General features: G+C 33.4%; 3 protein-coding genes across 6 annotated transcripts; all 3 read right to left on the bottom strand.

The window, feature by feature from the left end:
* Positions 1-6416: 6416 nt before the first annotated feature.
* On the bottom strand, positions 6417-8455 carry LOC124356079 (zinc finger protein 20-like). Its single transcript, XM_046807243.1, has 2 exons — positions 7197-8455; positions 6417-7113 (listed from the first exon to the last, which is right to left on the bottom strand). Exons 1-2 carry the CDS (start codon positions 7740-7742, stop codon positions 7057-7059), a joined length of 603 nt encoding a protein of 200 aa, XP_046663199.1. The 5' UTR covers positions 7743-8455; the 3' UTR covers positions 6417-7056.
* A 15838-nt stretch (positions 8456-24293) lies between these two features.
* Positions 24294-85554, bottom strand: LOC124356080. Of its 4 annotated transcripts, XM_046807244.1 has the most exons (4): positions 85282-85554; positions 36615-36828; positions 28739-29006; positions 24294-27853 (listed from the first exon to the last, which is right to left on the bottom strand). In XM_046807244.1, exons 2-4 carry the CDS (start codon positions 36688-36690, stop codon positions 27724-27726), a joined length of 474 nt encoding a protein of 157 aa, XP_046663200.1. In that variant the 5' UTR covers positions 36691-36828; positions 85282-85554; the 3' UTR covers positions 24294-27723. The 4 variants fall into 4 exon arrangements, 1 of the variants encoding a protein (XP_046663200.1); XR_006921791.1 differs by lacking the exon at positions 24294-27853 and having other exon boundaries at positions 28879-29006; positions 36507-36828; XR_006921792.1 differs by lacking the exons at positions 24294-27853; positions 28739-29006; positions 36615-36828 and adding an exon at positions 52256-52387.
* A 53761-nt stretch (positions 85555-139315) lies between these two features.
* LOC124356081 lies at positions 139316-141695 on the bottom strand. The gene is made up of 2 exons (XM_046807245.1): positions 140041-141695; positions 139316-139869 (listed from the first exon to the last, which is right to left on the bottom strand). Exons 1-2 carry the CDS (start codon positions 140064-140066, stop codon positions 139428-139430), a joined length of 468 nt encoding a protein of 155 aa, XP_046663201.1. The 5' UTR covers positions 140067-141695; the 3' UTR covers positions 139316-139427.
* Between the last annotated feature and the right edge of the window lie 2484 nt (positions 141696-144179).

Genomic DNA, 144179 nt, shown 5'->3' with positions numbered 1-144179 from the left:
GCTGAGGATGACGCATGATGAGGTGGCGTTTGAGGTTGCTGCGGTGTTTGCTGCGGTAGCCACAGAAGGGACAGACACACTGCGGTTGTTTCCCACACTCCACCCTCAGGTGCTGGTAGAGTCCAGTTTTGTACTTGTATCTGCGACCACAGCCCTGACACACATGTAGACCTGCAACCAACAGTAGGTCCAGTCATGTTATTCTCTTTACTACAAATCAAAAACAAACTTAATTATTAGTCAGTAACAATAATCTGAGTTGATTGAAAAGGTTTATATGGTTATTTACATAATGTACAATGTTTATTTTCTTTTGTTTTAATAAAAGACCATGTAACTGAAACCCTTTACTTCATTCACACCTTTTGATTTGTGATGGAATCATATGTCTTTAGTTCAGTTTCAGTTATTTGAATGATTTCCATCTGTAAAAAATTTGGAATTTCTTACAATTTCCATTGGTATGTGATATATATATATATATATATATATATATATATATATATATATATATATATATACATGAAAAAGTTACAGCCAAATATAGAGAGTTTAGGGACATCAAATAAGATTTATCCACACATACAGTTCATGCTCACTATGACCTTTTAGATGTTTACAAATTCTTAGAAAACTAAATTTACTTTGCCTTAAAAATAGATGTATTTTGATGAGGATTTACATGTCTTGACTTAAATCTAAGAGAAAATTCCCTTTTTCAAAATTTTGTTGTGGACTATAAATTGACCACTAAAAGATAATGGATTGTACGGGAATACATCTGAATATTGTGGGTCTCTGGTGGTTTGTACAGATTCCCATCTCTTGAAAAGTTGTGTCCAGAAACCCTGTTTAAGTGTCAGCTGTTTTAAGAATCTTTAACAAATTTGTTTATTTGTTTAACTGTTGCTAATATTATACACTTTTAAATTTGACAGAATTTTTCAACATTTTTCAGTCAAGTTCTTTTCTAAGAAGAATTTTTCACAAGGACCATTTAGTACTTCATATACATAAGTAAATGCTTTAATTTTAAGAAAAGATCTACAAATATAAATTGTTCTAAAGCCATTTTAATGGTCCATGACAGGTTTAAAAAAAATCAATATTTTGTTATTAATGGTCCATGTTGAAGTGGACTAGTTAAAATATTATTCTTCCAATCCATCAGTATAATATAACTTTGTAAGTGTATGGGCCTTACCTTTTTTTGATTCCAGCAATCTGCTAAGGAGTAGATCATGGTCAACACAGTCAAAGGCCTTGGATAAGTCGCAGAAAACCCCTGCAGTAAGCTTTTATTCATCCAAGACCCCCTTAACCTCATCACCAAAGAGATACATTTTTGTTAATTTTAAAGCATATTAGGCTGTAATAAAAAAAAAGATTTACAAACCTTAATTGCCTTATCACATATTTTTTAAATTTTACTTAAGAGAAAAATTGTATAATAAATATTTCTTTGGATAACCCTTTCTAAAAATAGGCTTAGTTCCCTATGATTTTAAATTGTTCTGGACAGGTAACTGTAATGAACATTTGATTGATAATTGTGTAATTACCTGACTATTGACAAATTGATAATATACAGAACTGGCACCCTACCCACACCATGCCGTGTCCCAGTGGCGAATACAGGGCCCCTTTCAGAGATTTTGAAATAATACTTTTTTATGAATAGAATTAATCTTTCTCGTGTTGAAACTATCAAAATTAATTTATTTTAATGAAGTAAACTATGAGTATGAGTAAATTACTATCTACAATTTAGCTTTTGTGGTATCTAAATTACAAAAATCCTATTACAATAAATATTAATGCTAAAATCAAAATCAGATCGACTTCTCGGAAAAGTCAGTACTGTGTCTGGCCTTGACGTGTTCTTAGATTATATATAATTTTTTTAATTTCTTCAGTTGTACAAATATTAAAGCAATTACTGTAGATCCATACAGTTTTACTTTTCGATTCAATCCGATAAATTAAATTCAGCTTATTACGCTATTTGTCATCATTAGATATCAGATTTTTAACCTTACCATTTTTAACCTGTAGCGAGATATGGCATTGTTTGCTGATAGTTCACTATTTTTAACTTGTAGCTAGATATGGCATTGTTTGCTGATAGTTCACTATTTTTAACTTGTAGCTAGATATGGCATTGTTTGCTGATAGTTTACTATTTTTAACTTGTAGCTAGATATGGCATTGTTTGCTGATCTATCGCAATCCGGTGACACGAGTCATGTACCAGATTTAGGGCCATGATTCATCTCTAGCTACAGAATATGTTGTTAACACCTTCACTGTGACACGAGTCATGTACCGGATTTAGGACCATCGGAATGGTAGCAAGTTGGGTCCATCGCAGTCAACATGTTAAACTATGATTCATCTCTAGCTACAGAATATGTTGTTAACACCTTCACTGTGACACGAGTCATGTACCGGATTTAGGACCATCGGAATGGTAGCAAGTTGGGTCCATCGCAGTCAACATGTTAAACTATGATTCATCTCTAGCTACAGAATATGTTGTTAACACCTTCACTGTGACACGAGTCATGTACCGGATTTAGGACCATCGGAATGGTAGCAAGTTGGGTCCATCGCAGTCAACATGTTAAACTATGATTCATCTCTAGCTACAGAATATGTTGTTAACACCTTCACTGTGACACGAGTCATGTACCGGATTTAGGACCATCGGAATGGTAGCAAGTTGGGTCCATCGCAGTCAACATGTTAAACATATTAACCAACAATAAAAAGTTAATAATGTTCTGCAATGAATTATTTTATAGAAATCAAGTTACCACTAAACATGAATGAACAAAAATTTTTGTTTAATGTATAAATATATCCAAACTAACAATTAAACTATTTTTATGATAAACAACATCAAAATATGCTCTGGGATTGTCATATAGTAAAGATTATGTTTAAGATTTCTTCTGGACTGTATGCTGTAAAGAATGCAAAATTTGTGTGATCTCAAAACTTTAAAATATATCATATATTTTCTCTATAATATAATTTGGTATTTCATTATATGATGCTATATGTACCAGAAACATTAATTCCATTTTAAGAGCTCAGAGAGTCATCAAATTAATTTTAAAATAATGTAAAACAATTTAGCATAATTTTAACTGTATATTTATGTATCAGACAAAATTGTAATAACCTAAATCAAATCAAGATTTTTTTTCTTTTCAGAATTATAACTATTAATCAGATGCTTTACATATGTTTGTATACATTTTTCCATCTATATCTGTTTAGTGCTTTTTTCTAGAACTAGAGAATGAAGAACTTAGACCCTAGGGGTCTTGAGGGTACGGAATACCTGCCGGAAGAAAAGAATCTAGGGGAATTCTTCTGTGGAAAAGCAGGAGAAAATTTCATGCACAATTTAAAAGTTCTTATTTTTTTCAGAGAGGTGTCAGAATACCGTTCTGATGAATTCCTCATTAAATCGACCAATACATACCATACCATAAATTTATACATATTACAATTTTAGTTATTGGAATACCCTAACATAGGCAAACACCTGTGCACAATGATGAATGTACTAGACTTTAATAATATCATCAGAATAAAAACAAAACTAACTTGAAATCACCAACCAGCTCTTATAGACTACACATTAGGGATTACAAGTGTTCTGTGTTTCATAGTAGTTAAAAATATGTTTTATAATACTGCACAGATAACAGCTGTTTTTGATGCTTAAACCATAAAGTGATTGTTTTTCGTTACGTTATTACAGGGATCTGAAAACTCAGCTGGCACACAATTCAGGTTTTTTCAGTGTGCTGACCTTAAACTTTGTTATTGTTTTAGTGGAAAACACTGCTGTATTTTTATATGTAAACTTGACAGTATTACTATGTTGAGTTAGCCTATTATGTATAAAAATGTAATGAAACAAAACAGCATATATAAGTAATTAACACAACATAATTTTTAAGTTTCTTTCTCATATGATAAAAGTGTTGTTCACCGCATAGAGCAAAAGTGTATTTAGGAGCTTATTCATATTTCTGATACACGAAAATAACACAAATAGCGCACCAAACACAATCACTTTTGCTCCTAAGGATAAAATTACTATTAAGATTTAAAAAGTGTAAAACCATATTTAGCACTTAAAAATGCATTTTGAAAGAAAATTTATTTATTTTAAATGACAAGAACGACAAGAAAAACTAAAAAATATTTGGATGCATACAAACATTTTTTTAAATGAGAAATCTTCATAATTTTATGACTAAAATTAAGGACATTAAAGTCTTTGAAGTTTAACTTGGTTCTTATGGGGTAGCTATAACTCAAGGTTGTTTCTCTAAGTGGAGTAGCTATAACTCAAGGTTGTTTCTCTAAGTGGAGTAGCTACAACTCAAGGTTGTTTCTCTAAGTGGAGTAGCTACAACTCAAGGTTGTTTCTCTAAGTGGGGTAGCTATAACTCAAGGTTGTTTCTCTAAGTGGAGTAGCTACAACTCAAGGTTGTTTCTCTAAGTGGAGTAGCTACAACTCAAGGTTGTTTCTCTAAGTGGGGTAGCTATAACTCAAGGTTGTTTCTTTAAGTGGGGTAGCTATAACTCAAGGTTGTTTCTCTAAGTGGGGTAGCTATTACTCGAGGTTGTTTCTCTAAGTGGGGTAGCTATAACTCAAGGTTGTTTCTCTAAGTGGGTAGCTATAACTCAAGGTTGATAAATAAAAACAAATTTCAAACTATACTACTAATTATTAGAACAACAATTAAGTGGGTTGAATAAAAATTGTTGTTTTACCAGTATTTATTGAAAATAAGTATTCTATTACAGAGGACTTTATTTACACAACACTAAAATATTATTGAATTAACAAGTTCCAATTACATTTTTGTATGGATATGAAAAATATCTAGAAATAATATTTATTATAAGCATAACAAAATCAGTGTAAAACTACTAAAAATTTTGGATTAGATTATATTTTATACTTATCAAATTAAAATAATAAAATAGATAGTTCATTCCTGCTTGTTAAATGGTACACAGAGAGATGAGTAAAGGTCAAAGGATATATGTTATATCTGTGAAAATAATTTATATCTTTTCAAACTATGAGTTTTTCTTAGATTCAAAATTATAGTTGTACATATAAATCTTTTTGCGTGGTTTGTGTTTATGTTGTTCTATTTTTATTTATTCAAATCCATTGTACACATATGTTACTTATGCTTTTTAGGCAAACAACAAAAATACATATTAAAAAAATTAATTAATGTGTTTAAACAACATGTCATAGGTTTAATAGTTATTTTTCAGTATTTATAAATGGAACATGTGTTTAATACAAATCAGAGTCTGTTGATTTATATCATAGTTTGAATTGCATTTTATGTAACATTAAAAATGATCTTTTCCTTTGTAAAAAAAATTTGAATGAGAAGTTTTAAACATATGCAGTTTCAAGTACTATATTATGTAATACTAGCAGCTTCCACGCAATTTTCTGCTGAAAAACTGGACAATATATTTATGTATTCTTTTTCTATGACATAATAAACAGTCTAGAGATAATCGATAGTCACTCAAAGCTATTCCAATCTCCTGATCCAATTTAGATTTAAGTTTAAAGAACAGAGGTTTGGGATCCTGAAGTCGTAAAGTGAAACAGTTTCTATAAGATTAGTATTTCCCTCCCACATTCCATGATAATTTATTGAAGTTCTTCGATGGCTTCAGCAACAATAAGAGTTAGCCTTTTTATCCCAATGACGAAAGTGTATCGTACAAATAAAAAGTTGCTGTGGTCAATATGGGTCTGTTCTGGTCGTTTAAATTCACCCCCGGTCTAATCTATTTACAGTTCCACAATTGATTTATGCTGTTGCACTAACCAAAACAATGGTCTCATATGTTGGTTTCAGAATCTAACTTAGGTTAAATTTTGATGATTAAGTGATTTTGATATTTTTACCGATCACTAAATATGTATTAGGGGTATATGCTTCAAGTTTTAGGGCAATGTTATCTCCATTTGCTTTTCAATAACTACAGTAAAAAGGCCATACACAATGTTTTCAATAACTACAGTAAAAAGGCCATACACAATGTTAAAGGAACTAACCAGATTAGATTACATTATGTGCAAACATTCACAGTTTTATACAATAAGGTAGTTGTTATAACGGCGTATAAATAGCATTTCTATTGTATTAGGTGGATTATTGATCATTGGCGCAATCTAAATTAAAAATTAAATAACTTTGTATTTGCAATCTGCATTACACTACTGATTAAGCACTTTACAATAATTCAATATTTACTAAAATTTAAATGTAAACACATGTTTCTGCCTCTTTGATGAACTTCAGCTGAAAGTGTTAACAGTACCAGTTTAATTTATATTACGTGTCGTAGCGTAATCTGCCGGATCCAATGTAAAACACTCCTATATCATAACATTCGAATGTAAACAAACTAATTTTTCAATTTGAATTCGACTTTATTTGGTGAAATGAATGTGTTATGGGTGGTAAAAAGTACTCTAAGTGCTAATTCAGAGCAAAAGCTATACCTGTTCCAAATTTCAGCACAATCCGTATAGCAGTTTCAGTGTGATTCGAGGACAAACCTCCAAACATCTAAACATACAAACATCCAAATATCCAAACATTCAAACTTTCGCATTTATAATAGTAGTGGGATTTGTTATTCTGACCAATGCAAATTTAATCAAAATGGTTATTACCACTAGTAAAATAAAAAAGATTATAACTAAAATTAAACTTTTTATACCATCACAATGCTTTTTCCAACACTATATATGAGAAAAAAAATAGAAAGTAAAACATTAAATAATTATAGATTATCATGACATAATTATACATACAAAGAAATCATAAAATAATCAAAACCCTATAACAGTTTTTAGCAGACAAAAACATTATCTTGAAAGAAAGTACCGTTGTGGTTACTACAAAATAAGGTGCTCATGTGCAACATGGTAGTCAAGTTTTCTTTTCAGTGAGAACTGGAGAGAAAGTACCGTTGTGGTTACTACAAAATAAGGTGCTCATGTGCAACATGGTAGTCAAGTTTTCTTTTCAGTGAGAACTGGAGAGAAAGTACCGTTGTGGTTACTACAAAATAAGGTGCTCATGTGCAACATGGTAGTCAAGTTTTCTTTTCAGTGAGAACTGCATGTTACAAACCATGCAAGTAAAGTGATCCTTCAAGTTGTGCTTAATCAATTTATTCTTTTCTCGGAATCTCATGTGGCAGCGAGAGCACTCGTGTGGCGGCGGAACTCCGCACTCACCACGATGTCTGCTGAATGAGTTGTAGTTTTTGTAAACTCTCCCACAGGACTTGCAGATCCAGGGGGGTTTTCCTAGAGGAACTCTTGACTTGGGCTTGCCGCACCCTCGCATGTGCCTGATATAAGAGGTGTGATGGCGAAAGGCAGTGCCACACTTGGGGCATAAGTGTTGAGGTGTTGAAAGTGAGTCTTCACTTCTTCTGATCAGATTTCTACAGGCGTAATGCACTAAAAAGAAATTGCTCCTACATGGACGGAAACAACCAGGGCATTTTGGGTCTGAATCAGGGTCTTGTTTGTCTTTCAAGAGCTTTTCCAGAGAGGAATATGTTACGAGATGGACATTCAAAGGTTTTCCTTCGGCCTCATTTTCAATCGCATCACCATCAAGATTTTCATTCTCAACTTGGTCCTCTTTTTTCATACATTCTCTTGAAGTATTTTCCCTATCCTCATTGTGAATTTCAACCTCCCTGGACACACTGACTTCTTCACGAGTCAATTCTTGCTCAGATTCTTCTCTAACCTCCACCACTGAAGTAGGTTGTTTAAGACTTCCACAGTTATGTCCTTCTAAAGCTTCATAGTCCTGGAAGACTTGGCTGCACTCCGAACACAAAAAGTAGAGTTCCTCCACTGAATTGGGAACACTGGTGATTTCAATCTTCAACACATCACCTGCAGAAAAGAAGTATTATTAATAATTTGTAGAAACTGTAGGGGACTATGAAAAATAATCATGTGAAGAAAATTTTCAGTTAATAAATAATTTATATCTTCACCAGTAGTCCATCTATTGCAAACTGATACCAAATATCCAGTTGATAAACAACTTTTGACTAGATATACACGATTATGGCAGAAGCACGGATACACGGTCTTAAATGTACAAATACTTATTATTATTGTCCAACTTATAACTAAAAATGTCTCAACTATGACATGTTTGGCACTCCCGGTTTGTGTATGCGTATCTTTAGAGTGGCCTGGCTTGTTTATGTGTTGACGGTTTTGTTGCAAATAGTACCGTTGGAATTGTTATGAAAATCGCAAAATAGTTGGCATTTGTGTAAACAAGTTCCATTAGAATTGTAATGAAACTGTTCAAATAGTTGCTTCCTAGTACATTTTTTATAACTATACAAGATTTTTTGTTATTTGACTTTAAACATTTTCAAAAGACACCATTTTGTTAATATTAAAGAAAATAAAACAATGTTTTAAATTTTCCTCTTACTTATTCAAACCTATGTGCCATATTTTATTTCCTTAGCTGAACTAGTTTTGGAGGTAATAATTTTTTCATAGAAAATACAAAATAGCGGCTAGTTGTTAAACGAGACATCTATCGACCTATATTTATATAATATTTTTGTTTGAAGTGATGAATACTATTATCTAGAAAATTTTGTGAACACCCTGTATAGGTAGGTTAAGATGTAACATGATGAAGCCTTATGATAACTTTTAATTGGAAGCAGGCATATTTAAGGTGCATTATTACTTCAGAGTTCAAGAGATTCAACAGTTAAATAAAATTGTGACTGGTTCTTATTTCAGGTTTTGCGTGTGTAGAAGAACTCCTTGTTCAATTGAAATATATTTGAGACACAATAGTAGAGTTTGTCGTCTTGTCACAATAAAGAAATATATACATAAATAGAAGCCTACTTCAGTCAAAAACCATCTACTACCAATCTAAGGCATTTCTGAAGCCATTAATATGTTTGCCCTCTTGCCCCGATCAAGAACATTTACAAATAATATGTAGGTATGAAAAGTCTTCATCAGTCAAAAAGCATCTACTAGGGCCATTATAATGTACTTCCGGTCTAAGATATTTTCAGTGTTGTAATACTGTTTATATTATTGCCTCTATTAATAAAATATGTACTAATGTAAGCCAGAAAAGTCCAGTTTGGTCAAAAAGCATCCACATTCTTAGCACCACATATATACATATATATATATATATATATATATATATATATATATATATATATATATATCATCATAATTTCTTAAAAATGTCATCATAAAGTAATTCATCATTAATAAAAAAGCATAACTCTATAGTATCACAATTTTGTTTAGTTTCTTCATAAAATTTCATTTTACTACAATATGTCAAATAAAAAAACATACATAGATCATTCTTTAAAATTTTTACTGTTGAGACTTTAAGGCACCTGTGTGTCAAATTTGTATTTCTAGAAAATTTGGAAAATTTAAAAGAAAATATACTTATTTTAGGATTTAAACCTCATTTCAACTCCTACAAATGTTCTCCTCATGAAAATGCTATTGTTTTTCTTCTTAAATCATGAGTCCACTGAAGAGATAATGACAAACAAACCATTGTACCATACCATACTTATACATGTCTACTGAAGAGATAACAAACAAACCATTGTACCATACCATACTTATACATGTCCACTGAAGAGATAATAACAACAAATCATCGTACCATACCATACTTATACATGTCCACTGAAGAGATACAGTAATAACAAACAAACCATTGTACCATACCATACTTATACATGTCCACTGAAGAGATAATAACAAACAATCCATTGTACCATACCATACTTATACATGTCCGCTGAAGAGATAATGACAAACAAACCATTGTACGATAACATACTTATACATGTCCGCTGAAGAGATAATAACAAACAAACCATCGTACCATACCATACTTATACATATCCACTGAAGAGAAAACTCACAGATGTTAAATGAATATTCTTTAAAAAATGTGGCTGTCTATTGCTAAAAAGAATTTATGGAGTTGGCACTAACATGTTGGAATAACATAAGACTCCACATTTATATTTCTAGATATAAGCACAAAAATAACTGTTTTTGTTCAAAAGAATGTGACGGACTTTTACCTACATATATCCACCGGGTCAGCTTTGATCCTCTACTAGTACAACAGTATATTCAGCCGTTAGCCAACAATTTATATCCCCGTTTACACTCAATTAGTCTAAGCACCTAATCCCTTTTGAGTCTGTTTCTCTCTTCATTAAAAATTACAATTTTTAAAACTATCTCTTTACAAATTGAGTTACATTGCACCTATTTGCATATGAAAAAGCGTCGTTTAGCAAATGAGATATTGGGTGTGGTAAAATAAGGTCTCAAAATATTTAAATAATATGAAAAAAAATGAAAATAAGATTTTCAACATTTATATATCCTTAACCCTCCATCGGGCGCTAAACGGAGTTTTCCTCCGTGTATGTTTTATTATTAAAAATAGTACTACTTTTCTGATGTCGGCAGTCGTTTCCCGCAGTGTACTTCACGAGCATCTTTCGGGGAAACGAAACAATAGCCTCCTGCTTTTATTTATCAAAATGTGTCAGTATGAGGTCTACTTCCGTGCGTGACTGGACGATTCCTCCGTGAGCGCCCGATGGTGTGTTTGTAGTGCTTGGACGAAATCACCGTAAGCGCCTTATTGTGTTTAGTTTTTATGTTGTAATAATCCGTGTGCGCCTAAATGTGTGACCTGTGATGGTTTCTTTTTAAATTTTACTATATATTTTATTTGAATTTTGTGAAATGGAGAATGAAGACGAGAGACTTGTTAGTACAGTACCAGTGTGCTAGGGAACATTTCAGTAATGATTATGGAGTGAACATTGTCGCTATAACAACCAGAAGGAAAATGTTTTGAAATTTTGTGCAGTGTGTAAAAAAATTTTTAGTAAAGAATAAATTTTTATTTCAGAGCAATAATTGACATTACAATTGTATAATATCTCAAGAATTGAAGTAAGTTGTTTTTGTAAGAAGTTAAAAACTAAGTTAATTTCCATATATTATAACAGTAGGTTAAACATTTTTACAATTAATTGCATTATTCCTTAAAATTAATCATGTTGTTATTATACAATAACATTTTTTAAGATTTTGAATTTCTTATTTGGAAAATTCATTACATAAGAGTGTAATTTTTATTAAATTTCTAAAAATGAATATATTACATTGTAATTAAATCAGTATGAATATTTAAACAAATAAAAACAGTTTAAACGACTATGATATCCATTATTCGCCAACCTGGAGGAAACCTCCGTGAGCGCCTGATGGTGTTTCTAATTTTAAGCGCCCGATGGAGGGTTAAGTAATCATAACACAACTGTTTATATCTTAAGTTACCAGTAAAATGACATTACAAATTGCAGTAAGAAATATAAATGTTAACTGTAACTTAATTAGATTTAATATATATATATATATATATATATATATATATACATATATTATATACCATATTCTGGTGTTTCATGTTTCACATACATGTAAATTATGTTTTATAATGGTTGATAGTAAAAGAATTGTGACAATGAATATTGTTTTGGTTTAATTTTTAGATAAAATTATCTTAATTATAGTTTTAAACCTTATATACGTGTATGTTATGGTTTAGCCTATTTCACTACAACAGAAAAACTATGTATTTAAGTAAAGTTTTATAAAAATATATATATATATATATATATATATATATTTTATAGTACATAAACTGGTATATATTTCTGGGATCAGAATAATATTTTGGTAAACTGTACATGTTTGTTTTTCTGCATATTTTAATAAGTTATAAAACAGAATTTGTGGATGAAATTTTAAAAATATATAAATGTAATTTTAAAGCATTACTAACTTGATATAAGGTAAAAAATAAAACGATTGTTTGTTTACTTTCAGAAAAACTTCATATAACATGTCACAATTGGAGCATTGGTTGAAATTTTAAAAATCATTACAAAAAGAACACTGGCCTTAAAACACTGGGATATCACAGAGCACATGCAAACCCTCTTTATTTCAGATTTAAAATAACAATAAGAACAAATGGAAAACCATTCACTTAGGTCTCAAACTAATAGTCTCAAATAATAGGTCAAATTATGACGTAGTCCAATAATACAAAATGAATTAAAAACTGTACTGAGCAAAAATGTCCTTTGCAACTGCAACTTTAAATTATATTTTTCAAATGTTTCTTTCTCTCAGAATTAGTCAAGAACCAAAGATTGCAGTGAGAACAAGGGAAACTGTGTTTCTTCCGAGCATGTTTGTGCATTATATACCGATATCTGAACTTTTTGTGACAAGTAGGACATTCGTACTTGGGTGAGCCACAATCGTGATGAGTGTGTCTGCAAGACGTGGACTTGTTCTGTATCACCTTTCCGCATGTCGTACAAGTGTATGGAGAATTCAGTGGTGCAATTCTCTTAGGAGCACTCTTTCCACAATCGTCTTTAATATGTTGGGAATAACATGTCTTGTTACTGCAGACGACACCACACTTGAGACATGAGTAGGGAGGTTCTCCCAGAGAATCACAGAGAGGAGAGCCCTCCCTTGGCCGGGAGCCGCAAGCATGTTGATTCAATAGGGAGATACTTTCGAAAGTTTTTCCACAATGAGAGCAATCCTGAGGGCTTATTTCAGATTCGTTCTTCTTTTCCCTTTTGGCAGCAGTTCGTCCACACTCATGGTGGATACGTCTGGAGTAGGAGGGTTTGTGTTTGGAGGTGGACCCAAATTTGTGATAGAGATATGGTGGACCGCCTGAGGAACCACATGGAAGAGGATCCTGTTTTGGCTTGTATCCACAAGCGTGGTGATTCAAAATATAGATATTTTTAAAAGTTTTGCCACAATCGGGGCAATCTTTAGAACTTATTTTGGAGTTCTTCAATTTCAAAGAACGTTTTCCAGCAGTTTTCTGTTCGTTCTGAAATGTTCCTTCATATTCCGAGAAATCTTCGGAAACGTCTGACATGAGAACGTCTTCTTCAGAAGTAAAATCTTCTTTCTTATGTAATAGGTCACCACCAATATCAACTGGTATACACTCTAGGATCTCTTCCGATTCAACAACTCTAGATATGTTTGATTGATCCCATTTAGAAGAATGGTTATCTGGTGTAGCTTCCAGAACTTCTTCAGAAGCAATGATTTCTGGTGTAGCTGAAATGTCTGTTGAAATATAAGGCGAAGCTTCAGATATGTTTGAAGTCTCAGAATAAGGGATAATAATGGTATCCTGTACTATCAAGTCTAGATTTTCATTTTGTGTGTCTGATATAGAAGTGTTTGCATTAAGATGATCTGGTGATTGAAATGCTTCTTCTGAAATGTCAATAACTTCTTCTGAATGAAAAATCTTGCTCTTCTTTACCAATTTTTTGTCTATCTTAACTTCTTTCTCTTTTAATGCATATTGATGATCTTTACGACATTTCAGAGGCCGATCAATTTGTTTTAAATTTGAACAAACCATCTGTGAACTTCTAGGTTTTTGAGATGTCTTTGAATGGCCCAGAATTGGTGATGGTTTTCGCATTGCACATATGTGACTCTCATACGAATATCTGTCAAAATACTGGTTGCAGTCAGAGCACAGGTAGAATACAGAACACCCTTCATTTTCAGTGCAGTGCTTCCCTCCATCTTCAGAACCTGGTAAAAAATAATAAAATCACCAAAAATTAAACAAATACTTTGTAATAAAAATAACTGATACTTTGATTTTAAAATATGGTAGTAAGGTTTCTATTATCCTGTTTTTACAGTAGATTTAACAGTTTAAATTTGATACTGTAAGAATATATTAGTGTATTATTCAATACAATTGATTGTGTATTCAACTAACTAAGAAAAAAAAACTTCAACTAACATGATTCTTTAAACATTTAATTTTTTTAATGAGGACTAGTTTTAAAACTGATCCAATGATCACAGTATTACAATATATTATAAACCTCAAATATATGCAACTGTATATGTATATTAGCCGTTACAAGCATTACCACACACAATCTTGTGCTGAATAATATATATTATGTCAGATAACGAATTTTTAATTATTAAATGTAAAACAAAATCGTAAGAGGAATCAACAAATTCACAGAAACAACAGATAATATATACTCTGTATATTTACTATTACTCATTCACACATTCACAATGAAATAGGAGTTTACAATAGCATATTTTCTATAAATATAAAATAAATACAATAAAATAAAAAAACTAGCAATATAGCACAGATATCAAGGAACATTTGGCACATAGGAAATTGATTTGACTAAAATATGGTACATCAATGTCGGTGTGGTCCCTAAGAAACTAACAATGTAGTGAACCATTATCCTACAGCCATGCTCATTATTTTCACTAATTGTCAATATTATTTTCAAGTCCAGTGACTATTATTACTCGGTGATAGGTCATCTGGATTTGTAGTCTGACTAGAAGTTATTATTCAGTATGTCATGGTTTTAACAGTATTGATAAATTAACGTACTATATACGACACATCACATAAACATAATGACTATTTCTCAGTTGACGTAAGTTCGTTGGAATGAAATTTGCGGATGTGCTTGAGAAGGTAGGATTTCTGTTTGATTTTCTGTGGACAGTGGGGGCACACAAATTGTGGTTCTTTATTACATTCGAAATCGAGGTGGCGTTTAAGCGAGGAGAAATGATTGTAAAAGTTCCCACAATCGGGACACGAGAATCCTGGTGAATTTTCTGGTTTCGACTTGGCCTGCTTCATCTTGGCTTTCCAGAGACTCTCCAAGGACCTCGAGAGGCTGCTGAAGATCGGCCCCATTGGTGGCAGGACTGGAAGAAAAAGTGTTGTCAGAATTTTTATTTATTCTACTGATCAGCACAAGGTATAAATAGTTATGCAAATATGTGAAGAAGTAAGCGAGTTTACTACAAAGTTCAGAAGTTTTGTTCCTCTATCAATATGTAGTGCTTTTTAGTGTTCTACATCAATCCATCAACAAAACTTAACTCGCAGAGAAACTAAAAACACTAATTATGTTTCATTATTATTCATTAGATAATCTATGAAGTTTTAATACACAAATATGCCAATTTTGTTAGGAAGGCAATAATTAAATTAATTTGCGAAGGTGTAGAAGTAAGATACAGTAAAATAGGTAATAAACATATTGCACAACTGACACATCATTTATTTTTAATAACTCAATTTTTTAAACAACTTACCTTTTTTTAGAATTACACTTTCAATCTAGTAATGTTGATTACTCCTTCTTTGAAAACTTTTCTACGGTCTTCCTGAGGTTAATAAAAAAAAATCATTGGATTCCTTTTATGGCAACAAAAAATCGGAACCTTTTATGTGAGAAACGATTTGTTTACTGAAAATTAATTGATTTACTAAAAATATTCAACATAAACAGAACACGATAGAGTATGGTCAATAACAGAAATATTTTAGCATGTAAACATCGGCAACCCGGTGTCTCCGAGCTGATCAGCTCTGTGTCTTGTCATGTAGTGGAGTTTCATGTTGTTCTTCTGATGAAACTTGGCCGGACACAATGGACAGAGAAATTGTGGGTCTTTTCCGCACTCAAACTTAGTGTGCCGCCAGAGCGAGCGACTTCGCCTGTACACCTTCCCGCACTTGGAACATGAAAATTGTGTTGAAAGCAGCTCTTGTAGTTCTGCAGGCAACTGAGCAGCTGCAACAGAAATACATATGTTAGGTTAAATCAGGTTGAGTTAGGTTATGTAATTTATATAGGCTTTATGGTATATGATTGATTTTTCAGAATTAGGATTTTAAGTTATACTTTAGTGTAATAATTAAGACTTAGAATGTGTTATATTCAGGATATAATTACTTAATCAGAGATTGAATTATGCAAACTAACAAGTTATGTTGAATGTGTTAGAGATAAATATAATTCTTTGGGATGTTTTATATTTTAGTACTGGATTATAAATTCGGACTAAGTTATATTTTTATAATTCAGTCTAGAAGATAAACTTACATCTAAAGAATGGTTCACAGGAATAAGGACTATTTAAGGACTTAACTAACTTTATTTTTGGTTTATTTATATTACAATAAATTTGGAGGAAAATTAATATTATAATTAAATAATATTGAACATATATTAAGATCTCATAGCAAACAAGAAAAACACCACTATGCCCTCTAAATTTTTAAAATTAATATTGAAAAATTGCTTCGGGATAAAACCCAACCATTTTAACAGAGAGTAGTTTTTTTAACATTGGGGTTTTGAATGACTAGATGCTGGTGGAATTGATATTTCAGAAATAAGAGAATCAAAGTAACTCTCATTAACTGTTTTTTAAAGTATTCTAATGTAAATTTGTTATTTTTATTTCATTATTGTTATTTGTTATGTCTTAGTATTGTATTTATCTTATATATAGTTATATATTATATTAATATAATTAATTATATATTATAAAATATTACACATATTTCATTGTAAGGATAAGAGTGGGTTTGGAAGCAAAAACATTAGTTTAGTAAATTAATTTATTGTTATTAAAAATGACATACATGTAACATTTACAGTCTTACCCAAATTAATTAACAATCAAATTATTGTATTACTCTATTAGAGTATTGTAATCTCTACAAAACAAAGTTTTGATCGTTCCAGGAGTTTCCTGTCTTGTCTTGATCCAAGGTTATCGCTGCTAACCCCACTTTGTCATCAGGAAAGACTTTGTGTTTAGCGATGTAATGCATCTTCATGTTGGCTTTATGTTTGAAGCGAGCTGGACAGATCTGGCATGACAGTGCTGGTGGCTTCCCGCATTCGTACCGTTTGTGCCGCCACAGAGATCGGTTCCGACGGTACGTCCGACCACAGATGCACGGGAACACTTCAGTGCCAGTGCCGTCCAGAAGCAGAGTGCCTACAAAGAGGCAAATATTTGGAATTTGCCATTAAAATACAGTTTGTTAGAAAATGATTCCATAAGAGATGATTTAAAAATATTTCCTCTATTATGTACTTAAAAATAAACTACCTCAATTTATAATCTCAATAAAGATGGTGGGGTACTTTATAGCTAAGTAATTAAAATAACAAAACGAGACCTAGACACAAGGAAAAACTAAAGTATGTGCAAAGAAAAGGGAAAATAATGAAGACTTCTAGGAAGAAAATTATAATTATGTAGCCATCTACTGAACGAATTTAACTATCCACTTTCTGTTATAGCTCCAACAATATTTTATTTTAGAAACATAATGGCAATAATTCAGTTAAATCTATTGAATAGGAAATCCCAAATAGGACATTAACGTAATAATTGATTTAAATACTCATTAATCAGTTTAATTTTCTACTGCATTTTACAAAGAACAAAAATTAAAAACATATAAAAGTAATTTTAGTACTCAAATTTATATTGATTATGGTTTTGTTACAAAAGTTGTGTAGTCCTTTACGCACAGTAGGAACCTAGCACTACTGCAAAGATATACAGCATTGTGTTGGACTGTATACAAATTGTCTTGAAAACTTTGATCTGTTTGAACAGTACAACACAGTGCGGACAGTACTATGTACAATCCTCTAGCACTTGTACCACCAAAGAGAACAGTTCAGTAGGATGAGAGTACTGCACTGGCACAAGGAAGCCATCCTTCCTTTGGCACTTGGACTTGGCAACATCAAACAATAAAAACCAACACAAATAAAAGTTTTCTATGTTAAAATGATTGTTCTATAATATACTTCATTTATTCTATCAATATGATAATGTACAATTAATTTCAAATCACCTATACTAAATGTATATATTTTAGTGTGGAGATTTAAGACTATAACATTTTTTGACCTTATAACCACTTACTGTTCCAAGAAACTGTTTCTACTGATATCTGTTGGAGGTTCTAAACTTGTGCTAGAGCAATGAATGGTAACTCCTCCATAGTGTATAATGCAATGATAGTTATTTCAATACAATCATAATCACTGACCTGACTCAAGAGATTTTTGCCTAAAAATGTAATTGACCTTGTACATTGAACAGGATTTGGATGGATGATAAAACCAGATATAACAGCATAACTTCTCCAAAACATTTCTGCGGTTATATACTCTGATTGCAGATCTCCCATTCTTGAAGTATTTAGCCTCTAGCAAGGGTACAAATTTAGAAGAATGAGAAACAAGTTATAAGATAAATAGATGACCCTACGAATCTACACTTTTCATGACAATAACTGGAAGGAATCTTTGTCTTCACACATATTATATCAGTATTACTGGATAGATCTCTAGAAATCGGAAGCATTCAACATCAACGCTCTCAGAAACCGAGACTTGGACACTTGGTGTAGCCTAGCTGAGATCAACTATGTCTGTTAACCCTGGATTGGTAAGGCGTCGTCTTGATGACGACGCAAAACAGCAGTTTGTGTGTACTGCGGAAACGGTTTGTTTGTTTTACGTGTCCGTTAGTGCCAACTCAGTTGACCTTGATCCGGGTGCGTGAGTGGAGGGGATAGGCGCGCTAGCCCTGTTGTATCTGTGCGTAAAGTGGTCTAGTAGTCACTCCGACGAACCCTTACCGTGTAAGTAAGTTTTTAAGTTTATATTGCGTAGTTCTGTGGACGAATCCTTACTTGTTTCATAGAACGTTTGTTTGACGAAGCAATACTTCTTGTGTGTTAGTTACGTCGTCACAGTGACGAAACGGTACATTGTTCTGTTTAAATTATATGTTTACTGACCTGTGTAGTGTTCTTTGTGCGGTTGGTTTTTTTATTATTTCCTATCCAAAGTAAATATAATTTTTGACAGGTTTCAAAATGAATTCTGATGAACTAAAAAGGCTACAGTGTATTGAACGTTACCTAAATGAGAACACTGACTCAGAAAGTGATGTTTCTGCCGATTGTGATGATAGACCATATTTTTCGGGTTTAGACAATTGTAGTGATGATACAGATGCCGACCCTGATTACGAACCAGGTAGCGGGCTTAGTGATGATGAAGACTTAGTATGTATAGTAGAGGACTCAAAAAGAATGAAGATGATGCTGTTAAAAACAACGATTGAATTTGTAATCAGAAAATATTGTTATGCATCATCAGATCTTAAAGCTGAAAATTGTACTGCTGGAACTAGACCTCTAGCTGTAAACCAAGCTCCATTACCATCTCCTCCTTCTGTTCAGACTATTGAGGCTCCACTCCCTGGTGCTGAAACAGGTGAAGACATGGAGTTGGATGAAGAAAACTCGGTTTCCGCAACTATTGAATGTGTAATTGAAACTTACTCTCGGGAATCACCACTTCCTACTGAAGCACCACTGGCCCCTACTAAAGCAACACTACCCCCTACTGAAGCACCACTGGCCCCTACTAAAGCAACACCACCCCCTACTGAAGCACCATCGCCCCCAACAGAAGCACCATCGCCCTCTACTGAAGCAGCACGCCTGCTGCTGAAGCACCACCACCTCCGGCCCTTTCTGCTAACCAGTCGCCTACGAGTAAACTTCCAGAATCGTCTCATCCAAAACACGTTGTCTGCCCTATTCGTGTCATGAGAGGAAAAAATGGTAAATTTTGGAAAAATATTCCTTCCCAACACAACACCCGAGCCGCTGCCCGAAATGTTGTGCACATTCGTCAAGGTCCTACTGGTGACGCAAGAAATAAAAATAACTCCTTTACATGTTTTTCTTTGTTTCTGACTGAACAAATTAAACAAATTATCACTCAACATACAAACGCTAAACATACTAAGGCAGCAACAGAATTATGCTTCAATCACATCCACATGTTCTGAGACTCCAAACGAGGAATTTGATGCTTTTTTAGGCATTCTTGTATTAAGTGCTGCTCAAAAGGACAATCATCTTCATATTGAAGAACTATTTAATTAGCGAGTTTTGTGGGGAGAGATACAAAGCAGCAATGAGTGCTAAACGATTTTCGTTTTTGTTGAATTGTCTTAGGTTTGATGCCAAAGAGACGAGAGAGGAGAGACAAGCAGAAGACCGCTTTGCTCCAGTACGAGAAATATGGGAACTTTTCATTGCTTCTTGTAAAAGAAAACTACAGACCTGGATCATACACTACGATTGATGAGCAACTCCTTGCTTTCAGAGGCGGTTGTAAATTCCGCATGTACATGCCAAACAAGCCTGCAAAATATGGCATAAAATTAGTTATGATGTGTGACTCGGGAACCAAGTATATGTGTAATGCAATGCCTTAATTTAGGCAAGAACACCACCCCACGAGATGTTCCTCAAGCTCTATATTTCGCCAAAGAATTGATGAGGCCAATTTATGGTACAAACCCGAAATGTGACATTAGATAACTGGTTCACGTCCATCCCTTTAGCTGAGCAAATGTTAGCACCTCCTATATCTTTGACTTTGGTCGGGACATTGCGCCGTGACAAACCCGAAGTACCTCCAGAAATGAAAGATCCGGGAACTAGAGAAATTGGTTCTTCAATGTTTTGTTTTGACGGTCAGAAAACCATGGTGTCTTACAAAACTAAGAACAAAAAAGTTGTTTTACTTTTATCTACGATGCACGATCAACCCAGTATCAATAATAAAAGCAACAAGCCAGAAATAATTGAGAGTTACAACTCCACCAAAGGAGGGGTTGACTCCTTAGACCAAATGTGTTGTCAAATGTCGACCAGCCGAAAAAAACAAGGCGCTGGCCTCTTTGTGTATTTTATGGTGTATTAAATATAGTTTTGGTTAATTCCTACGTTATATATGTTCATAACAAAGTGTCCAAAGGAGAAAAACCTATTCCAAGAAGGCAATTTGCAAAGGAAACTCAGCTGTGAGCTTCTCCGTCCTTGGATGGAACATCGTTTGCAAATGACTAACTTAAGCAAACCTCTTCTTCAATCCATTGCGAGAATTCTTCATGTAGAAGAACCAGCAGCTCGTCCAGTTCCTGTCCAACAGCAAGGACGGAAAATATGCAGTTTCTGCCCTTCAAAAAAACGACGCCGGATGACAACTCACTTCTGCGAGCGTTGTTACCGAGCGATGTGTGGAGAGCATCAAGGACAATGGTGCAAGGAATGCACAATCTAACGTAAGTTACTGAAACTATTTACCTTGTGTAATATTTAAAACTTCTGTAAACAAAAAAATTCATTTTTGTAAAATAAAATAGTAAAAAATAATTGTTTTTCTTAAAGTAGTCTCCCTGACGAAGCCTTACCAGTATAGTAAGTTTTAGGAGCGTTACCAATCTAGGGTTAAGAGAAATTAAATTCTCTGATCACTTTTACTGTTTGTATCAGGGACTCTTACCATATAATCTCTTCCATTATCTCTCCTTTAAGAATCCCAACACCTGCTCTGAGGGCAGTGATGACCATTTACAAAACCCCCTTGTTATTAGGTGACTTCTTTCTACACCTTGCACCTTTCCTTTCTCTGCACTCTATCTAGTCTCACTTTTTCAGGCGTACAATTTTAGGGTTAGCAAAAGAAATACCCTCAAAGACACCTTTTTTGTCTAAAATGTAATATCAACGATGATGATTTGAAAGGATAATAGGATTTCACACATTCGCCATTGTTATAAGTCACAGTGGAGCACTATGTTTGGAAGATTGGAGTCTATCCTCTTCTTCAAGCGTAAAAGTAACCCAAGACATAAACATAAAAAAACATTAAGTAGTAACATAATGCTTTGTTGTTCCAAAGGCATCTCTCTACCTATACATACTAGTTCGATTTAGTATATACAAAGCATATAAAACTGTACAACAATTTATTGTTTATGGCTTTGTATTCTCCTTTTAGGTAGATATGTCATACAAAATCAACCTATTATAATAGTTCTCATGTCACCAAAACATGACCCTAAAACCATAACCATTTCTATTCGTGGCCATTTCAATTTTTATCAAATTAAAACTCCATTATTTAGGGACCTAAATAAAAAATGAAAAGTATTTTGGAATGCATATATTTTCTACTAGATTTTTTTATTAAATACAAATTTGTTGTATCTCAAATGGCTTTTGATATATTGATTACATGAAATCTCACAAGTATTTTTCTGTAAAAAATTGCATGTAATATAGAATGCTGTTAACATGTTGATCCGTCTCCAGAGACTCCCGCCTAGGCATTGTGACGCCTTGTAGTCGCATGCATTCTGCGTATGAATTCTTTGGTTTTAGAATATTTGTGAAGGTGACAGGGTTTATATATTTAACAGAAAACAAATCAGAAAAATGCTGCAACTGTACGCAGGAAGACATCTTCTTCATCTCAGACAAGCCTGACAAGTTGCAGAGATGTGCTGACAGTTGGCAGTATGTAGAATATCAGAAAAATGCTGCAACTGTACGCAGGAAGACATTCTTCTTAATCTCGGACAAGTCTGACAAGTTGCAGAGATGTGCTGACAGTTGGCAGTATGTAGAATATCAGAAAAATGCTGCAACTGTACGCAGGAAGACATTCTTCTTAATCTCGGACAAGTCTGACAAGTTGCAGAGATGTGCTGACAGTTGGCAGTATGTAGAATATCAGAAAAATGCTGCAACTGTACGCAGGAAGACATTCTTCTTAATCTCGGACAAGTCTGACAAGTTGCAGAGATGTGCTGACAGTTGGCAGTATGTAGAATATCAGAAAAATGCTGCAACTGTACGCAGGAAGACATTCTTCTTAATCTCGGACAAGTCTGACAAGTTGCAGAGATGTGCTGACAGTTGGCAGTATGTAGAATATCAGAAAAATGCTGCAACTGTACGCAGGAAGACATTCTTCTTAATCTCGGACAAGTCTGACAAGTTGCAGAGATGTGCTGACAGTTGGCAGTATGTAGAATATCAGAGCATTGCAATCAGTCTAGTCAACATGTTCAATAGAACATGGCTGCTCAGATATTTGCTTCTGTGCAGGTTTCTTTGTGAGCGGTTGATCTACAGTCTATTCGATAACCACGCTAAACGCCTTATTCGCCAATCGCACTCATCCTTCATTAATATTCACCTTAAAATATTACTTAGGTGTGTTTTGTTAAGTTGGTAAATGGAAATTTAAGACAAACAGATTTTATAAAAATTAACAGATTTATATAATTTTAAACAAACAAATTAACAGTCTTTTATGTAAAATCAACAAAAAATGTCTTATTGTACAAGTATCACAAGCAGGAATGTAGTCTACAGTTTGTGGAGGTTATAGTAGAGGTTGATCTGAAAAGGGTGTAGTTTTTTCATGTGACGTAAAAGATGTCCGCGTTGTTTGAATCTAAGACTGCAGACGGCACAGGGGAACATTGGCGCAGTGGTACACTCGTATTTGATGTGGCGCAAGAGCGTTTGGCGCCACGTGTAGCTTCGAGCACAGCGTTGACACTTGTACGTCGGAACCACCAGTTTACCTCGTTCCCCTGAGCACAACATAGATGTTATTTACTAGATCATTCATAACAAGTTATATGAGGTGTGAAATATGTAATGTTCTTCTTTCTATACCACTATAATGGAAAAATTTAAATTGCAAATTTTAAAGAACAGCTTTTAACACAACAAAGTTTGCAGCCATTCAGATAACACTGCAATGGCTCACACAAACTATTTCAAAATTAGGTATTTTTTAAGTAAAGAAAATATTCAAAAATTTGTTGTAATAAATTTATTTTTTTATTTAAACACTGAATATGTTATTTTGTTAATAAACATCCTCACCGGGACACTGATAAATATACATAAAATAAAATATAAGTGAGTAAAATCACTAGTTAGGCTGTGGGCTTTGAATGACTTTATGTAAATATATTAATCTAATTATTTTTAGGTTAAATGGTAATTCTTACTTTATACTACTATAGTCCTAACTTTGCCTTTAATAAAATAATGTTTCATTTCATTATTATTACACAACGTTAACTCATTTGTAAGCCATTATTTATCCGTTAACGAGTCTTTATTATTATAACCTGATGTATACACGTATGCTTGGAACACTATTATTATTACTAACACGTGTCTGAATAATTTTAACAACTATTTGATAGTAACCTTCATAGAAGGATTTATAGTAAATTAATACCTAGATTACAAAACCATTACAGAAAATGTGTAAAAATAAACTCCAAGAACTCGGGACTAGTTTATTATTTTAAAATAGTATCACAGTTGATTGCTAATGTTAAAACACTAGATAAACTAAAACTATTTCAATTAAAAACAACTCCATGGAGATGAACCATGTGTACTTTCCGGCTTCCTTTCTGACGAAACTTCTTTCCACAAATATGGCAGGCGAACTGACACTCCTTGTTGCATTCGAACTTCTGATGACGCCAGAGAGAAGCGTTTTGTGCATACACACGGCCACAGTCGCAGCGATACAATTTCTCCCTGCAAACTGAATTGTTGCCGTTAGCAATGTTGTTAAAATCCTAAAACATTTCATGATTACATAATTATTATGCCATTGTGGAATGCCTCGGGAATCCATCATTAATACAAGGACTCTTCAGATACATCTTTCCTCTGGTTGCAAAAAAAAAAAAACAAAACAAAATAAAGTATTTTAAATATGTTAAAAAATAAACCTCTATCTAATAATCTTTCAAATATATCTAACTCGTATCAACTGATTTACGGCCAGAAAATGTACCAATATGACTGTCATAAATGTTGAGGAATTTTCAGATATATTGAACACAAGTGATTTACCATTTTCTGCAATTATTAGAAAAAGACACATCTGTTATTTATTAGCAAGATTTATAATTCCCTTTAACTTCTCTTCAAAATTATATACCAACATTGTCTGTACTAAAAACGGCTTATAAAAAACAACAAAAATAAATCAAACTTTGTTACTTTAATATTTGGGAACATTGCTCAAGAAGTACAAAATAAAATTTCATGACCAGAAACCAAGATTAATACCTTCACTGCGACTCAATACTGAGTGATCTTAGTAATAATAGGCACTTACATATCAACTAATTTTTATCAAATTATCTCCAAAAATTATAATGTTAAAACATTTTTCCAAATATGTCATTTCCCTTTTATTTTAAATTAATTAAATTGGTGCATAACATATTTTTATGAAAAATACTAATTTTAAATGTAAGTTTACAAATATATTTATTATAAAATATAAATTATTTGTGAAAAATTGGAATATATATATTTTTTTAAAGTCCAGGAAACCAAGTGTTGGTAATTTGTGTGTATTCTTAAAAGTCCATTTACCTGATCAGTAACAGTCTATGTGAAAGTTTGAGTTTAGCTCCAGTTCACAATCCTTTTAGTGAGCATCTGGAATCTGACTGTCATAGACTTGACTCCTGCAATCTTGCACCTGAATGTGCAATTGTGCACCTGATGAGATAATGAGAACACCTCTGGTGAAATAAGGCATTCTTTACCTTTACCTTTCTTAACCTTTTGAAAACTCTATTCATGAAAACCAAGCACTTATACAGACATCCGTTGAACTTCATTTGTGTGACTAAGTTATCATTGTCATAATGCCATCCAAGGACTGAGTACACAAAAGACACAAAATAAAACAGGTAACAAATTTTAATAATATTTTTTTAATAAATGACATTTATTACAGTATATTACAAAACATGTTGGTGATAAACTACAACAAATTAAACATATTTTTTTGGTAAAAAAATATGATCATACATTTCTATTACATAATAAGTATAATATCTCCCATCTAATATAATAGCTTTCACAAATTAAATCTAAGCCTAATAAATACAGGCCAAAATGTAACAGCCAAAATACATTGAATTGATATTGTATTAAAGGCCACATGTCATATTACTTATAAATAAAAGATTAATAACAAATATGATTACAATCAGTGATCCAATTGAAAGCATCTGGATGAATCCATGGAAAGAAATTGCGTACCACTGCCAGCAGTATTGTCTGTAAGCAGGCAGGGAGTCAGGGATCGGTTACTGCTAGCAGTGACAAGTCAGTTACTGTTGAGCCGAAGGCACAGTGATCTTTGTGTCGCTAGTTTCTGTTATGGTCATGGAGTGACTAGACTAACGGTAACTGTGTACTGAGGTAAGCCTGTGCCGGTCTGCTCACTCGCCCTTACTTCTTGTGCACTTAACGCTAATCTTTTTTACAGAAAATTTTGCACTGATCCACAAACAAAATAAAATGACATATTATGTTGTGTAAAAGTGTTTTCATATTTTGATCGAAACTGAATATAAGCTATAACTATATTTATACTTTTTTTGGTAACATATCAAGTTAGAGAATAATCCACCAATTGAACAATGAGAACTAAAGCAAATTAATTAGATAAAAATAACAACTAAACGTTCAAATAACCTGACAACTAATTCAGCAATGAACCGTACAACTTAGTGAGTTAACAAAAAGTTGACAACTGGTTAAAGTCAAGTGGATCAGTCATCAATATTGAACATGACTAATTATTGTAAAATCAATCAAATTACTGTATGAACAATCAATTATTTCCTGGTTGGAATATCAAGTGTAAGATTGAATGTTCAGTTATACAACTAGTAATTTAACTGACAGGTTAATACTTTTAGATTTGGTAGGACAACTAGTCAGATGACTGATTGAACCATAAACCATTAGATTGATAATCAAGAAAATCATTGATTGGGCAAACAAGTTTTTGAAGGATTACATAAGAAACATGATTATCTGTACTGCAAAAGTTATGAAATGATAGGGCCTATCACACGTTCAGTTGTTGTGCTTGTATAATTATTGCTCTTACCGTATTCTTGTTTGCAATGAGTTAAGATTACAATAAATTGTATAGTATGTGCTTGCAATACTGAGGATCTTTTACTACTTTACTTCTTTTCTAATTTCAAACAGAAGTTATAGACTTTTATATATAAAAAATTACATTTTTGATCAACTAACAAGATTGAAATGTTCAGCTTTTCAATATGTATTAAAATAGGTTGCTATTTACAAATATAAGTTGGGAGCACACACTTCATGAATTTGTAGTGTTCCCAAAAATAGGTTTTATCATATAAAAATAATTTTTAAGTTTCCTTTTCCTCTCTGTAATCTTTCAATTTGTAAGAACAGAAAGTATTTTCCCAAAGTTTTTTAAGCACAAATGAAACTATTAGTTAAGTCTCGAAATTTCATACCGTAAGCAAAAGATGTAGAATGAAACTTTTATCCCAGTGAACATGTAAATCCAACAATTCCTCATACGGCAACACACTGTCTGAATAATTATACTATCGTAATGGATTGTACAAGCTGTTCATACGGCAACACACTGTCTGAATAATTATACTATCGTAATGGATTGTACAAGCTGTTCATACGGTAACACACTGTCTGAATAATTATACTATCGTAATGGATTGTACAAGCTGTTCAATTTATTTCAAAATAATTTGTGTGATGGTGACTACTGAATTAGAAGACAACCAATCAAACAACGGTCTTAACTTTGTGCTTGAGGTGGTAGTGAGTGGTGAGCTTGTCATTCCTCTTGAACCGAGCACCGCATATGTCACAGATGAAGTTACTGGTTTGGTTCCCGCACTCGTAGCGCTGATGTCTGGTCAGGGTGAAGGAGTGGACGTAACTCTTGCCACAGCGGCAGACATGGCTGGAACTCGCATCTCTTCGCAGTGTTCCGTTCACTGCACATTCTACCAAAACGACAATAGTAACATGTTAATACTTTTCTGTATAATGTCACAGGTTACAGCATACTGAGAACATCGTCTTGGGGTACAAGTACTGATTATACACGCATTTTCCAATATAGAGATGATTGTTACCTTGATGAGTGCAATAGTAACTATTTGTTGTGTGTTTATTAAGCTGTTTAAGAAATTAGGGCATAATTTAATGTTTATGGTGACTATTGTGAGTTATAAAATTCGTTCTTGTTTGAAATACATGTTTCAGTCTTATTCTATCTGTTTCTGCAGGTCAAAACTTGTGGGAGAATCTCATCACACAGAATGAAGTTGAGAATCAGTACAACGTTAAGTCTACATTAAAGTAATACAGTGTTCTGACCACAGACATAGGATTTTAGTCTGTGCTGAACTCCAATTCATATTTAAAAAAACTTGATGTGTTGGATCACACGAACACCAGGTTTCTGGACACAGGCTAGATAATTATCAATAAGCATTTAATTTAATTATTTCAATCATTTGTAGGATTCCTTCACGAGACTTCACTACACTTATACATCATACATTATTAAGCAAAGAAGCGATCAGAAATTGGTCAAAACTTCTGTTATAATCAAACATAGTCAAAAATGCTACAGGTCACATGTGTTTGCTGAACGTACAACGCAGAATTATATGAAATGTCAGGTCCATGTGGTAAAGGAATAAAATGATAAATCACAAAAGAATATATTATTTTAATGAATACTTAAAATCATACAAAAAAATGTAAAACTAATATTTTGTTTATTACCAGTCAATATTGAAAATAATCAAACAAAAGTCTCAGAAGACACACTTTCGATGAGAACACTGAGTAAAACATGACACTGTAGGATGTTAACTCACTTGTAGAGTTTTGTCACATCTAAAGTCGACATGCTCAGTGGTAACTCTACAACACTGCTGCCAACCCGTGGGACACTACTGCCAACCTTCCAGTTGTGTTTTAGCCGGTAGTGCAGCGTGAGATTGTCGTTGCGTTTGAACTTGGCGTCACACAAGCTGCAAGCCAGGTCTGCCACGGTCTTGCCACACTCGTACCTCATATGTCGGACAAGCGTGAAGTGACGGGAATACTGGCGTCCGCAGTGACATACATGCTTGGATGGAGTCCCTGAAACACGGCTCTCTTGCATCACTCTCTTAATTGTTATAAGTCTATGTGTTTATTTCAAAATGAACCCATATCAACAAAAGCATGACCACCATTTTGTTGCACAGTATAAAAAATAACTGCCACACTTACAAATCCTTACACAAAATTACCTTTAAATAACACACACACAGATTTTTTTTTCAAATTAAAATACAAATCTTTTCTACTCTTTTGATACTGACCAACTTACACACAAATATATTATATATATATATATATATATATATATATATATATATATATATATATTACAATAAACCACTAATGTTATCTCTGTGTGGTGTGTGTTTAACTCAATTATGTAAAAACTACTGGACAGATTGTACATGGACATTCTCAGGGTAGCTGGTTAACATACAGGCCTGTTTGTATTTTGCAAGTCCCTCCTGGCTACACCCTACTAGTTTCTAAAGTTGTGAAAAATCCCAGCTTGATCTCTAAAGTTGCCTTAAACAAACAAATGTTATTAATTGAAAGAGTTTGTTACATGTAATACACTGTCCTGTGTAAAGATTGTTAACTGCAACAAATGTTTAAGCTTTTTAGGACTCATTGAGAAGTGCTAATTACTCTATCTGATTGTGTTTAAATGTTCAGTTAAAGGACAGTGTTGTATTTTTTTAACTAAAACTTTATTTAAAAAAAAAGAAAGGGAAATGCACTATTAAAAAAAAATGATTAAGCTTTAAATTTACAGTATTACAAGATATAAAATAATGGTTTTTGTTACACAATCATTTTGTAGCTTACAATATAATACTGAAAACAAATATTTTGTTGATGTTTATAAACCAAAATCCCAAGTTTGATGTATATTTTAAAGCTGTTGGTGCATGAAATCATATTTGTTTTATTGAATATGTGTAACTTAACTCATTTCTTTTGTTTTGTAACATTATTTCCATTCCAATAAACTGTAAAAAATAAAATGTATATAAATCGTTATTGTTAGGTCTATCTAGGCCTAGATTAGGTGGAGGAGGCAAATCGGTCTCTTTATCACTGGATGTTAAATGTCATCTAATATATCACTAATGTCTTTAATTTGTAATTCACTTGTACTTGCAGCCATCACAAAAATAAAAAGTACTAAATGAATAATACACGCATTGTTTCAACACCATAACCTAGCAATCAACCCAAAGTATTAAAAGTAACGTATTTTCATGAGAAAATAAGGACTAAAACTAATTACATTATTTAATTGCACTTTACATTAAAATTTACTATACATTAAATACTAAAACAATTTTGTATTGCATCGAAAACAATAATAACATTACAAAGAACTCGATTCACAGTGGCTCGACTAGTTTGTTTACATCAGCAGACAATTCACTCAGCTGGAACTTTTATTGCTCGTCAACAAACCAGTAAATGTACTGCGAAAAAATTGCTGCAATATTGTTTCAAATAGTTCAAACTATTCCCAGAGATAACAGCACAATGCACAACCAGTAGAATCCACCGAACTAATCTCATACGCCAGTGAAATGAGACATAGTACGCCAGTCGGGCAGTGCCTGTGATTCATTCCCAGAGATAACAGCACAATGCAGAACCAGTAGAATCCACCGAACTAATCTCATACGCCAGTGAAATGAGACATAGTACGCCATTCGGGCAGTGCCTGTGATTCATTCCCAGAGATAACAGCACAATGCAGAACCAGTAGAATCCACCGAACTAATCTCATACGCCAGTGAAATGAGACATAGTACGCCAGTCGGGCAGTGCCTGTGATTCATTCCCAGAGATAACAGCACAATGCAGAACCAGTAGAATCCACCGAACTAATCTCATACGCCAGTGAAATGAGACATAGTACGCCAGTCGGGCAGTGCCTGTGATTCATTCCCAGAGATAACAGCACAATGCAGAACCAGTAGAATCCACCGAACTAATCTCATACGCCAGTGAAATGAGACATAGTACGCCAGTCGGGCAGTGCCTGTGATTCATTCCCAGAGATAACAGCACAATGCAGAACCAGTAGAATCCACCGAACTAATCTCATACGCCAGTGAAATGAGACATAGTACGCCAGTCGGGCAGTGCCTGTGATTCATTCCCAGAGATAACAGCACAATGCACAACCAGTAGAATCCACCGAACTAATCTCATACGCCAGTGAAATGAGACATAGTACGCCAGCCGGGCAGTGCCTGTGATTCATTCCCAGAGATAACAGCACAATGCAGAACCAGTAGAATCCACCGAACTAATCTCATACGCCAGTGAAATGAGACATAGTACGCCAGTCCGGGCAGTGCCTGTGATTCATTCCCAGAGATAACAGCACAATGCAGAACCAGTAGAATCCACCGAACTAATCTCATACGCCAGTGAAATGAGACATAGTACGCCAGTCGGGCAGTGCCTGTGATTCATTCCCAGAGATAACAGCACAATGCAGAACCAGTAGAATCCACCGAACTAATCTCATACGCCAGTGAAATGAGACATAGTACGCCAGTCGGGCAGTGCCTGTGATTCATTCCCAGAGATAACAGCACAATGCAGAACCAGTAGAATCCACCGAACTAATCTCATACGCCAGTGAAATGAGACATAGTACGCCAGCCGGGCAGTGCCTGTGATTCATTCCCAGAGATAACAGCACAATGCAGAACCAGTAGAATCCACCGAACTAATCTCATACGCCAGTGAAATGAGACATAGTACGCCAGTCGGGCAGTGCCTGTGATTCATTCCCAGAGATAACAGCACAATGCAGAACCAGTAGAATCCACCGAACTAATCTCATACGCCAGTGAAATGAGACATAGTACGCCAGTCGGGCAGTGCCTGTGATTCATTCCCAGAGATAACAGCACAATGCAGAACCAGTAGAATCCACCGAACTAATCTCATACGCCAGTGAAATGAGACATAGTACGCCAGTCGGGCAGTGCCTGTGATTCATTCCCAGAGATAACAGCACAATGCAGAACCAGTAGAATCCACCGAACTAATCTCATACGCCAGTGAAATGAGACATAGTACGCCAGTCGGGCAGTGCCTGTGATTCATTCCAGATCAGCACAATGCATAGAATCCACCGAACTAATCTCATACGCCAGTGAAATGAGACATAGTACGCCAGAGTGCCTGTGATTCATTCCAGAGATAACAGCACAATGCAGAACCAGTAGAATCCACCGAACTAATCTCATACGCCAGTGAAATGAGACATAGTACGCCAGTCGGGCAGTGCCTGTGATTCATTCCCAGAGATAACAGCACAATGCAGAACCAGTAGAATCCACCGAACTAATCTCATACGCCAGTGAAATGAGACATAGTACGCCAGTCGGGCAGTGCCTGTGATTCATTCCCAGAGATAACAGCACAATGCAGAACCAGTAGAATCCACCGAACTAATCTCATACGCCAGTGAAATGAGACATAGTACGCCAGTCGGGCAGTGCCTGTGATTCATTCCCAGAGATAACAGCACAATGCACAACCAGTAGAATCCACCGAACTAATCTCATACGCCAGTGAAATGAGACATAGTACGCCAGTCGGGCAGTGCCTGTGATTCATTCCCAGAGATAACAGCACAATGCAGAACCAGTAGAATCCACCGAACTAATCTCATACGCCAGTGAAATGAGACATAGTACGCCAGTCGGGCAGTGCCTGTGATTCATTCCCAGAGATAACAGCACAATGCAGAACCAGTAGAATCCACCGAACTAATCTCATACGCCAGTGAAATGAGACATAGTACGCCAGTCGGGCAGTGCCTGTGATTCATTCCCAGAGATAACAGCACAATGCACAACCAGTAGAATCCACCGAACTAATCTCATACGCCAGTGAAATGAGACATAGTACGCCAGTCGGGCAGTGCCTGTGATTCATTCCCAGAGATAACAGCACAATGCAGAACCAGTAGAATCCACCGAACTAATCTCATACGCCAGTGAAATGAGACATAGTACGCCAGTCGGGCAGTGCCTGTGATTCATTCCCAGAGATAACAGCACAATGCACAACCAGTAGAATCCACCGAACTAATCTCATACGCCAGTGAAATGAGACATAGTACGCCAGTCGGGCAGTGCCTGTGATTCATTCCCAGAGATAACAGCACAATGCAGAACCAGTAGAATCCACCGAACTAATCTCATACGCCAGTGAAATGAGACATAGTACGCCAGTCGGGGCAGTGCCTGTGATTCATTCCCAGAGATAACAGCACAATGCAGAACCAGTAGAATCCACCGAACTAATCTCATACTCCAGTGAAATGAGACATAGTACGCCAGCCGGGCAGTGCCTGTGATTCATTCCCAGAGATAACAGCACAATGCACAACCAGTAGAATCCACCGAACTAATCTCATACGCCAGTGAAATGAGACATAGTACGCCAGTCGGGCAGTGCCTGTGATTCATTCCCAGAGATAACAGCACAATGCACAACCAGTAGAATCCACCGAACTAATCTCATACGCCAGTGAAATGAGACATAGTACGCCAGTCGGGCAGTGCCTGTGATTCATTCCCAGAGATAACAGCACAATGCAGAACCAGTAGAATCCACCGAACTAATCTCATACGCCAGTGAAATGAGACATAGTACGCCAGTCGGGCAGTGCCTGTGATTCATTCCAGAGATAACAGCACAATGCAGAACCAGTAGAATCCACCGAACTAATCTCATACGCCAGTGAAATGAGACATAGTACGCCAGTCGGGCAGTGCCTGTGATTCATTCCCAGAGATAACAGCACAATGCACAACCAGTAGAATCCACCGAACTAATCTCATACGCCAGTGAAATGAGACATAGTACGCCAGTCGGGCAGTGCCTGTGATTCATTCCCAGAGATAACAGCACAATGCAGAACCAGTAGAATCCACCGAACTAATCTCATACGCCAGTGAAATGAGACATAGTACGCCAGTCGGGCAGTGCCTGTGATTCATTCCCAGAGATAACAGCACAATGCAGAACCAGTAGAATCCACCGAACTAATCTCATACGCCAGTGAAATGAGACATAGTACGCCAGCCGGGCAGTGCCTGTGATTCATTCCCAGAGATAACAGCACAATGCACAACCAGTAGAATCCACCGAACTAATCTCATACGCCAGTGAAATGAGACATAGTACGCCAGTCGGGCAGTGCCTGTGATTCATTCCCAGAGATAACAGCACAATGCACAACCAGTAGAATCCACCGAACTAATCTCATACGCCAGTGAAATGAGACATAGTACGCCAGCCGGGCAGTGCCTGTGATTCATTCCCAGAGATAACAGCACAATGCACAACCAGTAGAATCCACCGAACTAATCTCATACGCCAGTGAAATGAGACATAGTACGCCAGCCGGGCAGTGCCTGTGATTCATTCCCAGAGATAACAGCACAATGCACAACCAGTAGAATCCACCGAACTAATCTCATACGCCAGTGAAATGAGACATAGTACGCCAGTCGGGCAGTGCCTGTGATTCATTCCCAGAGATAACAGCACAATGCAGAACCAGTAGAATCCACCGAACTAATCTCATACGCCAGTGAAATGAGACATAGTACGCCAGCCGGGCAGTGCCTGTGATTCATTCCCAGAGATAACAGCACAATGCACAACCAGTAGAATCCACCGAACTAATCTCATACGCCAGTGAAATGAGACATAGTACGCCAGTCCGGGCAGTGCCTGTGATTCATTCCCAGAGATAACAGCACAATGCAGAACCAGTAGAATCCACCGAACTAATCTCATACGCCAGTGAAATGAGACATAGTACGCCAGCCGGGCAGTGCCTGTGATTCATTCCCAGAGATAACAGCACAATGCAGAACCAGTAGAATCCACCGAACTAATCTCATACGCCAGTGAAATGAGACATAGTACGCCAGCCGGGCAGTGCCTGTGATTCATTCCCAGAGATAACAGCACAATGCAGAACCAGTAGAATCCACCGAACTAATCTCATACGCCAGTGAAATGAGACATAGTACGCCAGTCGGGCAGTGCCTGTGATTCATTCCCAGAGATAACAGCACAATGCAGAACCAGTAGAATCCACCGAACTAATCTCATACGCCAGTGAAATGAGACATAGTACGCCAGTCGGGCAGTGCCTGTGATTCGTCCAGAAATTGTTAATTAATTTAACCACTATTTTCAATTTCTTTACATTAGTCTTGAAAGCATACAGTAAGCTTGAAAGCACAGAAAAGGACTGATAGGAGTAATAGTTCTTCTACCTTTTCTGCAATCGATGTTGAGCACAGAGTAAGAAAATATCCTGATAAGAAAATTAAAAGTTTTAATAAAATATACTCTGTAAATTTTATCATACATTAAGTATGCAGTCCTAGGTCAGTGCTGTAATGGAGATACCAAAGACAAAGTTACTATCTAACTTTTACTATAAATTTAAAGGCTGTTAATAAAACCCATCTTATTTGTCTTTTGATATGAGTAGGCTTCTTAGACCTGTGTATATATTTTTTTTTTTTTCTTGACTGGGGAAACAAGGTAAAATCAACGATTGCACACAAAATACACTTTGAAGTAAATTACAAAGGCCATAGATATCCATTTTTGATATCATTTCTTGACCATGGTGTCAAACTTATCATTGGTGTCATAAATATAACTCGCTCGAACCAGAAGTGCTCATACACATGCAACGCCTACAAAATTGCACGTGAAGTCATAGGTAACTGCTAGTATGCTAAAATAATGAAATTAAAAAAATATTTTAATCTTTTAAGCATTTATTTTATTCATAAACATGTGTTTCTGCAAGTACACCATGGGTAGTTAACAAATAATAAACTTTAAACACATAAAATAAAGTAATTAAATAAATATGTGAATATTGTATGAATAAAGCAAAGTAACAGCCTTTTATTACTGATATCTATTTGTAATTTAGTGACTAGCAATAACATTTCAATAATAACACAGGACGATTAGGGTTCTGTCAATGTGACTAACCCCCCCCCTCCACCTGACACATTTTCCCTTTGGTGAGTATGAACTAATTTTCATTCCCTAAGTGTCTTTGGTTGGAATAAGCCACCTTGTGCTATAGGGTATATAAAAACATCAGACAAAAACTTATATCATAAATTTTATACGATACAAACACAGTGTCAAAATACAATATTTTTTTTTCTTACAGTAAATCACAGGTAAAAGTATCAAATCACTTTTGTACTAAAGCATAGAAGTTTGCTAGAGTACAAAAGTTCTGTTTTAACTGTGTCTAATAAAAGTAAATCCAATCTGAACAATCCAAATGAACAACAACAATTAACTTTACGTTTTATATAAAGAATTTAAAACAATACTTAACAATTATGATAATATGGATTTAAACTTTAACAGTCATAAAAGAAAATATATAACAAGTCTGTAACTACGCAAAAAATTGAAATAAGAGAACTATCATAAGTGAATTTTTAAAGATTCTAAACCAACCTTAAACTGGTGGTATGATGGTAGTTTACAATAATTATGTTTAGATTTCAAAGAATGTGATAGGGAGCGAAACAGCTAAGACACAGAGCAACTTTGCAAACAACGCACTCCATGTTAGATCTTCTCGGCTTCTGCTTGGTGCTGCAGAGGGCACATCGGCGCTGTGTGGTGCGCACCGGAACATGGTTGATCATTGGAACATCCCACACAACTTTTCTATTCCCTCTTTTTTTATGTTTTGTCACTTCTGGTAGTTGTTTTCGGCTACGATAATCGCCAATTTCTGCAAATTTCTTCTTCTTCCGAACCGTTGGACGCCATTCTGAAAATATTTATATCCTCATAAATTTTTCATCTGAATAAATAAAAAATTTGAAGTTAGACTTTTTTTTAATACAGTAAATGCATTGTAATTAAAGATGCAGTAGTTTCAAGTTCTATATATTTAGTAGCTTTGAAGTATGCAATATTTCTAGAATTACAAAAAGCAATGATCGTACTGCATGTTCATTACAATCGCTATGTTTATTTCTACTCCAGGCATTACACAATAGTTTCTGCCACCCCAAATTAATAATTTGTAATGTTTATTTTATAATTAATTGTGGATAGCTAAGGATTGTTAGTAATGCATAGAAATCAGGTTCTATATATCTTACTGTTAAACAACCCAATGGTCATATGTTTTTACTGTGACATTTTTCAAAGTGTTTCCAAACTTCATCGTCAGACCTTAGTAACCGTAGTGGTGGATGGCTTTGTCATAAAGTTAAAATATTCAACAAGACAGAAACAAAATAAACAAGTAAATGAATATCAGTTCACACACACCACACACTCGTGCACATGCTGTATACAGGACGATGGTGAAAGAATTAACAGACTTGGAAACATGTCACTGTAAAAGCAAGTGACCATTGGATTGTTTGACAGCAGTATATAAAACCTCTTTTATTTAACAATATTTCCATGTAATCAGATATATTTTATCCTGTACCTCCACAACTTGTTCAAAATATCATGTCACTGTAGAATAAGTCAACAATAATTTTATAACAAAATGAATTTATAGTGTGCTGTATTAACATGTTAGCAAGGTCCATTAAACAATAATTTTTTTAAGTTTGCAAACAATATTTTCTCTATGACAAAAGTTATATACAAAAAAACTTAATGACTGAACTAAGCAAGAGTATTCAGAATAGTTACTGCTATCTAGTTACTATAACTGTTACTCAGTATAACTTGTTGCTCAATTAAGACATAAATACACAGTTTCTACCAGTACTGAGTATAACAATCAATGAAGTATGAACACAGTAGCAGCTGGCTGTTACAATGCTGAACTGCTGTCTGTGTAATAAAACTTCTCGTTATCGTAATTGCTACCGATACAACGCCAATTAACCACTGGAGCGGTAACCTACTAGCAACTTCAAACTTTCAGCAACAGACTTCCACACACAATTTATAAGCTACTGGCAGTTAGCTTATAACCACTATCTGTGGTTCCACACACAACTTCCTGTTGGAAAACAGAAAAACCATAGACAAATTTAAAAAAAATTATATTCTAAACAATTTCCTGATTAATTTTAGATTTAAGTTTGAAGAACAGCGTTTTGGGGGCCCTGAACTCAAAGAGTGAAACAGTTTTGATAAATACTTGAGAAATAACTTGAATTTTTCTCCTACATTCCATGATATTTAATTGAATAGCTCCAACAATTTTAGTAACAATTGAACTATGTTAGGCCAGTGTGGAGGAATCCTAATGTTGATGTCCTTAGCTTTTCAGTAATAAATTGTGGTGGTGTTCTATGCAGTTTAGAAGTGGAAAGTAGGGATTTTTTTTTTTTTTTTTTTAGTAACAATTGAACTATGTTAGGCCAGTGTGGAGGAATCCTTTAATGTTGATGTCCTTAGCTTTTCAGTAATAAATTGTGGTGGTGTTCTATGCAGTTTAGAAGTGGAAAGTGAGGGATATTTTTAGTAAAAACAATTGAACTATGTTTGGCCAGTGTAGGAGTCCTAATTGTTGATGTCCTTAGCTTTTCAGTAATAAATTGTGGTGGTGTTCTATGCAGTTTAGAAGTGGAAGTAGGGATATTTTAGTAAAACAATTGAACTATGTTAGGCAGTGTTGGAGGAATCCTATCCTAATGTTGATGTCCTTAGCTTTTTCAGTAATAAATTGTGGTGGTGTTCTATGCAGTTTAGAAGAAGTGGAAGTAGGGATATTTTAGTAACAATTGAAACTATGTTAGGCAGTGTAGGAATCCTAATGTTGATGTCCTTAGCTTTTCAGTAATAAATTGTGGTGGTGTTCTATGCAGTTTAGAAGTGGAAGTAGGGATATTTTAGTAACAATGAACTATGTTAGGCCAGTGTGGGAGGAATCCTAATGTTGACTGTGCACTTAGCTTTTCAGTAATAAATTGTGGTGGTGTTCTATGCAGTTTAGAAATGGAAGTAGGGATATTTTAGTAACCAAGTTGAAACTATGTTAGGCCCAGTGTAGGAATCCTAATGTTGATGTCCTTAGCTTTTCAGTAATAAATTGTCGGTGGTGTTCTATGCTAGTGTTTAGAAGTGGAAGTATGGGATATTTTAGTAACAATTGAACTATGTTAGGCCAGTGTGGAGGAATCCTAATGTTGATGTCCTTAGCTTTTCAGTAAATAAATTGTGGTGGTGTGTTCTATGCAGTTTAGAAGTGGAAGTTAGGGATTTTTTAGTAACAATTGAACTATCGTTAGGCCAGTGTGGAGGAATCCTAATGTTGATGTCTTAGCTTTTCAGTAATAAATTGTGGTGGTGTTCTATGCAGTTTTAGAAATGGAAGTAGGGATATTTAGTAACAATTGAACTATGTTAGGCCAGTGTAGGAATCCTAATGTTGATGTCCTTAGCTTTTCAGTAATAAATTGTGGTGGTGTTCTATGCAGTTTTAGAAGTGGAAGTAGGGATATTTTAGTAACAATTGAAACTATGTTAGGCCAATCGACGGGCGGGTGTGTGAGGAATCCTAATGTTGATGTCCTTAGCTTTTCAGTAAATAAATTGTGGTGGTGTTCTATATGCAGTTAGAAGTAGAAGTTGGGATATTTTAGTAACAATTGAACTATGTTAGGCCAGTGTGGAGGAATCCTATTATGTTGATGTCCTTAGCTTTTCAGTAATAAATTGTGGTGGTGTTTCTATGCAGTTTAGAAGTGGAAGAGTAGGGTATTTTTGTAGTAACCAATTGATTGAACTATGTTAGGCCAGTGTGGAGGAATCCTAATGTTGATGTCCTTAGCTTTTCAGTAATAAATTGTGGTGGTGTTTATGCAGTTTAGAAGTGGAAGTAGGGATATTTTACAGTAACAATTTGAATTGAACTTATGTTAGGCCGGGAGAAGTGTGGAGGAATTCCTAATGTTGATCGTAGTCTTAGCTTTTCAGTAATAAATTGTGGTGGTGATTCTATGCAGTTTAGAAATGAAGTAGGGATATTTTAGTAACAATTGAACTATGTTAGGCCAGTGTGGAGGAATCTCTAATGTTGATGTCCTTAGCTTTTCAGTAATAAATTGTGGTGGTGTTCTATGCAGTTTAGATAGTGGAAGTAGGGATATTTTTGTAACAAATTGAACTATGTTAGGCCAGTGTAGGAATCATAATGTTGATTGTCCTTAGCTTTTCAGTTAATAAATTGTGGTGGTGTTCTATGCAGTTTAGAAATGGAAGTAGGGATATTTTCAGTAAACAATTGATACTATTAATGTTAGGCCAGTGTGGGAGGAATCCTAATGTTGATGTCCTTAGCTTTTCAGTACATAAATTGTGGTGGTGTTCTATTCGCAGTTTAGAAGTGGAAGTAGGGATATTTTAGTAACAATTGAACTATGGTCTAGGCCAGTGTGGTGGAATCCTAATGTTGATGTCCTTAGCTTTTCAGTAATAAATTGTGGTGGTGTTCTATGCAGTTTTAGAGTAGTGGAAGTAGGGATATTTTAGTAACATTGAAACTATTGTTAGGGCCAGTGTGGAGGAATCCTAATGTTGATGTCCTTAGCTTTTCAGTAATAAATTGTGGTGGTGTTCTTATGCAGTTTAGAAATGGAAGTGTAGGGATATTTTAGTAACCAATTGAAACTATGTTAGGCCAGTGTAGGAATCCTAATGTTGATGTCCTTAGATTTTCAGTAATTAAATTGTGGTGGTGTTCTATGCAGTTTAGAAATGGAAAGTAGGGATCATTTTAGTAAATCAATTGAACTTATGTTAGGCCAGTGTGGAGTGAATCCTAATGTTGATGTCCTTAGCTTTTTTTTCAGTAATAAATTGTGGTGGTGTTCTATGCCGTTTAGAATGGAAGTAGGGATATTTTAGTAACACCCCCCCCCCCCCCCCCCCCCCCCCCCCCCCCCCCCCCATTGAACAATGTCTAGGCCAGTGTAGGAATCCTAATGTTGATGTCCTTAGCTTTTTCAGTATAAATTGTGGTGGTGTGCTTATGCAGTTTAGAAGTGGAAGTAGGGATATTTTAGGTAACAATTGAACTATGTTAGGCCAGTGTGGAGGAATCCTAATGTTGATGTACTTAGCTTTTCACAGTAATAAATTGTGGTGGTGTTCTATGCAGTTTAGAATGGAAGTAGGGATATTTTAGTAACAATTGAACACTATGGTTAGGCCAGTGGTAGGAATCCTAATGTTGATGTCCTTAGCTTTTCAGTAATAAATTGTGGTGGTGTTTTCTATGCAGTTTAGAAGTGGAAGAAGTAGGGATTATTTTAGTAACTCAATTGAACTATGTTAGGCCAGTGTGGAGGAATCCTAATGTTGGATGTCCCTTAGCTTTTCACGTAATAAATTGTGGTGGTGTTCTATGCAGTTTAGAAATGGAAGTAGGGATATTTTAGTAACAATTGAACTATGGTACTAGGCCAGTGTAGGAATCCTAATGTTGAAGTGTCCTTAGCTTTTCAGTAATAAATTGTGGTGGTGTTCTATGCAGTTTAGAAATGGAAGTAGGGATATTTTAGGTTAATATTACGTCACTATTCATGGATAACAGCTTACGATGTTAAGCAAAACTGCTAATGGCTCTTATTTTGAGGCTTTACACACGTATGGATGCTTCTGGTTCAAATGAGTTAATAATTCTGATGGTCTGGTTAAAACTCCAATAATTGTTACAATAAAGGAACTATTGACAACAAATTAACAGAGATTATAATAATGAAAAGATCTTTCAAAAATCGAAAGTCCAATGTATTGCTTTTATCTAAATCTTCAGGACGTTTAAACCCAGACATGCAACGGCAGCATCATGTCAATGATACACGTGTCGTCACCTTGTCTGAACTTTATCTGGAAATCTGAAACAAATACTTGCAAGCTGACAACTGGGATAGTATATACAAAATGGTTGAAAAGTAGTTTTTTAATTAATTTCAATGTTAGAACCTATTAAATACTGTTACACCAGCAATAGATGCCAATTGGGTAAATTGATATATTGATGATCATATTTATAATCATAAATTTTTTTGTAATAATTCGAGTATGTAATCTTACTTTTATCATTAAAACACAACTACTAATCTTCAACAGACCTGTGCTTGGTACCTTGAAAGGCCGGGAGACACAAGAGTGGCGAGGGCGAGTTTTGTTTGAGGCAATTTTGACACGGAGGATAAAGAATAAAAAGGAAGGCCAGAAACTTCTAAAGATAAAGAATTGGAGAACATATCGGAAGAAAATTCTTGCCAAACACAAAAAGAACTTGTGGCAACATTGATAGTAACTCAACAAACCATTTCAGTAAGTTTAAAAGCCATGGGGCAAGATCCAAAACTTTTGGGGTACCCCACAAGTTTAAGCCAAGAGGTGTCGAAAGACGAGTTTTCATCTATGAAAAACTTCTCCAAAGACAAAGAAGAAAAAGTTTTTTGCGTCCCATAGTGACTGGAGATGGAAAGTGGATTCATGACAATAAACCAAAGCTGAGAAAAACATGGTGATAAAACCCTGCATCAACATCGACTGCAAAGAAAAAACTCATGGATGAAGGTGGTTCTAGCATTTGATGGGATCAGGTAGAAGTCGTGTTTTGGGATCTAATGTATATTTCCTAAATTCTAATATTTATTTGACCATTTCAAAGATTTGCAATGTCTTAGGGCAAAATAAAAGACAGAGTAGGAATTGAAACATAATTAGTGTAATTTTTGTAAACAAACACACATAGAAAATTAAGACAAGGCAATTTTATACTACATACATCTTAAAAAAATTACCAGAATTTACTACTTAATTTCTTAAGGAAATAACAAAAACAAATACAGACACAATTGTAATGTTCTTTGAGTGAAATTACAAACTAATCCTGAAGAAGTCTTTTTAATTCGGAGCTTGAGTGGCAAACAAAATCAATAACGGTGTCTGGATCTGTGGAGTTCAAAATTTTAGCTTGAAAGTGCATTAACAGTAAATATTATACAATCTGATTTGTCAAAGACGATCTCAATCGGGTTTTGATAAGTTTCAATTTAGAAAATGCTCGTTCAAAAGAGACTTGAATCAATGTGATCTTTAAAAAAAAAGTATATACTTTAAAAGTTGTGGGTATTGTAAACAGCACATGTTATATTCTAATTCAATTTTATATGCACACTTGATGTAACTGTTGCATGATGCCGACGCTTTGCACTGGATCTCCTTGTCTTCATTATCATCTTCTTCTTGATCATCGTCATCATCACTGTGATCATCGATTTTCTCGTCTGAGACATCTTCATACTCATAGCAGCGTCCATTCAGTAGTAGCCTAACAGTCGCAACACTCAACTCGGCTGCTCGACAATAAGAATGATCCTGATTATATTAGTTTAAGTGGGCGCACCGGGATACATCCCTGCGGCCGAACACAGGCCAGATCTTTAACTTCATATAAAGAGTATTTGATTGATTAAAAAGTACAAAAATATTATATCATATGATTGACACCAAACATATAACTTTTAGGAGAAATACATTAGTTTTGCTCATTAACATTAGAGACATATTTTAGTTAATTTCACTTAATCCACACTTTTAGTGATGCAGTTAGTTTTCTGGATCATATATTATCTAGTTTGGATTAATGAGATTCTATGGTACCTTTAAAAAATTTAGTCTAAAACCTACTTACTCAAAGTATACACAAGAATGAAATTGGCACAATTTGAAAAAGAATATTAAGTCTTACATGATAAATCCTTACTATCAAAAATTGAAAAGAAATCATTCGGTTTTATCTGAAAACAGTTACGGAAGCGACATTAGTTTGTCTTCCCGTGGATATTAATCATGTGCAGTCGTAAAGTCTCCCGTCGAGTGAGTTTAATCTCACAAAGCTCACAACTGAACTGTTTGCTGAGGCCACACTCCAGACGTTGGTGTCTCACGAGACTGCGACAGTGTGAGTAGCATTTTCCACACTCTCCACAGGTGAAACTTCCACTGCTGCCTCGCCCCCTGCTGTTCCCTACAGACAGGGTCGGAGAGGTTCTTTAGTGAGTTCTAAAGATGAACAGAGATTCTTGGATGGGTTAAAAGTATATTTAGGTACAATTCGAGGGAGTAGTTTGTCTACAACTTTTTACTATAAAAAACAACCTTTAAAAAATGTAAAAGTAGGAGTAATCCACACCACATGTGTGTAACAGGTTCCACTTAAGTTTCATGCAAAAGTTCAAGTCTATATCTAATTTCAGCTTGAGATATCCCTCTGAGTTATAGACTTTGCAAACGCTCAGTAAAATCCCATGGAGTGAGAAGCACCATCATCATATTCTATCTTGTCTACAGAGAAATAAACAGAAAAACCCAGAGTATCAAAGGCTTACAAGTCTAACAAATTACGCGTTACGATGTCACAGGTTAAAATGTTATGTGATTGTACTTAGGTCTGTTTACAAAACTGTTCTGCAGTTTTCTGTTGCCATCTTGGTTACCCTTAAGACCAATGTAAAGATGTTACAATTTTATTTTTACTTTTAATTTTGACCCTGTGACCCCAACATCAAGTTGTCCCTTGGACAGGAACCTATGTACCAAGGTTCAAGTCTCTATCAAGAGTTATCACACAGACGAACAGACAGACAACATCAAGTTGTCCCTTGGACAGGAACCTATGTACCAAGGTTCAAGTCTCTATCAAGAGTTATCACACAGACGAACAGACAGACAACATCAAGTTGTCCCTTGGACAGGAACCTATGTACCAAGGTTCAAGTCTCTATCAAGAGTTATCACACAGACGAACAGACAGACAACATCAAGTTGTCCCTTGGACAGGAACCTATGTACCAAGGTTCAAGTCTCTATCAAGAGTTATCACACAGACGAACAGACAGACAACATCAAGTTGTCCCTTGGACAGGAACCTATGTACCAAGGTTCAAGTCTCTATCAAGAGTTATCACACAGACGAACAGACAGACAACATCAAGTTGTCCCTTGGACAGGAACCTATGTACCAAGGTTCAAGTCTCTATCAAGAGTTATCACACAGACGAACAGACAGACAACATCATTTTAAGAAGGCTTTGTTGGGTGCTTCAAAATTCTTGTCTGTAACTCAATTAGTTTTCAACATATCTCTCTCTTCGTTACACTCAGCCAAATCTGAGGTTACATGTAAAGTTTCAAAGCCATAGCTCTGTTAGTTCTCGAGAAATTTTGTAGAAAACAGACAGAACACTAATATTACCCCTCTAAATGATATCAAAATATACAACATTTCAAGCATATATATTCTCTACATAAAATAAAGCTTCATACAAATATTTTATGTCTATAGGTTAATTTGTTTTCAAGATATTGTGTGGACAGATAGAAGAGAAATATTGCTCAGCTAATAAGCGAATTGTGACATCTATGTTGTAATCAATAACTAACAAATTTATTTTACACAACTTTCAGAATTTATAGCACTCCAAATTATACATGAGTCATTTTATAAGTAAAACACTTCAATATACTTTTAACTGTTCAAGCTAATCATTTTTTACATTACCTTCCACTTCAATACTTTATCTACTCTTATTTTAACCAAAAGAAAAACAAGACAGTCTCTAGCAATCTGATATTACAAAACCAATGTTACCATATTCTATATTTTTAACTTATTTTTGTCAAATAATCAGAGTTTACTCACATTTGCATTTATACAAGTGTTCATAAAATTTCAACCCCCAACCATAACTTTTGAACAGTTGAGAATTTCCAAAGCTCATTACATAATATTTTTAATTAAATCAAATTTAAGGAGAGCCATAAAAACTTGTGGAATATTATGATTTAGTATAATTATATAACGAAGCTTAACTGTTACTTATACAATTACATAGTAAACAAGATTAAATCACTAATCGTTCATGTTTTATGCATAAATACAAATTAACAGATGTTCATCTATTATAAAACCTTTCATATAAACTTCAGACTTGTAGTATCTTGGTGGTAAGTACCCACTGAGACTGACTACACACCCGCTTGGTGTCTCCTATCTAGCACAATGTTCATTGTCGACAGTTACATTGCCACAAATGTAGAGATCTCGGATAAACACAGTTAACTATCAATACCATCGCCACAGCTCTGTTAACTTACTGCCCAGCCAAAATGTGTTCTTATGAACGCAAACACGTGTCGTAGGGTTCCACAATGAAGAATAGCCATTCATTAAATATTATTTTGTAATGACACAATAAAAAAGAGTTAAACAGATACTTTCGCAGGATTAGAGATGTGGTGAATGTGGAACAAATGCATTTTCATTGTCTCCTTCCGGGTGAATTTCATGTTGCACACGCAACACTGGAATTGCGGGGCCTTGTTACAGTCGAACTTCTGGTGACGCCAAAGCGAGCTAGCATGTTGGTAGCTCTTGTTACACACATTGCATGCAAATCTTGGTTCTGTAAAACAACATGAACTTCAAATTTAATTATTTCATAAATTGTGACCTGTTGCATAACTAATATGTATACAAAGTCTTACAAACTTAACACTTGAAACTTCCTTTATTGCTCAGTGGATTCACAGCTCACACATATACAACTCAGTGGATTCACAGCTCACACATGTACAACTCAGTGGATTCACAGCTCACACATGTACAACTCAGTGGATTCACAGCTCACACATGTACAACTCAGTGGATTCACAGCTCACACATGTACAACTCAGTGGATTCACAGCTCACAGCTCACACATGTACAACTCAGTGGATTCACAGCTCACACATGTACAACTCAGTGGATTCACAGCTCACACATATACAACTCAGTGGATTCACAGCTCACACATATACAACTCAGTGGATTCACAGCTCACACATATACAACTCAGTGGATTCACAGCTCACACATATACAACTCAGTGGATTCACAGCTCACACATATACAACTCAGTGGATTCACAGCTCACACATATACAACTCAGTGGATTCACAGCTCACACATGTACAACTCAATGGATTCACAGCTCACACATATACAACTCAGTGCAAACTGAAATGTATCACAACTCAACATTTTACTTATTTGTTACACAAAAATAATCTATGCAGTATATGACATTTTTATAGCATGTAAGTAAGAGTATTGGGTTTGTTCCGTTTGACTTAAGAATAAATTATAAGTTAATTACACATAAAACACTTTTAATGGAATCACATTTTATATGGTAGTCAGTGACATGTAATTCCAGTCGGTTTAAATCTTCAGCAACAGAATACAACACATTATAAACTAAACCTGTATTATTAAACTCAATCCACACACAGCATCTTTGTCAACATTAAGTATAACATGTTGAGAAAAAAGTATTTTAAATTCCCGCATAATAATTTTCAATGACTTCTCAACAACAATATTTAATATAACTATAATAACCATAAATAATTATAACAACCAGATGACAGCATTGAGTGTAAAATATATATCAACACTGGAATAGACAGTAAAAATTCAACAACATAATATTATTACAGAATTTAACATCTTATCACCGGTTATTAATTCCCATGTATTTTCAATACAAAGGGAATATAGTTTTTAAAAACGTTTTATTATGTTATCTTTCTTTACTATATCTAAAACTGATTTTGGTTGCCAACAACCGGTTTGTTGACACACATGACAAAATGCGAAGTCATGTGTTCCTTGTGTTTGAACTGGCGGCCACACAAGGAACAGTGAAATTGTCTAGAGCCACTGCACTCGAACTTCTGGTGCCGCCAGAGGCTGTGACTCTGCTTGTATTGCCGTCCGCACACACAGACCAACTTCTTGTCCACTGCATCGTCACTGACTGCAGAGAAAAGGACATCACAATCTTACACACCTCCTGTAGAGATTGAATTTAAGGTTTTCAGTCATTGTGTTACAAGCTACATGGTGGATGATAGAGAAAATACAAAGTTTGAATTATTGGAAAACAATACAAAGATATTTAGAAAAGGGGGCAATCTACCCCTATTATAGTTGTCCCTATTTTTTTTATTAATTAAAGTGTACCCTAATACAAGACTAAAAAGGAAATATGGTATTAACCCCAGCCCTCCCCCTTAGGGCAAAGTGGAAGAGGGTTCAAAAAACAGTACTCTTGTTTTACAGCGTAACTTCTTTTTTAGTGCACCTATTCAAATTTTTTAAACATTGTCTTAAAGCTAATAAACGGCCTTACAAAGTGTAGCTTGGCTTTCGATGTGCTATTTAAAAATATGTAAGGATCATTTTATTTTTATCTTTTTACAAAATTGTAATTCTTCATTTATTGAAAAAAATTAAATAAGAGTAGGGCTAAATACTCCCTTTCTAAAGTTTGTGTACAATATATTTAAGATCATATGTATAACATTTTACCTCTCTAGCTCAAAAAAATAAAAAAGTTATGCTGTAACAAGTGATGGAAAACATGAAAAAACACTCATGACATCACCTGTTTTATTTCTGGTGTTTTTAATTTTTGCACAATTTTAACAGTTACAAAGGACAGCCCCGTAGACAACATTTTATTTATTAATTTCTTTTATTCCTTTTTGAACTTTTTCATTTTGATTTTCTGGTGGTAATTTTTTTCCTTCAAGCTCAGTCTTTTCTTAAACTAAAACACTCTTCTTTTTCTTTTGTCTCTGTTTCTCATAATTTTATCTGAAGACCTACCTAGAGATACGGTTGAAGCTTACATCACATGATATGAGCTTTGTTGCTACATTATATTCTAGAATAGCGAACTTGACCAACCTTTTCAACTTTTTTTTTACTTTTAGGCATTTTTGTTTTAAAACATTCTATGTACAATATGCTTCACACAATATTATTACCATTTTACATACTAACTGTTTATCTACTACAGTCAGTTGTCATTGAGCCGATCAGTGTTGCCAGTCCACAAAGTAAAATTCTTCCATTCGTATTATTATTTTGTACAATACAGAAACAAAGTTAAGACCGACATTGTTGCATTCTATAGCGTTGACAAGTTTCTGGCGTTTAACTGAAGACCGCGCAATTCGATGACTGATTCCAGCGCTGGAAGTGGGTGGAGATTGGCGAAGGATGAATGAGACTGGAATGTATGAAAAATTATGTAAGTTTGGATGTGGTGGTAATGTGGTATGAGAGTTAAAAATTTATAATTAATTATGACGTTTGCCATACATTGTAAAATTGTTACGAGCAATTAAAGATTTGAATGAATAGTGCTCATCTTTTGTTAGAAAATGGAGAAGTAATAGTGGCAAGAGGTGTCATCAAAGAAGGCCAATGGATTAGGGAAATTAAATCAAAATCATTGAACATATTCCGTTATCAAGAAATTAAGTTAATTATAATAAATTAGATACTGTATACATTTGAGAAGGAAATTTATTAAATTATATTTATTATTTTACTATATTCGTAACAAACAATCAATTAGACAAAGGAACAACAGAAAACAACTGCTTCAATTTTGTAATTAAATAATTTATTTTTATTACAAAAATACAATAAAGATTAGTATTTTTAAATCGTACACCATCTAAAGTAAGATATTTAAAAGAAGGCTACACGACTGAACTCCACATTGTTTGCCCAATCCAGTTGGAACTAAAACTAATTCTTCTTTCCCATGGGGAACAAATTGGCTCCATACAAGTCCAACAGTGGTGCTAATGAAGCTATATCGTCAGATGGTGAAGTGTTGCAGAGTGAAGCGAGCTCTGTGGGCAGTTCTGTCTTGTGGCGCAGCATGATATGCCGCTTGAGGGGGGCTTTCTGCTTTGACCGGTAGTCACAGAAAGGACACTGGTGCGCCGGGTGCTTCCCACATTCTAGGCGCAAGTGGCGCATCAGCGTCCCCTTGTGTTGGTACTGCCTGTGACATTGTGGACAGTTGTACTCTCCTGTAACTGTACGTCAGATGTGAGCAAGAGATTATTTGTTTACAAAAGAATACTGGGAAGGGAGCTAGTAGTACAACACTGACACAGAAAGGACACTGGTGCGCCGGGTGCTTCCCACATTCTAGGCGCAAGTGGCGCATCAGCGTCCCCTTGTGTTGGTACTGCCTGTGACATTGTGGACAGTTGTACTCTCCTGTAACTGTACGTCAGATGTGAGCAAGAGATTATTTGTTTACAAAAGAATACTGGGAAGGGAGCTAGTAGTACAACACTGACACAGAAAGGACACTGGTGCGCCGGGTGCTTCCCACATCTAGGCGCAAGTGGCACATCAGCGTCCCCTTGTGTTGGTACTGCCTGTGACATTGTGGACAGTTGTACTCTCCTGTAACTGTACGTCAGATGTGAGCAAGAGATTATTTGTTTACAAAAGAATACTGGGAAGGGAGCTAGTAGTACAACACTGACACAGAAAGGACACTGGTGCGCCGGGTGCTTCCCACATCTAGGTGCAAGTGGCACATCAGCGTCCCCTTGTGGTGGTACTACCTGTGACATTGTGGACAGTTGTACTCTCCTGTAACTGTACGTCAGATGTGAGCTAGAGATTATTTGTTTACAAAAGAATACTGGGAAGGTGGCTGGTATTAAAATACTGACACAGAAGGAGTCCGTGTCTAGATTAATAACCATTTTTCTATATGAACAACATTAATTTTTGTAACCAATGTTCCATTACAATATTATTTAAATTACAGAATATATTCTACAGTTAGATAATTGTTTAATCCTTTCAGTGCCAGGCATCTTTTTAAATTCTAGTCGAAACTGCCAGAGGTTTTTAAGAGGTGTTATCCAAAATATTATACCACTTTCAGCAATTTGCATATAGTGGTGAAAAAAGGTCATAATTTTGTTATTTATTGGCTAATTCATATATTTTTTATGTACAAAAATAAGTAAATTAAAATTATTAGTATATATTCAAAACCTTCTTAAAATATATGAAAAATAATAACCATAATCTTTTGTACTTTTTGTGGAAAAAAATTTCAGGATCAGTGCTTATAAAAGTACAGTACCATAAATCCCACAATGATGACAGTATTTGGTCATTGCGGGCAGACATGTTGTTTAGTTCAGTTTTTAATAATGATTTTTTCATCAACTGCCCTTACCAGATCATCGGTGACGAGAGAAGGTCGACCGCTCCGATTCTCATCATAGACATTTGTTCGACCACCATTGAACAATTCTAACCCACTTTCTCACGATTCCTTCACTCATCACATCTTCCCCGTAAACATCTTGAAGTTGACGAAAGTTTCAGCTGGTTTCACATTTCTTGCATTAAAAAATCTTATTACAGAACAAATCTCACAACCAGCGGGATCACTTATTGTCTTAAATATTTTAAATGTTTAGAGAAAACTGAAAAAACAACGTAGAACAACTTAAATAGTGTGAGTCGATAGCCAGTGAACAAGGACGACTAGTGCATGCGCAGATTGCAGCGCTATGCCGAAATCTTGGGAGCTGTAGGAGTATGAAATATAAATATTTGTACAGGGTATTTATATATCCCAATAAAATATGAAGTGAAAGCTCAGCTAGAACTCAAGCTCTGGAGACTAGTTGTGTCTGGTAAGTAGTTAATACACCAGAGTTTTTACAATTGGATTTGCACTTTTTCACACGGTATCAGAAATTACACTATTCACAATATTCCCCATATTTCACTGATTTTTATTGTCAGAACTTAATTGAAAACCTGTCATGAACTAAATTGAATTTCCAAATGATCGATTCATCTATCTGAATTTAGAAAACAAAATCAGCCGATAGTAGTGTGACAAGATTAGTCAATATTATTATTATGACTGGTCTTGAAAGATCACTGGAATATTAAATTTCAACGTGATTCTTAGGACATTGGATTGTTATTTATTCTCTTGTCCATTGCTAACCAGACTGATTCATTAGATTAAAATTAGTATTCTTAGTGTTAAATATTTCTTGAAATAAATGATTTTAGTGAATCAGTGAAACTAGATGGTTTTCTCTAGGTAGCTGGATCATGCAGGAAACTCATGCACGAAACACCACAGAGAGATAAACAATAAATTATTTAGTGAGGAAATGCACTTTAATTGTTTTACAAAATACATGACGACATAAAAAAGTTTATTTGAAAAGGCATGTTGTTCGTAAGCGGTTGTCTGCTGCTAAGTCTGAAGGAACTCAGCTCCGTGTCTGCGACTGAGGTGTGACTGAAGCTGTGCCTTTCTATGGAATCGGCGAGAGCAATGAATACAATCAAACTGGGGCTCCTTCCCGCATTCAAAACGACGGTGCGAGGAGAGCGATTGAGCGTGTTTGTACTTGCGTCCGCACGCACAGTGGTAGTATCCCTCCACAAACTTCTTCACCGGCTTGGGCTGCAGTCTCCATGCTTTAATACACAACAAACACACTTCATTGACAAATGACATTTGTATAAAACATTTTAAATTTTAAGTGTTAACTGAATTATATAATTATGTATTAAAACTGAAAAAAGCGAAATAAGAAACCAACAGAAATAATAATAATTTAAAAATAAAAGAAACAACATTATAAAATTTTTACACAATAATTATTGAAATTCAATTCAAATTTTGATTATAATGTAGAAAACACATCTAAATTTGTTTAAAATTATTTTTTCCTTCATAATTCAAAATGGCACCTAAATTGATGTGAGATGATTTAATTACTAAAAAACATAATTTTGGACATATAAATTTCTTTATTACAACCTAACAAACATCACTGCTAAAACAATAGTTAAAAATCAATATAAAAGTATATAAAACAGCTATATACTAGTTATTACAAAGGTACTACTGTATCTTAACTCAGCGTAATATTTTGTACTTTGTACACTACTACAGTTTGTAATATATAAAATAAATAATATTTATTTCATTGATCATATTTGCATTAAATTGGTCACATTTCAGAAACCCAAATGTTTCTAAAACTAGTCTATATGAACTAAAAACGTTAAACATATGTTACAGTATATTTCAATTTAATGTAACTTAAATTCTTCCAGCAGTATTTACATAAGAGAATATGACTAGAATGAATCTATTTGTACATACAAAGAAGTATCACTAAAATAAATACGGGCCTACATATTCTGACTATAAACTGACACATGATGAGGTGGATATGTTTTTATTCAATTAATATTAGTTAAGATTTTCATAGCTAAAGTTGTCGCTTTAGAAAGTTGTCGTGTAGAAGTTGTCAAAATATATAATATTAGTATTTTTTCATGTTTTCTGAAAAAAGAAGTAATAATTTACGACCATAACGGCAGTTCTTCCATTCTACTTCATGTAGTTTTAGAACAGTGTAACATGCACTTTTATTTGAATTTTTAAAAGATCTCCAAGGTGCCAGTGACAGTAGTTGAGGGAAATATCATTCTCAGCTCCCAGTTTAATTTTGCTGCACCCAATCTGACATTTCATCAAATCTGGAAGATTTTCAATTAAGAAAATTTAAAAGGAAACAAATTAATTCCTGAAGTATGTGATGTTACTAAATGAAACATAATCTTGATCCACACCTTTTATATTTCCATTGTTACCAGTCTGAGCCAAGTCAAATTGATCCTCAGGATCACCAGACAACTTTATCCGGATGATAAGGAGGACATAGCCGTACCTAAAATTAGTAACAGTCTTGGGAAGAAATTCAATTCTCTGTACTCTACCCAATCTTATTGCAACTGGCTCAGATTGGACATCCCAATCTGGGTGATATCTTGATTTACTAAGGCCCTTAATAGAAATTGGAAAGAATCTCACACCTATCTCAAATCCTATCTTATTGTAACAAGTAAATTCATGCTCTCAGAAAGGCATGTTTTCAGCCATGTTCACCTGGATAGTGTGATGACCTAAAAAGGACCTGAGGTAAGTAACGATTATTAGTCAAAATTCTCAAATGCACACCATATCCAATCTCCGAAATGGATCAGGAAACCTTCAACAAGAGTAACATTCTCATCTGGCACGAGCAATCTCTGAGCTTCCCAAAGTTAGTTATAGACATAAGGTTGGCTCCATAACCGATTATCTCTCACTGGACCAGGTTTGGAAGCTCTTGAACATGTGAGTACCACTTCGCTTGGACAGCAACACATTACAAACATTTTTCAGGTCAGTTACAAACATCTTACAGGTCAGTTACAAACACCTTTCAGGTCAGTTATGAACATCGGAAGGAATGACCATCTCTATAATTCTTCTATCTTAATAAACTAAAAAGGGTAGTTTGGCCCCTTCAAATGAGGCATTGTAGAAACACACTTAACATTTGCACCGCGGTTCCGTATCAAGGACACTTGAGGACATTGTATATAGTTAGTAACAGCAACAGTAGAACAGACTCCCACAGCAAACTGTAGCACAGACTCCCACAGCAAACTGTAGCACAGACTCCTACATCAAACTGTAGCACAGACTCCCACAGCAAACTGTAGCACAGACTCCCACAGCAAACTGTAGCACAGACTCCCACAGCAAACTGTAGCACAGACTCCTACAGCAAACTGTAGCACAGACTCCCACAGCAAACTGTAGCACAGACTCCTACAGCAAACTGTAGCACAGACTCCCACAGCAAACTGTAGCACAGACTCCCACAGCAAACTGTAGCACAGACTCCCACAGCAAACTGTAGCACAGACTCCCACAGCAAACTGTAGCACAGACTCCTACATCAAACTGTAGCACAGACTCCCACAGCAAACTGTAGCACAGACTCCCACAGCAAACTGTAGCACAGACTCCTACAGCAAACTGTAGCACAGACTCCCACAGCAAACTGTAGCACAGACTCCCACAGCAAACTGTAGCACATACTCCCACAGCAAACTGTAGCACAGACTTCCACATCAAACTGTAGCACAGATTCCCACAGCACACTGTAGCACAGACTCTCACAGCAAACTGTAGTACAGATTCCCACAGCAAACTGTAGCACAGACTCCCACAGCAAACTGTAGCACAGATTCCCACAGCACGCACACTTACACACAAGAAGTGAACATCGGCCCATTTGTTAATAAGGGCACACTCACATTTCTTCTTACACACTAACAATTTAATTCTTAAATCTAAGTTTTTCATTGGTATATAAAAATAGTTTTAAAACATCCCACTAATATACTTCTAAATCTAGCTGTGGAAAATTACACAAAAGAATGATTAAACGTAAAAAAGTAACTTCCACACTACATCCGGGTTTTAAAAAGTACTGACTTCTGTACGATCAGCATAAGGAGGTTTGTTTAACTTTGGTACAAATGGAGGGAGTATCATAACAGTAACTAAAATTATTTTTAAAAAAAACACTATTCTTCTCTTAAATTTAAATTTATTTAAATTGTATTAGAATTTTGAACATATTGTCTGCAAAATATACATATTTTAATTAATAAAAAGATTACATCGTTTTAGTAACAATTTTATATTATGTTACATAATTGCCAAATCAATTTTTTAACAGTATCAGGTCAAATTTATCATAAAGAAGTAGCATTAACCCTAGAAGTGGCAAACCTACACTCAGGCCGTTGCCTAAGTGCCAACACTTCATACATGTAACTTTACAAGTATTAAATACTATCCCATCACAATATAATTGATATGTGGTTGCAAAGAGAAACAACCAAACTTCTCCAATATCAGGGTATTGTTGTACTTTAAGAAATGGAATCTGTAAATACACTTATTGCACTTTCTCTATCTAGAGAAAATGCAGATATATAAAAACTGTATTTGCACATTTTTATCAATCTGCACAAAAATATGTATATACTGCTTAAGCTATATAAACTATACATTTCTGTAATCAGTATAAATTTGGGGTCAAATGTATATTTTGGACTATAATTTTTACAAGTTACATATAACAGAATTCAGGATGAATTAACAAAAATACTTTTCATAGTTTCTGAAGCATTAAAAATTTACATTTTAAGTATAAATCAACAAAAATGTTTTTGTATTCTTTTGTGACAAAATGATGTACTTACTTTACCGTTTATTTATATTTATACAGTTTAATAACTAAATAAAGGTGACCAATAATGTAAGATCAAACATTTTATGAACTAAATTTTTATAACTTAACTACTAAAGTATCAAATTATTAAAAGGTCAGTATTTAAAATACAACTGTAATTTTATCTATGAGTATTTTTTTATTGTTTATATAATATAGCTATTGTATTATTTGATACTTGTTTTTATACACTGGTAGAAGTTACAGAAAAATATATAAGTTATTATAGAATACAAAACAAAGTAATTGAAACTGTTTGTTAACTTGCAGATTTTAATTTGTGATTATTACTTTGTGTAATTGTTTCTTCTTGTGTTCTCTTTTATTATTTTACACGATTTACTATTATCCACCACTTATGTTGACTTTGAAAACAACATTGAGGGCTCGGATAGAGTTTCAGTCCTGTAGCAAATTATCACAAGTTCAGTTCATTCCACTGATCCCATGTTTGACCCTGAAGTGTATCTCAAGGGCATTCTTCTGCATGTACTTGGCCGAACAGATGTGGCAATGAAACTGAGGGGTCTTCCCGCACTCGTACTTCTTGTGTCTCCACAACGAGTTATAGTGCATGTAAGCTTTGCCACAAGAGCAAGCAAATGCTGCGTCTTCACTGCGCGAGTCCTTGCGTACTTGTGCCACAGTAGCCGACATACGCGCTGTGTGCAGTGTGTTCAGGAAGTTGTACAGGCTCGCCGAGCGGTCTGCAAGATAACATCACAGTCAGAACACACTTTCAAATCTCCTGTGATTATTCTTACCGTCAAGTAAACAATTTGTGCCACAGTGTGTACAGGCTCGCCGAGCGGTCTGCAAGATAACATCACAGTCAGAACACACTTTCAAATCTCCTGTGATTATTCTTACCGTCAAGTAAACAATAACCAAAACAAATTTTTCTTAAATTTTACTAGCTGTAAACATCTAGGACCGAGTGCACACAGTAATATTACACAATGTATCTCGACATGGTGACAAGTTAATTTACTACAATTTTTATTTTGTCTCTGATGTAGTGTTTAAAATTCTCACTTTCTTTGTTAAATAATAAAGAATTATGACTTAGCTACAATCAGAAGTTTTGTGCACTGCTTCAGGTGGTGCAATAGGTTTGGGTTTTTTTTAATGTTAAATTCTTAATCCTTTAAAATAACTGTACTAAATACATAAAAAGCAGAAAATCGTTGTATTATTCCACCAGAAATTACAGACATAACGGTAGGAAATTTAGACAATTTTGTAATCAGACCCAAATAAAAATGGCTGAAGATAAAAATGTAATATGCTTATAGTATGTACATGAGTAATAGTGTCAGAGATTGACACGTTTTTATTTCGTTAAGAAAAATGTAATAAAAATATTACATTCTTAAATTATATTTAGTTTAAAAATATAATTTCCGTAAAATATGCCATTCCCTGAAGCGAAATAACTCTCATATATAGATAGTAAAAATGTCATCTATATTTATTTAAGCCTGATTACAAAATTGTCTAAATTTCCTACTTTTTTGTACATGGAAGTTATTTTTAAAAAACTACAAATTTAACAAAAACATTTTCTGAATCAAAAAGCAATTGCACGACATAAAAATAATCTTACAGACCTTTCAAAATTGAAACAGCTAGGTACAATGAATTAAAAAACCCTTTAATTATTTTAATTTCATAAATATTTTATAGGATTACATTTTACTGTTTGGGTTATTAATACTCCATCTTATATTTAAAACTATGTAACATTAACCAAGTACAATATAATCAGAGTATCTACACTGGTGGGGAGACTTACAGAATCATACAGCCAAGTCATGCTTATTGTTTCAGTTTTATACATTAGAAGTTTGCAGACTAATATGTTTTCAGTTGGTCACTTATTTTCCCCACAATAAAGCTTCTTACGGTATCCAGTGGCGTATTTCAAGTTTTGCCGCCCAGAGCTAGAGGCTATCTGCTGCCCCTTGTTAGTTTCATAGCCAAAGTTATATTAAAAACGTAGTAGGTATAAACATTATAGGTTGAATTGAACTGAAATTAGCCTTGTTATCTTTATTATCATTTATCAATGTTTGTAATTTATTTCAGTTTACCAACACTGTAATATGAATAGTTTGGAAGACATAAAAACATTTTACAATAATAAACCAACGAATATATTTGAGTCGTAAATATACAAGCTGGCAAGTAAAATGTATACGTTATTCAGGAAAAAGTTAAACAGTAATGCAGAAGGTTAAAATAAATCAAAAGCATTATGAGAATTTATAAACAATGAGAGAGGTAAAAAATGTTCAACTGCTTCTCAGCCACAACTCAACATAAAAGGGGAGATCACCACCAACCCCCTTCAAATAGCTAATCACCTCAATGAGTTTTTTACGAACATAGCTGATCATACTCTAAATAGCCAGCCAAGAACAAAAAATGCAGACTGCAGTCCAACCACAAATTATAAACCATGATTTAACCCGGTTGAGTCCCACTAATGAACATGAAATTGAGGCCATAATTAAAAGTCTTAAACCTAAAACATCTGCAGGATTTGATGAAATCTCAGCAAAAATGTTGAAACATTGTAGTAGAGCATTGACTCAGCCTCTAGACAAAATAACAAATGTATCCCTTGCTCAAGGACAATATCTATGGTTCCACATGCCGCAATAATTAGGCATGTACTGTGCTAGTACTGTGCTATCCCTTGCTCAAGGACAATATCTATGGTTCCACATGCCGCAATTAGGCATGTACTGTGCTACTGTGATGTATCCCTTGCTCAAGGACAATATCTATGGTTCCACATGCCGCAATAATTAGGCATGTACTGTGCTACTGTGGTGTATCCCTTGCTCAAGGACAATATCTATGGTTCCACATGCCGCAATAATTAGGCATGTACTGTGCTACTGTGATGTATCCCTTGCTCAAGGACAATATCTATGGTTCCACATGCCGCAATAATTAGGCATGTACTGTGCTACTGTGATGTATCCCTTGCTCAAGGACAATATCTATGGTTCCACATGCCGCAATAATTAGGCATGTACTGTGCTACTGTGGTGTATCCCTTGCTCAAGGACAATATCTATGGTTCCACATGCCGCAATAATTAGGCATGTACTGTGCTACTGTGATGTATCCCTTGCTCAAGGACAATATCTATGGTTCCACATGCCGCAATAATTAGGCATGTACTGTGCTACTGTGATGTATCCCTTGCTCAAGGACAATATCTATGGTTCCACATGCCGCAATAATTAGGCATGTACTGTGCTACTGTGATGTATCCCTTGCTCAAGGACAATATCTATGGTTCCACATGCCGCAATAATTAGGCATGTACTGTGCTACTGTGATGTATCCCTTGCTCAAGGACAATATCTATGGTTTCCACATGCCGCAATAATTAGGCATGTACTGTGCTACTGTGATGTATCCCTGTGATATCCCTTGCTCAACAATATCTATGGTTCCACATGCCGCAATAATTAGGCATGTACTGTGCTACTGTGATGTATCCCTTGCTCAAGGACAATATCTATGGTTCCACATGCCGCAATAATTAGGCATGTACTGTGCTACTGTGATGTATCCCTTGCTCAAGGACAATATCTATGGTTCCACATGCCGCAATAATTAGGCATGTACTGTGCTACTGTGATGTATCCCTTGCTCAAGGACAATATCTATGGTTCCACATGCCGCAATAATTAGGCATGTACTGTGCTACTGTGATGTATCCCTTGCTCAAGGACAATATCTATGGTTCCACATGCCGCAATAATTAGGCATGTACTGTGCTACTGTGATGTATCCCTTGCTCAAGGACAATATCTATGGTTCCACATGCCGCAATAATTAGGCATGTACTGTGCTACTGTGATGTATCCCTTGCTCAAGGACAATATCTATGGTTCCACATGCCGCAATAATTAGGCATGTACTGTGCTACTGTGGTGTATGCCGATGACACAACACTTCTAGTACCCGAATCCTCACCAAACCACTTAGCCATTAACCCCTACACTGTATTAACATGGCCTATCAATACTGTCATGAAAACGTTTTAGTAGTCAACACTGAAAAAAACCAAACAATTAGCTTTAGGAAGGATACAAGAAAACGTTCCAGGACTGCCTGATTTATCAATGGAAAGTCAGACAAAATTCCTTGGAATCACTATTGATAGTAATTTATCATGGATCAATCACATTGACATACTCTCCAAAAAGTCAAATTCATGCCTTTATGTTTTAAAAAGAGTAAAGCATGCCAGTGATGACGCAACTACAAAAACCGCCTATTGTGCGTTATTTGGGTCACACGTAAGATACAGCCTCGAAGTTTGGGGAGGCACAGCTGCAGGAAACTTAAGTAGATTACTGCTACTACAGAAAAGAGCAGTCAGGATCATGTCTGGCCTTGGCCCAAGGGATAGCTGCAGAGACGCCTTCCCTCACCAGGGAATCATAACAATTATCGGCCTATACATCAGAGAAGTCATAGTCCATGTTGACAAAGAGCGATTGGAACGATGCCATGAATTCCATACTTACAACACCCGCCATGCTTCAAATTTTCACCTGCCACTACATCACACTGCACTATTTGAAAGGAAACCATCCTACATCGACAGAAAAATCTTCAACCATCTTCCTGAAGATATAAAAATGCTACAAGGACAGAGACTGAAGACAGCACTGACCAAATGGCTCTCTAGTCGTCCATTCTACACCATGGATGAGTAGAACTAGAAAAGAGAAGAGTAATACTCTCAATAACTAACCACGTAATATTTGACGTCATTGCATTTCTTGATGATTTGTAAATAAATAGTTTATTTATTGCCTATTGTCTGTATTCAGCTAAACTTAAAAACCTTTATATGCAATTCACGGATATCGAACGATCAGTTGAAATGTTCCTGTTGTTGGTAGATTTTTCCAGTGAAATTCTAACTGCAGTAAAATTGCTATCATTGCCTACTTACTTCCCCTTTAAATCTTGTATCTTAACACATTCTATAAGGTTTTCAATGTAGCCCATTTTCCATGCTGTCGATGGAATTAATAATTTATTGTTCAATGGAAACTACACTACTTCTGCCGCCCTATATTTTGTATAGCACAGTGCAGTACACTAGCCTTGACATTCACGGCCTTAATTTCCTAAAATTTGTCAATTGAATTGTTTCCATATGGCTATTAAAACTTTTGACACCCCCAAAATTTTGCCGCCCTGGGCTACAGCCCCTATGGCTCTCCCCTCACCTAAATACACCACTGGAAATATGTTTACACCCACCAGCATAGCTATACTGAAAACAATGGTTTAATAGATTTACTGACCTGTTCATGGGACATCTTGATAGTTTGAAAGTGTTGATTCGGTGACCATTTCTCCTGAAGACATTCATGGATATACAAAAGTACACACATTCCACAGCAATGACACTTCAGCAAAGGGATACTTGTTGGACTGTTAGGAGGAAGTAGGAAATGGTCTGCCAATTCAGAATTACAACAACTAAGTCTAATCTTTCTAACTTGCCAGTCGAATTTTAATAAATAATTGACTTACCTCTTTTATTGGCTAAATACATGTATACTCATATTTCAATTACTGTAGTTGAAAAAGCTTGCTTTATTTTATATATATATATATATATATATATATATAAAATAATAATACCTATATAATCACATTTTTTGCACAATAACAAGTTTTTTATTATCAATGTATACAATTTTTCTATTTTATGTATACAACCGGGTGGCAATTTATACAATACACACTGTATTAGTAAAATGCAGTACATGTAGCAAAATAGAAAATACAGGACAATTGATAACCATAGAATAAACTAACAGTGATACAACAAAGATAATATTAATATTCTTTGTGGAAATACAAAGTATAATGTTCACTAATACAGTAAATTAAAATAAATCAATTATTGTGATAACAGTATGTCAGACAATGCTTAACAATTCTAGCTACAGCAATCAATAATAACAATAGTAATAATTAAACATTGGATAGGGGAGAGTATGTACAAACCCAATGATACAAAACAGTAGGGACGGACAATATCAATAATAACAATAGTAATAATTAAACATTGGATAGGGGAGAGTATGTACAAACCCAATGATACAAAACAGTAGGGACGGACAATATCAATAATAACAATAGTAATAATTAAACATTGGATAGGGGAGAGTATGTACAAACCCAATGATACAAAACAGTAGGGACGGACAATATCAATAATAACAATAGTAATAATTAAACATTGGATAGGGGAGAGTATGTACAAACCCAATGATACAAAACAGTAGGGACGGACAATATCAATAATAACAATAGTAATAATTAAACATTGGATAGGGGAGAGTATGTACAAACCCAATGATACAAAACAGTAGGGACGGACAATATGTAATAACAATAACAATAACAATAGTAATAATTAAACATTGGATAGGGGAGAGTATGTACAAACCCAATGATACAAAACAGTAGGGACGGACAATATCAATAATAACAATAGTAATAATTAAACATTGGATAGGGGAGAGTATGTACAAACCCAATGATACAAAACAGCAGGGATGGACAATATCAATAATTTCAGTCCAGAATCAGGGTGAAAACTCTTTACATTTATTCAACCCTTCCCACCACAGATCGCCTTGCAACATTTGCTTAAATTTTGTTAAAGAACCTACTTATGGTTTATCTCATTCTCGAGAGAATATTCAACATAAATACGAGTAAGTATTACTGTAATCTATTACAATTTATGCAACATAGGTACAATAACATGTCTTTAGTTTGGATCATATTTATCACCATCGTGAGAAATGTTATAAAACATTTTATTTTGTATATTTTTAACACTAATTAGTAAAGAAGTAATATAATCATATTTTAAGAAGTGTTATTGGCAATTATTGATAAATTTATTGAAATCTAACTTGTTTCCACATTCCTATTTGACAAACATTTTCTCTGCACTCGAAAATAGTAATATTTTATATTTAGATGTGCTTCTAGATAATGCAATTTTCAAATAATATTGAGAGAATAATTAACGCTGTTTAAAGAACTACCTTTATATTAATTTAGAGAAAATATGAACAATTTATATGTTTATTAAAATGAACTCCGGTTCAGATACTGTTACTGCATGATTATAAATACTTGTAAACTATATTTGTGAAGCCTTAATCTTTGGATCTTAAGTTACATAATTTGTGAAAAATGTCATTCCAATCTCCCGCCAAGTGCAAAATATGCGGCGTCATCCATTATCTCATTTGGAAGGGAAAAACTCTTGTTGAGATTTATAATGAGGTAAAAACTGCATAATTTCAAACGATGGAATTATCAACAGAGAAATTTATCTCCATGGAGTGTGAAGTGTCTAAAAATTCTTGTCCAGCCTCCATTTGATTCAACTTGTCGATCTGTCAATTGTCTTGGGACGCACCTCACAGATACTTTCAGATATCCAAGAGTTTCTGTGATGGTTTCGTGTAGCAGAGATCTGGAGATTTGCAAAAATATTGCAGAAAGTTTACCAATAGTCAATCTGCGATCGTTACGGAGCGCATTTTCAATTTTTTTCCAGAATGTCAGTCACAATTGAAGGCCTTCCACTCCTCTGATCATCATGCACAGACGTACGACCGTCTTTGAACTTGCGACACCACTTGAATCAAAATTTACATCATAGTAATGTAGCCGTGGTGACTTTAACCTCACAAACTGATGCAGTGGTACTCAACAAAATTATGAGAAGACCCTAGAATATTTTTGAGTCTTTTACACAATTTTGTTCTGCAAGTCCATTTGATTACTGTCCCATAATTTTAACATTTCACCCATGTTATCATTCAAACAGTTCCTGGACATATAGAAGTTGTATTTTCAACAACAGCCTCTATACTGAAGAGATTGACTGATCCGTGCACAAAACCAAACAAATACTTTGCATTGGACTCAATCAACAATCTAAATATGAATTACTATAGGAGAAAGGCAAAACACAATAATAATACCTGAATTGGTTAAAAAATTTATTTCACATCTCAAAACATATTGTACAGTAATTATTAATTTATAAACAAAAATATAACCACCTTTGAAGGAACCTATTGCTAACTATAGTACATGAATTATTGCATCTTCTTATATTACAGAGACAACATAACATGTAACTATTTCTAAAAACACACATTAGTTTGTCATGTTACGCTAGATGCTGTACGATACAAGTTGGTTTTATCAACAAGACTTACCGGTCATTCTGACTAAAGGCTTTGTCCTGAGCCGCCTTTTTATCAGAACAATTATCTTCTTTATTCTGTTTATAATAATTGACTAGTAAAATTCAAACGTACTTCTAGCCATTGGTTACTTTGCCCCATTAAATATAAACTATTGACTCCACTTTTAACTGTTTTCCAATTTTCTAATTCTTTGGGACAATTTTTTAACCCCATAATGATTTTTGAGAGAAAAATATGACTTTTGCGATGTCATAAACACAACCTACTGATGATAACTTTTAATGAGTTTAAATGTATTTGTCTATTACTATTATTATTCTGTTGTCTATCGCGACATTACACAAAAGGTTGTTCCACAACTAGCAACCATTCAATACACTCTTCTAGCATTCAATGTCAAAACCTCTTTGTCGCTCTATTATGCTCTTATTTTATTCATTGTTTACTAGAATTTAGCTGAATCTGCACAGTGAAAATTGAGGGATACTAAATCAATGGATGAGCCAGTTACAAAAGTAAAAATTATTACCTTAACTATGCTGTCAACATAAAATATATTAAACTAACAAAACTTTGTCATTGAAAAACATCTTGAAAAATAAACAGAATGAGGGATATTGTTAATAAACAATTTGGAGGCCAATTCATTTAATGGTGCTTATTATTAACCTTATGTAGGTACTATTTAGGTACATGTTACGTTTGAAATTACATTTCCATTTGACACTGAAGCAAAAAAAATAAAAAATAAAAATTCTTTGGAGTGGTGCTTTTAAATATGATAAAAAATATAGTTTATTGTAATTAATCTGACAAAGTGTTAACTTAAACTTCAAACAAAAAATACCACATTTAAAATGTTATCAAAATACAATATTACTGATTATACTACTATCACTAAATCTACAGTTGTTCTTGTTCAGTAAAAACAACAAATATTAGAACCAACACACAAAAATAAAGCACACAAGATTTAAATAAATATTATTCAAAACAAAAATAAGATAATAATAATCGTAAAATACAAAAATTTTCTTCACTTTGGTATTTTTTGACAGATTTAATAACAAATGTAAACAGGTATTTTATCGCATAGCTTAGTATTTAGGATGTCAAATATTTTATGAGTTTTTCCTAAGCTAGAATTTTAACTGGTTTGATTTAAGTATTATTTATAAGAGGAATCTAGTCCAAATATGATTGCAAACGTGTTTATAATACCAAAGCTCTAACATACAAACTCTTGATGAAAGCAGTCACATTATTCCCAGACTATTCAAGATGGTTCCGAAATACTACTATTAATGAATAAATTATGAAAGTATGTTTATTTTGACTTTGAGATGACTTTTGAACTCCGTATGGGGAAGGGTGTTTCTTCTGGAAAATTTCAAACATAACAAATACAAGGAAAATATTTTAACATAGTCATATTTACTGATAACAAGAAGTTCGTTCTCATTCTTTGATTGTAGTTAAATTCGAAAGGAACTGTATTACCTATCCTCAACACAACAAGATCTGCCGAGAACTGGCAGTTCATATGTATCTCAATAGAGGCATTACAGCCATCGTATCGGTTAACTTCCCATCATCATTGTACGATAATCATTTGCACCAATCCACTTTGTTTGTAAATAGAAATTCATGTCCTAATACTTTGTTATTAGCACCAATGGTGACCTAAAGGCCATAAGTACACATTGGCTACTAGTAAGTGACTCGTTATACATAGTTTTAGTTTTTATAAAAACGTTTTTTATGTTTTCTAGATAAGTGCATATAATTTTGGTTGTTCATTATAATATTGAACATTTTAAATCTCCTGAGATCTGAAATAATATAAAAAGCACAGCAATTGAAACTTAAATGAATTTAAAGAGAAATATAATTTCCATTTTGTTATAAACTGTTGACATTTCCATTATTATTAACTCCAGTACACCATTACTCCTCTGAATGGGTTTTCAATTGGATCTAAGCCGACGATACAGGCTTCCTTTACCTTCATAACCCATGATTACCTTACAGCTATAATGTTCATATCAGATTCTTAGTCGCATTTAGGATTTAAAGAATAAGATGGTGGACTCTACAATACGAAAATAAAGAACTTGTAATTTAGAAAACTTTGAAATGTAGTGAATTTTTAATCCAGTTGTTTACAAAGTAACAAACAATTGAGTGAATACAGTGTTTAGTATCATGCAGTAATTTATGGTAATATTTGGTATAGTATCATTAATCATCTTTATATATTTTGGCTTCACCAGGCAGCACAATTTCTAATACTCCTAGTATTCAATAAACATACTGTTCTGAGAGGTGTTCTAATGCTATAACTCTACCCCGACATTCACACTATGAGTTCGATCGATATCTTCCAGCACAGGAAAGTTGAAAACCTGGAACATCAGAGTGGATAACGTCTTTAACATCTACAGAGGGTTTGCATTACAAGCTGGAAGTGATGTTTTTGGGACACATTAAAAAGAGTCAAACATCGGAAGGATTTAGTTACCCCATTTAGTGCTTATTCTCACTATGCATCCAATATCTGTAGTGTTTAGAGCTGTTCAGACACTATTCATAAACTATCTTTATATTCAATAACAATACAATTTCCTATAAATATCAGTAACCTTTTTATGAAATGTTGAAAACTCTGTTGATCAAATTTTATAATAAAATAAAACAATGGTTAGTTTCTGAAGTTGTTGAGCTTTATTTACTTATTTTATTTTTATATTCACTTGCTGTTTTTACATCAAACCAGCATGGTCACTGTATTGCTTAAGTACAATTTAGATATTTTATTCTGTTTATGACTACATGTTATTCACTTCACATTGATTGAAACTGCTAACTTAATAATCTAACCACTGTGGTGAGCCATCTACACACAGTCTAGTCCATGTAATCTGTTGGCTCATGATGGCCCTCCATAATCTAACCACTATGGTGAGCCATCTACATACAGTCTAGTCCATGTAATTTGTTGGCTCATGATGGCCCTCCATAATCTAACCACTGTGGTGAGCCATCTACATACAGTCTAGTCCATGTGATCTGTTGGCTCATGATGGCCCTCCATAATCTAACCACTGTGGTGAGCCATCTACATACAGTCTAGTCCATGTAATCTGTTGGCTCATGATGGCCCTCCATAATCTAACCACTGTGGTGAGCCATCTACATACAGTCTAGTCCATGTAATCTGTTGGCTCATAATGGCCCTCCATAATGAGAATTTAATTTTGTCAACAAAATTGTGATGACATGTGATCCAGAGTAAAATGTTTGTTTATATGTTTTGTAATCGCTAAACAATTTATTTTTAAGTAATCATAATCATTTTAATCTAAAGTCTGTTCCTTTTTTTTCACAGATTCTTATTTCTTTTCAAAGATTATTTTTATCTGGTCAAATGTTAATTTATTAGCACTAGTTTCTTAATTTATAAAATTTTGTCAAGGCATATTTAACTACAAATCCAGAAATTAGTTAAATACCTGATTCCAGTAATTACATTACCTTTAAAAGTTATCTATATTTTAATTTGAAGCGATAAAAAGTACAACCCACAGTACTATAAGTTAAAACTAGAAAGTTAACACAGAACAACCAAACATTAAACTAAAGAAATATACAACAGTCAACTCAGAATTAAAAGAGATTCAAAATTATGGTTTGAGATCTATCAAATTATATTTATTACTATTAAAGGCAAGTTACTACTAATAACTCTTACATTGATGAGGTCCGTTCAAAATAATAACAGAATCAATCTTTTTTAATGTTATTTTTTGTCTTCAATTTTAGAGTCTAACTATTGCATTATTGAGTGTAATTTGTATTTAACTCAATAACTAGGTGTTAAAAATTTGTTATTTGTAAAGAACGGGAGTGATTTTTTTTATTCTTTATATTCAAGATTTTAATTTTTATAACACTTTTTTACTATAAAAAATTCAAATTCAAATGATTTATTTGCACAGAAGACATGGTCCGTATACAGATGCCACAAAGCAACCACAAGTTGGCACATCGTCATCATTACATTATTAAAATTATGACAAAGAACAGAACACTTTTAAATATTGTATTGTAAAACTTCGAAGTCAAGAAAAACACTTTCATAAATAAAGATTATATACAAAATAATGTACCATTTAATAATAATAACATATTACATTATGAATTAGTTATTCTAATAATCCTGTATGAAATTCGCTCTACAAAATTATCATATGTTTCAGAAAACATTGATGTTATCATTTGAGAGAGGGAGTTTTTAAGTATCTATATAGATAATTTTGTGGATAGAAATGATAAATTTAAGGCCCTATAAGATGAATATATATTTTTACTTTTGTTCTGTTCTCTATGATTATGTACAATAAAGAATTTTAATCTAAGGGTGTAACACTACCTACCATAACCCTTAAACTCTTAATGCATTCAATTAGCAGTGATCCTCTATCTTTATAGTACTAACTTCACCCCTAAAATAAAGACCTTTCTATTTCATCTAAATGCTATTATCCCAGAATCTCCACATAAGCCTTACACTCAGATGACGTACTAGTGTAACCGACACTAAAGTAGTCAGATGACATTTGAGGCAACGCAGTGTTGCCATATCACTGCTGACTGCCCGCTATAGTTGCTAGGGTCACATAATCTCTGCTTAATTTGCATATTGCCTGCAAAACAGATGAAGTAAATATAATGTGCGTACAGTTGTTTATACAGAATGTTGCGTATAGTGGATGATGTTTGGTTATTGCATTAGATGTCGAGGCAGATCAGAAATGTTTCCTACATGTAAAACTGATAACAGTGTTGGCCGCAGGGTGTGAGGGACATTCAGATGCACCAGCCATTATCGAACTATGTTTGTGCGAGAGGCTCAAACTGATATCCATCAACGGGGAGAGCAATACAAATAGAAAATACTATCCAAAGAAATTGTACTTTCTCTCACAATAGAATGATTTGGACTACCACATGGTTGGACAATTTTAGTGATCATCAAAATAACACACAGTTAAAAGGTTACTGAAAAATGTATGAATCAAACTTATCTAATTGACATACAATACACTAACCACATATCCACCTGTGGTGAAAAACATTGGGTTTTATCTCGTAAGAACAGTGTTGAATCTCAAAACACTTTTACACTTCATTTTTAGCTGTACTATTATCGGGGAATTGTTTTAAAAATATAATAAATACAAATCCCAACACTTTTTAGTTTTTAATGTTCAAATAATGAAGTACACAATTTGTTAAGATTTGATTTCTGAGTAATTCGTAAAAATTTAAAAGACTAAAAAATTTATAATATCTATACTATAATTTTTTTGAACAGACCTCATTATAAAAGGAACTTAATAAACCAACAATGATATAAGTCTAAAGCATATTATTGCCATAATTTCAGACTGTTCACAGTCAAAGTCAATTCAATCGTTTCCACAACTAAAACTACCTAGATTAACAGCCACTTTAAAAAATATAGATTCAAAATTTGTACAGTCAAATACTCTTTATAATGGTTACTATTTTACACAACATGAATCTAGACCCGTTTTGAGCATTGAAAAACCACACTTAATGCATCTGACCCCGTACTTGCATGGCAGAGGGTTGTATGTGTATTCTATAAACATGAATTGACAGGTTTTCTTTGCGCTTCGACACGTGTGGACAAAACGGACACCTGAACTGTGGTGCCTTCCCACACTCGAACTTCTTGTGTCTGTACAGGGAAGCGCCTTGTATGTACGTCCTGAAGCACCCGTCACAACGGTAGGGACGGATCGCATTTCCTGGCTTCCGCCTCCTCCCTAGTGGAAAACAGAAATCTATCATGTCCAAACGATAATAAAGACAGCAACGGGAAAGAGCTACGAAGAATGAATCACGATGCACAAACAACAATGAAATGAAAGCGGCAAGCTTAAGACCTGCGACGAAGCCAATGCGAGAACACCACATTCCGAGCACAATCGTAGCGGCTAACACTCAGGCAGGCAAATCTTGAACTGGCATTCGATTTTAATCCACCAATCAAACTCAAGCACCGATTTTCAGCATTCATTTCAAGTTTATTCTATAGAAAATTACACAAAAATCAAATGACTACACTGATTAATTTATAAACATAAAAACATAGATCTACTAAAGAACTAATGGAGGAACACAAGAGAAAATGTTAGATCTGTCAGTTTGGATCTGCACTCACCTTTGACATGATGACTGTCCACATCCATAGCTTTTGTCACAAAAATGTTATTAGGTATTAACTCAGCATCATTTTTTATTAAACCTAACTTACTGTACGGCAAGCTTTGAGCATATTTTAAATCAAACCTTATAATAATGGCACAAAGGCAGCTTAATAAACACATTTTATATAGAGTATAACAATACACTTACATACATAAGATTAGTTAGAGCAACTTACTTCTGGTACTAGCTCTAAATACATTTAACCATCACATCTAATTTACTACCTGAAACTATATATAGTTTGTATTAAGGAGATAAATATGTTTACTATTGATTAGTTAGGTAGTACATTTATTTTTAAATATGAATAACACTAAATATAATTTCATAACAATTAATAAACAACACTTTTTATAAGTGCACAGAAACTCTGACCTGTTGTATTTGATGATAAGCATATACTGTACATACATAAATAGGTCCATTGTATAGTTTTGAGTTATGCTTTAAGGAATAATTTATAAATATGATATACTGTGGTAAATTTATGGATTACTGCTCAATTATGTGTGAATTAGCAGTGGTCATTAAATGCAGTTAAGCCTATTGTTTGATCCATTGATTATAAAATTGACTAAGTAGCAAATGAATCTTACTAAACATTTAATTTGTTACACACACGTCCTGAATCCATTCACAAAAAGTCTGCCTGGAGCACACAATAACTGCCAGCCAGATTAGTTTGGGTGATCATATACAAGTATGCATCACTGTAGCATTTGCTACTTAGGCAATTTTAAATTTATTTACTACATATTGATGGGAGAAAATATTTTAAAACTGAATTAGTGATGTCAAAATATAGGTAGAATAAATAATGTAATTTCTCAAGAAAGGGTTTGCGGGTGTAGAAATGGTAAGTAAAACAGCAGGTTTTTCTGGTTATCTACTGGATCAGCAGGTTTTTCTGGTATACGGAGTCCTGCAGAGGAGCTTTTATAAACTTAAAAATCCTCACAGTGGTAGCTCTCTACATTCTTGAGGTAATCCTCCATGCTGCACGTCAAGATCTCCCCAGAAGAAACAACCTACATAACCACTTCACAAGAAACGGTAGCGACTATGTTCTTCCCAATCACAGACTGGCACTCTATGAGAAGAAGCCCTCATACATCGGTGCCAAACTTGCCAACTACCTGCCTGATGAGCTGAAAACTCCAGGGCCAATCAAGAATATGAGACAGCGGCTTATCAACTGGCTCCTAGTTCGACCCCTTTACTCAATCGACGAGTACATTCGGTGGAGGGAAGACCCGACTTTTCAAAATCAAAACTAAATTTCGTACATGGATTCATCAAGTTCCAACTCTTGCAAACTTTTGACAACATTTCTGTACTCAAAGTTCATGAAATAAAGAGATTTGTCTATTGTCTATTGTCTACTTTGATAACAGGATTAGAATAGGGGTTGATAATGAGTCTCTCTGGCCTTGTGATTGGCCAATCAAAGGCGTCAGTGTTAGTTACCTGGTTAGGGGGAAGGGATCGGTATGAAAACCTCACACACAGGCATCTCAGCACGGTGGTTGAAAATCTTTTTGCGGTTTATTTTTTCGTTGTTGTTTATCTACTTATAGGTCTGTGCGGCATTTTGCTCTTTTATAGTGTAATTACAATTTTCATATAAGAAATTTGTTGTCCACTAAGTTAGCTTTCTTTTACAGGGATTATTGTATTATTTTGATATAAAAGGGAAATAAGAAGATTTCAATTCACTTATTAATTAATGCAAGTTTTCAAGAGAGTACATGTCGTTGCAAAGTATTGTTCAAAGTAAAGTCTTCAATTTTAACACTATTTAAAAGTTACCTGTAATAACTATTTGGTATATAACAGTCAGAATAATTTTTATACATCAAGATATAAAGTTTTTAGTCAATATTGCTGTGTGAAACATAGCAAAATTACAGTTTAAACTTGTGAAGTAACCAACAGTAACAGGTTGTGACCCAAGTGGTGCGAGAATTTTTCAGGAAGGTTTTAATTCAGTTTCATTCAGCCTTGTTTACAATATAGAAAAGTACATTTTATTTCAATTAAATTAGATATTTTGTTTTATAGTTAAGATTTATAAGAAAGTTAAATTTTTAGTTTGATTATATTTTTGAAACAAGAAGTTAACTTTAATTTTATTTGAAAGAAGAAAACCTTTTCTTGACAAAATGTTTACGAGAAAAGTGGTTGTGTAAGCTTTTAGAAATTGTAAATTGGAATTTGGTTGCACTGTTTCTTATCCTCATCAGCATTAACTCCCTCAAATGATTGAACAGATTCAAATTAAGTTCCTAAGGTTCGTGTACTACTGAGAATTTGGGGTATACAAATTTTTAATACCTTATTCCTAACTATTGTCACTTTTTTATACGAACAGCCTTCATAAACATAGGGATCTGGGTATACTTGTCTTCTTGTATAATTTAATGAATGGGCATATTGACTGTGGAGAACTTCTGTCGGAACTCAGATTCCTTGTACCTCAGTCAGCGTCCAGAGTCCGAGTGATGTTCAGTCCTCATTCCGCACGCACCAGTCTGGAGACTAACGCTCCTTCGAATGTGATGATGACGCTCTCTACCTTGATTTATTCTCTTCTGTCGTGTCTTCTTTCAATAGGGAAATTAGAATGTATGTACCTGATTTGTATATTTATTTTAATTTCATTTAATTTATTGTAGGCTGTATAGCATAGTGCAGATGACTTACTGTATTATAGTTAGATGTTCATTTACTTTTACTTCTTTCTCAAAACATCACAAAGTACAGGAAGGGGCAGGGATGTATCCTCAACTTTGAAGGTAAATCAAAACGGTACAGTTGGAAAGCAGCCAAAACCCCCAAAACAGCCTTTGTAGCAGTACGGGCTGTGACACTATTATTCTGTTGTAAATGTGGTTAAAAAATTTTTTTGGAGCATGTTTACATACCGCTCACAATTAATGGTAATACAATGATTGTCCTCAAAGAAATAAGGGCACAGTATGCCTTCACTGTTGATTGCACACCAAACTGTCACTTTGTTACTGTATAGAGACCTCTCATGAACTCTAGGGTTGGCACCACTCCAGTAATGCATATACTGCTTCTTTACTACTCCATAGCACATAGTTGTAAGTGTGCCTCGTCACTAAACAACACATATGCATCATAAGGTAAATCATCAATGATTGTCACACGCCTGTACTCAATTTTACCAGTTCTGTTGTGCGAGTTCTTGAACGGTGACCACCATGTATAGATGGAAGAGAAGTTCCTCGTACAGAATACGACAAACAGTATGATTAGACAACTTAAGGGCGGATGCACGGGTAGAACGCCTAGGGATTGACACGGTCAATGTTTTCTACAGTTCGGACGGTCTCTGAGCCCCAACTCTCTTTCACATTACATTATTACATCCACACAACAAAATGAATTTGCGGTTAGGTACAGCAATGCTAGGCGGAGTCCGATAACGAATTCACAGCGCACACTCCACTGCATCAATAGACTTATGGAGATACCAGATGCTGCAATAAAAGGAAGGTAAACTGGAGGTAAACTCAAAATTCAATTGAAACAACCCTTCCTATAATAGATACGTTATGTGTAGAAAACTCGGTTGCTCCATTGTGCTTAGAGATTGTGTCTATCACATCATAGTGCGCTCAGTTGTGTACTTGATAAGACAATGAGACTACCACTTCATCTATTTATAGTGACTCTGATGTCGAAATGATGTAGATGTTTTGTTTTGACCTTCTTCGTTGTCGACTTTCTTGAATCTCTTCAGACGAACATGACACCAGATTCCAGGAGTCAAGTCTGCGACAGCGTCACATATCAGATGCTGCAATAAAAGGAACGTGAACTGGAGCTAAAATCAAATTCAAAAGACTTATCTTACGTTTCGACTGTAAAAGTGTTGTTGCTCATTCGACCGAGCCAGTCTACAACTGACTAGCAACTAACGGAAAATTCCATGTCCACAGTGTCATTGGGCTTACTGCCACTCCTCCTAAACATCCTCACTACTCACAACAGGGCCATTCCACGCCAAAACCATCCAGCCAAAAGTAGAATTGACACCCAAGGTTCTCTGATTTTCAATAAAAGTTTTACATAGATAATATATGCATATAAATAAGAAGAAATCCAAAATTGTAGCTTATTCTAACAAAGGGTTTCAGAGATACGGCCATTTGAAGTTTTATGCTAATTCAGTTTCCAAGGCCCATTTTGCCGCCAAGTGAGCGTACACGTATTCTCGTCTTTCCATGTAGAATGGACAATTATGAAGCTAGAGGCTTCAAATTTTACTCATATGTTCAAAACTTAATGCAGAATCATATAATACTATTAAAATGGGATTTATTATCTTCTATCACCATAAAAATAATTCATTAAACACAAATAATTTGATTTTTCTGAAATCGGAACATTAAGTTACAAAAAGTGTTTGTAGCAAAAATCTTCTCTCTCCACCTACCCTTATAAAAGTATATATCACTGGAAAGAGGATAAAATCATCTTTTCAAATGGTATAATAATATGAGTGGGGTTTTGAGTATTAACATTTTTATCATATATCAAAGTCAAAAATTAAATTTTAAGACACTAAAATGTGATTGTATACAAAATATTTATGCGATGAAGAAAAAATAAATTCTAAGGTGTAAAAATGTATTATATTTGTTTGAAAATATCTGAAAATATATGAAGATGAAATAAAATATTGTGTTCTAAGTTTTTAAGTGTGTATAAATAAAAAAGAAATTAAGTTTTCTTTAAAAAAATTTAGTAAGTCAATGAATTAAAGTATTATTTTACACAAATAATTATTGGCCTAACTAAATTGGCCTACAATACTTTTACCTAAAACATGGCTAATTATAACTTTTACAAGCATTAAAATAATATTTTATACAACATTTTAAAAGTTTAACATTCTGAATAAAAAAAAACAACACTTTATTAACTATTAAAGGTCAAACATCAATATTACATTATATGCTAATTACTAATATTTTATAAACACAAACCACAATGGGTGGACATCTAGACCAGTTCAAACCAGTGTTTGAAATTACTCTTGTGGAGACATGAAACACACAAGTCTCAAACATGACTCAGTAAGTCACACTGCAAGCTATTGTCAGTATGTGAGGATCTGTGGTTCAGTTAACATTGGTGCTGTGTACTACATATTTTTGTGAATTGTCTATTTTAAATGAATGAATTAATTTATTTATTATAAATATGTAATTAATTGTGAAGTGTTTTATTTTTATCATGGAAGAAATTGCTGGACCAAGTCAAGTGAGACCAAATTTAATTTGTACAGTAGGTAAACTTTCAGACTCTTCTTGTGAAAACTTTACTCTGACAAAAGATAAAAGTGTACATTTAATTTTTCAAAAGCTTTCAAGTGAAGAAGTAGAAACATTGAGTTGGCGGACAAATAATCAGTATCGTGAAAATGACACAATTTGTTCTCATCATTTTTGTTATTTTTTGAAATATTTTGAAAAAAGCCAAAAATCATGTTGTGACCCTTTTTCAAAAAACATGCTGTACCTTTGACAAAGAAAAAAGATTTAAGAGTAATTACCTTAGAAAAGGCGAAAGATGTTAGAGAACATAAAGACATAATTTTAGTCCCAGGAAAGCTTTTGTGCAGTAATTGTAGAAAGTTATTGAATGTAGAAAACAAAGGTTTAAATAATGATGAAACTGCATTTCATGAGAGTGATGAAGATATGGCAAAGATCTTACGACTGCCCAAAAGAGTAGTGGAAAAAGAAGTTCTAAATGAGTCTCTGTTATGTTTAGATGTGACACCTCTGAAACTCCAGTCCTTATCTACTCATTCAAAAAAAAAAATTCCAGGAAAAAGTTTAAAGCAGGCAAAATTACAAGTCAAGAAGAAACTATCTTTTGTCCTACAAGGAAATGATGATTCTTTAAATGAGGTCTTCGAGTGATGGCGAAGAAAAATTTCATGATGAGGAAAAGAAAAAATCTGAAGATCTTGATTATTTAATGGATGCTATTAAGCAAAAGCTGAGGACCAATATAACCAGAAGGGAAAAAATACAATTACTAACAATTGCTCCTAAGTCATGGTCCCGCAGAAAGTAGCTGAAAAACTGAATGTTTCAGAATACTTAGTACGAAAAGCTAGGGCTGTTTGTAATGAAAAAGGGCATTTTGGCGATGCCAGAACCAAAAGAAGGTAGAAAACTACCTGAAGAGACAATTGAAGCAGTAAAACAGTTCTATGAAGATGATGAATTTTCTTATATGTTTCCAGGAGCGAAAGACAGAGTTAGTGTACAAAAAAATACCTACATGCAAAAAAAGACTACTTTTATGTAATTTAGAAGAACTGTTTATTGCATTCAAATAAAAACATCCAAATTTAAAAATAGGATTTTCAAAATTTTGCTCTCTGAGGCCAAAATGGTGTGTAACTGGGCTGGTTCTCCAGGCACGCATTGCGTTTGTGTATGCCTATACCATCAAAATGTCGAGCTTTTGGCTAATGCCATAAATCAGCATGATAAAGAAGCCATACATATTATGATGGAAAAAGTAGTCTGCAACAGACAGTCCAGAAATTGTATGCTGAAACGTTGTGATGAATGTCCAAAAAACAAACGAGCCATTAAGACAATACTTGGAGGATATTTTAGAAGATTTTGATGATGAGGAAGAAATCAAATTCTCACAGTGGATAAGTGATGGTCACATGAAGCTGCAGACAATGCTTCTTCCACGCCAAGAGTTTATTGGCTTTGTAATTGATAAAATTGAATCACTCATTCCACATTCTTTCATAACTAAATCACAAAACACCTATATGAGGGAAAGGAAGGAGAATTTACAATATGATGTAGCCTTAGTCCTAATGGACTTCGCTGAAAATTACAATTTTTGTCCTACAAAATGAAGTGCAATCCTATCATTGGAGTCATTTAAGTTGTTCAATTCATCCTGTTGTTGTTTACTCAAGAAGCGAGGGTGAAACAACAAAAGAATCCTCTTTGTGTTTTATTTCCGATGATTTGAAACATGATGTACCATTCGTCTAATCCGTTCAAGAAAAAACCGTTGAGTACATTAAGTTCCAACTTTCCTAACGTAAACCAAAAATTGAATACCTAACAGATGGTTGCAGTGCCCAATATAAAAATTACAAGTCAATGGTAAATTTGTGTTACATAAAGAAGATTTTGGGCTAGAAGCAAGTTGGTCATTCCATGCAACAAGTCACGGAAAAAAACTGTTTGTGATGGGCTAGTTAAGAACTGTAACAAGAAAAACTTACAAAGTGCCCAGAGATTCAGATCAAATCATGCTGAAGAAATGTACTCATTTGTGCAAATCAGTTCTCGAAAATTAGTTTTTTTCTTTTTGAAAGAGAACGATATGGAAAACAAAAGAAAGTCTCTTGAAACCCGTTTTTGAATGTTGTGAAACAAAGGGAACAAGAAGTTTTCACTTCTTTCAAAGTGCAACTAGTGAAGTAATTACAGCGAAGCGACTAAGCTCAGACACTGATGTCTGTTTAAAACAAAACATATTCAAGTTTTGCCAACTCTAGAGCCTAATATTCATTCTTTTTGTAGCATGTGTCTATGAAAATAATTGGTGGATAGGAATGATCCAGTGTTTCAATGAAGTTAAAGGAGATTATGATGTAAAATTTATGCACCCTCATGGACCTAGTGAAACTTTTTTTTTTTGGCCCCAAAAAGAAGATCAGTGCCCTGTTCCAGCAGCTCATCTGTTATGCATTGTTTTAATCCACCTGAAACAACCTCTCTTGGACGTTCGTACAAAATTGATTCTGTATCTCGGAAAGAAATAGACAAAGCGTGGAATATTTTCAGTTTGTAATTAGAGTGCAATGTGTGTGTGTGAGAAAGAAAAAATGTAGTTTTGATGGACCAACATAATCAATTCAGTATAAATGATTTTTATTTTTTTTAACATGAAAATGTACATTACCTGTTGAAATATTATCAAGTAAGTACTGAATATAAGTTGTGTACTCATTATAAGTGACTTAATTGTTTTAAAACTTAACTGTGACTTATTCTGCAACAACATTTGATTTAAACATATTTAATTGTATGTAAAATGGCCTCTTTCAAAACAATTTTTTCATAGGTATTTTTAATATTTGGCTATATTTTGTGTTTTAATAGAGTAAAATTTTATTTTTTACTTTGACGTGTAATAAAAATGGTAATACACAAAACCCCACTCATATTATTATACCATTTTGAAAGATAATTTTATCCTCTTTCCAGTGATATATACTTTTATAGCGGTAGGTGGAGAGAGTTTTGCTACAAAACTTTTTGTAACTTGAATGTTCCGATTTCAGAAAAATCCAATTATTTGTGTTTCGGAATTATTTTTATGGTGATAGTAGATAACAAATCTCATTTTAATAGTATATTATGATTCTGCATTTAAGTTTTGAACATATGAGTAAAATTTGAAGCCTGTAGCTTAAAAATTGTCCATTCCACATAGAAATACGAGAATATGTGTACGCTCACTTTGCGGCAAAATGGGTCTCGGGAACTGAATTAGCTAATAAATTTAAAAATTCATATGTCTGGAACCATTTGTCAGAACCAACTGAAATTTTGGATTTTATCCTATCTAAATGCCTACATTATGTGTACAAAATTTCATTAAAATCTGTGACGGGTGGGTGTCGACCCCAGGATGACTTGGTGTGGAATGGCCCAACATCATCTCAAAAGTAAGGATACTTCCCAACCCTAACCTGTACCAACTTCATCATCATTATCAATCATGTTTCTAGACATGTTACTCCTATATCTGTTTGTTCCTCTTCAATCTTTTTTCAATCTTACTACAATTACATCCATGAAATTCTAAGATTAGAAGCAATAGTATCGATACTGATTTGACTACCAGTTTACCTGAACCTATTGAACCCAATCAATATTCTCATCTGAGGAAGACTTAAAGGAGCCCTCATTCTGAATATCATCTCTGATATTTGTGTGGCCATGAAAAAGCTTACATCACTTGTGATTGCTTTCTACTAACGCCTTTCCCTTGTGTTGTATGTGTGCTTGTTTGTTTGTATTAATGCCAGCATATGCTCTGTTAGAAACATAACCGATTGAAAAATATGCACCCCATATACGGTCTAAATGCCTAGATTTGTAAAAAGAGCTTTGACAGAATCCTTACTTTTTAGTCCTAATAGGGTTCTTATTGTTCTTCTTTTAAAAAGAAGAATTTTATTTAAATTTTTTTTTTTTGTAGCACTGTACAAAGAAATACCATAGGAAATATGGGAGTGGATATATGTAAAATATATTGTTTTGTGTGTTTCAGTATTACATAAATATGACTTCTTAAGAGCATGTCAATTTTCTTCTTCACTCCTCCAGTTTAAGAACTTATCCAGCAAGTAAAATGGCCGTTCTGTAAGCCATCGTGTCCAGGCTGACCTCAGTCCTTTTCCTTACAGTGCTTTGAGTTCTTCCGGAATAAGGTTAAAAAGTATTCTGCTTGCGCAAGAAGGTTTCTTCTCAAAGAGTGCAGTATAATAGTCTAATGGAAGGTGGAAGTTTGATGCATGGCGGGTATTGTATGAGTGAATGTTGTGGCCTCGTACCAGTTGTTCTCTGATATACAAGCCATTAATTACTACCACACACTGGCGAGGGAATACACTCCTACACCTGTCTCTTGGACTGAGGTTTCACATTATCCTGACAACTTTTTTTTGTAATAGTAAGATTTTTTGTAAGTTTCCTGCTGTTGTATCTCTCCAGATTACTAGACCATATCTTAGATGGGACTCTAATAATGCGTAGTAGGTGGTTCTTGTAGTCACACTTGCATTATCCTTTTTAAGATGTATAAGCAAGAGTTCAATTTCTTGGAGTGTTTGTCAATATGATTGTTCCAGGATAAGTTATCTATAGTCATTCTAAAGAATTTTGTCTGGCTTTCCATTGATACATCAGGTAATCCTGGAGTGTTTTATTTCCTTCTCCCAATAGCTAATTGTTTAGATTTTGCTGTGTTGACTACTAAGTCATTTTCATGACAATATTGGTAGGCCATATTTAGAGCAATGTAAGAATCAACAGCCAAGTTATTAGATGATATTTCAGACATTAAGAGTGTTTTATCATTTGTGTACATAAGAGGAATACAGTGTCTGCCTAAGTATTGTGGCATGTCATTTGTCAGGAGGAGAAAAAGGACTGGTCCCAGTACAGAACCCTGGGGTACACTTCTGTTAACAGATCTGATCTTGTTGTGTGTAAAAAGTCTATTTGAGTGTGTTGGATCTCAACAGTCTTGCTTCTTCACTCAAGATAACTTCTGAACCATTGTTTGACCGTTCCTTTAACTCCTAACTGTTCAAGTTTGCAGAGGTTTACTTCATGCCCCATACTGTCAAAAGCTTTGCTGAAGCCCAGCGTAATGCTTGTGACCAAACTTTTTTCCTTCTAGACTGTTGACAATGATTCGGCAAGTCGAATATGGGCTGTCGTGGACCTGTTTTTCATGAATCCATGTTGGTCTTTTGTTAAAAGATTATGTATGTAGTTCATAGTGGCTCATTAATCTTTACAAGACTATTTTCTCAATGATTTTATAAAAGGTTGGAAGCAAAGATATAGGTCTATAATTATGCGCTTCTGTATGGCTCACACTTTTAAACTTAGGATATACTTTACTTTATTTGAGAGCAGATGGAAAGATGGAAAGTGTCCTTGAACAAGAGACATGTTTGTTGTTTTAACTAGAGGTTGAATTAATGCTTTGCTAAAGTGTTTTAACATTTTCGATGAAATTCCGTCTAGTGCTGCAGATGTTTTAGGTTTAACGCTTATAATAATTGCTTCAATTTCATGTTCATTAGATAGCTTATATTATAATGATTTGTGGTTGAACTATAGTCTGTTGTTTTGTATTTGACTGAGTGCTAAGGGTATATTCTACTATATTTTGTAAAAAATTGATTGAAATGATTAGATATTGTACAGGGGTTGGTTATAGTTTCTTCTTGTATGTTTAGTGTTGGTTGGGATGATTATAAGCACTTCTTTTTCCTCTCACTATTTGTTACTTACTACAGGGCTTTTGATTTATTTTCAGCATCAGCTATGTAATGTGCAGGCGTCTGTTTGTTTTAAGCCTGATATTAGTCTTTCTTTGCTTTGTTCATTTCAATTTTATCTGCTTGTTTTCCTGAAAGCCTATATCTTTGTAGACATTGGAGACAGATCCTTTTTTAATGTTTTGCCTCATCATCAGCATATATTAGCGTTTTCCTCTTCCTTGGTCTTGCGGCTTCCGGGGGTATATTGCATTCATAGTCAAAACAATAGTCGATAGGAAATTGTTGTAGGCAATTTCTACTGAGTCAGCATGATAAACGTTTTCCCATTCTTCTTGTTCCAACTGGGTCTTGAGTATATTTTTTTTTGGTTTAGTTCTGTGTATTGCACTCGTCTGAGGAGATGGTTTTAATTTATACTTAATTTCACATAGTTGGGCAGTGTGGTCAGAAATTCGAGTGTATTACAGTTGAAGTTATTTGTTCCTCCATTGTTCCATTTAGCATTTGGTTATCCTTGTCTATTTCCAAACTATGAACATTTATATCTCCAATTACAAGAATTGCATGGTTCTCTGCTCTGGTGTCCTCAACTGTTGCTGAAAGGAGACTTAGTGCTTCCTCAAGCTGTCCAGTTGGAGTTCTGTAGACACAAATAATATATATTTGTGTTTTCCCTGAGAGTATTTTAATCATTACCATCTCACATCACAGTTCTTTATTATTTCCTACATGTACTTGCTGTACAGATGTTCCAACTTCGGTTTTAACACGGATGGCAACACCTCCTCTTTTATGTTTTGCCTTGGGTAAAGTGCATTAAACAAGGCAATAGTTTGCTAGCCTAGTGTTTACTATTTGCTTCCTTTTCATTCCATTTTCACTGAGGACGATAACGTCTGAGTCAGTTTCCTCTAAGAAATGGTTCAGTCATACTGTTCTTTGTATTACTAATTTCTTACATGTTTTAATGAAGGATGGTGAGTTTGTTTAGAAGCATGTTGATTGTTGTCATGGGGTTTAATGTTCCTCTGGATAGGAGTCTCAAAGATTGTGTGTCAGAGAGAGGACTACTCATCTTACAGGTTTATCAACTTACAACTATCTACAGTAAACCTTTACTGACAAGACATCTCGATTATAGAACTAATAACCCAAAAGGATTGAAGTAATTGATGGTGTGGAGTCATTGTTAGGGGGCTGTTTTTGTGGGATCCATGGGGAATGTCGGGTTGACTGAGCTCAAGGTAGTGGTTGGGTGTACGCCTTTGCGTGGATAAGCGTGTAAGTGCATTTAAGGGTACTTTGGGATTATACCGACCACACCCAGACATGAATCGTTATTTAACATTTTGCTTCTAGTGATTACTAGATTAGTGTAGAACAATATTTCGTCAATATAAAACAGGAATTGTCTTATCGAAAACCCCTCCCCATCCTCAGACAGAGGTCAAAGTCGAACGGTCTAGTAGATAACGTGATTGCAGTCTCCTACATTTCTCCAAACACAAAAATTCAACAAAAACAAACATTACCAAACAAAAACTAAACTATTTATTGAAAAAAAAAACACAAAACTTGTTTTTATTCTTGATCACACTCCGCCACCCAAAATGCGAGTGCCTCCGGCCATCAGCGCGGGCTTCGGCAGCACCTTTGGTGCTGCCCTGCACTGATGTCAACGAAAGAAAAACATCCCTTGAGATAGTACCTATCAGTAAAATATCAAATTCTAGAGGGGCTGATCAGAAATATAAATTGAATTGTAATGGAAAGGCAATTATGTACCGTGCAAAAAACTTATATAATCATGTGATGCTGCGCGGCCTGCCGTAATCGGGATTCTCGAAGAAAGATAACATAACAGCGACAAAAATACCGATCACAATACCTGGAAATGCTTGTTGATTGATGTAATTTTGTAATTAAAGAGTTGTTTTTTCGTTTTATCATGTTTGTTTCTATAAAAATTTATATTTTTGTGTTCTTCATACTGGTGTGGTCGGTATAATCCCAAAGTACCCATTTAAGTTCAGTTATTATCTAAATGTTTATGTATATTCAAGTTTATTCATATAGTATAAGACTATTTAAAAATATCATGATTTGAAAATAATTATATTATAGGCCTAATACTATAAGTTTTAAGTAAATTATAAGTAAATTTATATTTTTCTGTAACTTAAGTTAAGTTCATATTTTTGGAAGCTATACAGAAGAGAGACCTATACAGATACCTACATTCGCCTTTGAAATAAAGGCTATTTCAATTTCATTTCAACTTTTCTATTTTTAATTGTTAATCCAATTTTAATTGGATAAAAAAAGTTAGCAAAATAACATGTTGTAAATAGTAACATTTTAAAATAGTAAAATAGTTTACTCAAAGAGAAACAAATTTTATTATATTATATTTTACTAAATACCTAAGACAACTAGCCTCAAAATATTCTGAAGAAAATTATGATTTACAATTACTACTCACAATTTAGTAATCCATTTGTAATAAATTTGTAAACATAGATTTGGCTGTTTTTGCGTAGCCTAACTATGCGCGATATACCTCAAGTATTATTTCATTGGTAGGATTTTGCATGAAACTTATTTTTACGTACATGGAACACAATAATGAGTTTCCCATGGTGCACGGACAAGAATGGTGAATGTCCATCCACGGAGTTTGACTTCAGGAGCATCAATGGAGCCAATCGCAATTTCTCTTCCATCTGCCTAGCCTTCATACAAATTTCTTTTTTGTCTGATAGTCTGACTGCCTGGCCACAGGAAATCTCAAGAATGAATGAGCTTATCAACAAACTTGAAATTTTGCATTCAAATTTTGCAAACTCTGAGGACCTTATAATGCCTTGATATGTTGGGCAATATATTTTAATATAGGTAACACTAACAAGTTTTGTCATTTTAACTTTTTAAACAGACAGATATTTTATTTAAAATATGACAAATGAATCTTTATTATTAATCACTAATCACTATAATAGAATAGGCCTATAATGAATTAAAATGAATAAAAATATATTATTCATAATATTGTGTGTACAGGGCTACAGTAAAGTTTATAAGTTTTAAGTTTGAACACTATGTTAATCGAAACATCAATTATTTTATTATCTAAACTGTAGAACAATAAAAAATCCAAAATGTTGAACTGATGTATTTCAAATTATAGTAGCCTATAGTTCAGCTGTTTTTATTACTAAACAGCTTATACTTGAAGTTTGGAACCAATTTTTTGTAATCAATTTCAACAGCTATAGTACAGCTTTATCCTAAACTTGTATTGCAGCAATATGATAATAATAAATGTGATAAAAGCATACAAATGTAGTCACAGTATCCAATGTTGTGACTAATTAACCTTAAAATGTTTATATATTAATGAAAGTTTTCTTTCAACCTACCTAGAAACATCAGTTCCAACAAACATATAAGTTATATCTATCATTACAAAATGTATTCATCAACATAATCAGTGAATTTTAATATACCACTTACCTTAAAACTAGAAGTTCAAGTGAAGAGTTGACAGATTCATGTTAGTCATAACAATACGTTCAAACTCACTTTAAAAAGAGGCACTTCACAAAGAATGGCAATATTTATAACCAACACACACTCACAATCATATTTTAATTTCACGAAAAATACTCGGACATTACGAACAGTTTTCGTCGATGATACACAAAGATATCAAAGTAAAAACGCCAGAAGTATTGATTTTATCTTTAAAAACTACCGTCAAAACATAACCTAAATCAAAACAATGGCGAATTGGACATAATTTTTTTTTATTCAGAAATTAAGTCAGCTGTAAGAAACCTTTGATGTTGAAGACCAATAATCAACGGCTATTAAATTGATGAATTGGTTTAGTATGTCTATTTCTGTTCATTTTTTTCTCTCAACCTATCGTTTTTGTTTTGTTCATTCTATTACAGATTTATTACCCTTGTAAAATACATTGTTTTTTAGCCATTTTACGCTCATCAATTATTTCTAGTTTATTACTTAGTTGAGTAAGAACCTGAAAATGGTGCCGATAGAATTAAAAGTTTGAATTGGTATATTGTAACCTCAGCATATTGTTTTATATTTGACAAGATCTTATCAATCTTATGTTCGTATATCACATGAAAAACTCGAGAGGAATTTACAGCCTGTTTTAAACGTAGTCTTGACTACACTCGGCCGTAATTCAATCTAACGGTCTATAAAAGGTTATGTATATAAATAAAACCATTACTATTACCTAATTCTAACGAATATGGAAGCATAACATTCAAATAATAAAATTAAAATATATAAATTTAGTCTTTTCCTATCTTATTATAAAAAGTCAATAAGTACATTAATAATTAAAAAAAAAACTAACATTAATCGATACCTTGCTGTTCACACTAAGTTTAAATATTGCGCACATAATTAAATTCTTGAGATAATGCGGTTTGATATCTATTGACTGAATTTATTGAAGCCAGAGGTAATACCACTGTATACACTACTCCGATCGCCATACCTTTAATGCCAGAACCTTCCCATATGTTCACATTACCTGTCACATTTTAAGTTGGTAAGTTAGAACTCTGAGAGGAAGTATTTAGAGATTGAGTTGTTGCATAGTGAATGATACTCTGGAATGCAAACGTTTGCATAGTTAAGGAGCATTCACAGTGAGAAAGCTGTCACATGCCAAGTGCCTAGAAGGTGCCAGGAAGAGTCTAAAGGCGGAAGTTGTCAAAGGTCGTGAGTTTCCAGACGCTGCCGACAACTAGAACCTGTAAGGCTCTGTAGGCTTAGAGATATCACGGGCAACGGGCTAGTGGCTTACAATTACGGAAACTGCCGAGACCTATCTGAGGCAGGAAGCTATCAAGACTAGAAGCTCCCAAGGCGCCACTAGCTACCAGGAATCGGGAACTGCCATAGTCTGAGAGCTCCAGGGGCCATAATCTCCCAGAGGTTAGAAGCTCCAAGACGGGTCCTTAAAAACCTCAAGAGCTGACATAGGCCGAGACATAAGCGTACCCACAATCAAAATTAGGGGAGAGGGCAGCCATGATTATTCAACTTGTAACATTTTATAACAAAAATAGTGAGTACGCCAAATGTTGTAACTATATATTTGGCTGAGCATGAGCGATGCCTATCATTCGAGAGACTGGAAACATTTCATTCTGTCTGCCTGCCCACAAATATCTAAAAATTAAACTAACCTACGGACTTGAAATTTTGTATGAAGCTCCATTTCTATTCAGGCAACACTGAGTTCACTGATGGTACATGTCATGCTATTGGATCTGGCTGAACGATAGAGAATATTTTTACATCGGTTTTATGAGTAACCATGATGGCAACGAGTAAATAGCAGAATAAATGTATTTGTACACAAACTGCTGAGTTCTGTCAAATGAGATTTTAACATGTAACATTTTTATTCATAAAGTAAAAAGAAAAATAATACAGTGTACATCAATGTTAAAAGTCGATGACAATATTTGATTTTAGCGTTCTCTTGTGTTGAAATATCCATTGGCTTACCAGAAATTGTATTATTTGAACAAAGACTTTGAACATAATTTAATGATAAAAAATGTGAATGTATCATCTGGGAAGATATCTAGTGAAAAATTACATCTGTAGAATTCAAATTTTGCATGAAACTTTATTACTACATAGATAAGAATTAGTTCTATGATGGTGCATGTACAACCATGGACTTTGGCTAAGTGTCATTGAAGCTTGTCATTCAGTAGATTGACACAATTTCTCTTTGTCTGCGGGGGAAATTGACATTTTCTTTTCTGTATGATTGCCTGTCTGACTCTCTGTACGCAGAACATATCGAGAATGAAAAGAACTATATATTGTACATTTTGCACCCAACCTCAGTGAGGGCTGTTACAGTGCGGCCACGGTGCTCGGCGTCTAGGAGAGGTAGTGTAAGAGAGATTGTGATTATTCCCAACCATAATTAATTCCAGTACATCAATTGTGTACAGTATGTTCAAACTGTCATACTCACGTTCGTTTTATGTTGATCCCATGCAAATGTAAACAATAAAAAAAATCATCAAAACACATTCCAGACAAAAACAAATACATATGACTGTATTTTATTCAAGATGTTGATAGCTCATAAAATGAATGTGCTATATTTGGAGGGGGGAAAGCGATTAATGCGTATGTGCAAACCAGGCGCCGAGCACCGTGGTCCGCATTGTACACAACATATGGTGTGACTTACTCTTACCTTATCATAGCAGAGCTTTATTGATTATTATATTAGTTGCTTGCAAACAATTTAAGCTTTTATTTTAATAACATGTGTTTGTTTTCTTATACTAATATAATCTTTTCCTAGGTTTGAAGAAAACTATTCAAAACTTTAATTTCAATTCCAGAAATGTCCGATAGACGGTAATAAGCACAATTGATTTATTCTTCCATTGTACTTCTAAACCCAGGTCTTTGCCTTTTGAATGATACCTCAAGGTCGCTCAACAGTATCTGTTGTGACTTCACTGACATCTAAGTATTCTGAAAACTCTGTTGTGAGATGAATGACTAATGGATCTGAAAAAGATGAAACACACTACACACTGTCGAGCAATTCTCATGAAACAATGTTCGGAATTTTAGAAAACAACAAAGTTGTTCTTAGTAAAAAATATTAGTTTATGTTTCAGAATAGCTCCCATTGTAAAATCTTACTACAAACTTTTAATTTTTAAGAAAAGAAACCGTAAATTGACGAGGGATGTAAAAGCAGAAGCAGAAGGTCTCACACATATTTTTTATAAATTTGATAGCATTATTTTACGTGTTATTAATTTTGAGCAGATCTGAAGATAAAATTAATTTGAGACATTTAATTCTGCAAATCTCAGGACATTTAATTTGAAATAGAACTTTTAAGGATGGGGCCAGAACCCTAACAATGAGAAGTGACCCTGTTGTACAGACATATTATATAATTGTGCACAATGTTTGCGTTTGAATTAAGAACTGATAATATTTACAATCTAATTTGAGTCCCACTTTCACCTGTGCTAGTGTGACGTGTGTTTGTGCTCTTGAGTTCTGTGCAGTGACAACGCCTGGGTTCATTTTCTTCAATCTGGAATTCACAAGTTGTTGGTATAACAATCAGGTACTATCATAACTTTTTGTGTGGCAGTCCATTCTCAAGATTTTTAGGTTTTAAGTGTATTTTTATGTATTCGTTTTTTACACCATAAGAAGAGGGTAGATTTAAATCCTCGAAAGTAGTGTTATACTTTTCTGTAACATATAACAACAGAAAATGTCCGAAATCCTATTATCATTTCAAACCATCCAGTGTCAATAACGAACTTAAAAAAAAATGTGACACACACACACACATATATATATACACACACACACACATATATATATATATATATATATATATATATATATATATATATATATATATATATATATATATATATATATTGAGCTTAATGTGTAAACGTCCTTCAGTGTTCTGGACACTTCAAACAAAACCTCTACTCCAAAAATGGATAAACACTGCTACACTGCTCCATATTGTTAGAAAACTCTCTTCCTAGAAATTACTCAGTAGACCTGTCTATATGGCAGATGTGTCAAATAACATGCCATTGATAACTTTAAATGAGAAATCAAAGGAAACTGGAGCTCATATTCTAAACGCAGATGTGAAAGAAAATATACCAATATCCTTTATGGAAGCCCTGACTTGCTTTCTTGAAAGTCATGGCTAACTTTATGATTAATTATTTATGATGAATAGTGCATCAGATTTATTTTTTGCAAAGCCATATTAAATACTTATCAATATTTCGTCCCCAGAAAATTTTTATTATCTTGGAAATTTGGGAATGTCAAAATTCGACCACTGAGATCCACTACACAATAAGTTTCAAAATGATATTATATTAACTGTGCCGTTATAAAATCTCAACCTCAACCTAGGGTGGAAAATCCCTTAATATTAAAAGTTCAACATCGTAAAACTCCTAATGTATCACTGGCACCAATCTTAAAGTAAACACTGAACTTACTGCATGGTCTTTGTCCTCCAACCCTGCACGTCCTCTTGGACTGAGGTCATCTGGCGATTCTATGCATTTAAAATTTGTTAAAATAATAATTAAATTAAAATGTTAATTTTCTAATATGCTTTAATTTCTAATACATTCTAGGCAACTAAATCGGCGATCCAGCAAAAACTGTGTAAAGTAGGAAACTATGTTGATCGAATCAGACACATCCAATGAACTAATTGCTATTTTAAGAATTTATTTTATTTTATTAAGGTCTATATTTTTTAATTGTGTATTGTAATTGACAACTTTAGAATTAATCAATTGTCCAACTGTTTTCAGTGTTAAAACAATGTGTGTGTTCTTGTGTATGTGTAAAATCACTTTATAATTCTCACTACTGTATGTGTATTCTAACGGACACACGTTGTAGTAATGATACATTCGTGTACATATCACCAGGATTGCAAAGAACTAAGTACAGTACACAGTGAGTTAGTCCAAAATAAACCAGTTACACACAGAAAACATTGTGTTGTTTAACCACTGGTATAATTAAAAATATTACATGGATGGCAACATATTATTGTTGATTTAGTTGGAATAAAAAAAAGAAAAAGCACATTTTCTGCACATAGCCTTTAAAGAGGAATCATCAAATGTCGTTCTTGCAAATGTTTTGTCTTCTTTCACACTAAAGCATATCAAACGAAGTGCTTAAAAATATAAAGAGAGGAAAACTGAAAACTGCCTGCTCAAATCCTTTTACGTTTTCTTAATCCTATTGCTTTAAACATTTTAGACAAGTGACAGTTTTCTCTAACTAGCCAAATCAGCTCTCTATGTAAAGCCTTTGAGATCATAAATGTAATTATTAAATGTGATGAAACCTAGTTATTGCTGTTGATACAAATGCGGTAATTATATTACAGTAATTGAATTTGATTTCGGTAAACTTCACAATTCTCTTGCCCAAGTATAATAATGAGTGAATCTCGAAAAGCAGTTGAATTATACATAGAATTATCTTATCCACAATATAAGTTACCAATTGGTAGGGTTGCATAATTATTTTGAAGTTGCAGGAAGGTATTCCATGGCCTAACGGGATATTGTTTACATTTTATTCTGATATAAATTTAACTTTAATTAATACTAGTTTAACATTATTTAAAACTTCACACAAGGTAAAAAATAATATAGTCTAATTATATAAAGTAAACTATACTTGCCCAAAGTAGCTGCCACGGCCCGGCCAGGAATCGTCTGCGCAGCGTTGATCTCTTTACTACAACCACCTTGTCTCGTGACGAGACATAAGCCATTTGCTTGATGACATTCACTTGGTCATACCGTCCTACTCCCAGCCAACTTTATGGTATTTGTGTTTAGCACCACAATACATTGATTCATTACATTACCATGATCTTATTTGCTGGCTGTAATTACATAAGATATTAGATAGCAGTAACTAAGTATATAGTACTGTAAGTATTGTTAGTCATTTGTTTTCTTTTAGTGATATGTAAAAATGGTGGAACCGTAGAAATGAAAACAAATAGTCATCTAAAAGTTTAGACATTCTTTATGTCTTGATTATTACTTTAAAAACAAACAATATCAATAAGAATTCATGGATGAACGAGTTTGATCACCTATCTATCTTTATTTTTTCCGTATTATTGGTTTGAGCGTTAGCGAAGCCCAACCACTTGAGGGCTGGGAAAATGTCATATTATTTTGTCTGTCTGCACAATATCGCCAACTAACCTAGACTTGTAATGTTGCACAAAACTTCCATGCAAAATTAAAAAATAAATTAGTTCGTTGATGGTGAATCTATGGGATTTGGCTGGGCTTCATTGAAGCTTATCACTTAGTAGTAAGCTGGGATTGTTTCTTTTTTGTCTGTCTGCGCACAGTTGTGGTGTGGCGTACTCCTACCTTGGCGTGGTGTATTCTCTCCTCTCTAGTCTTCATTATTGTACTTCCAATGGTACTTTCCCTTTGTAATCACTACTATATTACAAGATACAATATTACAATTTTAATTAAAAGATGGATACTGATCATTTGGTATTGACAGACACAGTAAACTTAGTAGCACTGACTCTATCACATGCCAAATAAGCCCCTCTACGTTCCACGCTTCTCCTTTTTGTTACTTCTTTTGAACTTAGACTCACCTAAATCAACTTCTTTGGTTTCTGGGAGAGTTAACAAAAACATTTACATACCATACATCAATATTGAAGCTGGTCACTGAGAAGCTCTATAATTGACGTTATTTCCTCCACATTCGCTCACTTTGTATTATGTCATGTTATTTCATGGATAATCCATGTTTCTGCTCACCAATCATCATGCACAAATCATCCTGTGTCAACGGAGATGATCAGTCTACAAAGTGGGTGAGTCTAGTAGTCAAAATAAGGTAACACAGACCTACCTCATGAATGAAATGATCTCAAACAAAATTGTCGTAATTGCAAATTAATAAATGTTTTTGCTCATCTGAAGGGACTTCTTCACTTTTGTTAACTTCACACTATTCACACACTCTTTGTAGTTGCTATTTTCCTTCAAAACATTACCCTCAACTGTAGACGATTACCTCTTAGAAAGGAAAGGATGGACTTTAAAAAGAAAACAAAGTATTTTTATAGATAAAATCTTTCTTTTCGAAACATCAAAATACAAAACACAAATGCATTTAAAATACTGATTTACAATATTAATCCCAGTTATGTACAGTTCACTATACATAACATTAACAACATGAATAAGTTAATTAGTATAATATTGAATGTTACCCACTTTAAATATATTCAGTTTTCAAATATAAATTTAGACTTGTTTACTTTACCTGCTTTGCCTGAATGTCAACTTCTGATGTATAGAGCGTAATATTAAATCTTGAAATTTGGGGGAAATGGTCACAGTTCTTTCTTTAAAGCTTTTCTAAACATTTACCTGACAAGCCACTATTACTTTAAACAGTTTTTTTTGTTTACAAAAATGATTTACCAACTTACATGCAAATATTGGGTTTTTAAAATACTTGGATACACCAGAGCATTTTCTGGGAGAATTTTAACATGGTAATTACATGTGGCATTCAAAGATAAAGTTGTATAATTTTCTTTTTAATTTTTTAAAGGTCTTGCTAGCAAAACCCAATACTGAAAGCTCAAATGTGAAGTAATAAACAGAAGTTCAAAGATATTTGGTCTCATAAAATCAAAGAACCAGACAAACTTTTAAAACTAATAATGGTTTGTTCAGAACTGCATTAGTGTAGAAAGTTTTACTAAACCCATTGTCAAGGGTCCAATGTTGTAAAATGTCTGTGACCTATTTTATATTTCTATATAAGTAAATATTTAAATACTAGTGCGTCTTACATGTTAATCTCCAACAATTGGTTAATTGATGTTTGCTTTCCATAACTGTTTTAGTACATAAAAATACAGTATAGTTCAAATATAGATTTTTTTACTTTTGGTGAAAATATTTGTTTTGGAACTACCCAATTAGTTTCCAAAAAAATGTTTATGTATATGTTTATGTTGTGCAATTAAGATATACAATAAAGATGAAGTTTCCTGCACATTATTATTGCTCTATAAAAACCATACAAAATAGCTAATTTTAACTCAATTTGACATCCATTTGTACTTTGTGAATACAAGTTTTTTTAATTGTCAATTTTGCATGTATTTGATCTAAAACTGTATGTATTTTTATGTAAATAACTAAAGTTCTGGTGAAAACCACTCTATTGATATTTATTAAATTTGTATATTTTATAACTCATGAAATGCTTAATATAATAACTGAATATTTATGAATAGCACAATCAAAGTTTTATCAATAATTAAGTTATAAAAGATTTAGTTTTAATTTTGAGTTAAAATTAATTAAGACTAAGGTAGAAACCATACAAATGGTTGGCTTTTATTAAATTTCCACACAGACTAATTTTAAAATATCTTCAAAAAACTTTTAACATTTTTTATTTCAAAAGACAAAACAAAGAATGTTTTAAACATATTAAGAGAGAAGGTTTATTTATCACACTTTGTGTATGGAAATAAGTATTTTCTTTCAAACATATTGTGTTACAAAATGTAACTGGTAACAATAAGATGAATAAACATATATACAGTTTCATCCATGTTATTAGTAAATTATGATGGTGTTAAATGTAACAAATTTACTCAATAGAAAAAACTTCTTTGGTAAAATTTATTTGGAAATTAAATCATTTATAATAATTATGTGGTTTTCAATAAAAATTATCAATTAAGACGTGTATTTTTATTATTTCACAAAATATCTGGAGGGTTCTTTATCTTTTATTTCACTTTGACTATTATATTTAAAAATTGACATCTTATATTATGCTTTATGATCTAGAATAAACTATCTAAAGAAATTAAATAAATTTCAGTGATTTTATTAATCAAACAATAATTGAGTTTTCTCGTCAGTTGGAATTAATTTCAATAAAAATACATAGACTTGAAAAAAATATTAATTAATTCTGAGTTTGTTGTTGAAACAAAACAAAACCTCAAGTATTTTAAGTTTCTAAAACTATTTATGTGTGTATATTATTCTATTACAACATTTATATCTGTTTTCTAAATGGTAAAAAACATAACCTGTCCTAGCAATATTATCATACATATTTGTATAAAAATAATACAGTACATTAATTCTTATCTGTCAAATAATTTCCTTAAAAATATATAACTATATAGACAGTAACAAAACTATTGATGTTGCATTTTCTTCTGTAAATATATGTAGTATTTAAATGCAACATTAAGAGCCATCTGTAAACTATATAAAGGTAAATAATGTCATGGAAATAACAATTAACAACAATAACAATAATAACTGAGTCCTGAGGTAGTAAGATTGCTTCTTCTGTGTGAATATACAATAATATAACTATGGTTGCTGCTTCCATTATAATACTAATATATGTTAATTCGGTAAAAGTTTGTCTACTATTTAAAAAAATGTTTGAACAGTATCATAAAATCCCATTACAATACATCTATTTATATACATATATAAATAAAATAATGCACTTAATTAATAAATAATAAAAATATAAAAAATTTAACAAACAACTAGTTATAAAACCAAGAAAATAATTGTAAATTATAACAAACATTTTTATCTAAATAGCCAATTAACATTTATAAGACAGCCATTATTTTAATAAATTCTTGCCCAATCTTTGAATTTATTCTAGGAGTTAAAAATACTATCAATACATGAGTATATTGCACATACAAAAGAATATTTTAATTAATTATTTTACTAAATAAAAATATACAAATAGATCTCAAACATCGCTATTCTCAATCCAATTTTACATTTCTATTAAAATCTTTAAAAAATAATGTGAACACATTCTGTTGTAAAAAAGATAGTTGAGTTTAGAGATTTACAAACAAAGAAATAACTCGCATACAATTTGTACAGGATTAGTACAAAGTAGAGATTTTAGAATTTGCAAATACAATTAGACGAGACACTGCAATAATTCAAACATGCTAAAAAGTTAAATGTAAATCCATTACTAGAAACTAAGATTATAGCAAGCTAAAGGGGTCTTCTGAAATAAATTGAGTTTATTATATAGGATGGGTAAAAATAATATTATAACATAATAGTTATTTTAAGTACTTAATGTTCCCGTACTTAAACACATTGCACTGATTATCTCATTATAACATTATAATTACAAAAACAATATAACTGTTAATGTATTTTTAAAAGAATCTATATATGGGTTAGGATTTGGCAAGCATTCTTGAAAACAAGATTGAAAATCAGTAATCCATGTATAATACAATTTTAACTGAAGTTGGGTTAAAAATTATACATCAAAAATGAATTATTACAGCTATCATATAAAATACCAATATATCAAACAAATTAGACAATATTTGTTGTGCTGTTATGAAAGAAAACAACTCACTTTCATATACACATGATTTCTAAACAGCCAAAAATTATATTTGTAGCAAATCGTTAATTGAGCTTGTATTCCCTGTCAGAAGGTTATGATCTACCAATTAATAACAAAAGATAACCTACTTTACATATCTGAAGATACTAAGTTATCCTACTGGTCTGTCAACCAATAATTAAATTATACCTGCATATATTCATAAAACAACAATATAATTTATCACATATTTTTAAGTCAACAAAATATAACAAACTAAAGGAACAATACTTAGGAACAATCATTAAATTCAGTTTTACACTAATATTAATATTGAATGGTAAGAAAATTAAAGCATACATTTTATTTAAATTCTATGAAGTGTTAAAAATAAATTTGGTAAACTATATTAATCTTGTAACTTTCACACATTAAGAAAAAAAAACATGTTAAGTATATTATTACAGCACAAAAAATAAAACAATACTAAGACTTACTTTACAGTAATTTTACCAAGTTAAATTTACATAAAGTATTTACCTATTCTTTATTAATTACATTAGTTTTAATATTAGGTTACCACAATGCAATAAAAAATATTAAAGACCTTTAATCATACAACAGAACATAGACGGACAAAACTTATTTACATATTAAATCAAAAGTTAGTGCAATAAAAAACATCCCAAAATGTTTAGTTTTATAATAAAATTTACAATACAATAATAAAAACGGAACAGTTTAAAAATTACACAAACAAAACACTTGCATAAAAAAGCACCATACAAATTTTAAAATTTGTGTAAATTATATAATTAAAAATATTGAATGTGTATACCTGGTTCACACCATCAGTGATTAACCTTATATACAGAAAAATCACTCATTTGGGACATTGTATAAGTTGCAGTTTACTGCCTCCTTGTGTCTAAGTAATCCAGAAGTTATTGAAAGTCAGATGATGACGAAATTGTATTGTACCATTTCATCTTACAGGTACATTGCTGGATATCTTACTGAGGTTACAATTACAAATTTAATTTTAAAATATTACCCACAACTTGAATATGATACGACCAACGTCGGTGACAAGACTACAGAATTAAGTGAGGTGATCTCACATAATAAATTTGTCACTTAAAGAAAGCATTCTCTTTATATATGTTTTAATAACTAACTGCTAATATGCTATGTAATTGTACAATCATTTTAATTAAAACTCTTGTGTGGCTGTAAAATTACTAGAAACAAAATAAATAAATTTTACGGACACATATCAACAAAGAAATGACCAAAATTTGTATAATATCACATAAAACATGATTATATACAATTACACTGATTCACCTATAATTACTGCACACACTCAACTATTTACACCTGATTTACAGAAGAGGCGATTATTGTAATTCCTGAGTTCCGTTTGATTAGAAATAAAAAATTTGTACCTTATTACAAAGTGTCAAGTAAACATCACAAACATCATTTTGTTGTTTGCAGCAGCATTGATTTGATGCAACAATAATGCATTTTATATCCAAGTATAAAATTTTAGAAAAATATAATCCCAATAAAATTATATGGAAAATACATTTCAACAATGATTACTACACTTATTTGTACTTGTCAATAATTGAAAACAGTTCTTAAACTGATTAAAAATACAACACCATATGTTGTAGGGAAACTAATAACAAACTCAGTTATATAAAATAATATTCACTGCCTTTTGTAAACTAACGTTAAAACAGAAATGATTGAAATGATTGAAATGAAATGATTGAAATGACGAACAATATAGAAGAACAAAAGAAATGACGATTGAAATAATATAGAAGAACAATTTCTACAGTTTCTACAAACATTTAAATACATCTTCTATGTTGTTCTCTATAAAAACCCTGTTATAAAATGCAAACTCTTTGTTAAGGAGATAATCTTTACAAGATTTGTGATTTCTTATCTTCCACTGAAATTTTATTCTTTTTCACAACCAAAGAATTGTACAAACATTAATACTGAAGTAAAATACTTATTACGGAATCGTCATTACAGATAATTCAACAAAACTCTGAAGGCTCCTGCTCTTTAGTTTCAGGGACACATCTTTAAAGCTGCTAAAAATACAATGTGCGTTTACTAAAATAACACATAAAAAAACCTATCAATGTTGAGTAAATTTTGAAAATGTATTTAATATATGAGCATAAAAAAAATATTATTGGCACGTTTTTAAAATTATTTAAAAATTGTCAGTGAAGGTAAAAAGTCACAATACTGTCATTATACTCATTAAAACAAATAAATTAGTTATTTAAAATATGAAATTTGTACTTACTTTGTTGTGAGACATTAGCAAAGTAGCCGTCTCATTGGAATTGTCTGATAGATTTGTACTGATATTCTTATAAGATAACACCGTAGCTATGAATGAACTGGCGTCAAACTTATTTATTACTTACATGTGCAAATAAACCTATCAAAGAGAAAATATGAATAAAATCAGTAATAAATTCCATTATGAAAAGTTGTTAAATGAAATTTAAAACTGATTTCACTTACATTAGAGACTGTCAATTTGATTAACTGTCATACTGTCATGTAGGCCAACCATCATTTTGACAATTTGTTATTCTCATGATGGATGACCAATACTTTATGTATAAAATACTCAAATATTTGTATAAAACAGTGAGGAAGGGGAGAGAATAGGGGTGTTTATTTGTCAGGACGCCTACCTACCGCTAGTTTTGTACTTGTTGAACACATGTATTCAGATGTTATCACGACAATGGAACTTCTTTAAGTGTGACATAAGACTGCTACGTTGTGTGTAGCGACGGGGACACTCCGGACACTTGAACTGCGGCTCTTTCCCACATTCCAGCTTCAAATGGCGATTGAGGGCACTCTTACAGCTGTAGTGCTTGTTACAGTTCGGACAGAACGCACGACGCGATGGATCCATCGTCAGGTTCGGATAGTTTCGCATCCGATTGTATTCCTGGAGACGCAGCAGGTTCCCCATCATCACCCGCTTCTCCATGAACGATATCAGGTTCTGGTCGAAGTAGAAAGGAAATTCTCGCGAGGAACGGTTGAGGGATTGGAACAGCAGTTCTCGGCTGTAGATCCTCGCTGGCGGCCCAACCGATCCTAATAACAAAGGGGGAGTTAGACCGCCAACATGCAACCTAGAAACAGTCGTGGACTATGAACATTTCTATATTTACCTTAACTACTTAGTTACTCTGAATCTTACTTTCCAAAAACAAAGAAACAATTTTGTTATTTTATAAATAATGTAATACAGTCCATGCATTCAATTACTGCACTTAATCATATTTACACACTTAACTCTATTTTACTTTATTTTTTAACCAGTCCAAAAATTATTTTGGTGTGTATTAATTAAAAATACTCTTAAAAAGGATGACATACAATTAAACTAATCATTTGTTTGATGTAACTAAATGTTTTGTGCCTGTATTTAAATCAACAGGATATTCCAGATCACGTGTGTCAAGTAAATTGTTTACATGTAATAAAAATAAAAACTGTCAAATTTAAACAAACTAACTAATATAAAATCAGGAACAGGCTGGCAAACTGAACACTTAATGCTACAGTTACTAATAATATGTTTGGCAGTGATGCCAGAACTGTGCTAGATGTTCACAAATATAATTTTTACAATGTTCATTTTACACTTTAATAAAGCTGAATTTAGTTTTAGACTGCAGATAAAAATATTTCCATGGTATTGTTGTATGATCCAAAAGAGATTATTAAAATTGTAATGAACAGAATAAGTTGTGTTACATTAATTGTTTTGTCAGAGTGTTGCTGTTGCCTTTTAAATCTCAAAAATTCGCCCTCAACAAAAGAAAAAAGCTTCTCAACAGCCCCAAAGAAACTAATCTTTGAAGGGTTATTTTCAATTCTACATCTCTATATCTATAAAAATCAACATGTTTTAAATTGTCACATCAAAATAGACAATTTCCATGTCAGTAAACATTCTACTCTCAAATACTAAATTGAGGGAAGACAACAATAATTAATAAGAAAAATATATCTGGGGACTCAGACTTGTGTTCCACATACTAATATACATATTAGTTAGAGGAGGAGCATTGCTTGAATGTTGACATACGTATTTATCCCTAGACACATTGAAGAGGGGTTTGTTCTTCAATGTAATGACACCAGTCTAATCTAAAATATTATAAATAAAAAATTTGTCTATTGGTCCGTTTACAAGCTGTTTTACGAGCTTTTAAAATTCATAAACTAACACATATTGTTTAAAGCCAAAATATTGTATAAATATACTGTTAATTTTAGAAAAAAAAGGCCTTTGAGGAAATTTTAACTGTGGATATGTTTATTTGCATCATTAAAAATATATTGTGTTAAAAAATGCTTACCTGGCCCAGTAGTGAGAGTAAATAACCTTATAGATATAGGAAGCAGGTCTGTTTTTGACCACAAGTTCCTCATTTAATAGTGTAGGAGCCAAGAGCCAATTGGCATCACATGACCTGACATGTTTTAATCAATAAAGAATTGTCTCCTAAGACTTAAATCATCAACCGCGTAAAGAGAGGTCAATGAGGTCATAATAAGAGGTTATATTAAGGGTTATAAATGATAATGTTTTCTCAGATCATATTTTCCCTACCTTGATATACTTGAAACTGACCATCAGACAGATAAATAATTGCTATATCACCGTCAGAAAACTAGACAAAGAGACAGTAACAACTTTTAGGGTCTGTATACAGTTAGCTGCTGACAACGATTTAATATTTATTTTGGTATTAGACAATTGGTTGTGTAAGCTTTAAGAAATCTGATCTAAGAAAAAATGTTTTTCATACTTTTAACCCTTTTGTTATCCCCCCATTCCAGCCTCCACCAATACTACTGTGGCTGACAATCGTTTCCTCTATCGATTTCACCAAATCCCAGGTCATGTGCTATTACAGTAAACATTAGCTCTTGGCCTATAAGTTTGAATCTCCTCAAAGCTTTATCAGTAATAAATATTTCTAACAAAAGAATAAAAAAGATGTTTCATAACATGACAGTTTAAAATGAGAATGTTTTACATTTTACCTGATATAATTCAAAATACAACTCGGTAATAAAGGAAAAATATTTTATGAAATCAATACTTTATTGTGTATGATTACATATAAGTAGCTATCATTATAAGAGGCAACAATATATGATACTCAATCATAGTAAAGAAGATAAGCTGTGTAAAATAAAACACATAATTTATTAGAGATAACCAAAACCAAATACAAATCAATTAAAATTTAATCTTAATCGTAAGTCGACAGAACAGAACATTCTTATCAAATTAACCATTTAGCTACTAGAAATAAGACACAAAGTGGAGCATAGCTAGCCTGTGTATTGTTGTCAGTCAAGTCTAAGAATTGTTGTATGTCAAGTCGTGCAGGTCGTGCCTATTTTACAATACTAAGACAACGTTTTCTATTACACTTTTGTAAAATACAGTCTGTGTAACTATGTATGAATCTTTTTTTAGAGATATTTTTTGTGGTCATTTAGTATATGACAGCACAAAATCCAAGTTCTTGTTGTGGGACTTCACTCGCTCCCGGCTTACTGTCTGCGTAGTGCAGGTAGTCTGAGTGAGTGTACATCACTCATAGACTTACTGTCTGCGTAGTGCAGGTAGTCTGAGTGGGTGTACATCACTCATAGACTTACTGTCTGCGTAGTGCAGGTAGTCTGAGTGGGTGTACATCACTCATAGACTTACTGTCTGCGTAGTGCAGGTAGTCTGAGTGGGTGTACATCACTCATAGACTTACTGTCTGCGTAGTGCAGGTAGTCTGAGTGGGTGTACATCACTCATAGACTTACTGTCTGCGTAGTGCAGGTAGTCTGAGTGGGTGTACATCACTCATAGACTTACTGTCTGCGTAGTGCAGGTAGTCTGAGTGGGTGTACATCACTCATAGACTTACTGTCTGCGTAGTGCAGGTAGTCTGAGTGAGTGTACATCACTCATAGACTTACTGTCTGCGTAGTGCAGGTAGTCTGAGTGAGTGTACATTACTCAGACTTACTGTCTGCGTAGTGCAGGTAGTCTGAGTAGGGTGTACATCACTCATAGACTTACTGTCTGCGTAGTGCAGGTAGTCTGAGTGAGTGTACATCAGTCATAAACTTACTGTCTGTGTAGTGCAGGTAGTCTGAGTGAGTGTACATCACTCATAAACTTACTGTCTGTGTAGTGCAGGTAGTCTGAGTGAGTGTACATCACTCATAAACTTACTGTCTGCGTAGTGCAGGTAGTCTGAGTGAGTGTACATCACTCATAGACTTACTGTCTGCGTAGTGCAGGTAGTCTGAGTGGGTGTACATCACTCATAGACTTACTGTCTGCGTAGTGCAGGTAGTCTGAGTGGGTGTACATCACTCATAGACTTACTGTCTGCGTAGTGCAGGTAGTCTGAGTGGGTGTACATCACTCATAGACTTACTGTCTGCGTAGTGCAGGTAGTCTGAGTGAGTGTACATCACTCATAGACTTACTGTCTGCGTAGTGCAGGTAGTCTGCGTAGAGTGCAGGTAGTCTGAGTAGGTGTACATCACTGTTACTGTACATAGTCTGAGTGAGTGTACATCAGTCTGTGTAGTGCAGGTAGTCTGAGTGAGTGTACATCACTCATAAACTTACTGTCTGTGTAGTGCAGGTAGTCTGAGTGAGTGTACATCACTCATAAACTTACTGTCTGTGTAGTGCAGGTAGTCTGAGTGAGTGTACATCACTCATAAACTTACTGTCTGCGTAGTGCAGGTAGTCTGAGTGAGTGTACATTACTCATAAACTTACTGTCTGCGTAGTGCAGGTAGTCTGAGTAGGTGTACATCACTCATAGACTTACTGTCTGCGTAGTGCAGGTAGTCTGAGTGAGTGTACATCACTCATAAACTTACTGTCTGTGTAGTGCAGGTAGTCTGAGTGAGTGTACATCACTCATAAACTTACTGTCTGTGTAGTGCAGGTAGTCTGAGTGAGTGTACATCACTCATAAACTTACTGTCTGCGTAGTGCAGGTAGTCTGAGTGAGTGTACATCACTCATAAACTTACTGTCTGCGTAGTGCAGGTAGTCTGAGTGGGTGTACATCACTCATAGACTTACTGTCTGCGTAGTGCAGGTAGTCTGAGTGGGTGTACATCACTCATAGACTTACTGTCTGCGTAGTGCAGGTAGTCTGAGTGGGTGTACATCACTCATAGACTTACTGTCTGCGTAGTGCAGGTAGTCTGAGTGAGTGTACATCACTCATAGACTTACTGTCTGCGTAGTGCAGGTAGTCTGAGTGAGTGTACATTACTCAGACTTACTGTCTGCGTAGTGCAGGTAGTCTGAGTAGGTGTACATCACTCATAGACTTACTGTCTGCGTAGTGCAGGTAGTCTGAGTGAGTGTACATCACTCATAAACTTACTGTCTGTGTAGTGCAGGTAGTCTGAGTGAGTGTACATCATCACTCATAAACTTACTGTCTGTGTAGTGCAGGTAGTCTGAGTGAGTGTACATCACTCATAAACTTACTGTCTGTGTAGTGCAGGTAGTCTGAGTGAGTGTACATCACTCATAAACTTACTGTCTGCGTAGTGCAGGTAGTCTGAGTGAGTGTACATCACTCATAAACTTAATGTCTGCGTAGTGCAGGTAGTCTGAGTGAGTGTACATCACTCATAAACTTACTGTCTGTGTAGTGCAGGTAGTCTGAGTGAGTGTACATCACTCATAAACTTACTGTCTGTGTAGTGCAGGTAGTCTGAGTGAGTGTACATCACTCATAAACTTACTGTCTGTGTAGTGCAGGTAGTCTGAGTGAGTGTACATCACTCATAAACTTACTGTCTGCGTAGTGCAGGTAGTCTGAGTGAGTGTACATCACTCATAAACTTACTGTCTGCGTAGTGCAGGTAGTCTGAGTGAGTGTACATCACTCATAAACTTACTGTCTGCGTAGTGCAGGTAGTCTGAGTGAGTGTACATCACTCATAAACTTACTGTCTGTGTAGTGCAGGTAGTCTGAGTGAGTGTACATCACTCATAAACTTACTGTCTGCGTAGTGCAGGTAGTCTGAGTGAGTGTACATCACTCATAAACTTACTGTCTGCGTAGTGCAGGTAGTCTGAGTGAGTGTACATCACTCATAGACTTACTGTCTGCGTAGTGCAGGTAGTCTGAGTGGGTGTACATCACTCATAGACTTACTGTCTGCGTAGTGCAGGTAGTCTGAGTGGGTGTACATCACTCATAGACTTACTGTCTGCGTAGTGCAGGTAGTCTGAGTGGGTGTACATCACTCATAGACTTACTGTCTGCGTAGTGCAGGTAGTCTGAGTGGGTGTACATCACTCATAGACTTACTGTCTGCGTAGTGCAGGTAGTCTGAGTGGGTGTACATCACTCATAGACTTACTGTCTGCGTAGTGCAGGTAGTCTGAGTGGGTGTACATCACTCATAGACTTACTGTCTGCGTAGTGCAGGTAGTCTGAGTGGGTGTACATCACTCATAGACTTACTGTCTGCGTAGTGCAGGTAGTCTGAGTGGGTGTACATCACTCATAGACTTACTGTCTGCGTAGTGCAGGTAGTGTGAGTGAGTGTACATCACTCATACACTTCCTTAGGCACTAAGTTCAGCTCATTTACTGCAAAAGTGACTTAAAGGGTCTTTTATACCAGTTGATCTAACACTAAACTGCCAATTAATTTATTTTAATTAATTATGGACTCATTTTTTATGTACTTAACATGTAAATGCATTGATAAATGAACTGTACACCCTCTCCTGTTACGTAAAGTAATGGACGCATATTCAATGCAAAAATAATTAAATTGCAATTTTTTTCAATTACGATAAACGCAACATAACAAGATGTATTATGTAATAAAACTGAACAGAATATTATATGAATGTTATTAATCGTAAACAGACTGAAAACCTTTAAGGAATATAACTAAATATTGATTACATAACTAATTGGTACAAATGTCCCTCTGTAACAAACAAGTGAAACATGAAATTAATGCTTAAATTAACTGGTTACACAGGGTGTCTCTAGTTAGCCCTGCCACTATTTGCATCTACAAAATAAGTAAATTTACAGTAAAGTTTAAATGAGAGACCCAATTACCAAAACAGTAACCAATTTCTGAAGAACAGAAGATTTTACTACAAACAATTTTCTTTTTAACTTACTAGTGTAGTAACTAAAGCCTACCAAATGAAAAATATTCCACATGACAGAGAACATGAATTTGTTTAACCTTTGGTAGGCTATAGATCCTAAACGAGTAAGTTAAAGAAAATTGTCAAGAATTAAAAATTTTTAAAGTGTTATTTTCTACTCAAAATTACAAGAAAATGTGGGTGTTTCATAAGATATTCAAAATTCGATGCCATGTTGGAAAATAGAGATAAAATGTTAAACTTTATATTCATAATTTTAATTATTACTAAAAAGTAAGTGAGTGGGAAATTTTTAAAATTTCCTCTAAATTTAGCTATTTTTAAAAATACCAATCAAACTCCATTGTCCTCTCCATTGTCAAACTACACTGTTAGAATTCACACTCTGTATATTGAGTGGCTAGCCCTACGGTACAGTAAAACCTTCCAAAGTGTCCTCTCCATTGTCAAACTACACTGTTAGAATTCACACTCTGTATATTGAGTGGCTAGCCCTACGGTACAGTAAAACCTTCCAAAGTGTCCTCTCCATCGTCAAACTACACTGTTAGAATTCACACTCTGTATATTGAGTGGCTAGCCCTACGGTACAGTAAAACCTTCCAAAGTGTCCTCTCCATTGTCAAACTACACTGTTAGAATTCACACTCTGTATATTGAGTGGCTAGCCCTACGGTACAGTAAAACCTTCCAAAGTGTCCTCTCCATTGTCAAACTACACTGTTAGAATTCACATTCTGTATATTGAGTGGCTAGCCCTACGGTACAGTAAAACCTTCCAAAGTGTAATCTCCATTGTCAAACTACACTGTTAGAATTCATACTCTGTATATTGAGTGGCTAGCCCTACGGTACAGTAAAACCTTCCAAAGTGTCCTCTCCATTGTCAAACTACACTGTTAGAATTCACATTCTGTATATTGAGTGGCTAGCCCTACGGTACAGTAAAAACCTTCCAAAGTGTCCTCTCCATTGTCAAACTACACTGTTAGAATTCATACTCTGTATATTGAGTGGCTAGCCCTACGGTACAGTAAAACCTTCCAAAGTGTCCTCTCCATTGTCAAACTACACTGTTAGAATTCATACTCTGTATATTGAGTGGCTAGCCCTACGGTACAGTAAAACCTTCCAAAGTGTCCTCTCCATTGTCAAACTACACTGTTAGAATTCACATTCTGTATATTGAGTGGCTAGCCCTACGGTACAGTAAAACCTTCCAAAGTGTCCTCTCCATTGTCAAACTACACTGTTAGAATTCATACTCTGTATATTGAGTGGCTAGCCCTACGGTACAGTAAAACCTTCCCCAGTGTCCTCTCCATTGTCAAACTACACTGTTAGAATTCACACTCTGTATATTGAGTGGCTAGCCCTACGGTACAGTAAAACCTTCCAAAGTGTCCTCTCCATTGTCAAACTACACTGTTAGAATTCATACTCTGTATATTGAGTGGCTAGCCCTACGGTACAGTAAAACCTTCCAAAGTGTCCTCTCCATTGTCAAACTACACTGTTAGAATTCATACTCTGTATATTGAGTGGCTAGCCCTACGGTACAGTAAAACCTTCCAAAGTGTCCTCTCCATTGTCAAACTACACTGTTAGAATTCATACTCTGTATATTGAGTGGCTAGCCCTACGGTACAGTAAAACCTTCCAAAGTGTCCTCTCCATTGTCAAACTACACTGTTAGAATTCATACTCTGTATATTGAGTGGCTAGCCCTACGGTACAGTAAAACCTTCCAAAGTGTCCTCTCCATTGTCAAACTACACTGTTAGAATTCATACTCTGTATATTGAGTGGCTAGCCCTACGGTACAGTAAAACCTTCCAAAGTGTCCTCTCCATTGTCAAACTACACTGTTAGAATTCATACTCTGTATATTGAGTGGCTAGCCCTACGGTACAGTAAAACCTTCCCCAGTGTCCTCTCCATTGTCAAACTACACTGTTAGAATTCACACTCTGTATATTGAGTGGCTAGCCCTACGGTACAGTAAAACCTTCCAAAGTGTCCTCTCCATTGTCAAACTACACTGTTAGAATTCATACTCTGTATATTGAGTGGCTAGCCCTACGGTACAGTAAAACCTTCCAAAGTGTCCTCTCCATTGTCAAACTACACTGTTAGAATTCATACTCTGTATATTGAGTGGCTAGCCCTACGGTACAGTAAAACCTTCCAAAGTGTCCTCTCCATTGTCAAACTACACTGTTAGAATTCATACTCTGTATATTGAGTGGCTAGCCCTACGGTACAGTAAAACCTTCCAAAGTGTCCTCTCCATTGTCAAACTACACTGTTAGAATTCACACTCTGTATATTGAGTGGCTAGCCCTACGGTACAGTAAAACCTTCCAAAGTGTCCTCTCCATTGTCAAACTACACTGTTAGAATTCATACTCTGTATATTGAGTGGCTAGCCCTACGGTACAGTAAAACCTTCCAAAGTGTCCTCTCCATTGTCAAACTTCACTGTCCTGATAGAACTCTCTTCACTGATAACCACACATCTCCATGAAAATATTTTCTTACCTATAACTTAACCTTTACTTTTTCTAAAATGACAAAATTGATTCCTCCTTACATTTTTTTATCATCAACCAAAAATACTTTCCATAAGCATGGCAAAACCTCTCCCAAAATGCTTCCAAAAGGCACAAATACACTACGGTACTAGCAAGTTACTTTCAGCAGTCATGACTGCATCTGCAACAACATATGGCGCATGTTTATATGTTTCTTAAGGTTAAAATTGTGGCAACTCTTGTATGGGCAATATGGACACGCAAACTTTGGCGGCATTCCACATTCGTACTTCAAGTGGCGCGTCAGTTTGGCACGAGAATGGTAGCTTTTGGAACAGTTTGGGCATGGGAACGCCTTCAACATCGGGGGGTCACTCGAGAACATTATCCGTCGACCTGAAACATACAGTGCAAATACAATGGTTTAACCCTCTGAAAATAGTGTTGTTACATTTACTATAGGTGAAGGTTATAACAGATTTCAGTGATTATTGAACCAACCATCAATGAACCACTTCCATTAATGTTTTAATTTTATTTAGCACAAAGATATCTAGCATGTGATTATTACCTCCTTTCAATTTAGTTTCATAATTCTATACTAAAAATGCACTTAGGGCAAAAGTTCCCACTGATGAGATTATAAGTTAAAAGAATATTTTATAACTATTTAATGTTTTGAGCAGGACATTATTTTAGTGGCCAAGTTCATATAACTTGTATTTTGTAACCATTGAGATTACATACATGTTTTCCTGTACAGTACACCTGATAAGAGGTTATTTTAATTTACTCCATATATAACCAGTTTTTTTTTTTTCAAAAACTATTTGACATACAATGGACTTAAATATTTCAACTCTACTGGACACTTAGATGTGTCTCAAGATAAACGTTGCAGTTATAGCAGAAAAATTCCTGTCTCACTAGGACCTGCTTTGGTTTTATGTTTATTTAAGAGACTATATTGTTAAGTTTCTCCTATGGTATGACTTGTATTGAGAGTTCCTGACTGTCAAAAAAAGAATCAGAAAAAGAAATTTAAGTCTGAAGACAGTTTTAGTTTTCTTATGGTTAATTTGCCACAGGATCAATCCCTTGCTGATGTGACTTTTCAGTTATAACTTCTACTTCTGTATTATTATATCAGGAAATAATTATAGATTCAATAAAATCATTTTATTAGTATTTTGTACTGACATCTACTCAGTTGAACATCATCTGAGACTATCTAAATGAGATCTGTGGATCATCTTCATGTGCACATTGAGAGTATCGCTCCTGGTGAAAGTCTTGGCGCAGACGTCACAGCGGAACTGAGGTGACAGACCACACTGGAACCTCATGTGTCTCACGAGATTGCTCTTGAGTGAGTAGACCTTGTGACATTTGGGGCACTCGTGACGCTCCCTCGTGTGCGACGCTGCAACATTACCTGGTGAGACAACTTACTAAAGAACCTTGTATAGCACGTAAACCGGGTAAGCTGAAGGTTCTTTTGTAAGTGGTCAGTGTACAGAAAGGTATCCGAGTTATGTAAAACCCTTTCTGGATTGCTGTAGTACCACAATATGCAACCAAGTAACTGTTACCAATAAAAAGAACAGACCAAATACGTAAAAAACCACAACAAACTTTCAAGTGTTACAGTTGATACCAAGTAGTCACGTTGCTAACACAATTAGGTTATTAAGTAATTTTCTTGGCTGTAGAGAGCCATATTCATTAAACAATGTGTGAAATAAAATGAACTGTTAACAAATATTGTGATCAGATTGAGGCCAAAAAATTTACAAATTTAATTATGTCAGCTAAGTTTTAATGCAGTATGAAAGAGAAAACTTACATGTTAGTCAAAATTAGATCATGCTCATATGATTTTGCTATGAACAATTGTACATCAAATCATTATTTTTATAAAGATTACATAAAATGTATTAATCTTGAAAGGAATTTCAAGAATCAATTACTAATTATCTCCTCCTTCTACTATTTATATTTCTATTCTGTAGAACATACTTTATACAATACAGAGTTCTTATTTATACACCTACATTATTTTATTTTTAAATGTTGACTATTTTCTTTTTTAATCACTGTTATTATATGAATGTTTTACACTAACCAGGTATTTGTCTAAATTATTTAACATGTTTCTTTGTTCTGATAAGAAGAAATGTGCAAGTTTAGGATACAAGATTAAGTTTGTTCAAATTATTTCAAACATCCATCAAGTTTTTTCCCCAAAATTAAAGTATTTCAAAACAATCCCAAAATAAATATTGTAAACACTTTTATTTAGAATGAGTTTGTATCACAGGATAAGTTTAAATTAGTTTCACAAGTACTCTAACGGGGCTAAGCAAATCAACCATACCTCATGTACAAACTTTAATACATATTGTAAACACTTTTATTTAGAATGAGTTTGTATCACAGGATAAGTTTAAATTAGTTTCACAAGTACTCTAACGGGGCTAAGCAAATCAACCATACCTTATGTACAAACTTTAATACATATTGTAAACACTTTTATTTAGAATGAGTTTGTATCACAGGATAAGTTTAAATTAGTTTCACAAGTACTCTAACGGGGCTAAGCAAATCAACCATACCTCATGTACAAACTTTAATACATATTGTAAACACTTTTATTTAGAATGAGTTTGTATCACAGGATAAGTTTAAATTAGTTTCACAAGTACTCTAACGGGGCTAAGCAAATCAACCATACCTTATGTACAAACTTTAATACATATTGTAAACACTTTTATTTAGAATGAGTTTGTATCACAGGATAAGTTTAAATTAGTTTCACAAGTACTCTAACGGGGCTAAGCAAATCAACCATACCTCATGTACAAACTTTAATAAATATTGTAAACACTTTTATTTAGAATGAGTTTGTATCACAGGATAAGTTTAAATTAGTTTCACAAGTACTCTAACGGGGCTAAGCAAATCAACCATACCTTATGTACAAACTTTAATACATATTGTAAACACTTTTATTTAGAATGAGTTTGTATCACAGGATAAGTTTAAATTAGTTTCACAAGTACTCTAACGGGGCTAAGCAAATCAACCATACCTTATGTACAAACTTTAATACATATTTTAAACACTTTTATTTAGAATGAGTTTGTATCACAGGATAAGTTTAAATTAGTTTCACAAGTACTCTAACGGGGCTAAGCAAATCAACCATACCTTATGTACAAACTTTAATACATATTTTAAACACTTTTATTTAGAATGAGTTTGTATCACAGGATAAGTTTAAATTAGTTTCACAAGTACTCTAACGGGGCTAAGCAAATCAACCATACCTCATGTACAAACTTTAATACATATTGTAAACACTTTTATTTAGAATGAGTTTGTATCACAGGATAAGTTTAAATTAGTTTCACAAGTACTCTAACGGGGCTAAGCAAATCAACCATACCTTATGTACAAACTTTAATACATATTTTAAACACTTTTATTTAGAATGAGTTTGTATCACAGGATAAGTTTAAATTAGTTTCACAAGTACTCTAACGGGGCTAAGCAAATCAACCATACCTTATGTACAAACTTTAATACATATTGTAAACACTTTTATTTAGAATGAGTTTGTATCACAGGATAAGTTTAAATTAGTTTCACAAGTACTCTAACGGGGCTAAGCAAATCAACCATACCTTATGTACAAACTTTAATAAATATTGTAAACACTTTTATTTAGAATGAGTTTGTATCACAGGATAAGTTTAAATTAGTTTCACAAGTACTCTAACGGGGCTAAGCAAATCAACCATACCTTATGTACAAACTTTAATACATATTGTAAACACTTTTATTTAGAATGAGTTTGTATCACAGGATAAGTTTAAATTAGTTTCACAAGTACTCTAACGGGGCTAAGCAAATCAACCATACCTTATGTACAAACTTTAATAAATATTGTAAACACTTTTATTTAGAATGAGTTTGTATCACAGGATAAGTTTAAATTAGTTTCACAAGTACTCTAACGGGGCTAAGCAAATCAACCATACCTTATGTACAAACTTTAATAAATATTGTAAACACTTTTATTTAGAATGAGTTTGTATCACAGGATAAGTTTAAATTAGTTTCACAAGTACTCTAACGGGGCTAAGCAAATCAACCATACCTTATGTACAAACTTTAATACATATTTTAAAGTGTACACAATTTTCAATTCCACAGATAAAATAAAAGACACTGGATATACACAGTTTAAATCAGTAAAAGATTTAAAACTGTACTTTAAATGTTACAATCTAAACTTTTTCTAAGAAAAAATAAAATATTGATGTTTTTATACAGTAATGGTAAACTGATATCATATCTGATTTTTGTGGTATACAACATTTTCAGTTTAGAAATGTAAATTAACAGATTTCTCTGTTTTATCATACAAAATGATTTCCATGTTCCAGAAATTTCATTGAAGACAACTGAATTACAGTTAGGAAAATATATAAACACACAGAGAGAGCACCACAAGATAAAAATTTGAATTCTGAAGTAACAAGGGTAATGAGGGACAAGAAAACTAGTAGTTAATTAACAATATAGTTAACACATGCATTTATTGAGAAAACCAAATATGGTACATACAAAGAAAATAAATAAGTTAATAATATAAATAATATGGCACAAAAACTAAAAATTACATTTAAGACTACAAAATCCAATTTCACTTTACTTCATTTTGTTAGCAAATACACAATTCAATAAATAATACAGCAGAGTGTGGTAGTGAACAATTATTTATACAGCATTAAAATTGTGTTTGGAGTAAAAACTCATAACTAACATTTAAATCTTATAAGTATATTGAACAATAAATTATTATATCAATATTATTATAAATCTCCAACAATACCAATATATAAAATTCAGCACATTCTTAAAAGATTTCTGATTGAATAAAATTATTCTAGCCTAGAAACACAGGTTTAGTATTATCTGAACAACATAGTTCTAACAAGATGATAAGATTATTGATATGAATGATCACATGGATTTCTGTACTGTAAATAAACTTTACGATACATAAATTAAAATTTCTACAAATTACAGCAAATACAATTTCGACTTTCAAGTTTTAAAATTGAATTGAATTTAATTAATGAGTTATATTAAAAAAATAAAATAACCTTTCAAAGTTATACATTCATGCAATTCAGAAACAAAAGATCTTTACAAAAGGAAAAATATGCCAGAGGAACACGCACATTTTGTCATTCTATGGCCAAGGTTTATAGGAAGAAAAATACACAAGACCTAGCGAACATGACGAAGATAAACAATAACTTTGCATGAATTTAATATGGATTTAAGTGATGTTGATAAAGAAAAAAAATCGGCTTTCACAAAACATATGATCAAAAGCAGGAAGATAAATTTGTTTAATGAATTGAATATACGTTGAAAACTCAAAATGATTGGTACATCTTGTACTGAGGAGATGGGGGAACCAATGGGACACTGTGGCTCTCGGCAAGAGCGTGGTTTTTCACATGATAATCTAGTTTCTCTCGTCGGAAGAAGCTCTTCTCACAGAGATGGCAATGGAACTGTGGACTCCTGCCACACTCATAGCGCATGTGTCGCCCCAGATTGCCCTTACGGTTGTAGACTTTGGAACACTGAGGACACTGGAACATCGCTGCTGGTGTAGGGGTTTGTGTCTTCTCCCCTTGGGCTGGCTGACGTGTGTAAGGGTACTGAAGTGATTGTAGATAACGACGATGTGACAAATCTGAAACACATCAGTGTGCAGTTCTTGGAATCTCCCAAGTCACGATTGTAGTAGAATTCTATCGCACTGAAATGTTCATGAGATGTAGCTTAGCCGGTTAGTTCCCATCATCTCTAGAGTTAAACTCGTCAGATGCTAGGTTATATTATTGTTTGGGAATAAGACATTATTTTACTAATGGAATAGAATCACACTGAAATGTTCACGAGATGTAGCTTAGCCGGTTAGTTCCCATCATCTCTAGAGTTAAACTCGTCAGATGCTAGGTTATATTATTGTTTGGGACCTCTATACCCTCCTTACTTCTTACTCATTATCGCAATGGGTGCAGTAATGAATAAGACATTATTTTACTAATGGAATAGAATCCTTTAATGTGTAGTTAGACAAAGAAATTAGCATTCCAATCGTAACAAACTGTCTATTAACTTTGTCTAAAATTAATGGCATGGTTTATTTAGTACCAACCATTCAAAAACTCTAAATTAAAACAATTTGTTTCAGTTGTTTATATCAATTTTTGGGTATAATTGTCCTATTTTGTTAAGACTTTGAAGACAATATGCATCCTGATCTGAGCTCACACCTCATATTTCCAATCTCATTGAACCCCTGAGGACGTGAGAGCCCCCAAGCACAGGTAGTGCGTTTGTCTTTTAATCGGTTGGATAGGTTTTTTATGATGAAATGTTTTAATATAGTACTTGTCACATATGTTGATACTGGTATATGAAATGCTATGTAGTCCCTATGTACTACTTTTAGTATTGAATTCTATGTATATTTTTTACCCTCGTTTTTAACTTTCATATTGTTCTATAAAGTAGTATGAAAATCATCATACTTTTATTTAATTAATGCCTTCATTAATGTAAGATCCAGGAATTGTGTTGGACCCTGCAGAATAATCAATCCTTAGCGACAAGAATCTGGTGACAAAGGAATAGTTGATTTCATTTAATATTTAGAATATATTTCAATTATGAACTCCTATAATTATAATAGCAATACAGAAAGAAAATAAAAAGTAATCATACTTTTCTTATCTGTGTAATGAAATTATATTTTCTAACTATTTGGAATAAAGATCTTGATTGTTTGCTGTAAAGTATGGTAAGTGTGACACAACTTATTGAAATGGCTAAGCAATGAAAAATGGAACTCTTACAGAAGTGTTTAACCTCTTTTATTAGCAGCTATCGTGTAAAGTTTATATCACAAAGTAGTTGTAGTTAAATTGTTATAATTAGGTATACATAGATGTCTTGAAAACCACCTTCCTTGAAAAATAATTAATTGTAACATGAAACAAACAGAAGTTACATACTTGTTAAAGTTGTTTTTAGTAGTTTGTTTTTATCAAACAAGAAAGTACTGTCGAGTATTCCCACAACATTCAATATTACTTATTTTTATGGATCCTTAACATAAAATATTAAAAAATATTTACTGCTTAAAACATAAAAATGTTCACATTTGTTGTTAAATTTGTCCAACATTTTCTCTGAAGGCTATATTTTTCTCTTCCAGCATTTACCTCTACATTTAATAATCCCTTCCTTTTCATTTTGAGTAAACATTTCTATGGTGAACCATGGACAATATTTTTTACTGCAGAACATTTGTTTGATTAATTTTATTGAGTGACGTATGGTCACACGTACATGTCACAGTTGGTTGCTAATCTTATTAATGCCCACTATGTCTGTGTCTATACAGGTATTAATGCCTGTATCTGAAATTCTTTTTAGATGATTTGCAAAATTTTTGTTTTGAGTGCAAAACTAGTCTAATATATTTCCAAGTATCCATTTTCATCAACGCAATTTAAATTGTTTCTGATGTTGTGCCAAATTTATTATTAAAAGCTTAACACAATCAAAATTTACAGACACTACTAATTTGATAGGTTTAATGACACAAACTTGTATGTAGTTTGGTGGAGCCCTTTATTGTTTCCAGATAATAAGTATGGTATGAGTAATGTTATTATCAGCTGTGTCACGGGAGGAGCTGATGTATCGATAGCATGTCATTCAACCTCCAGCTTTTAATGAGTTCAATATAAGCTTTAACCGTTAATGCATCTACTGCGCCAGACGAGCTAGTGTGTAAACATTGTTATGTAGAATCAGAACTACTTAGTATAGAGCTGCAACGAAGGTGTGAATACAAATTAATGTATAGAAACCACAAATTGTGAATTTTAGTCTACTTTCATATAATTTTAGGAGTTTCTAGCTCAGACAACTGTATAAGAAAAAATTCCTATTTTATTCTGTAGAATAAATATAAAATTTTTATACAAATAAAGCAATATGTACATCAATGTAAACAAATATATATAAATTAGATCTGAAAAACTATAATTAAAATAATTCTGTAGAGATGATTATTTAATAGTAATACAGAATATTTACAATGTGACCATGTTTCAGCCAGTTGGAAACAAATTAATAAAGTCAAACATGTAAAACGTTACTCCAACTTTACTATTCCTCCAAATCTCTACGATTACCACAAAACCTAAGATCTACAAACTCAAATAATAAAAAATGCCCCTTAATTGTAAAATCAATACTAACTTTTTAACTACATAATTTAAATATACTTCCTCCACCTTTTTACATACTTTCACGAATCTACAATAATAGTCTTACTTCAACAAATTACAAATCAGAGAGAGATTTTGGAAAATGTCACCAGAAATAACTATAGAAAACTACTGTTTAAATATATTCTTTCACCTCTGGGTGAGATCTCTTCAGTCTGTTGTAAGTTTTTAATGTTTAACTGTTCATATACAATTTTTGCAATTTGTGTTATTTGCTGTGATGTACTTATTTACCGAGTTTAGAGCCTCCTTTTACGAATTTCAAAATTTATTTATTTTAACAACCATAAAATTTGATTCTGACATGTTCAATTGCTGTGTTGTTCTTGAAAATTAATGAGACCACAACGAAATGACAATAAGCTTTCAAGAACACTTGGAGGCTACCTTTTGCCCTTTTCCTATTCTGGTATAAACTATCGACTTACAGAACCAGGTTAAGCAGAACATTGACTGTAATTGGTTCCCCATTAAAATAAGTTTTAATTTGGGATAATGAGTTATTTTAGCTCAAACTTAACATTTTAAAATAATTATTACATGTTTATATATTTACATTATATCTTAGAATGTATATGTTCAGTTTTGAAACTGCTGAAGGGTTAATACCTCAACATCAGCTGGATCGTGCAAAGCAAACCATCAATTAGTGACTGTTCTAAAGGTTTTAGTGTTTATAAAAATAATGTGGTCATTTCTTGTTATTTTTAAAAGAAGCTGATTACGGCTTTTACTAACATTTCCCTAAGCCACAAATCTCATTCTTAAACCTCTATGGATATAAGAAGTACAATACATTGTGGAATCTACCACAATCCAGCTGTTACAATTTTCTACTCTATGCGAGTAACTCAGTTTTATCACACCAAAGTGAGATCAGAGTGAGTCAGATATATTTCAATAAGTAAATAAGGTAATAAATTATCAAAACATTTGGAAATAATGATTTTATTTTACCGCAGTACAGATCTATCAAAACAAGTTGAAGCCCTTACTAAAAAGATACAAAAACGAGAAAACAATTTTGGGCTCTGTGATTATAATGAAAACTGTTTTGCTAGTGCTGAGTATATATGAAAAAAAAAAATCAAATCTTGGTTTTTAACATCAAAAATGGTTGAAGTATTTTAAAATAATTTTTATAATAAATATTTTAAACCAAAAAAGTTTGTTGAGCAAACTTAACAAACAAGCAAAGTCACTTAAGTGATAAATTTTGTGTTTAAGTAGTTTTACATTCTTTGCAATAGTTATGGAGGGCTTATTGTGCCTGTCAAAGCCAGTACTTGGGAGGAAAGATGTCCCAGATTCAACTTAAAGGCAGGATTAAACTGCCAATTCTATAATCGCAATCTCAGGGAATAAAAAAGATGCTACTATTAAGTAATCGTCAGCTTAAAAAATGGCTTCACTATTTAGGGTGATTTTCCCTTTATATTCCCAAAAACTGGAAGATTTATAAATACTCTATATTTACCTCAGGAAAATTACCTGACAACAAATTACAATACGAAGAACACTGTGGGTGAGCCGATACGGTAATAGGATTCCCGGGGGGAAAAAAACAGAAAGAAAAGAAATTAAACGTACCCAAAAACAGTGGCACACTGCACATTCTACCTCTTTAAGTACATGTATATGTAACTGTCTTCTCACCTGACAAAGAGGGTAAATTTTAATCCTCAACAAAACATGTTATACATTTCGTAATATATAACAATGGCAACTATCCTAAATCCCATTGTCCTTTTAAACCTTCCAACATCAATAAGAAACTTTAAACCAAGAATTGAGTCGATATGTTACAAACTGCTAGATACAAATTTGTGGAGACTTCCTTTCATTTTAGCTTAGAATGGAATACAGGAAGCTTAACAGGATGATATGCACACCCACCCATCCCCTTTGGTCTAAAACTTGACTGAAAGAATAATTATGTAAATTGGGAATTTTGTACACAGCTTTCAGAAAATTGTTTGTACACATAATTATCTTTGAGAAGAAATAAATAGTGATGACAAGTGATTAAAAGTAAACACTGTCATTTTGTGACCACCTCAACAAATATATATTATTATTTAACTTAAAAAGTATTAATATGAAGTAATCATTATACTATATTTGAATCAATATAAATAAATACAAATATTGCACCCAGCTTACTAAAATAACCTAGTGAGATCCTTGGAAAAATCTGAGACAGCAGTCATAAATATATGTAACGTTGTTACTAGTGTAATATTGTAAGAATATATTTGTGAGCCTATAAATATTTCTAAAAGTTAATAGGATGATTTCACTAAGTAAGTATTTTTACAGAATTGGGCGATTTGCCTCTGCCACTATTCATCAGTTCGTATTTGTGTTTGCTGTGGATATGCACTTTCAGATTGCCTTTCTGGTGGCACTTTTTTGGACAGAAAGGGCAAGAGAACATAGGTTCCTTCCCGCACTCCAGTCGCTGGTGAAGGTTCAGACTCGTCTTGGACTTGTACACCTTGCTACAATCGGAGCAACTGTAGATCTCTTGATCTGTCGAGGAGGTGGAAGTCGATGTCGACAGAAGTTGGCTCGTGTTGGCACGCTGCGCACGATATTGTTGCACGATGCTGAACAGCGAGAGGCCTGAGTAGAACACTGAATCCCCTGCAACAGTTGGCCCCGGTTACCCAGACACCGAGGCATCTAGACCATGCAGGCATCCATGCGTCTACAACATTCAAAGCTGCGGTACTGTACTCTATCAAACAACAAGCTTCCTATCACTTGAACCTGATCTGATCAAACTATCAGCTTTATTATCCTGCTCAGCATTGTGTCAATAAAGGAGTGACATCCTCGCAGCAAAAACATTTTCGGAAAAAATCTTTATTTCAAAAGTGACAAGTTGTTTTGACTCCAATTTTAGTTTAGCTTAAGTTAGCTTAATTAATTAATTTAAACAGTCAATATTTATCTTCCCATAAATCCATTTCCAAAATATGATAAGTCTGTAGAAAATTAAGCTAAATCAACTAACAATAATTACTCCTGTCTAATAATTAAATTAAATTTAGCAAAAACATACCTTATTTCATTGAGGACTATAATGCTTAATCAGAGACAGCAAGTGCATGTAACATGAGCAAGTCCCCAATGTCAACAAATGCAAGATGAAGGCAACATTTTCCTCAAGAATGTGTCTAAAAATAAGACGAGCAATGACTAAATCATTGGATTTCAGTAGGGAATATTTAAAATCTGAGAGTTCATCTAACCGAAAATATCAATATATTTTGAGATTTTGTTTAAATTTACTTGAGAAATCATATCTTCATGCACACTTGGAAAGCAGAACAGCAGTTTTATATGGTTGAAGTCGAAAATTTCAATTCAACTCTGATTGTAATAGTCTCTGAGTATATATTTTAATAGTATACAAGAAGTTCTGTTTTGTCAAAGCATTATAAAACAAAATGAATTTAATTTCTCTATGAGGTCATTTAAGATATGCATGAAGGAAGTTCCGCTTGTTTAATTTCATCTTTACAAATAGAAGTATTTGGGAAAGTTCATTTCTGTGGGAATGTTCCACAAGTAAGAAAACAGTTTTAAGGTTGAGGAAGCACCTGATGAATACACAATTTGTAAGTCCTCTGAGAGAATTTCAAGTAATTTGTGTGAGAACAGCATCCAAAGAGAAGTCAGGTTCCTGAGTATTAGAAAGCCAATAAATCAAGAAGTAATGCTGGTATTATTTTCAGCAATTGAAGACCATACAAACACAACGACCTCTATAAGTTGGCACAATAAACGAAGAAAGTCAACTTCAGTTAAACTTCTAAGCAAACCAATACATAAATAAGTCATGTGCTTTCAGGTTCAAGCAAACGATTTCATGTATAAATCATTTAAATCAAACTAAACACAGTGATGAATATGGATTTATTTGTATTTGTAAAATTCACGTAAGATTTATGAGCTGCAGAATAGTGATGTCCTGTTACAAAACAGGAAAGCTAATTTATATCAGTCCAGACAAGAATTGGTTACTACTTTTACATTTACGTAAACTTATTCTGTCCTTTAGAGGTAATTGTAAAGTCTTGTACTGTAATAATGGTTCATAAGATGATATGAGAATTAAAATATTTTAAGATAATTTGACTCCATGGGAAATTGTTTTCGTCGAGGCAAACTTAATACAGAAAAATAATGAAGTATCTCATTATGTTGTATATCTGTATATTTGATTTAAAATTAAAGTCAATTAAAAAACTAATCTAAATAGAAAGTATTTATTAAGAGGCAGAAAAGGAAAACACCATTTTTTATATTGAATGAAAAAACTTAATTTTACTGAACATGCAGATGAATTTACTTAGGATTTAACATCAATTTTAACAGGACAATTTTTTATTTTTAAGTTATTTATCAACTAGTTCAAATAAACAAGATATTTTGGCATTTATTTAAACATATTTATGTCCCAAACTTGTTATTATAAAATAGATAATTTGGATTCTTGTAAAATTAAACATGACATTAAACTGAATTCACTCTCACATTCAAACAAAAAAAATACAATTTTTCAATTTATGTCCCTAGTCAGATCCTCTAAACTATACATTCTTGCTGTAATTTAATCCACAAATGGATTTTTAAGTAACAAAATGCAAAATAAAATAGACAGACTAACAGCAACCAAGATAGACCCAAGGTTGTCAAAGTTCTTGACTCCTTTTACATACTAGGAGTAATAGCCCAAAGTTTGTAAAGTGAGTTTTACTACACAATGTATAACAATAGGTTAAGTTGAATTTTATTTTATAAATTAACACGAGATAATGGTGATGAAGAAAAATATAAATTTAGATACATCAATAAAATAGCAGTCTTATAAATTAAAAGAATGCTGCTATTTTATTACAGGTGTCACTGCAATTATCCAGCTACTACTTCTACATTTTGTTATGACAGTCTCACCTTGTCTGTACATCCACATCCTGTCCCCAGTCAACATGGACACTACTAGAGACATCTGGCAAGTCAATTGGACTCCAGTCAATGTTACAATCAATAGTTGACTTGATCAATCAGATTTAAATCCAAAACCGCTCAGAACTCTGGGTTCCTAATCTCTTGGTTATTAACTCGTTAACACAAAGATCTGTGACAGTACCATCATTTCATTTTCATCCATGAACTGAGTGTTTGTATGGAATAAAGAATTATTATATACTTACTAAAACTTTAAATGCATAAATCTACTTTTTAGATTGCAAAAAATAAAGGTACTAAATCAACCTCATTTTTTTACAAATCTTTACTCCATCACATGTATTTTACATAAATTTTTCCAGTCATATGTTCTATGAAAACAAAATGGTAACGTTCATTTGGAATGCTGCTTTTCAAATAAAATGTCAATGACGACAAATTCCGTTTCAACTCTGATAATCATCAACCAACACGTCACAACTCAAGTTTTTATAAGGGTAAAAACATAATATGCCTCATCGTAAACCTTTGTCATGTTGTAATTATGGATATGTTTACATGTGCATTTCCTTTCATACATAGTCATTGCATCATGTGGTTAATCTTTATACAGAAGGTTAAAACTGTGTTATGAAAAAAAATAATTTTCATATTACAGGAGGTACACAACTTTTTGTGTAGGACAACCAAATTTTCTTATTACAGGAGGTTATTTTTGTGTAGGACATTACATGAGGTACACAACTTTTTGTGTAGGACAACCAAATTTTCTTATCAGGAGGTAAACAACTTTTTGTGTAGGACAACCAAATTTCATATTACAGGAGGTACACAACTTTTTGTGTAGGACAACCAAATTTCTTATTACAGGAGGTACACAACTTTTTGTGTAGGACAACCAAATTTTCTTATTACAGGAGGTAAACAACTTTTTTGTGTAGGACAACCAAATTTTCATATTACAGGAGGTTACACAACTTTTTGTGTAGGACAACCAAATTTTCTTATTACAGGAGGTACACAACTTTTTGTGTAGGACAACCAAATTACATGAGGTACACAACTTTTTGTGTAGGACAACCAAATTTTCTTATTACAGGAGGTAAACAACTTTTTGTGTAGGACAACCAAATTTCATATTACAGGAGGTACACAACTTTTTGTGTAGGACAACCAAATTTTCTTATTACAGGAGGTACACAACTTTTTGTGTAGGACAACCAAATTTTCTTATTACAGGAGGTACACAACTTTTTGTGTAGGACAACCAAATTTCATATTACAGGAGGTACACAACTTTTTGTGTAGGACAACCAAATTTTCTTATTACAGGAGGTACACAACTTTTTGTGTAGGACAACCAAATTACAACCTCATCTCATTATTTGTGTGCATGTTCCAATGATGCATTTATCAAGATATATTCATGAATGATTTTCTCTATAGTGCCAATTTTCAGACTGCTAACAAAAAGAGGACATATGACTTATGATTACCACAATAAAAAAAGTGTTGAGAAGAATACAAAATATTTCTATAAAAATCCATTATCGATTTATGTTCCACATAATATAATACTTACATTCAGATTTATTTAGAATCAAGTATTGGTTCTGAATATATTCTGGTTGATGTTTCTTCTCACATGTTTTTTTAACCAGCTGAGTGGAATTAGGTAGTTTGCCAGGTCACTTTGTTCATATCAGTCAATTCTGTATTCTTACATTGTAAAAGTACTAACATTTTTTCACTTATGTATTTATACATGTATAAATCATCAATTTCACTACGGAATACACTTAAGCTGTCTTTAATCTGTTGAGATAATTTTCTAACATCATGTTTAAGAAATATGTTTTCCAAACTAGTCAAAGTATACCTTTGTTTTCTCTTTGTATATTTTATCTATAATGATGATAATTATTGATGATTTCTTGTGTATGAAAGTTTGTATGATTAAAACTATATTACAATGTTTTCTCCATGTTAATTGAAAATTTTGTCAGATAATTTGTTTAAACTATATTGGTTCAATAAGTACAAGTCTTTTTAAACTAACGACTAACTTAAGTTCTACCTACATACAGTAGAATTCTCATAGTCATCTGTTAGTGTTACCATACTCCCCGCTACCACATGTTTCTTTACATAAGTAATGTCTCTCTAACACCGATGTCCTTGTGTCTGTATCTCTCGTGTCCTACACATTCGTCCTGTATGCAACATTCGGCATTTTTTATAGTGCTTATTTTATTATTCAATGTCCTGTAGTTATGTAATGAAATGGTAAATAGAGTAATAATGAAGTGGTTAACAGGGATGGGATTACTTAAGAAAATTTCCATGGAAATAACTCGTGGAAGAACTGAAAGAAAAATAGATAAGATACACTGGTTAAAGTATCGTAAAATATTATCAAAGCCAAATCTTCTACTATACATAAAGAACATGCTTGTTATAACAAGAGCAAAGAGGTTCTGTTATAATGGGTCCTATCTCTTATCAAACAATTTTATACTTTACTATTCAGTAAAATTAGATAGTTCCATAAAAGGTGTTTCCGATTAACTATTTCCTAATAGTATTTTCAATGCAATATGTTCTATGCTACAACCACTCTCTAAATAGATATTTCAGATTTCTCTTTATAAAAATTGTCCCTTACTCTTGCTACCTCAACACTGTTCTCCAGTCCTATCATCAAACATATATAAGGCATTTGTTTATCGAAATTGTCCCTTACTCTTGCTACCTCAACACTGTTCTCCAGTCCTATCATCAAGATAAGGCATTTCTTTATCATAATTGTATATTGCTACCTCAACACTGTTCTCCAGTCCTATCATCAAGATAAGGCATTTCTTTATCATCCTTACCCTTGCTACCTCAACACTGTTCTCCAGTCCTATCATCAAGATAAGGCATTTCTTTATCATAATTGTCCCTTACCCTTGCTACCTCAACACTGTTCTCCAGTCCTATCATCAAGATAAGGCATTTCTTTATCATAATTGTCCCTTACCCTTGCTACCTCAACACTGTTCTCCAGTCCTATCATCAAGATAAGGCATTTCTTTATCATAATTGTCCCTTACCCTTGCTACCTCAACACTGTTCTCCAGTCCTATCATCAAGATAAGGCATTTCTTTATCATAATTGTCCCTTACCCTTGCTACCTCAACACTGTTCTCCAGTCCTATCATCAAACATATATAAGGCATTTCTTTATCATAAATTGTCCCTTACCCTTGCTACCTCAACACTGTTCTCCAGTCCTATCATCAAGATAAGGCATTTCTTTATCATAATTGTCCCTTACCCTTGCTACCTCAACACTGTTCTCCAGTCCTATCATCAAGATAAGGCATTTCTTTATCATAATTGTCCCTTACCCTTGCTACCTCAACACTGTTCTCCAGTCCTATCATCAAGATAAGGCATTTCTTTATCAAAATTGTCCCTTACCCTTGCTACCTCAACACTGTTCTCCAGTCTATCATCAAAGATAAGGCACTGCTTTATCAAAATGTTGCCTCATACAGTTTTATAAAGGTATTGCTTTATAAAAATTGTCCTCACCTCTTGTCATCTCTACATCCTACAGGTCTATAATCAAAGATATGACATGGGTTGAAGGTGAGTACATGCTCGATGGGTTAGATTTGTGGGTGGAAAACTCATCACAGCATTTAATAAGTTTTTTTTGAAATCTAAACAAATTATTTAAGACAATAATTGACATCTGGCCAGACATATAACATTGATGGAATTGGCCAAAACTATAAAATGTCACAAACAATAACACTTTAAATTATACAATTATGAAAACTTGACATAAATAAATGCTTACCATTGCCTTCTTGAAACAATGCCAATGGTATGTATACACAAGCTGTCGCTGTTAATCATTGGCAAGACTATTCTAATTACTCTTAAAAAAATATATATATATATAATCAGACGGGAACAAAAATCTATTACTTTACTACTAAAATAAAGCACCACTTTTCCTCCCCTTATGGACATGAAATGGATCAAAAACGAGGGAATGTTGTAACAAAGTTTTGTCAGCCAAACAAAAATATATTACAAACTGCTTTCTCCAGAAAAATTAGCAAGAATTTCTACTGTTTTAATACACATTGTTGAACACGAATACATAAGATAATACAGTAGATAAAACTGTAGATGTTCAAACAGATGAGCTAAAAATTTAAGTGCTATGTAACCAATAATTTTAGATTTTAAACAATTTTTTCCGTTTTAAAAATAATACAATTTTTCTACTCCTGATCTAATCTTTTTTTATGTTCTAACCCTGAACATTAAAAGCTAGCCTGCAAACTCTCCGATTAATTGGATCACCACCCATGTGGTGGTGTTCTAAAATTGCCACAGGTGATGAGACATACATATCACTTAATAGTATGTGATAAGAGTAATGTATGGGGATGTTCAAAGATTACTCTATACAATGATTGATAAACAAATTATGCAAGACATGGAAATTATGAGCCTAAATTCTGCACCACAACATCCTTTATTATTTCCATCTCTCTCACACTATAAAAAATAAATTATTTTTTGGGGGAATTGCGCCAAAAAATATTTACTAAATCTTCCTTTATGATTATTCTTTAACTTAAAAATACTCTTCCGCATTTATTGCTTCCAATGGAAATTAACTTGGTATGACACAATGATTGAGCATTTTTACTTGATTTCAAAAACTGAGTGGTTGGATGCTTTTAACACATGGAAAATTTAACTAAAAGGTAATTTTGCTGCAGAGGATCACTTTAAACATACATACAAAATTTTCTAAGTCTAATACAAAAACTGTTTTCTAACCTCAGGTTGAAATGAATTACAGGCACAATTGGCAATAAAATTCAGCAAGTCTCTTAACCCTAGAACTGGCGGTCATTTCATCCTGTAGTGTCGGGCTGTTTTGGAGCTTCGCGCAAGGGTTTTTTAAAAAAATTATTAAAAATATAAAATAAAAGCAATATAAATAAGAGTATATATTTTTGTGTTCAGAATTAAACGTAGAATTGCACTATATTGTAAAATTAACCATCAAAAATTTTCTAATAAACACTTTTTTTAATCAAATATAAAATTTACGAAAAATATTTCTTAAATTTGGGGGGGACCATACCTAGCAAATGAAGTTATAGTGAGAAATATTTATAAGTGAGATAGCCATTCTGTGTCAAATTTTATCTAGTTTCAGAAAAATATAAACATTATACACATTTATGAAAGCATCATAAAGCTATAGAACAAAAAGCAGCGATGCGTATAAATTCTGAAAATTGGGTGTACACGTAAGACTTTGGTAAAACAAGTTTTGCTAATACATTTATCTATGAATACATGTTATTTTACATATTTTATTACTTAGAATAAAATAGAATATTCAGTAGTAATGAAATAATTACCATAAATTATATTTTGAAAAGTAAAAAAAGTTAAATTTTGCCATTATTCAAAAACTTTGCGAAAAATTTTGTCAGCAAAATATAAAATAGTTTCTAAAGCTTGTACTATATCAAAATTTATAAATTTATGGTTTATAATAGGAAATATTATGTAGTTAGAAAACTATAAATATAACTAAAGATATTGAAAAAATATAGAATAACCCAAACAGTTATTATATATAACCAAAGAAATTAAAGGAAATATATATTTTATTGTGAAAACTATCTATTTACCAAAAATAAATAGTTACTTCAGAGCTAAAAGAGTGCTATAAATAACGTTTAGTAAGTGAAAACAATAACAAACTATGTGAAATGAATTTTAGCCAAGTCATTTTGCCATAGCCTAGACAAAGCCGGTAATTTCTCAAACATATTTCAGTAAATAGAAATTGATTTATTCTAAAATATATATGTTTACACTAATACGACATCAAACAACACACTACACATTAAATACGACACTAAAACACGCGTAAAACTATTAAAACTTACAAATATCCACAGCTCGGCACGAAAGTGATACAGAACGGCAGCGGCAATATGGCGGTCACAACAAACGGCGTCGCGTTTTCTTTTACGTTCAAAATAACAAGCTTGCTACGTCATAACCATAATACAAAGAGGAATAAAACTCATCTGTTCCTTAGCATTTTTCTTCCCGAATCCAATGGTGCATTAATTATATCGATACGTTACCGGAGTATATTATAAAAAGTAATTATACGAGGGAATGTTTGATCGACAAAATTTTGACGGTTAACACCACAAAAGCGGCATTAACCGACATAATTATGTCGATTAACAGTTCTAGGGTTAATGGTGTAATGGATTGTTACGTTTATTATCTATGCCTGTTCTACAAACACTCTTTAAATAACTATATTGATAAAACTATTGAATAACTCTTTTTATGACCTATAATTTTAAGTAGTACAACTAATTGTTGAAAATACAAACCACATTCATCTTTATTCTTTAGATAAAAAGGAAGCAACATTAATTTCATTTTATGCACTTTCTTAAAGCATTAATAACTGCAGTTGCTCTAGTATATGTAAACAATAATGGAGTATTCTTTAGAACAGAGTTCCTAAAAGTCTCGTTATGAGAATTGTGGGTTTATTGAAGCTTCCTTGAAGTTTTCTGTCGTTGACGGTGGACAGGACAGAAAACTTCAGTTATTATCAAGACAGCTGTTTTATTACCCTCAATAACAAGTACTTTTGAATGTTTATTCAATTATTGTTGTATGTCAAAAAACATTAAGTTATACACAAACTATATTTATTGTCTATGAATCAACATGAAATAGATAATGAAATGTATGTTCAGATGTAATACAATTTCATACTTCTCATTAACACTGCATTTGGTAAAAGGACTTAAGTCCAGTTGTTTCTTCCCATTTCCAATGAATTAATTAGAATCTTTCCACTTCCTTAATAAAAATATATATCACATGTCCCATAAAAACATATTGCATGTCTGATTTCTACTTCTTGCTCTTTTCTCCACTGATTATTACTGAACCAAATAAAGGTACCACGTGTATTCTGTGAAAATTATAATGTTCTCCGATGATTATCAAGGCAAACTGAAAGTTGAAGGAAAACATATAACAAACTAATTCTTGTAAGTGCTGTTTTAAAGTTGTTATTGTTGCGTAATGGCTTTCATACTTGAGCTACAAGTAGTACATGGGCCAATGTTTTTGATAACATTAGTAAATTAGTTACACAATGAAAGTTTTTAGACCCCAAGTTTTTTATCTCAATCTCAAACTCCAGAGAAGAACTAGTTTACCCGTGTTACTTCACTCACCAAATAAACTGTAATTGCAGAGAACAGTAGGACTTGATCATCAATGCAGGTTTGGTTTGTTTTGGAAATGGATCATTCAATTGTTATATGGGTAATACTACATGAGTTGAGTTGAGCAGTTTGTGAATTATTAAATAACATCCTTTATATGTAATTACTATTTGTTATTGAATTTGAAAATAATTTTTTAGATTGGTCCACTAGGATCTGGTTGGACTGACTGTGAACTTTATATGGGTAATACTACATGAGTTTTGAGTTGAGCAGTTTGTGAATTATTAAATAACATCCTTTATATGTATTTACTATTTGTTATTGAATTTGAAATAATTTTTAGATTGGTCACTAGGATCTGGTTGGACTGACTGTGAACTTTATATGGGTAATACTACATGAGTTAAGTTGAGCAGTTTGTGAATTATTAAATAACATCCTTTATATGTATTACTATTTGTTATTGAATTTGAAAATAATTTTTAGATTGGTCACTAGGATCTGGTTGGACTGACTGTGAACTTTATATGGGTAATACTACATGAGTTAAGTTGAGCAGTTTGTGAATTATTAAATAACATCCTTTATATGTATTACTATTTGTTATTGAATTTGAAATAATTTTTTAGATTGGTCACTAGGATCTGGTTGGACTGACTGTGAACTTTATATGGGTAATACTACATGAGTTAAGTTGAGCAGTTTTGTGAATTATTAAATAACATCCTTTATACGTATTACTATTTTGTTATTGAATTTGAAATAATTTTTAGATTGGTCACTAGGATCTGGTTGGACTGACTGTGAACTTTATATGGGTAATACTACATGAGTTGAGTTGAGCAGTTTGTGAATTATTAAATAACATCCTTTATAGTATTACTATTTGTTATTGAATTTGAAATAATTTTTAGATTGGTCACTAGGATCTGGTTGGACTGACTGTGAACTTTTATATGGGTAATACTACATGAGTTGAGTTGAGCAGTTTGTGAATTATAAATAACATCCTTTATAAGTATTACTATTTGTTATTGAATTTGAAATAATTTTTAGATTGGTCACTAGGATCTGTTGGACTGACTGTGAACTTTATATGGGGTAATACTACATGAGTTGAGTTTGAGCAGTTTGTGAATTATTAAATAACATCCTTTATAACGTATTAACTATTTGTTATTGAATTTGAAATAATTTTTAGATTGGTCACTAGGATCTGGTTGGACTGACTGTGAACTTTATATGGGTAATACTACATGAGTTAAGTTGAGCAGTTTGTGAATTATTAAATAACATCCTTTTATATGTATTACTAATTTGTTATTGAATTTTGAAATAATTTTTAGATTGGTCACTAGGATCTGGTTGGACTGACTGTGAACTTTTATATGGGTAATACTACATGAGTTGAGTTGAGCAGTTTGTGAATTTTATTAAATAACAACCTTTATATGTATTACTATTTGTTATTGAATTTGAAATAATTTTTAGATTGGTCACTAGGATCTGGTTGGACTGACTGTGAACTTTATATGGGTAATACTACATGAGTTAAGTTTGAGCAGTTGTGAATTATTAAATAACATTCCTTTATATGTATTACTATTTGTTATTGAATTTGAAATAATTTTTAGATTGGTCACTAGGATCTGGTTGGACTGACTGTGAACTTTATATGGTTAATACTACATGAGTTAAGTTGAGGCAGTTTGTGAATTATTAAATAACATCCTTTATACGTATTACTATTTGTTATTGAATTTGAAATAATTTTTAGATTGGTCACTAGGATCTGAGTTGGACTGACTGTGAACTTTTATATGGGTAATACTACATGAGTTGAGTTGAGCAGTTTGTGAATTATTAAATAACATCCTTTATATGTATTACTATTTTGTTATTGAATTGAAATAATTTTTAGATTGGTCACTAGGATCTGGTATGGACTGACTGTGAACTTTATATGGGTAATACTACATGAGTTTGAGTTGAGCAGTTTGTGAATTATTAAATAACATCCTTTATAAGTATTACTATTTGTTATTGAATTTGAAATAATTTTTAGATTGGTCCACTAGGATCTGGTTGGACTGACTGTGAACTTTATATGGGTAATACTACATGAGTTGAGTTTGAGCAGTTTGTGAATTATTAAATAACATCCTTTATACGTATTACTATTTGTTATTGAATTTGAAATAATTTTTAGATTGGTCACTAGGATCTGGTTGGACTGACTGTGAACTTTATATGGGTAATACTACATGAGTTGAGTTGAGCAGTTTGTGAATTATTTAAATAACATCCTTTATATGTATTACTATTTGTTATTGAATTTGAAAATAATTTTTAGATTGGTCACTAGGATCTGGTTGGACTGACTGTTGAACTTTATATGGGTAATACTACATGAGTTGAGTTGAGCAGTTTGTGAATTATTAAATAACATCCTTTATATGTATTACTATTTGTTATTGAATTTGAAATAATTTTTAGATTGGTCACTAGATCTGGTTGGGACTGACTGTGAACTTTATATGGGTAATACTACATGAGTTAAGTTGAGCAGTTTGTGAATTATTAAATAACATCCTTTATACGTAATTACTATTTGTTATTGAATTTGAAATAAATTTTTAGATTGGTCACTAGGATCTGGTTGGACTGACTGTGAACTTTATATGGGTAATACTACATGAGTTGTGAGCAGTTTTGTGAATTATTAAATAACATCCTTTATATGTAATTACTATTTGTTATTGAATTTGAAATAATTTTTAGATTGGTCACTAGGATCTGGTTGGACTGACTGTGAACTTTATATGGGTAATACTACATGAGTTGAGTTGAGCAGTTTGGTGAGTTATTAAATAACATCCTTTATATGTATTACTATTTGTTATTGAATTTGAAATAATTTTTAGATTGGTCACTAGGATCTGGTTGGACTGACTGTGAACTTTTATATGGGGTAATACTACATGAGTTGAGTTGAGCAGTTTGTGAATTATTAAATAACATCCTTTATATGTATTACTATTTGTTATTGAATTTGAAATAATTTTTAGATTGGTCACTAGGATCTGGTTGGACTGACTGTGAACTTTATATGGGTAATACTACATGAGTTGAGTTGAGCAGTTTGTGAATTATTTTAAATAACATCCTTTATACGTATTACTATTTGTTATTGAATTTTGAAATAATTTTTAGATTGGTCACTAGGATCTGGTTGGACTGACTGTGAACTTTATATGGGTAATACTACATGAGTTAAGTTGAGCAGTTTGTGAAATTATTAAATAACATCCTTTATATGTATTACTATTTGTTATTGAATTTGAAATAATTTTTAGATTGGTCACTAGGATCTGGTTGGACTGACTGTGAAACTTTATATGGGTAATACTACATGAGTTGAGTTGAGCAGTTTGTGAATTATTAAAAAACATTACATCCTTTATATGTATTACTATTTGTTATTGAATTTGAAATAATTTTTAGATTTGGTCACTAGGATCTGGTTGGACTGACTGTGAACTTTATATGGGTAATACTACATGAGTTAAGTTTGAGCAGTTTGTGAATTATTAAATAACATCCTTTTATATGTATTACTATTTGTTATTGAATTTGAAATAATTTTTAGATTGGTCACTAGGATCTGGTTGGACTGACTGTGAACTTTATATGGGTAATACTACATGAGTTAAGTTGAGCAGTTTGTGAATTATTAAATAACATCCTTTATATGTATTACTATTTGTTATTGAATTTGAAATAATTTTTAGATTGGTCACTAGGATCTGGTTGGACTGACTGTGAACTTTATATGGGTAATACTACATGAGTTGAGTTGAGCAGTTTGTGAATTATTAAATAACATCCTTTATATGTATTACTATTTGTTATTGAATTTGAAATAATTTTTAGATTGGTCACTAGGATCTGGTTGGACTGACTGTGAACTTTATATGGGTAATACTACATGAGTTAAGTTGAGCAGTTTGTGAATTATTAAATAACATCCTTTATATGTATTACTATTTGTTATTGAATTTGAAATAATTTTTAGATTGGTCACTAGGATCTGGTTGGACTGACTGTGAACTTTATATGGGTAATACTACATGAGTTAAGTTGAGCAGTTTGTGAATTATTAAATAACATCCTTTATATGTATTACTATTTGTTATTGAATTTGAAATAATTTTTAGATTGGTCACTAGGATCTGGTTGGACTGACTGGATCATTCAATTGTTATATGGGTAATACTACATGAGTTAAGTTGAGCAGTTTGTGAATTATTAAATAACATCCTTTATATGTATTACTATTTGTTATTGAATTTGAAATAATTTTTAGATTGGTCACTAGGATCTGGTTGGACTGACTGTGAACTTTATATGGGTAATACTACATGAGTTAAGTTGAGCAGTTTGTGAATTATTAAATAACATCCTTTATATGTATTACTATTTGTTATTGAATTTGAAATAATTTTTAGATTGGTCACTAGGATCTGGTTGGACTGACTGTGAACTTTATATGGGTAATACTACATGAGTTAAGTTGAGCAGTTTGTGAATTATTAAATAACATCCTTTATATGTATTACTATTTGTTATTGAATTTGAAATAATTTTTAGATTGGTCACTAGGATCTGGTTGGACTGACTGCGAACTTTCCTTATGTCAACACATAAAGGAACTTTGTTATACAATAATAACAAGTTAGCATTAAAAGTGTGACCTGCTGTCTTTTATGATTAGATTTTCATTAATATTTCAATTAGTTTGTATTACATTTATTATTAAAAGTTTACTTTTATAACCTAACAAAAGCAGAAAGTTAGTACTTTATTTCAAAGATATGTTTCTTGACTGCCATTTTGATTTATCTGAGTTGCAAATTTTTACCCTATGGTATTATCTCACTTGTAAAAACATACAATTCATCCTTACATATTGCTGAGGAATATATATATATATATATATATATATATATGGCAATGTTTTACTAATTATTTTTAAGTTATAAGGAATATTTAGACATTTTAACAATATTTCTTTAACTTTATAAGTTCTCATTAAATTTATTAAAATCTAATTTGTTAAACTTATAAAATTAGAACCATCTCTTTGTTTTAATTCAAATTTATCGAACTGCATTTAAGACAAAATCTTATAATTTTACTAGAATTTGGAAAAAAACTGATTGAATAACATACAATCTGTAAGGTAGATGACATGTACACCAAATTAAAGTTTGAAGGCTAAAATATTGAAAACAATTTTCTATTGGATGAGACTTAATTGAGAAATTTCAATTGAGACCTAATCATGTTGAGCGCAAATATACCAAAAACACACTAAAATCTCTACTCTACTAAAAGTAAATGAAAGAATACTAACCAGTAATTGGTGAGATGAAGCTTTCCATGTCCATTTCCCATGTATCCACTGCCATGTGAATAACTTTACCATGTGTGTTGTTTGTTTACATATTCCTGAATGGTGTGTGGTTAATACTTGATTAATACAAATTTAAACACTAATTAAGATTTTAAACAATTCTGACTAATAATCCATTTATCTGAACTAATTGGGATCAAACTCTGATCAGAATTTCTTATACCCCTATACAAATTTAAACCACAGCAATTTCTTTTGAATTCCAAAATCTTATTGGTGGAAAACTGGGCAATCTGGTGGCAGTTTTGCAAGTTTTCACGGGCCGTTTTGTTTTTTCATATGTGAGATTTTGCATGACCTGAGAAATGCATGTCCTTATTGTATCGGAATTTTTACGAATTACATTTTTTATATTGGTAACATTTCTAATATCTTTTCAATCTTCAAGAAAACTCAAATAAAGATGAAATGTAGAGCGAATCTAATTTATCCCACATATTTAGTTTTAAAAAACCTTTGTTTTGAATTTAAATTTAATCTTAAGATACTCTATTAAGTTTTTATCAAATAGTTTTATTACCAGAATTATCATTCCAAACAATTTGAAAAAGAAATTAATTCAAGCACAAAAAGATAAAAATTGTGTGTAAAATAAAACATTGTGCATCAGCAAAAGTGTACAAATTACTTAGGAACAATCTGTATTTAATGAAACACTCAGAATATTACCTTGAAAGAATAATGTTTAACTTATTCCCATTTACCCTGTTTTTTGCAAGACTTATTTTTTAGTGCATTTGAAAACTTAATATAACTGATTTTTTACTTGAAAAAGTTTTAATTTTTGTTTGAATAGCTAGCAATATTTGCAAAATAAAATCCAATTACATGTTAGACAAATGATTAAAATAAAAAATCTTAGAAAAACTCTAAATCAACAATAATGGAGAAAAATGCTTTTAATGCTTAGCCTTGTTTTTATAGCACCGCCCTGTACATTCCGCACTATAATAATAGAAAACATCAACTAAAATTCTTAAATTTTATCCAATTCAGATTTGTCCAGTTTATTAGTAGCTTTAGAGTACTATTTGTTCATTATAAAGTTTAAAAAAAATATATAAAATTCTATAACAATTAATTCATTAAAATTTTATATGATCCGTCTCTTGACCACTGAATAACAAAACCTCAAATGAGAAATTTTAAATAAAAAACGGAAAGGTGAAATAATATACTCTGACATGTAGAAAATAAGGTTTAATTAAATAAAATAAATACATAAAACAAAAAATATTTACTAGTTATTTTTAAATAATTATTTTGATATCACAGTATGAATTGCAACAAAAAGTATCACAGATTATTAAAATATTAGGTATTCTTGTAATTCCTAAAAAACACAAAATCTTTTAAAATTAGTTTCACTAGTTTTTTTTAAGGTAACAAGGTATATTTAGACATTTCAACATATTTCTACAACTTGACAAGTTCTCATCAAATTGATGAAAATCTACAAAGGAAAAGATTACGCACAGAGAGTCAAATCCTTGTGTACCACATCACCTAAACGTAGTGACAACTCAAGATAGGACAAACAACAGAGCTCAGTACTAATCAAAACTAAACCCATTAAAATGCCTTACAAAAATAAAAATTCAACCATGATAACCTAAACTATTTGTGGATCTAGCTGCCTTCATATCCTAAAAAACATCACAATCTGCTTGCCTTCCTTACTCCGTTTTGGGATGTAAATAAACCAGAATAAACCAACTATAACTAAACCTAGTAACTACAGCCTAGAATGACAAATTGACAAGACAACTAAGCAACTCAATCTGTAAGCCAAACCCAACCAAAAATTTTAAAGCAGCCTTTTATAAATTTAAAAACAGACAAAACCAACTTAAAAATCACCAGTTGATGAGTAAAGAATCTGTTGAACCTAACCAACAAACAAACACTAAACCTCTGCTACAACTTCAGACAATAAATAAAACACCATTCCTGCACTGCACTAACAATATAATTTATAACCACCACTAGACTGCCAACAAAAACATGATGAGCAACAATAAAACAAAATCTAACTTTGACTCTCTGTACATCAATGTGTTTGGTTGTTAATAAATATAAATTTTTTAGGAATTACATAAACTGCAATACTTTAAATCAACGTTAATATAATCTTAAGTTTTGCCCTAGATAAAAATTTAATGAAAACGAAGTTTCTTCGATGCAGTAGTCCAAGCGATGAGATGTCCGTTATCTTCTGTCGAATTCCCTGAAAGAGAAATACAACATATACAAACAGAAAAATAAAATAAAACAAATTAAAATTCATTCACAGAACAAGCATCAATATTAGAGGAAACTAAATGTTAACATTGTCATGCTTCTACAGTATTTCTCAATACCTAAATGTCAGATATGTGCTTATATTCGTTTTAGTTAAGGCAAATAAATATATCTGGCTCAAATAGTTTACTCTATAAACAGCCTATAAATTGGGAATGTATTAATTCATTTCATTCATATCCTGTATGAAAGTTTAAAAGAAACAACAATTTTAATTTAGAAGAAAAAAATTATAGAAAATAAAGTCTAATGTTACTGTATTGATAATTTTGGTTTATATTTTTAATATCCTCACTAGTTGCTCCAGCTGACATTTAAATCCTACTAGGAAAAAGGAATTGAGGAACAAATTATATAAATTCTTATTTGAGAAATTTAGAAACTGTGCACCCTCTTTTACCAAAGAGAAATTAATGAAAAAGAATAAGACTGAAATTTTTTATAGATGCATCGATATGAGAACATAATTTTTCCTTCGTTAGGATTGACATCACAGTAATTTATTATACTCGTGTTTACTTTTATGTTATAAGCTTATCGGTAAGATCAACTATACTTGCATAAAACTTTTACTTGAGTGTTATTAAAAAATAAGCTAGTCACAAAACAGTTTAATAATTGTTTACAAGTGTTATTTTATCTCTAAAAATATAATCTATTCAAATATATGTTGAGTTACAATGACAATTTACTTTTAATCGTACAATGTTCCTTAAAATTCAAATCTCAACTCTGTTGATTTTGCAGTTTTATTATTATGACTTTACTTAAAATCCAGCTGAAATCTCTACCATAAAATAATGACTACAACTTGAAAAGAAGATATACAAAGTGTGAAGATCTGCTTATCTTGTAAGAGATGCCTTAGCCATTGGATGTGTTGTACATTTCTCAAAAACGAAATATCTAAAATTAGATATTTTTCTAATAATTTAAGTTAAATTTGGTTCTAAAAAGTTATTTATTGTGAATGATGAAATATTTCATAATAAAAGATGAATTCAGAAGAAGAAATATGCGATAACTGCTACAGCAGTAAATATCACAGTTATGCAGAGTCTGAAGTGAAGAGGTGGGTACAATCCAAAATAAACTGGGTAGATCAAAAATTACTCCAGTCAATAGAGGATTTTTATTAACCAATTCTTCCTATAACCAAGACTGAAATCTGACACATTAGACCCTGACAGTTATCCCTACTTCCATCATAGAGTGGATAGGACTTTGAACACATTGAGTAATAAGATAGTGGATTAAGTCCAAAATGGACATAACACCATCGTAGGCAATTTGTGATTTGTTTTTGTTGGTAAAAAACTTCAAACCAATTCATTGGGAACTGTGTGTACGAGAACAACTTAATGACTGAAAGTAAACATTCGTAAAAACAGTAATTGAGCTTTTTCTGTTTCCTAGATTTTATTATTTGAAACTGTTTCACAGAAGCTACGCTACCTCAAATGTACAAGATGGGTATCAAAAGTGCTTACAGATCATAAAGAACAATGAATGGGACAGCTTTGAGGGTCATGGTGGATATCGAATCTTAACAGGAAACGAAACCTGGGTGTGTCAGGCCACGGAGAGGGGGCACACAAGTTCCCCTAAAACCCAAGAAAATGTCAGCAAACTTTGTCGGCTAGGCAGATCGTAACAGTGTTCTTGTTACTGATTTTCTCGAGCCTGGTGCAACAATAAAATCTGAGCGATACTGCCAAACTTTGCAAAACCATAGGAGAGCTGTCCAAAACAAGCACCGAGGAAAAATTGTCATCCATAATTTTGGTTTTGCAATACAATGCCTGACCTCACACGACAAACAGTTTTGTGAACTCTTGAATTCGTTTAACTGTGAAGTTTTTCCTCATTCCCCCTACAGACCTGATCTTGCTCCAAATGATTTTCACTTGTTCCCGAAAATGAAGACCTGCCTAGCAACACTCAATCAAGGTCTAAGGAATTGAATTTTGTGGGTGGAGGTACAGCTCAGGAGGGGTAGGCATACACGACCATGGGATAATAGTATTCAATATTTAAAGAATGAAAAGCAGGGAATTTGAGTGGGAAAAACTGTGTTTGAGGGTGGTATAAGAGTGCTTGAGGATAATTTTAATGTTTTTATATTTCTATAACAATCGTAATGTTTTGCCTGCTGAAACTTTGGACAATTCATTTATTGGCTGTTGTAAGTTTTTCCATTGTATGAGGATGAAAATGTAGAATATTGTGCATTATACTAACTATAGTGGCCATTGTACTCCATGTAACAAAACTATTATGGTTAGATGAGTTTGTAATACTCTTATTTCTCACAAACGTTGGAAACCAGAGGTATGTTCTTTGTTTGTTGCCATCAGTGCAGCACAGCAATAAGCCAGGTCACAGGCTACGCTGATGGTTGGAGACATTACCATCAGTCCGTTAAACTAATAGGTCCAAGAATGTTTCGTTTTCACTTTTATAATTTTTCATAAATCAACAAATAAATGTGATGTAGCAAGTGAATATTTACAGAAAGTTTTGAATTGTCCATAATTTTGAATTATTCATGTTCCAAACAGCTGCTGTAAGTAATGACAGTGTTTCCAATAATATAAACTGTGTGTGTAGCTGTATTCGTTGTATGCTCCCGATTTCTTTACCTAGTAAAAATAAAAATTAGGTTTCACAAATTAAGATTATAATGTTACACCAAATATGACAAATAAAGCAACTGAAAATATGTTTAGTGATAAACACTAAACGACAAATTAAAAAAAAAGAGAAACCCATAAGATTAAAACATACTTGCAGCATTTAAGTAAATTAGTCCCTTATACACTTAATTTAAGTAAATGTCAATTTTACAGTTAATTTAACCTTTATAACACTGTGATGCTACTTGAATTGCTCATTAATAAAATGACAATCCAGTTTTATGTCTTTATTCATTCTTAAATACCAGAAACTTTTTCTACTTTCAGTCAGTCTGGAAAGATAGCGTATATAATACCAATATCCAAACTGAAATCTATCTGCATGGAGGTTGTTCATAACATCAATCTACACAATAACACAAATACAACATGCACTGAATGACTTACCAGTGAAGATCTTGTAGCTGTCTCCCTTGGCAACTGCTATCCTGAAGTTCCGGTCTGTAGGAGGATCCATCCGTCGCGTCCTTCCGTTGGTACCCCTGAACATCCGTTGAGACACCTGCATGGTCCTGTGCTGCTTCACTCCAGATGTCCATGTCCTCTTCAGTCTGAGACAACGTGAACTTTGTACACAACTATTTATCCAATATCAATCAATGAGTGTACAAGATTTATTACAAATACAGTTGAAGTATACTATCGAACACTTTTCGAGTTGTATTCAGATTAGTGGATACGTGACCTGCTGACAAGTGTCAAGACAGTCATGGACCTGCTGTCATAAAGAACACTTTTCGAGTTGTAGTCAGATTGGTGGATATGCAACCTGCTGACAAGTGTCAAGACAGTCATGGACCTGCTGTCATAAAGAACACTTTTTGAGTTGAAGTCAGATTGGTGGTGGATACGTGACCTGCTGACAAGTGTCAAGACAGTCATGGACCTGCTGTCATAAAGAACACTTTTCGAGTTGTAGTCAGATTGGTGGTGGATATGCAACCTGCTGACAAGTGTCAAGACAGTCATGGACCTGCTGTCATAAAGAACACTTTTTGAGTTGTAGTCAGATTGGTGGATATGTGACCTGCTGACAAGTGTCAAGACAGTCATGGACCTGCTGTCATAAAGAACACTTTTCGAGTTGTAGTCAGATTGGTGGATACGTGACCTGCTGACAAGTGTCAAGACAGTCATGGACCTGCTGTCATAAAGAACACTTTTCGAGTTGTAGTCAGATTGGTGGATATGCAACCTGCTGACAAGTGTCAAGACAGTCATGGACCTGCTGTCATAAAGAACACTTTTTGAGTTGTAGTCAGATTGGTGGTGGATATGCAACCTGCTGACAAGTGTCAAGACAGTCATGGACCTGCTGTCATAAAGAACACTTTTTGAGTTGTAGTCAGATTGGTGGATATGTGACCTGCTGACAAGTGTCTAGACAGTCATGGACCTGCTGTCATAAAGAACACTTTTCGAGTTGTAGTCAGATTGGTGGATATGTGACCTGCTGACAAGTGTCAAGACAGTCATGGACCTGCTGTCATAAAGAACACTTTTTGAGTTGTAGTCAGATTGGTGGTGGATATGCAACCTGCTGACAAGTGTCAAGACAGTCATGGACCTGCTGTCATAAAGAACACTTTTTGAGTTGTAGTCAGATTGGTGGTGGATATGCAACCTGCTGACAAGTGTCAAGACAGTCATGGACCTGCTGTCATAAAGAACACTTTTTGAGTTGAAGTCAGATTGGTGGATAAGTGACCTGCTGACAAGTGTCAGACAGTCATGGCCAACTTGGTTTGAAGTTATATATTAGTTAGATTTGCAGTCCATTCAATAAAAGTAAAAACTATATTGAGATAAAGTTATTGTGTGGTTAAAATCCATTTTTTTTTTTAAGAAAACTTTTGTTCAATGTATGTAATAGTTAATAAATATTACAAATCAAAAGCTTTACATGACTAGGTTATCAACATGACTTTGTGAATATTACTAAACCAATTTCTTATCATAATACAATAGCCTACCACTGGCTTGGTCCAGTGAATATGACAGAACATATCATGTCATCTCTAACCAGGACATCAGTCACCTTAACCTTGAACAAACTGCTCTTTACAACTGGTTTTACTTTCTTCCTCTACGTCTTAAGCTACAGCTCAGACACAAACCATTATGACTACAATAATAACCCAATTATCGTAATCTCATCAACTGGGAACCCGGGTTATCGGATGGGGGAACCACTTGAGAAGTCGAAGTAGAGGAAACTGTTCCAGTAGCCTCAAATCAAGAAGCAACAAAAAGGTCAAAGAACTTGAGCAAACAGAACCCCAATATTATAGTGACAGCACTCAAAATATTTATTGCGGAGGCTGTCAATAAATAACACCTCAACAGCCTTGCCGTCAGAGCAATAAAAAGCCCCTCCTCCTCAATACCATCCAAGCCTTTACTGATCGTATGCCCAATCATAATTGTATTGTATAAGTAGATGAGTCACCATCCTTCTATCCCTACACTGGCCTCCCCTTATCTTGGTATGTGAGTGCCACACTCAACAACCCTCCGAGCAGCAGCAAAACCTGTTTCCCCCTCCTATCGCTCATTGCTTGTTCTGCATTGAGTAGTTCAGCCAATCATTTATTATTGCGTCTGATTTTAATAAAGTACAAATAACTTTATATTGTTGGTTAATATTATTCTTGCTCTGTACATGTCTAACAGTTATACTGAGAAACACTCATTCATATCTTCGAAGAAACAAGCAAAAATACAATTTGTCAATACAAGTTTGAAAAGGTTCACACATTTCCATTTTTCTACCACTGTCAATAACAAAATCTTTTTATGTATATTAATAAATAATATGTCACGATTAAATTCACACTACTTCAATCATTTTAATTATCATATTTCAATAAGTTAATGCTCCCGCAACAACAATAAGTTTATTGTTTTGCAAACACTAATAAATCAACAGAAAAATTGTACACTAACCTGTGTTATTTTGATTGGCTGCACACATCATCTTGATAACATCTGGCAGATGGGTTGTCAGTCTCCTCTCCTTGAGAAGGGAGCTATGGCCATCTGAAGTTGGCTGAAAGAGAGTTTGGGAGATCGGGATGAAGGAAATGGATTGGATAAATACAATAAGGAGAAAAAGAGGAACGGTCAAATGGAGCTTTTGAGAGAAAATGTGATGAAGAATTATGTTCAGTGTGGCTTGGTAGAGGAGTACTCTTAAAATACTTTTTTAATAAAACCCTTGGGATTTTAATTTTAATTCAACCAAAACCGATGAAAATAAAGAACTTAATTTAGTTACAAAACTATTTTTATAAATTAATTTTTTTATTTGGTTTGTGAATTTGGTTTTAAAATCAGTATCGTTTTCTTCCACAATAAGCTGACTAGTAATTTTACCGAATTGTTTTTATAACTATTTTATGGGATTCTTTCAATCCATTATTTTTTCTTTGAAATAGATTAGAACATTCTCTCAACAGTTAACTATTTATAGGAACAAAAAGTTTGATATATTTTTCCTGAGTGGACAATAAAGAGACTGCAAGACAAGAATATGAGAGACAAATGACGTAGAAGCCAACCAACAAGCCTGGGACTCGAACCCCACACCAGGAAAGGGCTGACTGTTTAAAGTGTCGGCATCTTGCGTTATCCTTTTTTTTACGAGTCTCACACAAGCACAAGACGTCGGCACCCCACTTCCGCCCAGCCAAGGCACAAAGCCTTCACCCCAGCTCAAGTTGACCCTACATCAAGTATCCCTACCCCTCTCCCCATTCAATCACTCTCTACAACACCTAATTATACTGTTTAAATCTGACTTTCGTTTTAAGATGGTTACAATAATTTTAACTTTTACGGTCATTTCAAAATACAAGTTACCTCAAACACTCCAAGCAGGCACAAAATTAGGGTTTTATATTTTTTGCTTATATTATTTATCTGGTTTAAATAAATTTTTTTATTTTTTGTAAAACAAATTCAGTGACTTAAGAGAAAATTTAATTTACTTATTATAAAAATCAAAATTTATTTTTATTTTAGTTAAATTTTATTTTGAAAGAATATGAGTACATGCTCGTCACAAGTACATGTTTCTTACTATGTTGTATTGTGTGTAGAGTCTGTGTTATAATTAAAATAAACAGCATGTGAAATGCAACAAATATAATTTCAAATCACTTGGTCATATCACATACACATTGAACAGTAATACTGATAAGAAGCTCAAAACTTAAGATAATACCTATGTGTAAAATCTGGGCAGTCCCATGGTTGGGCCTAGCCATGCATGCACCCTCAAAATAAAATTTATCTACACATCTCGACTTAAAATTTGTTACTTTACTAAAAATAATATTGAGAATTAAGCAATATTTTATTGTATTACGTGACCAAGACAACTATAAAATATAGAATGTTGCACTCCATTAGATGAAAAAAATAAAAAACTTAATGCATAGGCCTAAATATAAAAAATATAAGAAAGAGAAACCTACCGTTAGGTTATAGTGAAGTAGATCTGGAAGTTCTCTGATGAACTAAAATACCTTTTTTTATATATTTTATATCCCCTTTTCTCAATGTTTTAAGAACAAAGCTTCCTTTACCAATACTGCACAAATTAGGTAAAACTTTAAATTGAGATAAAAAAGATTTACATTAACATTAACTCACATATAAGTTTATGAGTGTAGATTGAAAAGATCCATTACTTTGCAATTTTAAAAGTGCTCACCTCTTTTCAGGAAACTGAAGCAACCGCCAAATTCTTCAACACCAAATCTTCTTAACGTTGATGATGAACAAACACACCAACTTTGTCTTTAGCATGTCCTTTAATGTAACACTCATTTAATGTAATCGGCTGTGTTGAAGCGAAAAACTGATTATACTTAAAAAATTTAATTGTTATGGTTCCGCATAATTTTACCGGTCGAACAACAAGAACCCAATATAAATCAATGTTTCTTTATTTTATTTAAACACACAAATATTTTATATCATAACTGTATTTTTAAAATTTATTTTGTGTTTTATTTTCGTAGAATGAATATAGCTTGAAAACAAATTTAGATGAATTACATAAATTTAAATTTGCGCATGCAGCTTTAATTTTGAAAACAATATGAACCTTCTATCCATACCAATATAAATTTTTTAAACTCTCGATTTTCCGCCTCGATACAACTGAAAACACGACTGAGCATTACTCCATATACGCAGCGCCCTTAAGTACAACATAGCATCTAGATACTCACGTCATGTAATCTCTAACCTGTCCCAAGCACGACGACACCTTCTCCCTCTTCTCTCACGGGGTCGTGTGGCGGGCAGACGTCAGCGGTGGAGACCAACTGTCAGTCCGGTCGGGTCAGGTCGGATCCCTGGGCAACTGAGTACAGAGTGACAAGGCGACGGGGGACTTACCTCGCTCGGCGG

Source organism: Homalodisca vitripennis, chromosome 2 (genome assembly GCF_021130785.1).
Source record: "Homalodisca vitripennis isolate AUS2020 chromosome 2, UT_GWSS_2.1, whole genome shotgun sequence".
Classification (NCBI taxonomy): Eukaryota; Metazoa; Arthropoda; class Insecta; order Hemiptera; family Cicadellidae; genus Homalodisca; species Homalodisca vitripennis.
Note: the sequence above shows the minus strand (reverse complement) of the source record. Positions and strands in the feature narration are given on the sequence as shown.

Coding starts and splice junctions, on each gene's coding strand:
- LOC124356079 (XM_046807243.1), bottom strand. CDS start 7,742: ATGAAAAAAGAGGACCAAGTTGAGAATGAAAATCTTGATGGTGATGCG. Junction 7,114..7,196: donor GCATGGTTTGTAACATGCAG/TTCTCACTGAAA, acceptor CTTTCTCTCCAG/TTCTCACTGAAAAGAAAACT.
- LOC124356080 (XM_046807244.1), bottom strand. CDS start 36,690: ATGTTCCGGTGCGCACCACACAGCGCCGATGTGCCCTCTGCAGCACCA. Junction 29,007..36,614: donor CCGAGAAGATCTAACATGGA/GTGCGTTGTTTG, acceptor GCCGTGTTTCAG/GGACTCCATCCAAGCATGTA. Junction 27,854..28,738: donor GATGTGACAAAACTCTACAA/GTGAGTTAACAT, acceptor TCGTTTTGGTAG/AATGTGCAGTGAACGGAACA.
- LOC124356081 (XM_046807245.1), bottom strand. CDS start 140,066: ATGACTGTCTTGACACTTGTCAGCAG. Junction 139,870..140,040: donor GTCTTGACACTTGTCAGCAG/GTTGCATATCCA, acceptor ACTTGTCAGCAG/GTCACGTATCCACCAATCTG.